The sequence below is a fragment of the Phyllostomus hastatus genome, unplaced genomic scaffold (assembly GCF_019186645.2).
Source record: "Phyllostomus hastatus isolate PE091 unplaced genomic scaffold, TTU_PhHast_1.1 phas_contig_1, whole genome shotgun sequence".
NCBI lineage: Eukaryota > Metazoa > Chordata > Mammalia > Chiroptera > Phyllostomidae > Phyllostomus > Phyllostomus hastatus.
Window position 1 is genome coordinate 17,241,887 of NW_025333498.1, and position 144,179 is coordinate 17,386,065.

Consider the following 144,179-nt stretch of genomic DNA (forward strand, 5'->3'; position numbering starts at 1 on the left):
CTCCCCGACCTGGAGCTGATGAATGAGGGAAACTTCTACACACTGGAGGATGCCTGAATTTCCAACTAGTGTTAAGTGGCCATAGCAAAGTATAACCATGGCTTCAATTTGGTCTGTCAAAGATGAAATTAAAAGTAAATTTGAAGTTTCACAACATAGTTCTCTCTATTACCCGTGCTGCTGTGCATTAAAATCTTCTGTGTGAGGCTCACTGGGGTGGGTAGAGATTCAATCACTGCTAATGGCTCAAGGAAATGGGGTGGTGAGAATTAGGGTCATCTATCCCAATTGGGGCAAGAAAGGGAACCAGGAAATGTGCTTTTCAATCTTGACATCTTGCCAGCTGGAGCTGGAGGGAAATGTTTTTGAACCTATTGAGCAGCCTATTCACAAATCATAGAGGGAGCCGCATTCAGTGAGAATAGAGGTAATTTTTATGTGGTCTAGTTAAAGACTTGCACCCCCCAGTCAGAGATGTGCAGGACGTCCCTTGGGGACCCTTGACTCTGTGCCATGTCACTGGGTAGAAATGACTATAACAAATGCCATGAAGTCTGGTTTTATGCAGTGAGGCTGTTTGTACACCCCCAGTAACAGTTTGGCATATTCTGTGAAAAATAGAATATAGCAGATGTGCCTACCCAATCCTGCATACTTAGCCATCAATAGATAACTGAGATATTATTTGCTAGGTATAATAATTAGATGTGGTGTCTGGTTTTGAATATCTATTGACATTACATAGCTTTAAAAAGAATGAACAATCTAAACAGGTTAAAAATCAACTTTATAGTTTTCAAAAAATCTGATACATAATCTCTTTTGGTTCTTGTAACAACCCTGGGACCAGGACAGGGTAGATAATGATCAACATTTTATAGGTGAAGGAAGAGAGGTTAAAAGGTTTGCCCTAGGTCACAAAGCCTCTAAGTAGAACTAGGATAAGAATCCTAGTAGCCGTTATCATTTTTACTGTTATCACAATGATAAAAATCTCTGCTTTTTCTGCTCTTCTCTCCTGTACACAGAAACTTCTAGAACGTATGTGCCCCCGAGCAACTCCTGGCCACCCTGGGCCAGGGAACAGGGTGTCCCTGACTTTCACAGGGGCAGGAGGGGGCTGGATGCCTAGCCTGGCTTTCCTGGCCCACTTTTTAGTTTTGCCTGGAGCTGATTAGTGTGGGATGGTGAGAGCGGGAGCCATTTTTACATTTCATGTTTTTCTGGTTTCTAAAAATGAAACAGGGCAAGAACCCCCTGCAAGCAGGAGTGTTAGTTTCAGGCAGGGCGCTTCCTGCCAGCCTCCTCCGGCTGGAGAATCTGCCTTTGGGTATTCTTATTTCCCTGCCTTGGTACGTGACCATTCAGACACATTTTAAAGATAAACCACATTCAGTGTCCAGATCTGACTATTGGATCAGAATGCAAATATCGTAGGTTACCAGGTTTCATTTTACTTGCAAAACTGTTCTTGAATTTGGAAGGTGCACATATTTACTAATATCATGCTGGCTCTTCAAGAAGGGACTGTCCCCAGCCCCTGAGGAGTCGGTGTCAGGCTGGATGGCTTGAGTCTGGCTGACACAGACTGGTGTGGTGGGGGGCACAGTGCAAGCCAGGGCTCTGGTGGTTCACTACCTGAGAGACAGATCGTTTACTCTCATTTGGTCTTTGCTTGAATATCTTTTGAAAAATAAAAAAAAGACACACACTCAAAATTCCAAGTAAGGGAACTTCCTAAGTTGGAAGCACCAATGTTGTGTGAATAGGGAGGGTCTTTGTTGAACAAGAACATATAAACCTCTTGCTCCTTCGTAGCTGGAACTCATCCGTGCGGCACATCTGCATGAGCCCTGCTGCCCCTGCTTTTCACGGTTGTTTCTGAGGGCAAGGGCTTGGGTTTTGGATGCTCACAAATCAGAACCGTGCCAGGGGAAACCCAGTTTAGCAACTCTGCCCAGGGAATGCAAAACAGTCACATGTTCTCATTGAGTCCCTTCACACACCGCCTAGAGACCAGGGACTCTGAAGTCCACGGGGGAAGGCAGGACTTTGAAAGTCTCTTTAATAGGCTGTAAGGACATGCTTTCCCATAAACTCCAAGACATCTGGGGGGAGAGAGATCGCAAGAAAGGCAGGTGGAGACAGGGAGACCTTCTCTTTATAAAATAAGCCAAGAGCGCAACAGCAGCCGTGAATGTGCCAGAGGAAGACAGGCAGGTAGCCAAGAATCCCTAAGCGAGGGCTAAGCTGCAGGGCAGGCCCCTCTCCCAGTACAGTCACTGTCCAAGAAGAGTTAGGTGGTGACCACCAGTTGTCTAAGCAACCAGGGGGTGTTTGAAACTGCTGTGGGTTGGTTAGAACTCAGGGCTCCAAGGAGAGGCCTCCTCCTTTCCAAATTGCGGGGTGAATAGCTGAAGGGTTTGAAGGGACTTTGGTGGGTTAGGGCTTCAAGAGACACTTTCCCCCTGGCCAGCTGAGTCCCCAGTCTTTGTGGGACTAGGAATGGACTGTGTCATGGCAGCTGCTATGAGTCTCTCCACTGCAATCTGCATGTACAGTCATACTTGTTATTGTATCCTATCTGTTTCAAGCACAGATGTCACTTAATTTTTAAATTGTCCTTTGCTGGCTGACAATTGTCTTCACCTCCCCAGAGTCTCTGCATCCCAGTTCTTGAGTCTCTAGTGTCCTCCACGACTTAGTTTTTCCCCTCCCCCATCCCAGCAAAAAAGAAACTGAGCATCATGATGCTTAAAGTGTCTCACCCAAGTCCTAGGAGAATCGGGCCCTCGGGAGTGGAGGTGGCCTTGTGTGCACAGGCTGTGTGCTGTCACCAACCAGGGTGGTGTTGGGGGGTGACCAGCAAGGCCAGCCTCCTCCATGCCTCAGTACCACCTCTCTTTTCAACCGTCTTCCCTCCCACAACTAAACGGCATTCCATAGGCCGCTGTACTCAGCTTCCTGGCTCCCAGAAATCTTCTGTGTGAGAACAGGCGGAGGAATCTCCTGGGGTGTATTTGGAAGGAAGGGAGTAAGCTCACGGTTGGATAACATCCATGAGTGGAATCCAAGTAAGTGGTTCTTAACCCTGCTGCACAATAGAATCATCTGGGAGCTGTTAAAAAGAAGGAAAAAAAAGTGACGCCCAGGCCCTGAGATTTGGTTCAACGGGCCTGAACAAAAGGTTTTTTGTTTTCTTTTTTGACAAAGGTATAGTGTCTGGGAACCATTCCCAGGTGATTCTGAGATGCAACCAGGGCAGAGAACATCTGAGGTAGAGGCGAGCAGGCGGGGCCCGGACACAGGCCGTGAGCTGCGGGACGGGTCCGCCCTTACTCATGTGCGGGAGGACCCTCAGTTTGGCTCCGTGCAGGGTGGTGGAGACCTCTTTTCTCCTCTCTTTATCCACCAGATACACCCTCCAACTTGTTCTAAACTCGAGAAGGGTGGCCTGGGGTCAACGGAACCCAGTTCTGTGGCACCGTTGTAGTCAGCAGAGAAGTACAACTTCGGAGTACTTGGGGAGAGGGAGCAGTTGGTGGATTTTTTTCTTTACATCTAAAATAAAACCCAGAGGAGGGGTGGGGCCAAGACAAAAGGAGGGAAGAAACAGAAGTGAAACAGCAGATTGAGTCATGAACGAAAATGAGAGAATCCAGGAAGATTAAACCCTGTCACACACCTGTTCTGTGAGACTCTCAGAAGGTGGGGCTTTTGACTCAAACACATTCAGATTGTGAGAGGCCTTCCGTGGAAGTCTGTCCCAAACCTGTGAATAGCTATAGGTCTAGCAGCTGCTTCGGGACAGTTATTTCAGTGTCCCAGAGGAAAGATATTTTTGGGTTTAGTCCTTGCCAGAAATAAGAGGCGAAGGGAAAAGGAGAAACATTACAGAATTTCCAAAAATATTTTGATAGCAGTGCAACACTTTGTGGAGGCTTACAGAAAAATTAGAGTACACTCTTATTTTACGGATGCCTAGTGGACTGGCTTTGTATTTGGTTAGTATACTAATCAAGTTATCCGGTGTCGTCATCTGTGGAAGGGCTTGTAGAGGTGACCGACAGGCATGTGGGAGTGTCTGTGTGTGCACGTGCATGCTTGTGTATGCTTAATAAATCTTTACTCAGTGTTATGATTTGTATCTATGAAATAGATAAGTGCCCTTTAAGTTTTAAAATAACACAGAACTTTTCTTACTTGGGAAAATATGGAAGATGATACCAGCAGGGAAGGCTTTGGTTAGTGCCTTACAGTTGGACTATACATCTCAAGAAAATGACCCTGCTTATCTATGGCCATCAGGACAGTACTGTCCCGTTCCCATAATGCAGGGACCTTTAGTAGGCCTGCTGGAAACTAACGCATTCCTAATCAACTAATAAAGCTTGTTTTCCTCCTCCAATTCTTCCTCTACCAACCCCTGCTTCCACTGTATTGCTGAGGGAAAGTCTCATCTTTCTAATGTGTCCCAGTCTTAGTGGTTAAAGGACTTTGCTCCTCCCCAGTGGTCCAGCAATAAGACTCTTTTATGGGTTCTTATTTTTAACTATTTTAAGCTTTTAGTTGTTGTTCTGTAATATTTTGTTTGTTATAGTGAGCTCATTTTCTTTATAAGCACCCAAGAGCTGTGCTGAACAGGGTATAATTTTAAAAATAAAATGAAATGACTATGCCCGCCTGCAGGTCAGTAGATGTACACTTAAGAATTATTACATTGCAAGAGTATCCTTCCATTCTGCATATATTCATCAGTGTCTGCCCATCAGTGAACTTGTCTAGGAGGCCGAGTCTGCAGAATCAGTTTGGGACCAGAGGTGTGAAAGTGGCAAAGCTTTCCCTGTTTCAGCAAAGCAGGTCTTCTTGAAACTTGGGACCAAGTGGCAGGCATTTCCATGGTGGAAAATGGAAGTAGGGGATCTGGAAGAACAGATTTTCCCAGCAGTCTGTTTGAAGGATGGGCAGCCAGTACTGATTCTCATTGTGCCCCAGCACTCAGCCATTGAGGAGACAATGTCCATCTGCTCCATAAAGTGTAGATTAAAAAACTCACCCCAGTGGCTCTTTCTTTAGAAACTTTTCCTTGATAAGGGAAAAAAAAGTTTATTTTTTAAAAAAGAAAAAGTATTTTCATTCATATGATTATGCCTGTAGGAATTTGTGTATTTGAATTTTAAAAGATTTATGCTTAACATGTAAACCCCCAACACAGTTTCAAGTTCATATTGTTACTAAATTTAAGATTGAGTTTAAGAAAGTCTTCAAGTTGAATGTTAATTGACAACAATAATTAAGGTTTTGCAGTTCTTTATAGTTTATAAAAAGTGCTCAGATGCTCGCTCATTTGACTTTCACAATGTGGAGACGAATATCAGGCAGATTTTATCTCCATTTTTACGGGTGGTGAGGCCCTGGCTCACGAAGTTAGAGATTTCACTCCAGTTCATGGAACTGGTACATGAAGAAGCTAAGTCTTCTGATCCCCAACCCATGCTCTTACTGAACTGCCAACTGATGAGGTGGTAAGGATTGTCAAAAACTAATGAACTATGGATCTGTGCCCTGGGCCATATGGCTTCTTATTAAAGTTTAAAGTTCTGTGGGCATTCTCTAAAACAGTAAGCAAGCTCAAGCCTCCTGTAGTTTCACGCTCTCTGTCCCGCATCCGTCAGCCTGGTTGGCCCAGGCAGCTGCGTTCCTAATCCCACAACTGAATAAGATCTAGAAAAATTCTCTTTCCTCTTCGCATAGTCCAGCCCAGCTGTGACAAGAGGGGACCCTTTCAAAATGGACTCACCTTAGTAAACAGAAAATAATTATTGAAAAACCATATAAATGGATTAGTTTATGGAACACAGATCTTTAAATTCTAACTTTAGTCTGGCCTACAGCCACAATAGCTTTTGGGACAACCAACTCCAGTTCCTATGCCTTGCTTTACTCCTGTTTGGGGGGACAGAGAGGATGTGACCCCAAGGTACTCAAACACTGTAGCCTAGGGTGGATTTCACATCTAACAAGATATTCGGTCCTCCCTGGTACCGTTCTCAAGTGTGAGCTCTCTCTGCCCGTGCATCCTGCTGCACCTCTCTTTGGTGGGTGGCCGTTTTTAGCTCTTTTATCCGTGAGGTCCCACAGGGTGTGTCGGTTAGGCCACAGAAAAGCACTAGCCCAGGAGGAAGGGGTCTGGGGATAAGCCCAGGCCTCCCTGTGTGACTCGGGCAAAGCACAGTGCTGTTCTGGGTCTCAGTCTGCACATCTGGGAAGTAAACAGGTTAAACCAGATGATCTCATATTTTTTCCAACCTCTGTCCTAGAAGTCTCTATAGTCACAGATTCCCAGTGGCTAGAACCTAAGACAATACAGGCTGAGGAGTTGAGGACAATGTGCTATTTAACCAGTGCATGTTGCCTATGGGAGAAGTTTGGATTGGACCTAGCACCCAGAAATGCAGAGACCCTGCCTCTCCAAAGACTGAGGAGCTGAAAACAAACTAGTCTGGGGCTCAGAGATGCAAGTAACTGAGAAGCAAGATAGTGACCTCCAGGAGTTCAGACCAAGAGAAGACGCAAAACCACCACAAGGACTGACAGATGATGCCTAGATGAGATTCTTCTTTGTTAGAATGTAAACTGTACCAGGGCAGGGATTTTTATTCTGTTTGGTGATGGATCCCACCCATTGGCACTCAATAAATGCTGTTGAATGACCAATGAATACTTTACACTTCTGATAAGCAATGTGACATTGTCTAGTTTATCTAACTGCATTCACCCTCACAATACCCCTGTGTCCGAGGGCTGGTCTCTGGGTGATAGGGGTTCATTTAGGAACACCAGCCAAACTATTAGCCATGTAGCCACTCATTGGCTTGACCTTTACTTCTACTCCCAGCACTTTCCTGACTTTGACCCTTGCCCATGGAATATTGGGTCTGATGTTTGTGACTTTGCACATAATCAGTTAATAAACATCCCTAGGATATCGTACAGTAACCATTCAGTCACTAAGCTGAAATGGTGAGCACGATAATGCAAGCCTCTAGACACTTTGATTGTAGAGAACTAAGGGTGTGTTAATGTATATATAGTGAATATAGAAATAAATATTAAACTGAGAAGTAAAGAAAAATGGGAGAAAGCTGTATCTCTTTGATAATCAGGTATATGCTCAAATGTGTTTAAAATACTTTATTTTGCTTTGGCCAGTGTGGCTCAGTTGGTTGGAGCATCATTCCATAACCAAAGGGTTGTGGGTTTGATTCCTGGTCAGAAACATCGATGTTTTTCTCTCTCCCTTCCTCTTTTCCTTCCTCTCTCCCTAAAAGCAATGAAAAAAATGTCCTCAGGTGAGGATAAAAAGAAAATACTCTACTTTGCCTCTGTTCTAATTCTGAAGAACAGAGTTATTTTGTAAAACAATTCCATTAGCCCTGGCTGGTGTAGCTCAGTGGATTGTGCATGGGCCTGTGAACCAAAGCGTTGCTGGTTCGATTCCCAGTCAGGGCACATGTCTGGGTTTTGGGCTGGGCGCCCAGAGTGGGGTGCTCAAGAGGCAAACACACACTGATGTTCCTCTCCCTTTCTTCTTCTCTTCCTCTCTCTCTAAAAATAAATAAAATCTTAAAAAAAAACACCCAAACAATTCCATTAACATCATTTTACATGTAATAGTGCAGTCAGGGTATTTTGAACACAAGGAAAGCCTGCCATGAACAGGAAACAAACCAAATACGGGACTACAGCTGGAAAAAACCTGGCAGCTTGTGCAAACCTGCGTGGAGCCAACGCCAAATCTCTCTGCAGCTCCCCACCACACCCTCCCGAGGCTGCGCTCTTTCCTGTTGGCACTCTCCTTCTTCAGACAGGTTCAGGCTGCTCTTGCTTTGTATCATCTCCTCTTCAGAGTTCTGAATCTGTTGATTTTGCTCTTCTACTTAGCTCAACTAATAGTTTCTTTTTTTCTTTTCTACCAACCTCTGTTCATCCGGGTCTGTGTCTTCTTATGAAAGATTTCCTCATGGGTGTGCTGGCCAGGGCACTGAACGCATTGGTTAGGGCTGTTTGTTCCTGCCAAGAGGCAGGTAGGTTTGCATGGTTTCGATTGTATGTGACCCTTGCCCTCTAAGTGGTTTACAGCCAAGTACACAGATAAGGCAGGTGAATATTGGATGAAATATAAAGAAGTAAATCGATGACTACAATAATACAAATTATAAGGAATTCATGTTAAATGCATAACTTGTCAGGGAATAAGGCTAACTGCTTTTAGTAGCGAGATAAAAAGGTCTAGCAGATGGGATGGATTTATGACTTGTTCATTCCGTCATCCAATGATAACTAAGTAAGTATGCTATGCTGGACACGGTAAGAGAGAACAGGGGCAAGACACAATTCCTACTCTCAAAGCTTATAGTTTGTAGAAGGGACATGTGGTGTTTGTGCACATGTCTAAAGTACAAGGTATAAAGTTGTGTTATGAGAGGCAAACAGACACGGCTTCCGGGAGGGAGCAATAATTTTTGGCCAGGGAGGAGGTGGGAGCATTTGAGGTGGGCTTGAAGCTTAGGTGGGATTTCATATTTTCACAGAACCAGTGGTTTACCAGGTCACTGATGCTGTGAGGTGAAGTATGTCACATTAACTGAAAAAACAGTAGTATGTTTCTGGCTTCGGCCCACATCTGCCGTAGTGGCGTTCTCAGAATCTTACAAAATCTGCTTGCCCTGATATTTCTTTTGGCAGTTGCCAGTTCTTAACCTTTCAAGATCACATCCTCTTTTGAGAATCCATGAAACATATAGAACCTATTTCCAGAAAAATAAACACACACACAAACTAAGTTGCATGCAGTTTTCAGAAGTAGCCCATTCTCGGACTCCCAGGGGTCCATTCCTGATGCAGGCCATCCCTGGAATGCGAAAGCCACTGGTGTGCAGAGCTGCATAGCAGGGCCTCACTGCCAGAACCTGGGGGACTTTCGCACACAGGATCCCACCTGTGTTCTCTGGAGTCCACTGTGCCCTAGTGCAGGCTGATCCGCATAACTCCGAGGGCCGATTTTGGTGCCAAAGCAGCGCTGCTTGCTAATGTGCACCCCCCCCCCCAACACACACAATCAAAATGGGGGATGAGTTTGTACAGTGTATACATATTTTTAAAGTTTCCCTGATGATTCTGATACCTGTGATGTGTCCCCTTACACCCACTGCCTTAGGAGGTTATTTTCTATGAGCCTCCTGAGTCCCTCCTGCTGAGAGACTCCTGGCAGGCCCATCAGACTTGCCCAGACAAATCCGAATCCTGGCTCTGAGCCCAGCTCAGGCTCAAGCTGGGACATCCCTCCACTCCACTTCCAGGCTGAATTAATATTGAAACTGGATGGCAAAATAAGGTCACCAACAAGGAAACTCTACAAATCAGGCAGTTTACAAGTGTTTAAGAAAATATTTCTATACACAACTTTATCGAGCAGTTGCTAGGCTGGAGCATTTTAGTCAGGGATGTGACCTGGGGTTGCTGACTAAAAGTTGAATTGTTGGGATCTGCAGCTTCAGAATTGGACCAGCTTCTGGGAGTAGTGATTGGGGGTGATACCACATCCCTTTTCCTGTGTTTTATACCATTTAACAGTAGTGCCGTACCCATCCAGCAGAGTAAGGACTCGCTTCAGATACCAGCACACCCCCTCCCACTTCCTGTGCCCACCTCACCAAGGCCATATGGGCTCTTGTCTCCCTGAGGTCCCCCTCCTCAACAGAAAAGTGCCAACCAGGCAGAACTACAGGTACCTTTTTATTTCTAGAGGGCAATCTGCATTTTTGAAGACTTGAGGACAAACACCTAGTTCATAGACCCCTATACTTGCCAATAACTGTTACATTTCTAACAGTTACTCACAAATACCCTCTCTATGTGAGGACTGGGTCGTGCACTTCAGAAAGGAACCATTTGCGGTGAGGTTGCGGCCTGGAGTATTCTGGGGAATGTGCGAGGAGCCTTCCGGAGGCCCCTTGATTTGCCACACAAAGCACCTGTGTTTACTGTCCGTGAACCAGCCCTTCTGCTTGCCTTCAGTGTCTTTATTTTTTTCTGGGCTTAAATTTAATGTAAATGTTTTGCTGTCTAAATGTTTTCATTTAAAAGTGAGTGAGAGAGAGAGAGAGAGGAAGAAGGCGGCTTTTAAATCTTTGTGGTTCTAGTAATTTTCAGTCCCAGCATTTGCCCTGAAATTGTCAGGCTGGAGAGGTCCCACAGAGGAGGCGAGAAGAGGAAACAGGCCTCCTGGAGTCTGACATCAGAACCCAGGCTCTTCTCTGCTCAGAGGGAGACAGGAGCCCCAAGGCAGCACTTGGAGGCAGAGGTGCTCAAAAACAGTGGGCTGGGGCTCCCTACTCTGCTGCATACAAACGCTGTTAAAACAGATGAATTTGAGGTTTGGGACCTGAATTGTCTTAAAGAATGGGCTTTTCTTCCTTTTCTTTTCTTTTCTTTTCTTTTCTTTTTTTTCTCCTGAGTTATTACTATCTTTAGAATTTATTTTCTTGGAGGTTGGGTGGCAGCCTGAATTTGGCAGCTTTGAGGGCAGTGTGCTATTCCATTTGCTTTCATTTCTTTTTTTTCTCCTAAAGCTTGGGACTGTGAGGACTCAGGGTAAGGCAAATGAGGAAGGGAAGTTAAACCTGTGCTGAAATCTCTGGGTGACTGGATTGCTCGATTCAACTAGGAGCCGCCCCACATAGGACCAATCAGGGTTCAGGACTGAGTTGAATATTCAAGGCAAATCAGAACCAAACAGAAAACAGCTACCAAAGGCAGAGAACGAATGAGAACGATTCACACCTCTGATTATCACAATATCATGAAAAGGCAAATGAAAAACTGGGAAAAATATTTGACTTGTGTGAGAGGAAAAGTTTAATGTCGTTAATGTGTATTTCAAATAAGAAAATGAAGAATGCTTCGATGGAAAATGAGATAAAAGGTATAAACAAGTAATGCACAGTATAAGAAATACAGGTGGCACTAATCATACAAATATGCTCACCTTCACTAGTAATAAAAATGCAACTTAAAACAAAAATGCCGTATTTTTATCAAATTGGCAAATTAAAAAAATAAATGTGTGGGTGAATATGTGGAGAAATGGGTACAAGTTGCTAGTGAGCGTATCCATTGGTAGAACCCTCTGGAGGGCAGTTTGGCCATGTGCATGAGAAACCTTCAAATCGTGTATGCACCTTGATGCAGTAAGTGCACTTAAAAAATTTAACGTCAGGCCATTATCATGGATTTGTGTAAATATTTAGCTACAGGATGTTAAATAATACATCTATACTCTGAAGTATTAAGCAGGATTTAAAAATGATGTCATAAGTGTTTGATTATATGAAAGGGTATTCATGATAGATCAATTTTTAAAAGTTAGTTAAAATTAACATGTAGCAGTATAATCCAATTTTCATGTGAGAAAATGTGGAAGAAAAAAGAGTAAAAAAATGTAAAAAAAAAGGTGTGGATTTTCTAGGGTGAATTACAGATAATTTAATGTTCTTTCTTTTTATTATCTCTATTTTCTAAATATTCTACAAAAAATACATTTTCTTTTCAAAACTAGAAAACTAACCCTTCAGTAGCTTTAATTATTTAGCCAAACGATGGTGTGTTTTCACCCTGTGAGGATACCAGTGGAGAAGACTTACGGCTTCAAAGGTAACCTGGGCAATGAGCTCTGTCATTTTTAACGTTTAAATAAGGAGTTTTTGAATTGGAAGCAATTTGATTTTGCCTTTTGTGGGCTCTAATGTGAAACCGTATCTAGAATCAAAAATTTACTGTAACTCTTGGACAAGTGATTTGATCTCCTTTAAAAATTAAAATGATATTCTGAGGAATTTAAAGTGCACACTGGCTAATGTAAACATGAAAATAAGCACTGACATTTGCAGAGTTTAAAAATAACTGAGGACCCCAAAGCCCACATCACCAGTCAAAACATGAGAAACACAAATTGAGGGACATTCTACAAAATACTTTATAATTACTCTTTAAAAAAATTTTTTTTAACCCTCACCAGAGGACATTTTTTTTTCATTGCTTTTAGAGAGAGAGGGAGAGCAACATTCATTGGTTGTCTCCCATACGCACTGCCCCTGGGGACTGAACCCACAACCTAGGTATGTGCCCTGAGGGGAGTCAAACTCTCAACCTTCCTGTTACAGAACAACGCTTGCTCCAACTGAGCCACACCAGCCAGAGCTATAATTACTCCGTTTGAGAGTTAAGGCCATGAGAAGCAAGGAGAGACTGTTCTCACAAGCTAGAAGACACTGAAACCTGGAGACTCAACACAATGTGGTATCCTGAATTAGATCCTGGAACAGAAGGAAAATAAGAATGTGGTGAAATCCAAATGAAGTCTGCTGTTTAGTTGGTAGTAACGCACCAATGTTGGTTGGTTTCTTAGATTTGATTAATGTACCATGGTAATGTAAGATATTGACATTGTAGTGTGGCTAACCATCCTCGTTTCCCTGGGAGAAGGGTTTCTGGGGACATGAGGCTTTGGTGCTAAAACCATGACAGTCCCTGGAAAACTTGGATGACTGGTTAGCCCACCTTAGGGAGAACTAGGTTAGAGGTATACAGGAACTCCATTATCTTTGTAATCTTTTCTTTCTAAGTCTATAAGTATTCTAAAAAAAAGTTTATAAAAATACAAAATAAATTAAAAATAAAACACAAAATAAATTAGGGACAGCTGACTAATAATGCGTAATAGCCTAAAAAAGTTAAATATTCATGTATTTAATAAATTCACTGAAGTCCTACTACATGGTCAGTTTTCTGCTGGTCCCTGCTTTTGAGTGGACAAAGCATATATATCCAAACATACACTGCTCTTGCCCTGACCAGTATGGCTCAGTTGGTTGGGTGTGGTCCCCCCAAACTGAAGTCCCCTGGTTTGATTCCTGGTCAGGGCACAGGTCGGGGTTGCAGGGTCAGGGCACAGGGGAGAGGCAACTGATTGATGTTTCTCTCCCTCTCTTTCTCCCTCCCTTCACCTCTCTCTAAAAATAAATATTTAAAATCTTTTAAAAATATATACACTTCTCTTCCTTCTATTATCTTGCTATTATATTTTCAGAAATATGTCTGTGGGGAACACTGTGGGTTTGTTAATTTGTCCTTTACATGCACTCACTTTTAATGTACATTTTATAAAGCTGTACTTCTTTCCATTCCATTGCTTTACCATGGATTTTACCTACCTTCATAATATTCTTTTCTAATCCTTCCTTTATTTGCTGATCTCCTCCTCAGAAATTTCCATGATTAAACTCTGTTCAACCCTACCTTGTACAGACCTTACTCTATTCTCATAGTCTTTCACCATCAGTATCCTATGATTTCACCCATTTAGAAAGTAAGTTATAATTTGCACATGGGAAAACTCACCTACTCTTTAGTTGCCATTCTATGAATTTTTGACTACTGTACTAGATTTTGACTATGTAGTTCAAATAGTTTTTTGTTCATTCTTAGTAGATGTTGAATTCATCAATAAACATAAAGGTGACTTAAAATACTTTATCTTTGACTAAGTCTATATCAGTTATAATAAATAAAATCCATATTAAATTATTGTTAATTCCCTAAATATCCCTTTTCGCCTGAATCCAAGATTCAGAATTATTAAGTTTAGCGTCAGTGGATGACAGGACACTGACACATTTTGTAGAAAGTTAACTATTGGAAGTTCCAGAATGTTATGATTTAATTCAAAGAGCCGGCATGGACTCACACTTTATCTGCCTCAGTGACGAGAGATAACCTCTGGGTCTAATGACAGATATCGGCTGAGGGAAGCGCCGAACCAATTGCTTGGGATAAAGCACCATGAAAAGAATACTGTATAGAAAACCAATCTAGAAGTTAGAGAAGTATGGTATAGGGACGAACCACTTAAGTAGATTAAACATTGACTTTGATATCAAACTGTGACATAGTTTGGAACAGATGGTTTACAAAGCTCCAGAGATCAAGATTAGAAGCAATTTTACTCATTCTACATGTGAAGACTTAGAAGAAGGAACGTGCAGTAAACTTGTTCTACAAAACCAGAGGGAGGGACAGTCAATACAGAGAAGGAATGAAATGACTCCAGTAGACTAAGCGCAGAAGCACACAAGTGGTTTATGCAGTTCAGCATGGAGGAGGCTTGACGTAGAAAGATTATCTCACAGTAAGGTGAAATCAGAATGTTAAAAACAGGGTAAAATGTAAAAACTCTTGAGATGAGTAAACAAACATACTAGAAATAAATTAAAATAATTCAAATGCTATGAATAAGATAGGAATATTGAACCACAGAATTTAAATATGAACTTTAGTATTAATATTTTAAATTAAAAAATATTTTTATACTTTTTAATACACTAGACTAAGAAAATAACTCACTGGAGTTCTTAAAGCAAAAATATATAATTAGAGCAAAAATAATAACACACTGTTGAGGATGATAGAACCCTTAAATAGTGGATAATTTAAAAAATTAATACATTATGGCTAGTTATCAGTACCAGAAATATTTTAAATTAGGTGGTAGGGTCATCTAATTTATTATTTATTAGGCTTTATAATTTATATATACATTATATATATTTTATACATATCAAATGACTTATAATAAAGACATTTAAAGATTTCCTTATAAGTTTTTGATCATTTGTTCAGCTGGTGAATACCAGTTTTTTGGCCTCTTTACAATTAACAGATCACATTACTAGCAGTTTCTCCATTAAAATAAGAAGTCTGAAACTTCAGTGCTAACAGAACCCAAACTTGTGGCTTATTGAAATCAATTAATTATTCAATAGATATTTGTTGATTATCTTCTATTTGCTTAACACCGTAGAACTGTTTCTTGAACTCTTCCGATAAACAATATATCTCCTTTGATAAAGCATAGAAGTCTAAATTTTCCTTTAATATTTGAAATTCAAATAAGTTAATGTCATAGCTTTTAAAAAAAAAGCCCCATTGGGACAAATGAAGAGCTATTTTGTTTGCAAACCATACTACCACTCTTCTTCTTTTGAGAACCACTGCCTGTGAACCACACACGGGTAAGACGTGCTGTGCAGAAAATGCTTATGATTGAAGCAGTGGTGACAAGGCTGCCATGAATTAAGTGCAATATTAAGGGTGCCTACTCTTAAGTATAATGGAAAGTTAAAAGCAAGGGAGTTATGAATTGCTGGAAGCAATGGATTTATGGAAAGAGGTTAAGACTTGAAGTTTAAAGGCTTGTTAGAAACATAATTGTTAGAATTTGCATCAGCACTGTGGGTGTGGAGGGTGGGGCGGGGGAGAGGAATGGATAATTCTGGTGTGAGGGTGAGTTAACTTGCTCAGAGGTAAGAGTGATTAAATATCAGGCAGCAGAGTTGCCAGAGACCCTTGCTTTGGTAGATCATGGGAATCACTAATGTCTTTTGAGCAAGGTAGAGGAAGATTAATTTGATGGCAGATGCAGAACAGAAAGGAGCAGGAAAGTCTGAAGTACCAAGCAGAGCTGCAGAAGTCCAGCCAGGGCAAAGCATGCTTTGATCTCTTTCAGAAGGAGCTGACTGATGCCCAGCATTCCTGAATTAGGAGGGAACTTTTTAATGCATCCAGTGTACTTTAGACTTTGTTATTTCTTTCTATATTATCTGAATTTGTGTATGTTTCCATTTTATCTCTTAATTGGATTATTGGCTTCTTGTGGGTAGGGGCCATGCAGAGTGGGGTTCAATAAATTTTGTGATTTCAATGAATGGATAGCTGAGAGGGATTCTGCAGGAAAACGTGTTAGCACCTGGTAACCAGCTGTCAATGGAGAAAAAAAAGAGGTATGTGTGAAAGGTAATTTCAAGTCTGGGAGTCTGAGAAAACAATGAGGACATTGTCAGAGACAAGAATGTCGTAAGGGAGGGGGGAACTGGTTCTGTAGAAAAAGTTATGGGTTCAGCTTTGAACATTCTGAGTTTGAAGTAAAACTGAGACATTCAAGAGGGACTTACAGTGCTTGAGGATATGGAACTGGAACTCTGGTGACAACTGAAGATAAGATTTGGGGTTGAATTTAGAGATAGGGCTGAAGTTGCAGGGATGGTTGTGCTTTTAGGGGATGAACTTACAAAGAAAAGCTCAGGGAATCAAAAACTAAGTCTGGAGTATGGTTCATATTTAGGGACTGGAAGGAGGTAAAGAATCCTTAAAGCTGCACTGTCTAATAAATTAGTGACTAGCTATGTGTGGCCTTTTACATTTAATTAAAATTAAATAATTGAAAATTCATGGGGGGAGGGGGTATAAGGGGACTAAATGGTAAAGAAAAAAGAATACAATAATGATTAAATTAAAAATTCAGTTCCCTGGTCACACTAGCCACATTTCAAGTACTCAAGAGCCACACGTGGTTAGTGGCTACTGGAATGGACAACGCAAACAACATGTTCCCACCATCACAGACAGTTTCATTGGACAGCCCGGCAAAGATACAGAGCAATACTCTTTGAGAAGAAACCAGAGGACAGATGACCTTTCAAGGGAGGACAGAGTTTTAGAGAGGAAATGTTTATAGTGTCAAATGCTGAGAAAAGTTGAAAAGGAATGAAAATGAGGGTGGGGGATCCACGGATTTGGCAATAAGAAGTCATTGGAAACCATTAAGATAGCAATTTTGAGTAGCTTGGTAGGACAGAAACTGGGTGTAGCACTAAATTAGGAAGGCAGTAGGTAGCATGTTATTGAGACTTTGGACAAGGAAAAGAAAGAAAGAAGACTATAGAGGAAATTTCAGAGTCACCTGGAGGCCTTTTAAAGATGCAAAGACTTTTTCTTGTTTGAAGAGAAATGGACAGAGGCCTGTGAAGATGGTAAGGGTTCTGTCTAGGAGAAACTCCATTTCCCTCTGTATTTGCACACTCAACAATAATCAAAACGTTTCACTTCTGGTCAGCAACTGTGGGTGCTTATTCCTACACCAAACAATTCTTCAACACTAGCTGGGTGTCCTATAACTCAATTAAGTTCTGACACTCTCTACCTGAATCTACCTGGAATTAGTGTCAGCTCTCACAGGTTAAGGCAGGGGTGTCAAACTCATTTTCACTGGGGGCCACATCAGCCTCACCATTGCCTTCAAAGGGCCAAATATAAGTTTAGGACTGTATAAATGTAACTACTCTTTAACAGTTAAGCAAGAGCTGGGTGCTGCCACTGGGTAGAAACAAGATGCCAGGCTGGATAAAACAAGGTGGAGGGCCAGATTCGGGCCACAGGCCTTGTATTTGCCACCTGTGGGTTAAGGGCTCAGTTCTAGAAGACTGCCTGCAATTCAGACACCAATTGCAAATCCTAAATTGTCACCACTACTTCTGATCTATTAGCTATAAATTGGGTTCCCACAAACCGCTCCTGGGGTTGGGTAATTTGCTGGAATGGCTCACAGAACTCAGGGAAACATGTTTACCAGTTTAGCATAAAGGATATAGATGAACAGCCAGATGAAGAGAAACATATGGTGAGGTATGGGGAAGGGGTGCAGAGTTTCCGCATGCTCTCTGGGTATGCCACCTTCCTATCACCTTCATGTGTTCAGTGACCTGGAAGTATTCCAAACTCCACACTTCAGGGCATTTTTTGGAGACTCCATCATGTAGGCATGACTGATTTTAACTCATTTTCCAGGTCCTCTCCAGAGGATAGGGGGTGGGACTGAAAATTGTAACTTTCTAATCATGGTTTGGTCTTTCTAGTGACCAGCCCCCATCCAGGAGCTCACCCAAAGTCACCTCATTAGTACAAAAGATGCTCCTATCATCCAGGAAATTCCAAGGGATTTAGGAGCTCTGTGTCAAGATCCAGGGTCAAAGACCAAATATTTGAACAAAAGCTGTACCTAGTGCTCTCATCACTTAGGCAGCCACAAGAGTTTTAGGAGATTTGTGCTAGGAACCAATATATATTTTCTATTATTTCACAGGCTCCCAAATCCATGCCCTGCATTTGCTTCTCGTTTGAGCTCTGGGTTCAAATTTATAGCAGTCTGTTGGAGATATCATGGATATCCTGCTGGTACCTCCAACTCAACACATCTAAAACCCAACTCGTGATTGCCCATCCCATACCCATTCCCATTTTTCACATTCTTTATTCCAGCTCATCTTTCCAGTTACTAAAACTGGAAAACTTAGTCATATGTGAACCATTCTTTCCCTCCCCTCCACTCCTTAAGTCAATCAGTTTCCTGAGCATGCTTATTTTGCTACCTCTGCCATGGACTCATTTATTAACTCATTCACTTTTTAAAAAAAAAATAATTATGAAGTATTTCAGGCAAACAGTAGTAATAGAGAACAACATCATCATAATATACTTAATCTAGTTTAAGGAAACCTTTCAGATACAAAGCCCCTGGGATACTCAATCAAATCTCATTCTCCTGCCCACACCAAGAGTAATCACCATTTAAAATTTAGCATTTATCATTCCCATGCAAGAATTTATAGCTTTACTCTACATATATGTATCCATGTATAGTACAGGTTATAAATTTGTATGTTTTAAAACTTTATATAAATAATATTATACTGCTTATTCTGCTATAATAGCTTTTTTCGCTCATTATTTTTGAGATTTAGCCATAATGAATCATCTCTTTAGTTATTTAAAATGTTGTTTAATGAATATAACAATTTATGAATCATTGTGCATTACACTATATATTAAATTGTATATTATGATTATATATATATATGTCACACACACACACCTGTGTGTACAATTGCATTTATTTTTTATTCCTCTTGGGTTGCAATGGAGTGATATCATGGTGCAGCATTTAGGGATAATGCTGCAGCCATTTTAGGGATAATTGGAAAAATTCTGTTCCTTCAAAGGCAGATAAAAAGTTTTCAATGTTTTCTACAGTTCTATCCAACGTTCTCCCTGCCACCTCAGTTTTTATTTTTTCCCTCTTATCTTCTCTAACTAGGCCTTGAGTATGGCTGGCTCTTTTGGAACTAGCTGATGGATATATCTGATTTATAGGATTAAAGGATAGAAACAAATTCTATTATAAGACAGAGATTGACTCATGAAGTATAAATATACTTCATGCTGAAGGTTGTTTCTCATCATTTAAGGACACCACACCTTTGTGGCATCTAAGGTTGTTTATTAAATAACCTTAGGTCATTTATTAGAATTGTTAAGTAAAGCTCCTTGGTAAGTTTGCTAATTTACAACCAAGATAATTTCTAGCATTCTATACTATTCTAAGACAGGTAGTTAACATGACACTTTCTAGCATTCAATATCCTTCTAAGACAGATTAACAAGGCAGAAATATGTAAACCATCTTTTCCAGAAAACTGTACCAACTCAGAAATCTGTCAGTGGACTAAGCTTATTGACTGACATGAAGATGACTTCATGTGTGTTATGGATATTTAGAAAATTTGGAACACCCAGGGATATCAATAGCCTGGATAAGAGAATGGGATTTCTTGATCTATAAAAACATCAGTCCTTTTGTACCATGATGATATCATTGGTATGGAGCTTGAATGAAAATGAGGATCTAACTCATTTGGGAAATGTGATTTTGAAAGAGGTGAACTATTATGAGGTCAAAGAAATTTTATCGTACAGTATTTATTGGTTAATTGTAATTTTCTAACCATCCTTTATTTTCCCACAAGATAACTGTTGATAATCTTTCTGCTTAATATTAAACATCCTCAGCGTGTTAGGTATTGATCAGAACATTCAAAATATATGATTCCTAACACAAAGAGCTCACGTTGTAAAAGACTTGCTTTAAAAATGACCTTCCTTATAAATATGTACCAATTAATTCTATTTTTTCTTTATCTTTTTATTTTTTGCATAGTGGGTAGGTGAATTTCTTAAGTGGACCATTGAAGCACACTTGATATGTTGACTGGTGAGACTGGCACATGTGGGTTTGAATCTGCCACATATTTGAAAATAACACCAAGCAAATCCCATAATCTTGCTCAGCCTGCTTCCTCACCTATAAACCTATGATACTTAACACCTAGGGCTCTGTGGGGTAAAGATGTGGAAGAGCTCACAAATAGTAAACATTCAAAAATGTTACCCCTCCCTTATGGAAGATTAAGAAAATAAACCCTGGTTTGTGTGGCTCAGGGAATTGAGCGCTGGCCTGTGAACCACGGGGTTGCTGCTTGATTCCCAGTCAGAGCACATGCCTGGGTTGCGGGCCAGGTCCCCTGTTGGTAGCATGGGAGAAGCAACTGGTCAATATATTTCTCATACATCCATGTTTCTATCCCTCTTTCTCCCTCCCTTCCTATTTCTCTAAAAATAAACACAATCTTAAAAAAATGACAAGATATGGCTTTTGAGATATATTTTTGAGAAAGTGGGGAAGATAAGGAATATAAAGGGGTTAAGTCGTTAAGTATACCTAGTCATCATCAGTTAGAATGCTTCTAAAAATACAGTACTGATTATGTAAACAGAACAAACTTGAAGATTCCTGAAATCCAGCGTGAACAGGTTAGAGACCCAGGGGGGCAGGTCAAAGGAGGGTTACAATCACAGAGACAAAGGTTATCTTAAAAGAGACATTGATTTAGGTAGAGCTATACAAAACTGCCACCTTTCTAGATAAGAAATGGTTGAATATTGGCAATTTCATGTGGCCCACTTACTAAATGCTCAGGAGTGAAGAAGAGCGGTAGGGACTGACTGGGAAGGAAGGGCAGCCCTTCAGGTGTGGTGCAGATGACTAGGGCTCTGGCCATTTTTAATACAGAATGGGTAGGCTCTTGCACATGTGAACCAAGCATTATGTAGTGGTCTCTTTGTAGAGAAAAAGGAGGTTGAAGATGGGTGAGAGTTCATGTGGGTCTATAGAAGTCTTTAAGGCCCTTTGATATTCATCAGTTTCCAAAGGATTTAAGAAAATTTACAAAAACTCATGGAAGATTAAAAAAAAGTGAGGAAATTGAGGATAAGGGAAAATAATGTGACAGTTCTCCTGATGTGATGTAAAGAGTGGCCAGCACAGAGCTTCCTCAAACCATCTTTGGAAAGGAGAAAGTATAAGTAATTTCCAGCACAGTGCTTTTCTGATTAGCAACTGCAATTCTGGATTCCTAAGTAATGTAGCAGTAGGTACCATTAACAGGCTGACTTCTGCTGAGAAAACAGGTAGCTTTTAATTAATATAAACTGTATTTCAAGATTTGACTTTAGTACTGGAATAGCTAAGAAAAGGCATTCTTTCTAGAAACTGTTTCCAGCCTTCTTAACTCCATGGCAATCATTCTTTTAAGTGCAGTCTGAGAGGGTCCTATGAACCTGATTTTGACACTTTTGGCACATGTATCTCTTTAAAATACTGCATTAAAAGCAAAATTGTTAACTTTGGTAAGTTATTTTCTCTTTTCAGAAAGATTAGATGAAATATTTTTACATTTTGTCAGAATGGTCTATGGACCAAGGAGGTCTGAAAATGACTTCATTTTTCAAGTAGCATCAATGAGGAAATGAATTGACTTCTTGTGGCCTGGTACTTTGCTCTCTACGGGTGGCTGGACTAGACTTTGTAAAAGGGGCATGGAAGTAGTATGCTTAGACCCATAAAAACACATGCCTGTGTTCCTGAAAAAACCTCTCCTTTGAGCTATCCTCTAATGAACATATGCATATAAGAAGAGTGACAATACTGTGACTTCCCTCCCTCTCTCCAACATGTTTTCACTAGTCCTCTTTAGTCTCCTTTTTCTACCCCCACCCACAATCAGCTTATTCTTTAAAAATTTCCTTTAATTATAGTGTAAAATAGATTTTCTACTACTTACCCTTTAAAGTGATTTGTCAACTTAAATATGACACTAAAAGGCCTTACTTTTGAAAGAGTTCAACCCAATTCTTGGAGTCATACTTTCAAATATTGTTTTTGCTTTTTTGTGATTTTTAGGTCACTTCCCTGGAAGTTCTATCTTTTGTACAATTAAAAGTGCCAAGTAACCAAACAATTTTTCTGACCTTATGAGCATAGGTTGAAAGTTTCAGTGCTTTAGAACTGAGACGCAAACTCACAAATGGATTAGGAATTCTCTTTATTTCGCACATGCAAATGTAGTTCAAGTGCTGGACTTTACAACCCCATCCCCCCTGCACAACTTCGTCCACAAAATATAATAATCACAGTAATTGGAACACTATTAATTCTTGTTTGAGCTCGATTTCTATGAAAAGGCTATCATGGACAGCCTCTCCACCTCTTGAATTTAACCTTTCTTGGCAATTAGAGCTAAAGGTAATAGGCAGACAGATTTCTTTTAGCTGGCAAAACTTACACGTAAAACATGACCATTTTCCTCCCAAAGATGACAGTAAGATATCAGAGGTGCCAAAGAAAAAAAGGAGTGGTAACCTAACCAAGTAAGTGCAACGAGATTTTAAATTAAAGTATAACTGAAATGTTCCAAGCAAAACAATACTCGCCGAGATTCACTATTTTAAAAATGTTGGCAAATTTGATCGTTTTCATGTTTGACTTGCTACCAAGACGGTTAAGAAGCAGGGAATATGATTATGTGACTGGATTTTTTATGAAAAGGATTCTGCACCCATGACTATATATACACGACACGTATAAAAGGAAATATACTTAAGTGCCTGTTTTGGTGCCACTGGCAAGGAAAGCTCGGCTCTGAGGTGAATTATCTTTTTTGTTTTTAAATGCTGGCCTCCAGGCTAGGTAGAAGTGGGAGATGAAATGGAAACCTGGGGCTAAAGGGGATGAGACCGAGATTGCTGGGACTGTGAATCTCTGAGCTGAATGAATGTGTGAGAGAAAAATCCTCCTCCAGCCTCGGAGGGGGTGTCTCCCCCAATACCAGCTCCCTCCCCCCGGGCTCGCGGGGCGGGTCTGGTTTGCTCAGTAGCAGCAGCGGCCGCAGCAGCAGCCCCAGGCCTGAGCGGCGGCGGCGGCCTTCTGGCCTGGCCATGAAGGGAAGCGGCGGTTCCGAGAGCTCGAGGCCCTGGGGAGATCTGGCCGAGGCTGCCGCCGGGATGGAACAAGCGTCGAGTGGAGCTGAGCCACCTGGGACAGATTTGCTCCCCAGCTTAGCGAGGCCTGGTTCGAGTGCCTGCGAGGTAGAAGAGGCCTACGCCTCCAGCCTGGCAGCGGCAGCCGCCGTGCGAGTGAGGCACAGCGGGGTAACTGGCGGGCCGTAGCCGCTTTCGGAAGCCTACGCCGCCAAGGCCGCTCATTGTCTCTCCCCTTCCACCCTGGGGCAAACAGGAAGCGCGCCGCCTAGGCGAGCGACGGACGGGCGTCCAGACCAATGAACACTGACGACAGAGAGCGTGACGGCGAATGAACGCGGAGAAGAGGGGCGGGACTTCCGGGCGGGCTGTCACCCTCTTCCCCCCTTTTGGGCTGGAGGCTCCACCTTTTGTGTTTCCCGCACAGTCAATCAAAATAGGAAAAAAAAATCCCCGGACCGCTCCGGCCGTGTCCGCCGCCGCTTCCCGCATCCTCTCCCGCCGCCGCCGCCTTCGCTCCTCACCATGTGTAAGGCGGCGGGGAGCCCCGCCTGAGGTGCCCTAAACACACTATGACCGGTACGTAAAGCCAAGAGCAACCCTTGCTGCTGCCGCCGCCGCCGCCGCCGCCGCCGACCACAGCCAGCCCCGGGCCGTCGCCGCCGGCCCCGTGTGTGCGACCGAGTGTCTGTGAGAGACAGAAAGCCGCACTCCCCTTCGCCTCCCTCCCCGCCAGCCACCGTCCACCCCTCAAGCCCCAGCAACGCCGTGTCCCTGGCGGGCCCCGGGACGGGCGGCCGGGTCCGCCGGGAGCGCATCCCCCCGTGTGCGGGCGCGGGCGGCGGGCGAGCGTGTGAGTGACTGACGGTGCGAGAGGAGCGAGCGCGAGTGAGAGCGAGCGGCGCGAAGGGAAAGGGGAGGAGAGGAGAGGAGAGGGGGCAGGGGCAGCGCGGGGAGGAGGAGGAGGGAAAGAGGAGGAGGAGGAGGGTTACAGGCAGCGGCGGGCGGGGGCAGCAGCAGGAGGGGAGGAGGGAGCCGCCGCCGCCGCCGCCGCCGCGGGGCGGGTGGGGGAGGGGAAGGGGATTCGGTCCGGGCTTTCGGAATAATTTCGACTCGGCCCGCGGGCCCCCTCCCTCTCCTCCACCCGCCTTCCTCCCCTCCCCCCCGCCCCCCCCCCGCGCTGTGCCTGCAGCTCCCGAAAAGCCCGTGAAACAAGAGGAAATGGCTGCCTTGGACGTGGACAGCGGCGGCGGCGGTAGCGGCGGCGGCCACGGCGAGTATCTGCAGCAACAGCAGCAGCACGGAAACGGCGCGGCGGCGGCGGCGGCCCAGGTGAGGAGCGACTGAGCCCCGGGCCGGCTCCCCCCTCGCGCCGCTTTCTCCTCCCCTCGCTCTCCCCTCCCTCCGCGCCTCTCTCCTCCCCTCCCCCCGCCCCGGGAGCTGCCCGCCCGAGGCGCCAACGCTCCGACCCCGCCCGCTCTCCCCCTCCCGCAGCCTTTTTGTGTATGTGTGAGTGCGCGCGTGTGCGTGTCCGTGTGTACGCTCTCCCGGAGGTGGGTTTCGGGCAGAGGGTGTAGGCCCGGCGCGCAGCCCGCCGCCCACCTCGGTGGAGCGGGTGTGCGTGTGAGCGGGAGGCCGCGAGTAGGGATCGAGGAGGAGGAGGAGGAGGAGGAGGAGGAAGAGGAGAGCGCGGGCTGGCGCTGGTCCGGGCGCAGCCTGCGAGGACCGAGTCGCACTTCCTGTGTGAGCGGCGGCCGGCCCTAACCGCCACCCCCTCCCCGTCTCTCTCTCTGAACCCGCCCATCGGGGGTAGGACACTCAGCCGTCACCACTCGCTCTGCTGGCCGCTACCTGCAGCAAGATTGGGCCGCCATCGCCGGGCGACGACGAGGAGGAGGCACCCGCCGCAGCTGGGGTCCCCGCCGCGGTGGCCGGAGCGGTAAGTCTCCCTGGCGCGCGCCGCCCGCCCCCGCCGAGGCCCAGCGCCCGCCATCCCGGGCCTGCGGCGCTCCCGCCGCGCACAAGGCCTGCCGGGCGCCCGCGCCTTCCCGGGTACGGACGGATCGCGCAGCCTGGGCTCCCTTTCCTGCTCATTCGCAGCCTGTTTGGATCAGAAGCCAACCCAGGTTTTCTCTAAATTGTCACTGCGGAACCTCGTTCCAAAATCACTACAAAATGAAGTCTGAGAGGGTGGGGGTGGAGGACTCCAAAATGGATGTTTGAGCAATTCATATCACCGCTGAAAACTCCTTTGCTGAACACTACAAAATTTTCAAGCACAGCCTATCGGCCATAGACAGTATCAACTAGAGAGGCAGCAGTGTCTTTAGCTTTTAGTATTTTTAAACCTGGAGCTTTTTTGGCTGGAAGTTACTAGATATTACTGATTTAAACCGTAAATCGTTAAAAAAAAAGGGAATGAAGGGTTTACTGTTTGAATTACCCTTTTTTATGTGGGAGTGGACACTTTTTGAGTGGTTTTTCAATGGCCATTGCATTGTTAAATTTTAGTTTTTGCAGACACTAATTTTGCAGTAATTTTTCACAAATGAAATAAGTGAAACACTAAATTATCGACTGTTGAAGTCGGTGAAGTGACTTAGATAACATTTAGACATTTGAAATTGAATATGAATACCAGTGTTAAGAATAAAAGTATACGTAAGAGATTGTACTTACATGCATGCTAGTGCACACCATACTTAAACAGTTAAATTTCATTAGCAAAGCCATTATTTTCATTTTATTGTGATTGCTAGCCTGTTTGGATGTGGTTGGGATCCTTTTTGTAGTGTTTTTAGTGTGTCTGGGGCAGGGGGAGGAGCTGACCAGGGTTTTATGAGGGCTTAATTCATATGATCTAGAAAACAGTTTTTAGGACTGTTATTTTTGAATTTCATATTTGTTTGAATCATTGCTGTTGCATTAGTATAACACATAAACGTTTACTTATTAAAGTAATGGAAATCTTTCCCAGTCTTTTTGAGATGATTATAGGAATTGATTTTGAATTAGTCACCGTAGACAGCAAAGTTTGATATTTGATACAGTCTGAAGGTAATTCTTAATATTTTTAGGCATTAAAAATGAAGCTAAAGTTAAGCTATATTGTTAAATGTATTTGTAATTTTAGTACTTCAAGTTATATTCTAGAGGGATGTGAATGGTTTTAGTGTCTTAAAGTACGACTTTAGGTCTTGTGCTTTTGTAAGCAGATTAAAATGTTAAAAGCATAGAATTATCTTTGTATGAGGCATTGTTACTTTTAAACAATTATGGATTGGTAAACCTTTTTTATTATATTTCTCTAGTTCTACAGTGCCAAGAAAATTGAAACCACTGTATAAGTAAAATTGCAAATCAGATTGCTTCTACTTTTTAATATTTGTAATTGGAACAGAACACTTCTTGTAACGGCAACTTACCAAGTTTAGGTATCAGCTCACTGATGGGGGAGGGGAGAAGTGAAGGAGGAAGTTATGTGTGAAAAAATATGTATATGTACATGTATGTGTGAATCTCAGCCTTGGGAATTGAATATTATCTCCAGTGTAGACTCCTGTGGCCATATATCACATGTAGGAAAGTTGTTTACATGCTTTTTCAGCTCCTCTTCCTCTGAAGTACCAGATCTCTGTTGATATATATTTCCCCCTAGATGAACATGAACTAGAATCAGTTGGAGCATTTTTTTTCCTTTGTATGTTTGGTACCTGTGCATAAAATTTTTCACTGAGCAAAATTGGTAAGACTGGCTTGAGTGTTTGCCTTAGCAAATTGGAATTTTTTTTTCCTGTTTAAATGAATTTCAGACATGTGCATCTCAGAAAATGACAGAATTGAAATGATTCCATGGGCATTTTTTTCCACTTAAAAATGTGCTTAGATAATCTTACTTTACTCAAATTACTAGGAATCTTGAGTAGTCTGTAGAGAGTCTTTTTTGTAGCTGTGTCTTTAAAAAATTTTGTTTTGGATGAATTTTAAATTTACAGAAAAGTTGCAGAGGTAGAACTGAGGGTTGCCTTACGCCCTTCATCCAGCTTCCCTTAATGTTAATATAGCCATGGTATGTTTGTCAAAACTAGGAACTTAACAGCAATACAGTATTAACTACAGACTTTATTCTTATTTCACCAGTTTTTCCACTAATGCCCATTTCTGTTCCAGGATGCAATCCAGGATATACTACATAGCATATAGCATTGTTGTGTTTAAAATCAAGTGAAATGTATACATACATTTCAACTTTATGCCAGTTTAAGATTTGATACATTAAAAGGTCACTGAAAAGCCAATCACCTGCACTGGAGATTTGCTTTACATATTTTGAATTTAGAGTTTGTTATAATCTGATGTGGGTTCATCCTGGATCCTGGCCAAGAATGGATACCCTCAGTACAGTACTGAATAGGTCTAAATGGATACCCTCAGTACACTACTGAATAGGTCTGATGATAAAGCAATCTCAGCTGTATTGCCCTATTAAACATGGACTCCCAAGGTTGGTTTGAAGGCAAGGCTCCTTTGTACTTTCTTATTACAAGTTGTGTAGTTAAATTTTGTAATAAATTAGGAAATGGAATGATGTAGACCTTTATGCATTACTAGCTTGTCCATTTTGCGTTTGTGTATACTTGTGGATAATTAATTTATTTCATTTTACTGTAGTGTAATAAACTGCACAAGGAAACATCAAAGTTGTAGCCTGATCTTCAGTTTAGGTAGTAAATTTAGTGTTCATTAATACAGTATATAAATGTTGGTGAGCTAAAAAAATGAATAATAGCTTATTTTAAAAAGGTTATTTTTATTGTTACTTAAAATAAGACCTACATTGTCTTTGTAATGAATTTATTGGGTAATTGTTTTTATTTGAAGTCTGTTGAGTTCTTTAGTGCTGCTTGAAGATTTTAAGAAATTTGGGTACTTGCCTAAAAATGGCTTTCCTGCTTGTTTCCACTTTAGCTTTGCACTTATTCTTGATTCTGGTTACACTCCTTCCTTGCCTGTTATGTCTTTCATAAAGCCATTTGAAAGACAAAACAGGCAAGGCAATAATACTTTTATAAATAATACTTTGATCAAAGTATTATTAACTGAGAAGTTAATACTTTTAAAATGCTATGCAATAAGTAGTATGAATTCTTTCTTTTTCCCTATCTACAGGTATTATCTGAAAAGGTAACCTCTTTTTTTCCTTTTCTCTAACCCCAACTTTCCCTGACTCCCCATTTTTATGCCTGGTTGTACTGGAGAATGCCTTTATAATGAATTGCTTTAGCAATGTCCCAGGGCTACTCTTGTGGTCCTTTTCACTGTGTGATTACGTATTTATATGCAGAGGGAGGCTTAGAGTACTTTCAGTTAACAACTTTTTACAATAATGCCAGCTTTCAGCTTCCATGTTAGATAGTATTTTGTTTGTTAGTTGTCCAGTGGGAACTTTAGAATTACTGAGAGAAACTCTGGTGGACTTTTCTTTTAGTGTGAAGCTTATGTAGAGGGTTGGTCTTGAACCTAAACCAAGTACTAGTTCTTGCCTGAGTTACATGATTTTTTTTTTTTTTGTCTCTCTTCCTTTGTACATTGTATAGTGTTTCCAAAATAGCTTGACAACAAACTTTTTTATTGCTGTCTTTGGTCTTAGATGATTTTACAATTTGTCCCTTTCCCTTCTGGTTTTTATTGTAGTTTATATCTTCTAGTGGTGTGCTGCTGATGAAATTTCTCTTACAAATGAATAGTCTTAGTAGGCTTTGTAGTATGATATATTTGGGTCTTTTCATTGTGGAATTATGGAAATAAATAGTTTTAAAATTGATGTGGGTTTTTTTTATAGAAGAATAATACTTCAAAGTCAGTTTTATTGATCCATTCTTTCTATCATTTTCTTTGTAATCATTTTAAAGTAAGATAGCTTTAACTATCCATTCAACAAATACTGATCCAGGAATTATTGTTCCAGGCATTATACTAGACATCTAATGGATATTTTTCAAATCTATTCTTAAAATCTTAGTAATCATAATGATACCTTAGGATTACATAGTGCTTTATAGTATAGTATTTTATAGTTTGTAAAGCACTATAACGTATAGTCCTACAAAGTAATATTTTTCCCATTTTTAGCGGGATTTACAAAAAATTTCCCAAAAATGAGTCCCGCTGTAAATCACACACTATTCTACAGTTCTAGCTAGGACTAAACTCAGTTTTGAGTTTTTTCCTCTCTAGTGCAGTATACTTCTCTTCCCCAAGTATAACCTTAGCTTAAATCATGAAAATCTAGTTTTCTAATTCAGTGTTTTTGCCATTTCATTAAAAAAAACACTGAGTCTTTTCAAACTATAAATTATTTCATTAAAGAAAAATCTTTGTTATTGTTTTTTCTTTCTTAAATTATCTGTTGCTGTTCCCAGCTCCTCCCCACCCCCAGCCCCCAGGCTTGTGCTTCATCAATTTTTTTTTTTTTTAGTTTTTTTAAAAATTTTATTTATTTTTTAGAAAGAGGGGAAAGGAGGGAGAAAGAGGGAGAGAAATATAGATCAGTTGCCTCTCGTATGCCTCCATCTGGGCATCTAGCCTGCAACCCAGGCATGTGCTCTGACTGGGAATTGAACTGGTGATCTTTCAGTTCACAGGCTGGCATTTTACCCAGTGAGCCACATTAGCTAGGGCAGTTAGTTTTTATGTATGTTTTTCACTGTAGGTTTACTCAAAAAAGTTAAAATATATCCTTTTGTCCTAAATTTGGGGATTTCTCCTTTTTTATAATTTCTTTTTTGGGGGGGTTCCCTTTTGTTAATGATCTGAATTGTTGGAAAAAGTGGTATTACAGTTTATTTTTATTTAGCTTCTGAAGAGGGAGAGGTGGTATTGGGAGGGGGAGTATTTACTCAGAACTATCATTTGAAGAGTTGTATTTCCAAAGACTTTCTTGACTAGAAAGCTATATTGTAAAAAGAATACTTTTTAGCTGTCATAAAATAACCTTTTTTTTTTTTTTGAAGACAATAAAGGGTCTAAATGCCAGTATTATGAAATTAATTTGTATATGACACACTGTATTCTTGAAGCTGGATAATTGTAAATTTAATGGTGGACAGAAAAAATTCAACAGTTGATTCTTTAAAGGTGATTGATAACCTTAAGATAAGGATTAGATTTTAGATACACTTTACTGCAGATTTCAGTATAAAGTATAGCTTTACTTTGACTTTATTTAAAATATCAAGGGACTGACATGAAATGTGAATTGTTAACTCGAATGTAGGGAAAGATGACTTAAGCTTGTAATTTGTTTCAGATAGAAATTGACTGACATTACTTTAATGCCTGGTACTTCATTTTAATAGCTTTAGTTTGATAAATTTAAAAGGTTGTATTTAAATGATTATTTCAGTTCAGGGTTAGATGTTTGTACTGGTCCCGCATTTTCTCTGCCTTCCCTCTTCCGCCTTTCTTTTAGTCTCCTCATTGGACCTTAGTTTATCTTTATAAAACAGATCTGATTGCACCACTAACTTGCTTAAAAACCTTTTATAGCTTTGATTCACTATCTGTAGGATAAAGTCCAAACTCTTTAGCAGGATCTACAAAGCCATTTACTACAGGCCCTGATAAAAATGTCTAGTTCTGTTCTCCATTACTTTTCTCTGCATCTGAGCCTTTTCTGGATCTTCTTTTGAACACCAAACTACATGTTTCTTTCTGTCTGTGAATTTATTGTTTTTGTATCTTTATTGATGCTTCTGTCTCTATTTCCTAATTGTCCAGAATGGATTCTTAAATTTTATTCTTTCTAAGATTACTTTAAATGTCTCTTATGTGCAATCTCTTCAATCTTCTATGTTCTCAAACAGCATTTTGGTCATGTGGCTAGTATATACCACTGTTCACGTATAGTAGCATGTATGTGTATGGCTGCTTGGCTAGATTGTGAACCATTTGACAAGAAAGATTGTATCTCTTGATTACTCATGCTTATTTCATCTTGATAGATATGCACAAATATCTTAAATTGAGTCATTAACACTGTGGTTTATCCATTGAAACATACACTTTTAACTATGTATCTGCATGAAAATTAGGTAGTTTCTTTAATAAACTTTTTATGGTCACAGACCCCCTTTGAAAATATGATGAAACTCTAGGTTATCTTGCCTCCCCCGCATTCCCTCCCCAATTGTACTTTGCACTTTCTCAAAAAGTTGGTATGCTGCTTTAAAGGGTTCAAAGATCTTTCAAACTCAGGTATGGATCCTAGGTTGAGAATGCTAGGCTAGATATGCTCATGTTCTCATTGTCTACTAGTATGTGGCATTTTAGGAGATCACATATAGATCTAGAAGGGGGGTGGGATAGGAATGGTTTTATTTTGATGGTGAGTAATTAATATAGGGCAGGTTCTCATTCTCTATGTCTTTACCCCTGGTCTTAGTGGGAGACAGTGTCGTATAGTATTTAAGAGCCTGGGTTCTGGAGTTAGACTTGGTCTAGTTATATATCTTGTTTTCACATTAGATAGTTATGTGATTTTTTTGTCCCTTGATTTTCTCATCTGTAAAATGGGAATAATGGTAACACTTTCTTCGTAGAATTGTTGTAAGGAGTAAATGATAAAATTTTACAAGTCCTTACTATAGTACTTGCCATGTAAAAGAACAGCTCAAATGTTAGATATTACTGTTATTATACCCTAAAAAAGAAAATCTGTCCTTTAATATTGAGATGTAGGGTTTTAATTGCTTTTTGCTTTCCTACATTGGTATTTTTCCAGTATTGCTTAATCTGTAAAATATGGAGATGATACCTGAACTTCCACCAGGTCACAGAATGCAAAATGTGTATGCCTGGCACTTTATTCCAAACTTAAATAGAGTAGTAGGTAGTGCCACAGTCATCCTTCAGCTCATAGATTCTAGAAAAACTTTTTGGATGGGGTGACTTTGCCATGTGGTCACAGGGCAGTAACCTTTCCTTACTAAATTTTAAAGGTGTCATTTTTTTAAGTAGTTCATGGGAAAAGTAAAGGATTGCTAGTAGAATATCCCTAACCATGGTTTGCACTGGAGTACATTAATGTATGCCATAAAAGAGTTAATTTAATTGTTTGATTTAAGGTTTATACTAATATACAAATTCAACTTTTCTAATTCAGATGATTTGATAACTGCATTGTTTCTCTTATTTATTATGCATCTGATTAAGTGATGATTTTTAGTGCATTGTATAATTTTTTGAACTCTTCAGTGTTTGAGGTGTGTCTGGTTTGAGCTGTTCATAATTTTTTCTAGCCATTAATATTTATTTCTAACTGTATAGCATTAGAGACCATAGATGAGTGATTAAAAGATTAGTTTGTGGCCCTGATTGGTGTGGCTCAGTTGACTGACTGGGCATCATCCTGCAAAGAGAAAATTGTGGGTTCAATTCCTGGTCAGGGCAGGTGCCTGGGTTGTGTTCCTGGTCAGGGCAGGTGCCTGGGTTGTGGGTTTGGTCCAAGGTTGGAGTGTGGGGCATATGTGTGAGGCGGTCAGTCCATGTTTCTCTGCCCCCGCCCCCTGCCAAAAAAAAAGGTTTAGTGTATGGTCATAAAGCAAAGACTATTCCACAAATATATATTACAAAGATTTTTTGTTTTCTTCATCCAGACAGGTGATTTGGCTGCTGCACAGTTAGGAGGAGCACCAAACCGATGGGAGGTTTTGTCAGCCACACCTACAACTATAAAAGATGAAGCGGGTAATCTAGTACAGATTCCAAGTGCTGCTACTTCTAGTGGGCAGTATGTTCTTCCCCTTCAGAATTTGCAGAATCAACAAATATTTTCCGTTGCACCAGGATCAGAGTCATCGAATGGTACAGTGTCCAATGTTCAATATCAAGTAATACCACAGATTCAGTCCACAGACGGTCAGCAGGTTCAGATTGGTTTTACAGGCACTTCAGATAATGGAGGTATAAATCAAGAAAGTGGTCAAATTCAGATCATTCCTGGCTCTAATCAAACCTTGCTTGCCTCTGGAACACCTCCTGCTAATATCCAGAATCTCATACCACAGACTGGTCAAGTCCAGGTTCAGGGAGTTGCAATTGGTGGTTCATCTTTTCCTGGCCAAACCCAAGTAGTTGCTAATGTGCCTCTTGGTCTGCCAGGAAATATTACGTTTGTACCAATTAATAGTGTCGATCTAGATTCTTTGGGACTCTCAAGCAGTTCTCAGACAATGACTGCAGGCATTAATGCCGATGGACATTTGATAAACACAGGACAAGCTATGGATAGTTCAGACAATTCAGAAAGGACTGGTGAGCGGGTTTCTCCTGATATTAATGAAACTAATACTGATACAGATTTATTTGTGCCAACGTCCTCTTCATCACAGTTGCCTGTCACTATAGATAGTACAGGTATATTGCAACAAAACACAAATAGCTTGACTACTTCTAGTGGGCAAGTTCATTCTTCAGATCTTCAGGGAAATTATATCCAGTCGCCTGTTTCTGAAGAGGCACAGGCTCAGAATATTCAGGTTTCTACGGCACAGCCTGTTGTACAACATCTACAACTTCAAGAGACTCAGCAGCCAACCAGTCAAGCCCAAATTGTGCAAGGTATTGCACCACAGACAATCCATGGTGTGCAAGCCAGTGGTCAGAATATATCACAACAGGCTTTGCAAAATCTTCAGTTGCAGCTGAATCCTGGAACCTTTTTAATTCAGGCACAGACAGTGACCCCTTCTGGACAGATAACTTGGCAGACATTTCAAGTACAAGGGGTCCAGAACTTGCAGAATTTGCAAATACAGAATACTGCTGCCCAACAAATAACTTTGACGCCTGTTCAGACACTCACGCTTGGTCAAGTTGCAGCAGGTGGAGCCTTGACTTCAACTCCAGTTAGTCTAAGCACTGGTCAGTTGCCAAATCTACAGACAGTTACAGTAAACTCTATAGATTCTACAGGTATACAGCTACACCCGGGAGAGAATGCTGACAGTCCTGCAGGTAAGTCTTAAAGTCATGTTGTACCATAGATAGGTTCAGTGATCTGTTAATACGTCGGGAAGTTTTTTGCTTTGGGTGTTTATCAGTATCCCTTTATCTTTAAAGGTGATGATAAATTGCCCTGTTTGTATGGAAAGTATATATCCAAGTGCTTTCCAAGTTGTTCTTCATTGAAAGTTTGTGGTTTTTGAAGTCAAGGATTTATTTCTCCATCACGTCAATGTATTTGTAGGTTTTCTTTACTCAATTTTGTATTTGTTTTCTCATTTGATTGACATTACAAAACATTACAAAATTTTTATTTGTCAGGTAAATTGTCTTGGTTGTCCTTGGTGTGGTGTAAGTTAAAGTGTTTTCTGCACTATACTGTATTTGGTTGGGGAATCTGGTTGGCATAGTAAAAACATGGTACTGGGAATAAAGGTTATTCATGCTGTCTCAGCCAGTAGCTAGCTATGTGATTTTGGCCAAGTTACTTTTTCTCTTGCAAACTCAGTTCCTCATCATACAAAATTGGGTTGTTGGACTAGGTAATTAATTGTATTAAGAGTAACTTCGAGACCTAAAATTCTTTAATTCAGCGATAGTTTATTCTTCTAAGTGTGTAGTGGGCATTGAACTTGACTGGGCTAGACATGTTATTGATAGCATGGGTAGAAATTTCAGAAGTCTACTTTTTGAACAGAAACAAAGAGTTGTGCAAGAATCAAATAGTATAGTTTTAAAAGAAATACTGTCATCATTATCTTATTGTCATTTATTTAGATAACATTTTATTGAATGTTTTGTATGCTAAATCCTTACTTTCACTCTTACACTTTCATTTGGGGTCTTGTGGGGTTTTTTTTGGAGATTTTAATCTTCTAATAAGTCAGGGATTCTAAACTCTTAAATTGGGACATTTGAATATAATTTATTGATACAATTTTTATTACAATAAAGACTACCTTTTTTCTCTTGAGAAATTTGTGACACGTTTAGAAAACTGGAATTGTCTTGAAGCCTTAGGTCTGTCCTTGGAAAGCCTTTAATTGAATTTGAGTCTAGTAAAGCTGTGATTTAGAGCAGCAGTTCTCAAAGTGTGGTCTTTGGACCTTTGGGATCGCTGAGACTCTTGGTGGTCCTTGATATCAAACTACTTTTCATAATAATACTATACAAGTTATTTGCCTTTTTCATTGTGTTGACACTTTTCACTGATGGTGGCTATAACTGCTTGTATCTTAGCACAAATCAAAACAGTGACACAGAACTATCCTAATTGTATTCTTTTAGGACATTGCACTTGCAGTTAAAGAAAAATGTGTTTGGCCCTGGCTGGGTGGCTTGGTTGGAGTGTTGTCCCATGCACCAAAGGATTGTGGGTTCAGTTCTGGCCCGGGTACACACCTAGGATACAGGGTTCAATCCCTGGTGGGGATGCCTTTGAGCAAAGGCAACTGACTGATGTTTCTCTTTCACATCACTGTGTCTCTCCCTCCCTCTCTCTAACATCAATAAACATTTCCTTCGGTGAGGATTAAAAAAAAAAAAGTAGAAATGCATTTCACTGAAGAATGACCTTGTTAAACCAGTCAAAATAGTTAATTTTACTAAATTTTGACCCTTGAGTGCTGCATGTTTTTTTTAAAAAATAATCACTCTATAATGGTAAGTCACATACCGTAAAATTCACTCTTTCAAGTTTTCAACTTAGTTATTTTTAATATAGTTATAGACTTGTGCAACCATTACCACTATCTAATTTTAGAGCATTTTCATCACCATTCCCCCAACCCTGTACCTATTAGCAGTCACTTTTGTTTCTTTTTTTAATTGTTGTTCAGTATTAGCAGTCACTCTTCATTCCCCTACCCACCTTAGCCTTTGGCAACCACTAATCTATTTTCTTTCTCTGCATTTGCTCTTCATATTAATAGAATTTCATTTCATATTAATGAAATCATATAATAAGTGGCTTTTTGTGTCCTTTTTTTTCACTTAGCATATTTTCAAAATTCTTTTTGTGATTGAATAATATTCCATTGTATAAATATACTACATTTTATTTATCTGTTGCTGGACAAAGTTTACATGTTTTGGCTATTATGAATGATGCTGCTATGTACATCATGTGTACAGGTTTTTTTTTTATGGACTGTTCATTTCTTTTGGGTATATGCTTAGCAGTGGAATTGCTAGATCATATGGTAACTCCATGTTTAACATTTTGAAGAACTTCCAAAATGGTTTTCCAAAGTGACTTCACCTTGTACATTCTCACCAGCAATATATGAAGGTTTCTCTACATCCTTACCAATACTTATTGCCCTTTTTGATTATAGCCATCCTAATGAGTGTTTTTGATTTGCATTTCCTGCTGCGTGTGTTTGTAATATTTTTTATATTTACAATGATTGTATTATAAAAAATACTTTTTTTCAATTGTGTAGCTGTGTGAGTTGCAAGCTGAACTAGATAATATTTTCATGAAACTTGACTTGAAAGAATGACTGACAAGCTGTGGTTATTGGGAGACTCCTGTATTTAAGTGACAGATATTTTCTTTAAAATAATGAATTGAATATTACTTAATATTGTGTATTTAAAGGAAAAAAACCTGACAGTAAAATTTGGGTTTTATAGTGAAAGTTTGAATTTTGGAAAACTTGGATCTACAACTATGAACTTTCATAGCTTGTTAATGAATACAGTATTTTTCTGATGAGGAGGATAGTGATATTAAATAGATAAGACTTTTTTGGATACTATAGTATAATGAAATGTGCTAACATTTGGAAGATCTACATGATTTACTCAGTGAACTAGTAGTTTTCAAATGACCAGCTCATGTTACAAAGTCATGCATGGGTAAAAGATCCATTTAAAATTAGAGGTAGACCATTAACAAACGTATGGAACGTTTACCAATATGGTTTCAGATTCTGCATTGCAATAGACCTTTAAGAAACTGCTACTTGTCAAGTTTGAACAAGTATAAAAGAATACCTACAGTTCCTTTTCCAGCCACATAATCTTTGTGAGACTAGATACTCTGCATATGCTTCAACCCAAACCACATACTGCAACAGATTGAATGTAGAAGCAAATACAAGACTCCAGTTGTCTTCTTTTAATGTAGACATTGAAGAGATCTACAAAAATGTAAAACATGGTCTCTTCTGCTAATCAACCTTTTGTTTATATTTTTGGAAAATAGTTGTTTTTCATAAAACATTAATTTGTGTTCCCATGTAATTTACTATTTTTAAATCAATTAAAATGTAAGTTTCTCTTACATTTTCTAATACAGTAAATGTCACAATGTATATTCTACATGCACAAAAGCTTTTTGAGGACCCCAATAATCCAAACTCTGAGAGTTTAGAAAGAGTCCTGAAACCTGAAAGTTTGAGAACTGGTAGAATGACAGATTTCTGAAGACATAGCAGATAGTTTTTAGAAACCAGTTAAAGCTTCTACAAAGTTAAGGTTATGGAGTTCTATATATTGGGTTGGCCAAAAGTTTGTTTAGTTTTTTTCCATAATTAAAAGACACATTTTTTCATTTTCACCAATAACTTAGATGACTTGGATATTTTGAGTATGTCACCTACCTCCTACTCTTGGCTTCTAGTGGATAGATAGAGGCCAGAGGTGCTGCTAAACATCTTCCAATGCACAAGACGGCCCCACAGCAAAGAATTATTTAGCCAAAATGTCAATAGTATCAAGAAACAGCACTTTCCTGCATACACTACGCAGATCTTTTTTGCGTTTCAGTTGGGCCTTACCTTGAAATAATAAAGCATAATATGCCAAAAATATTTTGTATTTTCTTCCATATTCAGTATTAAAATGGCTGCACAAAAATTCACCAGTTTTGTTAAGTTTTTATTTATTTACTTACTTTTAGAGAGAGGGGAAGGGAGGGAGAAATGTAGAGAAACGTCAGTGTGTGATTGCCTCTCATGCACCTGGCCCATATCCCAGTATGTGCCCTGATTGGAATTGAACCAGCAGCCTTTTGGTTTGCAGTCTGACGCTCAGTCCACTGATCCACACCCGCCAGGGCTGTTAAGTTTTTTTCTTAAAATGCAAACTGATGTGACAGCTGTAACAATACAATGTAACAAAATTATTTCTAATGAAGTTCAAAACAACTAAGTGTGACTAGAGCCATCATATTGAAAAAACTAAACATACTTTTTGGTAAACCCATTGTGTTAGAAAAACACCTTTAGAGAATTTATTTGTGATTTTGTGGATTTATGTTGGTCATGAAATTAGACTGGTATAAAGCACCAAGTGTTTTCAGTACAGTATTTCTAAAATACTGTCAAAATATCAATACTATATGAATTAAATGCAAAAAGGGATTTAAAAAGGGGTAATTTAGTTTATTGAACATGGCAAGGAAAGGTAAAATAAAGAAGCATTCCAGAAGGCCATTAAATTTAAATGTTGTCCCAATTTAAAGGAATCAGGAAAAAGAGAAAATAAAAGTTAAAATGCTGCAATGTACACAGCAGCATATTTAGTAATAAAAACCAAGAAATTTTAATTTTGGGATATTTGGTACTAGGAAAACCACCATCCGTTGGTGTATACAGTTTTTTTGATAAGGAAGATAAGTTATTTTAGGATTTTTTTCACCTGAAAAGCAGAGTAAAAATTTAATCTGTTATGGCATCATATACCCAAATGAAATACTTAAAACTTTCATATCATTGGTTTGCATTTTTATTTTTAGTAAATATGGAATTAATGTAACAATTTTCCAAGATACACAAGAATGCACATTTTGGGGCTGTGGAACTTCTTTGACTTCTAGACTCTCTCTTAACAAAAATGACCTTTATTCTAACCTGTTTTAAGCAGTGAATCTGACTCTGGGCCTCTCCTGACAAGGATATGTCACAAGGCTTTTATGCCTTAGAAATAAAACCCACATCTTTCTTAGAATGTAAAGCTCATCAGGCCCCAAACTTCAGCTGCACTCATTGCTTACATTTCTATTAATTTCTTACCCTTTGAGAATGGGTGTTGTTTTAGAGTGCTTGTTTTTTTTTTTTATTTTGCCATTGTGTATTTGAAACTGGGTGGGAGGAGACAAAGTATGAATTTACATATCTTTCCAGTGTCTTTTCTAGTTAGGAAACTTCCCTAAAATTCAAGCCAAAACTTAGTCTCAAATTTTAGTCCTCTACTACAGAGCTTCCCAGCCTTTGCCTGAGGACTGGTACTGGCCTGGACTGTTAGGAACTGGGCCACCCCGCAGGGAGAGAATGGAAGCACTACAAAAAATTGAACTTTTAAAATTTTATACTTAATTGCTTAAGTATTCAAAGGCAAAAGGGAGAGATCTTTTATGTACTCCTATTGTATATGTACTATTTAGGTATTTTTAGAAATATTATTTTACATAATTTTTTTCTTGCAGTAATCCTGTTACTGTTTCGATATTTGGGTGGGGAAGAAAACTGTCTCAAGGCTTCACAACTAGTCTTTGTTTTTTTCCCTCACTATACTACAGTGACTTGGTATTTTGTGTAATTTACTTAAGTAGTGTGATTTTCTTTTTTTTTTTTTTTGTAGTTATTTTTGCTTCAGTATTTTTCATTGGGAGGGAGGAATATACTAGCCTTATGTTCTTTTTTAATGGTAAATGTAGGAAAAGTCATCTGAAACATTTTTATTAGCAATTCTAACAGTGCATAAAGTCTTTATTGGTTTTACCTAAGGCCAGAACAAGTAATACTAGAATAAGTAAAGGCCAGACCTATTGCATGAAAAGCAGAAGTATATGGTGGAAAATGCAGTCTTCGTACTAAAGGGAGGGGGCAGTGTGTAAATATGATCTATGCTGATTTAAAGTAATTGGTAGATCTTTTAGCCCTCTCATACAGTTGGAGAACCAGCTTAGCTATTTTTTATATAGATTTAAAGTTTTATCATTAAACATAACCTGAGGATATTTTAGATAGTGTACGGTGTACTCAGCTTTGTTTCTAATTCTGAACTCTTGGGAATCCATGTATATGCATGCCACCTCATAGGAATTTCAGTAAGAGTAAAGTGAATGGCAAAAAGACAACAACACAGTATTTGCTGAGATAATGGCTGAGAATTTTCTTGTGTTGAAGAAATACAGTTCACAGATGAAAATTTTACTTCGTATTAAGAAAAATAAAAACAAAACAAGTCCACCCTTGACTTATAGTGAAATTACAGAGAAAGAGATAATCTTAAATTTTAATGCACAGAAATAACAGATTACTTACAAACTTCTGTTAGCCACACAGATGCCAGGAGATTGTGTAGTAGGATTTTTATAATAATGAGAGGAAATAACCAGCAGCCAAAAATTCTATATGCAGGTAAACCCCTACTCAAGAATTAAGGTAAAATGAAGATATTTAACATATTCATGGACTGTGAGTTTATTATACAAAGACCCTTCCTAAAGTAACTACTCAGTAAAAATAAATCCAAAGGAAATGAGTGGGAAATGAGGATTTAATAGTGATCAGAGAAGTCAGTAAAAAATTAATGATTTAACTGACTGTAAAATACCAGTAGCTTCAAAAATTACAGAAAATTTCAAAAATAAACAAAAGCAGAGAAATATGTAATGAGCTTTAATGTGACTGCTTCACAGCTTCAACAGTTACTGACATTCTGCCATTCTTGTTTCCTCTGTTCCCACCATTTAAAATGTTATTTTTGCTAGAATACTTTAAAGTAGATCCCAGACATTGTATAATTTTACCCCCAAAGTGTAATGGATTGGTTTCCAGTGTGGTCTCAGAGTCCCTGAAACCCTTTCATGGGGAGGTCATTGAGGCCATAATAACAATAGTAATATACTAAAATGTTATTTGTTGCAGTCTTACCTCAGAAGTAGTGTACAGAGGAATTTTCCACAGGCTACATGATGTGTCATAACAGATTGAATAATGACAAAGCCAGATACTAGATTTGCAAAAATGTCAAATATTCTTAAACACACTTTTTGGAAATACATTTTTCATAAAAAGATGCTACTTATATTAACACTTAGTAAGTTTATTTTAAAATTAATGCATCTTTAAAATGATCTCAGCTTTGATTTTTAATATTGTGGATATTAATAGATATATGTGCTTATGTACACAAAGGCCCTTTGAGGTCCTCAAATTAAAATTTTTTTCATTTTTTTATAGAGACATAATTGATTCGCATTAAAATTCACCCTTTTTAGTGTACAGTTCAGCACATTTTGACAGCTGTACACAGGTGTGTACTCACTGTAATCAAGATACAGTATCATTTCATCACCCCCCTCCATTAGCATGTGCCAATCAAGTCATTCTCCTTCATGCTCCTTCTCTAGCAAATAGGTGTAACTCTTACAGACAAAACTTCCTGAAGTTCTCAGTAATTTATTTATTTTTTTATTCCTTGCCTGAGGATATGTTTACTGATTTTAGAGAGAGATGGGAGAGAGTGAGAAGGTGGGGGGAGACAGACAGACAAACAGGTGCACATTGATGCGAGAGAGAAACATTGATCCATGATTAATGGGTTGCCTCCTGTATGTGCCCCAACTGGGGATCAGACCTGTAACCTAGGTATGTGTCCTGTTTGGGGATTGAACCTGCAACCCTTTGGTGCATGGGGTGATACTCCAATAAACTAAGCCACTTGGTCAGGGCCTCAGTAATTTTTAAAAGATAAAGTGATCCAAATTAAGTTTTAGAGCTGCTGCTCTGATAAATACGGGTTTTTATTTATTTTTAAAAATATTTTATTTATTTAGTTTTAGAAAGGGGAGTGGAGGGAGAAAGAGAGGAAGAGAAACATCAGTGTATGGTTGCCTCTCACATGCCCCCTAGCTGGGACCTGGCCTGCAACCCAGGCTTGTACCCTGACTGGGAATCGAACCCACGTCCCTTTGGTTCACAGGCCAGTACTCCATCTACTGAGCTTCACCAACCAGGGCTAGGAATTTTTAAAAGCATACACATAGTACCATTATTTACAATATTCAAAATTTATAGTAATCTCTTAATATTACTTAATATCCTCACAATGTGTTCAGTTTCCCTCAATTAATTAAACGTATGTCTTTGGAGCCCTGACTGGTGTAGCTCAGTGGATTGAGCGTGGGCTGGGAACCAAAGGGTCATGGGTTCGATTCCCAGTCATGTCACATGCCTGGGTTGTGGGCCGTTCCCCAGCAGGGGGTGCACAAGAGGCAACCACACATTATTTCTCTCCCTCTTTTTCCTTCCCTTTCTCTCTCTCTAAAATAAATAAATAAAATGTTTTTTAAAAAGTCTTTGAAATTGATTGGTTGAAATTAAGATTCAAGCAAGGACTGGGTATTGTATTGGTTGATGTGCATCCAAGTCTCGGGTTTTAAAGTAATGGTTTTAGCAACTTTTCTAACCCTGTGTTGTCATTTGGATTCATTTACTTCATTAAGGTTTGCAAAATGGTGTGTGTTTTTTTTTTTTTCAGTCCTTTTGTATTTATAGCTGTGATTCCTCCATAATGAACTTTTGCTTATTAGCTATTTATATTTAGTATTCCAAGGTACAGTTTGTACAAGTGGCATAAACTATTCAATTCATTCTTTTATTTATTTTCAGAATGAGTTGTTGTCTGAGCTGTCATCAGATACTCTCTTTTTGCAGTATCATCATGAACTAATTTTTTATCTATTATGTTTTAATTCATGGAATCATTCTTGGTAGTTAATGTTTGTATTGGGAGAGAAAAAAATGCTAAACATGAAAACAAAGAAATTGATGTGTGGGACTGGGGGGTGTGTTGGTCTGTGGGTAAAGGTGCTTGCCATGTTGAGGAACATAATCTTTATAGAGAATAGTTTTTAGCCTTTTTACAGAAATTTATAATGTGGATATAAGTAACTGTCAAGAGAATAAAAGTGTAATTTTCAATTTCTAAACTGGGGCAGCACATAGAAAATTATCAATCCAACCAAAAAACTAGGGAAGGAGAAGAAATGCACCAAAGAAAAAGAGTAGTAGCAGATGTAGAAATGCTGGACAGTTCTAAAAAGGAAATAGAAAAAAAAAATCCCTAAGCCAGTAAAGTTGGTAATTTATCTGCTGATACTCTGCCATATAATCTTCCATTCTTTTTTTGAGCATATATATAATGTGTCCTTATGAAATTGGGGTCATATACACAGCAGCTTTATAACTTTTTTTAAAACAGTATATTGTTTGTATTTTCCCACACTAGTAGTTTTCTACAGTATGATTATTTGGTTTTATTACTAAGTATTTTTGCATTGCTATTCCATGGTTTAACTAATCCTGTATTGTTATGTGTTTAGGTTATTTCTTATTTTTCCTGTTATGTAGAAAGAAACCTTTGCTCGTATTTCTAATTATTTCTTTACCCACAAGTACTAAAAGTGGAATTGTTGAATAAAGAATATTATTATTTAAGGTTTCTATATATATTGTAAAATGTTCTTTAGCATTGTATGACAGTATAGGGAGGGCATCAAATAGGCAAAGTTTTGGGAGGTAAAAAGAGAAGAATCTAATGCATTCATTTATTATTAAGGAACTTGAACTTCTTTGTTTATTGGCTGTTTCTGTTTCTTTGGTTAGTTGCCTTTTATGTTTTTTTGCTTGTTTTCCCCCACAACTAATTTGTAAGACATTGAAAAAAATAACATTTCTATATGTTAAGGGCATTAATTAATGTTGTGTCACACTGTAAAATATTCTTCGTTTACATTCCTTTAAGTTTGGTCCTGGTGAGTTTTAGTATATGTAAGTTATTACTAGCCTTTTTTTTCTTATTTATTTATTTTTTTTAGCAAAACTGAATTTAGAAACTTTCCAGCATAGTTTTTGAGTTTAGTTTGTATGATTTACAAATCACCTGATGCAGTTTAACAGTTTGTGGAAAAAAGTTGGGGATTTAAAGTTATTTCTATGACTGAAAAAATACCTAGCATACATTATGTACCTTAAAATAAAATCATTTTAACTGTATGTTATTGGTCACACTTGTTATTTTCTTAGTGTTCTGTGGAAAAAATAATGCTCACAGATTCCAGAGTAATTTCTTGAAGGTAATAACTTATAGCAGTCTCAAATATCTGTTTAGTTTAACATTGGTAAATAACTATTATTTTGATGTAGCAATATGATTTAAACCATGGAATCTTAGAGAGGTTAACTGATTAATAAACTCATTAGATATATTTTCAACAAGTTGCTGTTCAGTTTTTGTTTTTAAATCCTTTTTTTCTTCCCCCTCACTTTTTGCTGACTTAATTTTATGAATTAGTATATTTAATTTGTGATTAACCACATTTACATAATGTCAGCAATAATGCAAATTAGAATTCCGGGTGGACACAACAGAATGGAAATCACCTAATGTGTGATTTTTCATTAGAAATTCTCTTCCTTTGATACCTTGTTTTATCATGCCATATTACTTTTAATCTAAAATAATAACTTTATTTGCCCTAGCCAGGCTGGTTCAATGGATTGAATACCAGCCTATGAAACAAAAGGTTGCTGGTTTGATTCCTTGTTGGGGCACAGGCCTGGGTTGTAGACCAGGCTCCCAGTTGAGGACATGTGGGAGTAGGCCCAATAGATGTTTTTCTCCCTCTCTTTCTGCTTCCCTTCCTCTCTTTCTAACAATAAATAAATTTTTTAAAAATAATAACTTTATTAAAGCTAGTCTCTAAGTTACGTGGCCATTTTAGTGGTTTGCGAGGAATTTTTGCATCCAACTTTATGACAGTACTTGACGTGACACTTTTCATAAATCTTACTAAGTTTTCCTCGAATGGATAGTGCCATCCTCCCCACAGCTTGGACTAGAGAAGTCAGTCATTCTTAGCAACAGTGAAAGAGACAAAGTCCCCACCCACTCTCATGAATTTTGTGTTTTAGTGAAGGAAGACATTTAAACAAATAGTAATTTTAGAGTGTTATGAAAAAAATAGTTGTTATAGAATACTAGGTAATATGGAAAAAACATGGAGGATGGTGGTTATTTTCGGTAGGATGGTTAACAAATATACCTCCTTATAAAGAGATAAAATTGAAGTACAGATCTGAACGTTGAGAAAGGAGCCTGTCTGTCATGTTGAGATCTGAAGGAAAAGAGTGTTCCAAGAAGAGAGAATGAGCCAAGATGGCTGGGCTCAGTGGTGGTAGAAGTTGAGATTGGAATAGGTTGGGTACCGTATAATATAGGCCATGGTAAGGAATTTGGATTCTATTTTAGTTTTTAAAAGATTTCATTTATTTATTAGTTTTAGAGAGAGGGAAAAAGAGGGAGAGAAACATCAATGTGCAAGAAGCATCAACTGGCTGCTTCTTGAATGCCTGCTAGTGGGGGACCCGGCCTGCAACCCAGGCATCTGACTGACTGGGGAGTCAAGCGGTGACCTTTCAGTTTGCAGTCTGGTGCTCAAACCACTGAGCCACACCTGCCAGGGCTGGGTTTTATTTTTTAACAGGAAAACATTGGGGGGTTTTGAATGGGGAAATGGCATAATTTAATTTACATTTTTAAAAGATCGCTGCAGCAGATAGGGATGAAGACATGAGGATTGCAATGGTACAGTTGGAAAGGATGCAGTAATACTGGCAAAAGAGGATAGTGAGAGTGTCTAGGCTGATAGAAGGATAGGGTAAAGGGAGAATTAAGACTTATGTTTTGGCTTTGTTAATTTGAAATATCTGTTAGAAATCCAAATGGATAGTTCAAGAAAACATTTGGATATTGCAATCTGGAGCTCAGGTTGGTCTAGAGATAAAATTTTTGGAGTCGTTAATATGGATGGCTGTGATCAGATGAAATCATTTGGGCAATGGCCTTGTAACATTTGGCTACATGGTCGAATCTCACAGGGAACTTTTTAAAATAACCCTCACCTGAGGATATAATCCTTACCTGAGTTCCATTGTTAATATAACGAGAACGGTTTGCACTACATCAGTGTAACCTGGCAGCCAAGGAGAGTAGACTAGAATTCGCATGTGTGAACATTGACAACTTCGCTGTATGAGTCAGTGGGGGCATTAGACACCATTGACTGAGCATGTGTACTATGTGGCCCTGGCATTCAAAATGACTGAGTAGAGCAATGAATCTGCATCAGACTTTACATTAAACTTGAACATTTCCTCTGTGGAAACTATTTGGATGATTAAGAACACCGCAGCTATGGGCAACTGGTGATTGGCAGCTTCAGCATGACAGTGTGCCTGCTCATGCATTGTGTTTCCTGTAAAGGTTTTTGGTGAAACATCAAATCACTCAGGTGACTCAGTCCCCCTACAGCCCAGATTTGGCACCCTGTGATTTCTGGCTTTTCCCCAAACTAAAATCTCCTTTGACAGGGAAGAGAGTTCAGGCCATTAGTGAGATTCAAGAAAATAGGAGGGGGCAGCTGATGGAGTCTCCTTGAAGGAGACTGAGACATCATTGTCCTGCATTCAGTGTTTCTTGTGTCTTGTATCTTCAGTAAATGTCTCTATTTTTCATATTATGTGGATGGATACCTTCTGGACAGAGTGTGTGTTATCAGTCATACACACACATATACATATGTGTATATGTATGTTTCTTTGTATTATATATACATACATATGCATATATACATACACATATACACTCATACATATATACACATAATATATATATTGCTCTTAGGAAGAGAAACATCAGTCCATTGCCTTCTGTAGGTGCCCAGTCCAGAGAGGGGACCCACATCCTAGGTATGTGCCCTGACTGGAAATCAAACTTGCAGCCTTTTGATGTATGGGACAATGCTTCAGCTAGCTGAGCCACCTCGTCGGAGCAGGCTCTCACAGGGAATTTATCAAAAATGTCAGCAGTGCTTTGGCCAGGTAGCTCCATTGGTTTGAGCATTGTCTTAATAGGCCAAGGTTGCAGTTTTGATGTCTGGTCAGGGCACATACAAGAATGAACCAATGAATGCATAAATAAATGGAACAACAAATTGATGTTTCTTTAATGGCTGTGCATGAGGCTTAGGAAAGATACATTTTAAAAGTTCCCACGTGATTTTGAAGCGAAGCTGGTGTGGATATTAGTACTTTAGTAAGGAAAGAATAAAGAGAGAAGATTAGAAAGTGGTATCATTTTGAGCTTCAAATTATTTTTCTAGGTTTCCTACATGCAGTGTCCAGCACAGAATCAAGGGTGACCAGGCATTTGATGCAGTGAGACACCATGAGTGAGAACTGGGAGAAACAATAGGCAATAGAGATAGACTTACTGTAACTCCAGATACTAGATTGTTTATTATGGTCTAGCTCAATGATTTTCAACCAGTGTGCCACAAGAATTTTTTAAAAATGCAATACCTGACTTTGTAGTCGGGGGCACTGACCTCTTTTCCTTTAGATTTTCAAAGAAAAAAAATGACAACAGCCAACACAACAATTACCATCTAGTGTGAATGAATCCAAATTATACCTATTTTTCTCTCAAATCAGAAAAAAAATAGATTTTTTGGTGTGCTGAATAATTTTTATAATCAGTTTATGTGTGCCATGTGATGAAAAAGGTTGAAAATTGCTGATTTAGGTGATAAAAGCAAAGCTTGAAAAAAATTTAAGTGAGAATTGGAGACTGTAACAAAAATTACATAGCAGATTTGTAAAAGGACCAAATAGAAATTCAGGAACTGAAACTTAACCAAATTGAGGGAGGGAAATCTTTAGGATTGAATCATAAAACAATTTTAACATTTTGAGGGGGAGAAGTAGAGAAGAAGCCAGCAAAGGAAACAAGAAAGACCTCTCAGGAGAGAGGGATATCGTGGAAGCCAAGTGAATATACTAAACTTCAGATACTGTGGAGGGTATATAAAAATAGAATAGGATTCTGGTTGTAGGTGACAAGTGGCTTCAGTGGAGTGCTGGGGAGTAAAGCCCAATTAGAAAAGGAGATTAAAGGAAGAGAGGAAGTATTGACAATAATTAAAGACATGTTTTAGGTTTCTTTTCTTACTAAGAAAAGTGTCGTTGAAATAGGAGATGGTAGCTGGAGGTGGACTTGAGGTTGTGGGGTAAGTTTTTCTCTTGAGTGTCTCAGTAAAGAGTGAGAAATTGATGAGGCAGGAAGAAGATACAATAGAGGAAGTTTTTAAGAAGGCAAGCAAGATGAAATAATTAGACACAGGTATAGAGACTGGCCACATGAGGTTGTGGATATTCATGTTTAAATGGGAAAGGCATAGATAGGTTAGAGCTTTGCAGGTGCAGGTATGTTGGTAGGAAGATACGGTAATTCTTGTCAGATTGCTTCTAATTTCCTTTTGTAATAAGAAACAAGCTGAGATGGGTGAGGAGGGCATGTATTAGAAATTTAAGAAGGAAGAAGGTATGAAGCAGTTATCTGAGAGAATTGGAAAGTGAAATTACTGGTGAGGTGTAGAATTGCAGGGATTATTACTGGGTGCCCACCAGAGTGGTTAGCACTCTGTGTCTTTTCTACACTTTTAGTTGCTCAGATGCAGGTATAAGATTAACCTCTCTGTTTTCTGTTTGGAAGTTCTAAGTCTTTTTTTATTTTTATTTTTTAATATGTATATTTATTGATTTTAGAGAGAGAGGAAGAGAGAAAAGGAGAGAGAGAAATGTCGATGTGGGAGAGAAACACTGATCAGTTGTCTTTTCCTGTATCACCTTTCAGTGTACTGGATGTTCTAACCAACTGACACCAGCTAGAGCACCAAGTCCTTTTGGTTTTATCTATTTTTGTAGTTTGTTCTTTCTCTTCATTCTCATTTTGTTACTCTGAGCCATTGTAATAACATTTAATTTGTTTTTCTTGCTTATCCTCTTTCTGGTGCATTTAAAAATCTTTTTAAAAATTTATAGTAATCCCCATCTTACCGGGGGGTAAGGGGGCATATGTTTTAAGACTCCCAGGGGATGCCAGAAACCACAGACAATACCAAACCCTTTATGTACTATGTTATTTCCTGTACGTACATACCTGTGATAAAGTTTAATTTATAAACTGGGTACAGCTAACAACAATAAAATAGAACAATGGTAACAATATGCTATAATAAGTTACATGAGTGTGGTCTCAAAATATCTTAACCGTATTCACCTTGTTGTGATGATGTGAGATGATACAATGCCTGTGTGATGAGATGAAGTGAGGTGAAAGACATAGGCATTGTGAGTAGTGTTAGGCTACCATTGAGAACCAATAGTCAGTGAGAACCAGCAGAAACAGCTGATGACATGTCAGTAGAAAGATCATCTGCTTTGGGTGATCCTAGATTATTGAGCCATGACTGTATTGGTGGTTGGGGAAATTTAGTATTTTCAGACTGCAGTTGACTTCAGGGTAGCTGAAACCTGAGAAAGTGAAACCGCAGGTAAGGGGGTACTACTATGTTTCTTGAATAAGCAATACTTGCACAAGGCACAAATTCACAAACTTGAGAAAGTCTTTTCCCCTTGTCTTAACACCTAGTTTCCTTCCTAGCAGGTAGCTGTTGCTACCAGTTACTTTTTCTTTTAATGTATAGAATGTCTGGTGGAAGGATACACTTACTATAACATTACCATAGCTATATATTCTCTGCCATTCCCTGAAATTGTACCATACTCATTCTTCTGCTTTGATTTTTTTTTTTGTTGGATCTCTTTAATATTACGAGTAGAGAGCTATCTTATTTTTAGCAGTGGCAATAATAGTTCTTAAACAAATACCTTTTCATTTATTTAATAAAATCCTTATTGATGGGTATTTATTTGCAATCTTACATCAAATAATATAACAGTTAGTTTTCTTATAAACATTTTTACCCCTTAGAGAAAGTATGTATATCGGAAGGGCATGTATTTATAAGCAAAATTCTTGAGTTACATTTATTTATTTATAGAAAGGGGAAGGGAGGGAGAAAGAGGGAGAGAAACACTGATGTGTGAGAGACACATTGATTGGTTGTCTCTTGCAGGCCCCCAGGCATGTGTCCTGGCCCTGAATTGAACCTGCAACCTTTTGGTTGACAGGCTGGCACTCAGTCCACTGAGCCACACCAGCCAGGGCAGATTATATACATTTTTAATTTTGGAAGACATTGGAAGTTGTTCATACGTTGTCTCCTTCTTTCAGATTTTCATTGGCTCTTAAAATTGCCTTTATTTATTTATTTATTTATTTATATTAAAGCATTGTTGAAGTTTAATTGAAATATGAAGTTATATTCCATTGCTTTTAAATTGTGGTCTAGTTCGTCTACATATATGTATAGTTTCTGCTGTGCCAGATGCTGGGGATACAGAGATAAATATGACACATGCACTAAAGTTATTCATGATCTAACAAGATGTTCAGCAGCATCTCTCACCTGTTAGATGCCATTAGCACCTCCCACCCTCCAGTCTTCACGATAAAAAATGGCTTCAGGTATTGCTAGATGTTCCCTGGATGGCAAATTCCCCTCTTCCCTTTGAGAACCATTGGGTTAGACAGACTTATAGAAGATTCTAATATAATGTGTTAAGTGGTACACTAATATTGAACTTTAGGAACAGGAGGGAGCAGAGGATTAACCTTCCAGTTAACATATTTCAAGACTTAGCTCAGATATTGTCTTGTTCCACAGCCTTTCCTGACTCATGCTTTAAATTACCACTTCCTTAATATCACATATTCTTTGTTTCATATTTTATGTGAGCTGTTTGTGTCCTTTTGGAATTCAGTAATTTCTTACTCATCTTTCTACTTTTTTTTTTTTAATGAATGAGGTATCAGTAATAGGTACAGAATAAACATAGACTTGTACGGTAAACATATAATGTAAATTTTGCCTGTTTGCTTCTGAAATAATTAACTTTGTTCAGGTGTGTGAGATGCGTGGTACCTGTTTATTTCATATCACTACCAGTGTAATTGTATTAAATTTGTAGCTTTTTATAGACTCCTGACATTTAGAATTGTCTGAGAAACCATACCATAAATTGGGGGGGGGGGCAAGATTTAGTCTTGCCTGCATATGAGAGAATTTAGTCTTAAATGGCTTCCCCCAAAGTTTTTTTAACACTGCAAGTTCCATGTGTTTATTCTAAGAATAATGTGAGAGATTTTAAAAGTGTAAGTTCTTTGTCTTTTGAGTAGTACATACTGAAATATTTGTGGATGAAAAGTTTTGTCTGCTATTTGTTTCAAAATAACATGGAAGCAGTGTGGAATATAGCTGAAACAATTGTCAAGAGTTGATTGTTGAAGCTGGGTGAAGGTATGGTGGGGTTTGTTGTATTCTATCTACTCTTGTGTATATTGGGTTGGTCAAAAACGTTGGTTTGGTTTTTTCCTGTAAGATGGCTCTTCCTTAGTTGTCTTTAACTTCATTTGAAACAATTTTGTTAGGGTATATTGTGACAGCTATCATGTCAATGTGCATTAAAAAATATCAAAACTGGTGCATTTTTATGCAGCCATTTTAATATTGAAGATGGAAGAAAATACACAACATTTTTGGCATATTATGTTTTATTATTTCTAGAAAGGTAAAATCGCAACTGAAATGCAACAGGTTTGTGCAGTGTATGGAGAAGGTGCTGTGATGGATTGTACATATCAAAAGTGGTTTGTGAAATTTCGTGCTGGAGATTTTTTGCTCCATGTTTGGAGCAAAAGTTGCTCCATGGTTGGATAGACCAGTTGAAGTTGATAGTGGTCAAATTGAGAACAATCATTTTATACCATGTGGGAGATAGACGACATATTCAGAATGTCCAAATCAGTAAAGTTATTGGTGAAAAAGAAAAATGTGTCTTGGCCCTGGCTGGCGTAGCTCAGTGGATTCAGCCCGGGCTGTGAACCAAAGTGTCGCAGGTTCAGTTCCCAGTCAGGGTGCATGCCTGGGTTGCAGGCCATGACCTCCAGCAACCGCACATTGATGTTTCTCTCTCTTTCTCCCTCCCTTCCCTCTCTAAAAATAAATAAATAAAATCTCAAAAAAAAAGAAAAATGTATCTTTTATTTTAGAGAAAAAAACTGAATGAGCTTTTTAGGCAACCCAATATTGGGTTTTTTCTATAATAAAAAGATTTTATTCTCTCCTGTTTTTGATTAATAGATGTTTGGGATTGGAATTTTTATTTATTTTTTCATCTTTATTTTTTAAATATTTTATTTTATTTATTTTTAGAGAGAGGGGAAGGGAAGGAGAGAGAAAGGGAGGGAGCAAAACATCAATGTGTGACCACCTCCCATGTGCCCCCTACTGGGGACCTGGGCTGCAACCCAGGCACAACGTGACCTAGACTGGGAATTGAACTGGCAACCCTTTGGTTCAAAGGCTCACGCTCAATCCACTGAGCTATGCCAGCCAGGGCTGGATTGTAATTTTTTAAAAATAAAATTTTTAAAATTTGTAAGATTGGGCTTTAATTTTGGTGTCAAAATCTCCTGTGAGTGGGTTAGTGAGCCTTGTTCATAGTAACAGCTTGGTTAGGGTGTGAATACTTAGTTGTTTTACAGGTGTCAAGAGCATTTTATGGTTCTGTGAAACCTTTAAGATGGATGTTGACTGTTTAGACTATTTTCCTGCTTTATCTCCTGTAGTATGAAGAAGGTAGTTGATAAATTTCAGAGGAAAGCCAGTCAGTCACATTAAGCTATTTTAGTTTTTTCTTGCATATGAAGGGGAAAGCCAGAAACCCTTTTTTAAATAAATTCCCTTGGTGTTTAAATTTTGGCATCCTATTTGGGAGAAAGGTATAGTGAAAGCTCAAGAACTGGAGAGAAGAGAGGAATTGAACAAGTTTCTTAGAGTGGAACTGTATTTAGTCAAATCAAATAATTAGCACTTTTCAAAAATTTTGTGTGGTTTGTAAGAGAAGTATGTACATGTTCATATCTCCTAGAGACTGACAGATGCTGAGGTCATTTAAAGCAGATATGGATCAATAATCAACATATAAGCCAATGTGTAATTAATTGACAATATAAATCAATGTAATTTTACAAGTTGTATTTTATAGATAATTGTGTAGAAGTTCAGAGAAGTGGAAAATCCAAGAGGGCTCCAGTGATTGGGGAAGTCTGTGGAGAAGGGAGAACTTCAGTGGAGGAATTTAGATTCCACTGAATCTAAATTCAGTGGAATTGTATAGATAGAGAGGTAAGGGGAAGATGTTTACTAACAAGGCAAAAAGCAATATAAGTGAGAATAGAGGCATCCTATCCAGGAGACAGTTTAATAGCCTAGCATTTCCCCCCAAAATGTTTAAGATATTAATAGACATTATTAAATAAGCTATCAAAATCTCTGAGAAATCACTGTTTAAGGAAAGGAAGCAGCATCCTTTTTCTTTTTTAGGTCATATATCTCTAGAGATTGGTATTTTATTGGGTTAATTTTGAGGAACACTTTGGGAAATGCTGTGAGAACATGAGTAGAGGGCTGGGATGTTCTTTTGGGACTAGTGGCTGATAGGACACATTCTGTAAGGGAGTGGAGAGTACTGAGTACTACTAGTTTGGATTTTAATATTTTTAGCTTAAGGAGCCCTTAAAGGTTTTTGAGTAGATGAATTACATGAATAAACCAGTGTTTGGGAGATGTATTCCAGGAATAGATTGGGAATGGGAAGAAACTAGCACTAAAGAAGATAGGAGGCTATTTCAGTTAAATAGGGATAAAGGAAGAAAGAAAGAATGCTACTCATTTAAAAAGAAGAATCTTTACAAATTGATGATTAGCTATTGGGAATAAAAGATGAGTCTTTTGTTTTAAAAAAGGTCATATCATTGGCAGAGTTGGGAAGGGAGGCTGACCAGGAGGAGGCAAAGAGATACCGCTTGCAGTGGACTGAATTTTTGGAGCTAGGTTGAAATGACTTGATAGTAGAGAGAACAGACTAATCTCCAGACAAAGGACTGAAATTCTGTAGAATAGAGGTGATAACATAATTGAAGTCATGAGAGTAGATAAACTGAACAAGAAAATTATAAAAAGAAAGATTTTTGAGAATGGGCACTAACTACCCCATTAGCATCAATAAAACACATGGCGAGAGCAAAAATGTATAGTAAATTTGAGAGACATCTAGAAAAAAGCTTTGTTGTAGGTACTGGTACTTGGAACTGGCTAGAATGGAACAGATGAGAAACCTAAGTTTTTTAGGGAGTCAGATTTAATATTCTTGATCTTCACTTCCCTGGAGGATAGAGCCAAAAGGCACAGAGAACACTTGGATGGGGAAACTCCTCCCACTGATCAGAGCACCTCCACCCCCCAAAGGAGAGAGCCTCTTGCATTATCTGTTCAGCTGGGTTTATGAATTGCTATGAACCACTGACAAAATAGTGTCTCCTGTTTCTTCTCTTTTGAAAGGGAGTGTTTCTGATGGCTATACTTACCATGCTCATCATTGGGTATTGTGTGTGTGCAAGCAGTAGAGAACTTATTGTTTAGTATTGGCCAAAAAGTCCATTTTTTTTTCCATAAAATACACATTTTTTGTTTTTACCAATAACCATTGATTTGGATATTTGAGTATGTCGGCTCCTGCTGTTGGCTTCTAGTGGGCAGAGTCCAGGGGTACTGCTAAACATCTTCCAATGCACAAGACAGCCCCACAGCAAAGAATTACTTGGCCAAAATGTCAGTAGCACCAAGAAAGTTCACAAACCACTTTTGACATGTGCAATCAGTCACAGCACCTTCTCCATACACTACACGAATCTTCTGTTGCACTTCAATTGAGTTTTTACCTTCCTTGAAATAATAAAGTATAATGCGCCTAAAATGTTGTGTATTTTCTTCCATCTTCAGTATTAAAATGGCTGCACAAAGTTTCACCAGTTTTTTTTTTAATGTATGCTGATGCGGCAGCTGTCACAATACAATCTAACAAAATTGTTTTGAATGAAGTTCAAGACAACCAAGTATGACTAGAGCCATTGTATGGAAATAAAACAAACTTTTTGCCAACCCAGTAAATAGGTCACTGTGAAGAGGGGCCACATTTGGATCTGATAGTTTATTTCTACATCATCCAGAGATTCCTTGCCTTTGAGCTTGATGCTGTTAACTAGATGGGATTTTCTGGTTATCTTCTGCTTGGAGGGGGACAGGTATATTCTTCTAGGAAAAAAGAGTAAACTCAGTATTTTACCAGTGGAGGAATTTGGGAGTCATAAGACTTAATAAATTGTCGGCTCTTCTAAGCGTGTGATATGATTGTCTTTTCTATCACTTGTGAAGTCAGAATGCCATGTGACTTAGGTGGCCAATAGAATGTGAATGGAGGTTGAAGAGCAGGATGTGATTTACTCCATTTCCTTTTACTGCTTTGAAGCATGTGTCAGGTGGAGCCTAGGTTCCTGAGGGATTGATGAGCAGATCTTTCCCACCCATCCAAATTGGACATAGAAAATTAGAAAAAAGCTTTTGTTGTGTGAAGCCATTGAGATTTTGAGGTTGTTGCTGTAGCACAGCCTCACTAATCCTGATTGACATGTTACAGGTTATAATTTTAGTAACAGCAGGTGCTCAGAAAGTCTTTGAATTGAATATATTGAATTATGACGGCAAAAGAAAATGTACAAATTCCAAAACTGCCAAGATACAACTTTCTGGCTTATATTTCTTAATATAACAGTCAGCCCATACAATGACTAAGTGTCCTTTTATGTAGATAATGTGGCAGAAAGATTATGTAGGTAGAGTACACAGGAAAAATTAGAACACAGTGTAACTTGTACATTAAAAATAATTGTTCAAAGCTATACATAGGTGTGGTATACTGGATCATTTAAAGCATTGTTTTCTATTTCTGGTATTAGCAACTTAAAATAGGATAGAACTCACAGAAAGTGTTGTGAATAATCCCCCCCAAAAATAATATGCATTTCTAACATAGGATGTGTAAGGGGAATCTTTTGTTTAAAGGGAGTATTTACTTTAAAAAGGAAGTAGGGGGAAAACCATAGCAGCAGTGGCAGCGACATCAGTTTTATTTTAGTCCAGTGCTAGAGTAGAACCCATACCTTAAATAAAGTCTTAGGACCCCAGTGTATAAAACTGATCTTACAGGGCTTCTCTGATTTATGTTGAGAACTTGTGACCCCATCCAAGTATTTATTATTTCTGCTGGCACTTTCATTGACCTTAAGGAAACAGTTTGAAAGTCTCTGTGCTGGAAACACTGAGACCATCTTCACTTTGGGGGATTTAGATTTCTTAGAAGCCTTGGGTTCTTTCTTTAAGAAGGCCTAATTTATCTGCTATGTGTATTCAATTTTAACAGTCTTGGCTGTGAAACACAGGGTAGATGGTATGAAAATTGAGAATAGGATTGTGAGAGGTAAGGTTAAAAATTACATATAACTTACTGCGTGTTTTGTATTTCTTACCTTTGGTCTTACTAGACTAAATAAGGCTATAAGAAATAGCATGTGTTTTGTCCTCGAGTGCTTGGACTAAGGTGTTTGCTTATTTCAGTGATGGAATATTTGGAAGATTTGGTGATGCGGAGGTGAACTACTACTGTAGGATGCAATTTATATTATGGTCATAGTTTGCTTTGAATCAAGAGAAAACAATATTATATTTTCTAGTTTAAATACTTAACATTATGTGACTTCAGATTGACTTTAGTTGTCTCTAAAAATTACATCTACTCTTAGGATGAATGTTTGGTACTGGTGGGGTTTGAACAATGACAGTTGTGACAGCTGTTGGTAGCACACCATTTTCTTGCTGTTAGATGGAAGCCAGGGGTTATTGGGAACTATCATTCTTTTTGGTATTTTAATCCAGGTGAGTGGTAGAGGAAAACAATTTTTTCTTTTTAAAAAAACTTTGCAGTTGTTTTAAACTAGTCCTTTATTTTAAAAAATGTGAAGGACAGAGGACAACTAGCCTCTAAAGCTTATTGGGGAAGGAAGGAGCCTTAGGAAAGAATATTGTCTGCAATAGTATCTTGATGTGTACCATTCATAGTTATTCTGAACTTCTTACCTGTGAGGTTGAAGATTTTATATGTGAGGTTCCTAAAATAAGTCCTCTCTGTGGGAGTGGGAAGTAACAAGGGAGATTTTCCCAGATTTGTTTTATTATGGTAAAAACATATAACATGAAGTTTGCCATCTTAACCATTTTCAAGTGTACAGTTCACTAGTGTTAAGTACCATATTTTGCCATATATAATGTGCTCCTGTGTATAATGTGCACCCTTGTTTTGGGGCACATTATACATCGATTATTATGCCCATGGTATATAATCATTATACCTACATATAATGTGCATCCTTATTTTTCCCTCAAATATGGGCCCAAAAGTGCGTATTATACACAGCAAAAATATTGAATATTTGCACTGTTGAGCAATAGATCTCTAGAACTTTGCATCTTGGAAAACTGAAACTTTGTACCCATTCCCCCTTTTCCTCTACTTAGCCCCTAGCAGCCACTTTTCAATTTTTTGTTTCTACTATATGATTTTGATTATTTTCAGTACTTTGCCTTGGTAGAATATAGCATATGTGCTTTTGTGACTGCCCTGTTTCACTTAGCATAATGTTCTCCAGGTCCATCCATGCTGTCGCAAAAGGTAAAATTTTCTTTTTTATGGCCAAGTAGTATTCTATTGTGCAAATGTCCCATAGTTTTATCCACTCATCTACTGATGGACACTTGAACTGCTTCCATATCTTGGCAATCGTAAATAATGCTGCAATGAACATAGGGATGCTTATGTTCTTTTGACTCTAACAGTTTCTTTAATAGAACATTTGGAATAATCCTGGATTTTTTTTAACAAAATGTAATTGAAATTATACTACCCCTCTACTCTTAATTTTTCATTAGCTTCCCTCATTCTGAATAAAATGTAAAGCCCTTACAGTGGCTTGTGAGGTACTTTGCTATACAATGGATAATATCATATGTGATCTGATCTTATCCTTCCCCACTCCTTGACCTTATAACTTATTTCTTGTCCTCCACATTCATTTCATTCTAGCCACACAGGCCTCCTTGCTTTTCCCTGAATCGACCAAGCATACATTCAACTTGGTTTTTCTTGTGCCTGTAATACTTTCCCCCTTGCTTTCTCCTTTGCCTTAGTAAGGGTCAAATGTCACTGTATTGGCACAGCTTTCTCTGACCACTCTATTACAATATCAAGTACTTCCCTCCTTTCACTTCCTGTCTCTCCTTACCCTACTTTATACCATAACACTTAACCATCACCTAAAATACTGTGTGTTTACTTGTTCACTTGTTTTGTCTTCTCCCACCTAAAAAGTAAACTCAATAAAGACATAAACTAATTCCTGTTTTATCCTTAGAACCTAGAAGGGTTACCAGCACATTGTAGTCACTTGCGTATTTGTTGAAGGAGTTTTTTATCCTGAATTTAAAATTATGGACTTAAGTTTTGGAGCACACTCATCTTAAGTTTTCTTTTGGGGGGGGTGTTTTTTTTTTAATCCCTATTGTGGAAGGGGCTAGTTGATTACCGTATTTTTCAGACTATAAGATGCACACCTGCCCCTCCATTTGGGAGTAATAATGATTGTTAATGCTGTTATTGAGTTCTGTTCACATTTACATTGGTGAAATATTATGTTACCTATGTTATTAAATATTTTACCACCTTTTTGCTTCACAATTTTTCCTGTTTTCCTCTAAAACCTAGGTGCGTCTTATGGTCTGAAAATACAGTATATGAGAACTGGAATGAGCCAAAACAAAAGATGTTAATTGACTGGCTGTCTTGAACAGGATTCCTAAGTAATGGCTTGTAGATTACTTAAAAATTTTATTTAGAATTATCTATATGTTGAAGTAGAATATACATTCAGAAAAATGTACAGATCATATGTGTATAACTTGATGAATTTTTATGAAATGACTGTAGGAAAAATTACCACCCATATCCAGAAGTTGTATATTTCCAGTAACCCATGAATCTTCCTGTACCTGGTAATTACCTCTGTTAAAGGTAGACAGCCACCATGACATCGTTTTTGCCCATTTTGAGCTTTACATAAGTGGAATTTATATTTATGTATCTGTGTGTGTGTGTGTGTGTGTGTGTGTGTGTGGAGAGTGTGTATGCCTTTTGTTAATTATGTTTGTGACATCCATTCCTGTTCTTGACTATAACTTAATTTTCATTGTTTTAACACTCCATTGTATCAATGAACATATCATGATATATTTTTCATTTTAATACTAGTACATATACAAGTTGCTTCCTGTTTAGGGTGACTTTTTGTACCTCTAGTATTATGTGTATGCATTTCTATTAGAATGAAATTGCTTGGGTTATAAGGTATACATAGGTTAAGCTCTAGAAGATATGGTCACAGGATTTTCCATAGTTGTTATACTGATTTACCCTATGCATCCACCCACAATGTGGGAAAGTTTCAGTTGTTCCACTACTTTGCCAACAATTGGCCTAGTCTCTTTTTAAAATTTTAGCCATTTTGGTGGGTATATAGAGCATCTCATTGTGTTTTTAATTTAATTTTGTCAATATCTAATGATAATGAGTAGGTTTTAATACTTTTTTATGAGCCATTTTGATGGATTATTATTTTCTGTTCTCCCTAATCTTACAAATAGATATCTAGGGACCACAGCAGACATTAATACAGCACAGAAAAAAAATATTTTCCTATCACCTATACTAAGATACTGAGGAAGAAATAAGCTTGACTGCTCTAGTACTAAAGACTTATTTTTAAGGTGTCTATTAAATTGGTATGCCGTTGAATTACTTAGGACTTACTAGATACTAATTAATTTTATGATTAAGATTCTAAAATATCCCAGATGTATATGAACACGTGAAATGATTAAAAATAGGTTGTAACAGTTGTTTGGGCAAGTTATTTATTTAGTGAGCACTTTGTGATCCCGTGCATATGAGTTGATTCTGAAAATTATAAAAAATTTCTCTTTATGTACTATTTGTAGATAGAAGGAGCATAGAAAAGTAGAGGGCAGAGTCTTTCCAAGAGCTTCTATATTGGAAGTTCCTTCCCAGGGAAGGTTTGTTCATTTAGTCAGATTGTATTTTCTGAACACTTTTGAATGAAACAGTCATTATCTACAGGGATATATGAGTCAGTAAATCTAATTAATTCTACCAGAAGCATGTATAAAGGAGATAACAGTTAAAACTAGTCTTTTTTTTCTCCTTTACATTTCTGAATTTATTTTTTTCCTGGTAGACTCTTGATTTTAAAAAAAGAAAACCACCACCACCACTTTTATTGTTGTGCAGGTACAGTTGTCTCCATTCCTCCCCCACCAGCACTCTCCTCCACCCCACCCATCTCTGCCTCCCACCCTCCATCTTACCCCCTTTGGCTTTGTCCATGTGTCATTTAAACATATTCCTTTATGCCCCTTCCGCAGTTCTCCCTTATTATTTCTCTTCCTCCCTCCCCTCTGGTTAATGTCAATTTGTTCTTTATTTCAGTGTCTCTGGTTATATTTTGTTGGTTATTTTTTGTTGTTGTTGTTGATCGGGTTCCATTTATACATGAATGGTATTTGTCTTTTACCGCCTGGCTTATTTCACTTAGCATAATGCTCTCTAGAGCCATCCATGCTGTTGTGAATGGTAGGAGCTCCTTCTTTCTGCTGTGTAGTATTCCCCTCAGTAAATGAGTGGATCAAAGAATTATGGTACATTTATACAATGGAATACTACACATTTGAACTAGTTTTAAAAGATAAGTAGAGGTTAGTTAAATGAAAAAGGAAAAAGCTAGAAAACAGTCCAGGCAAAATGTACATACAAGGGCATGGCGTTGAGAAAGGACATATGTTCTAAAAATGATGAGAATATCAGTGTTTTAATACTCAACTTGGAAGAGTAGGTTGGGCCAGATTGAGAACATTCTTAAATACCAAGTTAATGAGTTTGGACTTTATACTGTAGGAAATATTGAATTAGTGCAAGTTTTAGGAAAGTGATGCCATTGAATTTTTATTTAGGAAGAAAATTTTGGAGACCATTAGAAGATGGATTGGCAAGAGAGAGGTGAGAGGCTGGGAATGGACTGACAGGACTCACCTGAAGTTGATAGTTTAAGCAATTAGGTGGCTTATAATGCTGTTGTGAAAGGAGAAAGTTTCGGTGGATAGAAAAGATGTGTTTAATTTGTACATGTTAGGCTCTCTGTGCCTGTATTCAAATTCAGTAAAAAAGAATATTAAGTTGTAAGTATCCATGTCCATGACTCATTCTTTAAACATGTTTTGTAGATTCCAGCAAGAGAATTAGCAATAGGAGCATGTCTTCATCCCCTCAGTAAAGGGCCCTCTCTCATCAGTTGCTTATTTTGTTCCCAGTGTTGTTCTTAAATCTTCCGTCTTTAGACTACTTTATTCATTCTTGATATTAGTATTTTGTCCTCATTTTTTCCTGCTGTCTTGTCACAAATGTAAGATGAGCAGCTTTAAAGATACTTGATAAAACCCCTCATCTTAATGCACTTCAGCCAAAGCTGGCTATATGATATCCATATGGTATGGCTATGCTATGTCTTTTATTTAGCTTGTAAAAGCTAATGCTGTATAGTATTAGCTTTTTGTGCAAGTACTTAACTACATATTAGTTTACATTTTCTAGATTTTATGTAAGTGGAATTATGCATGTATATGTCCTTTATCTGGCTTCTTTCAATCAGCATAATTATTTTGAGCTTTATTTATGTTGTAGCATGTATCAGTAGTTGATTCCTTTTTATTCTGAGCAGTATTCCATTGTGTGGATATATAGCAAGTCCTTGAATAATCTTCCATTCACTGTCATTTCCTTATAATGGTGATCAGATAGCATAGCCTGTAGTAACACTGGTTTTGCTATATAGTTTTGCTTAAAGTCACAGAACCTATTGATGTTAAGTGAGGACTTCTGTACCACAGTGTGTTATCAATTCACCTGTTGAGGAATGTGTAGGTTGTTCCCAAGTTTTGGCTGTTACCAATCAACTGCTATAAACATTTGTATACAATTAAAATGTATGGACATATGCCTTCATTTCTTTTGGGTAAATACCTAGGAGTGGAAGTGATTGGCTACAGCATGGGCATCTGTTTAACTTTTTTCAAAGATGACTGTACCATTACTGTACCAGTTTGTGTTTCCACCACTAGTTCCTCCACATTTTGCCAATGCTTGGTAAAGTCAGACTTTTAAATTTTAGTCCCTCTTACAGGTGTGTAGTGATACCTTATTGTGTTTTTAATTTGCATCTTCTTACTGTTTTCATGTTCCTATTCGTCATCCACATCTTTGGTGTGTCTTTGGTGATATGCCTATTGAAAGCTTTTGCCAATTTTTATGGGTTTTTTATTGAGTTTTGAGAGTTCTTTGTATATGCTGGAAACAAGCCACCTTTTAGCTATATCTTTGTAGATATTTTCCCCCAGTCGGTGGCTTGTCTTTTTATTCAATTAACTGTCTTTCAAAGAGCAAAAATTCTTAGTTTTTACCACGTCCAGTGTATCAATTTGTTGGACAATTTTTTTATGAATTGTGCTTCTGGTGTAATACCTAAGAATTCTTTTCCTAACTCAGGGTCATAAGATTTCTCTGTTTTCTTCTAAAGTTATAAGAGTTTTAGGATTTACATTAATTTTTTTTTACATTTTTATTGGGGTTAGCTTTTACATTAGATCTATGATCCATTTTGTGCTATTTTAAAAAATACGTTGCAAGACATGGAACTTAAATTTTTACATGTGGGTATCCAGTTGTTCCAGCACCATTTGTTGAATAGACTAGACTTTCTCCACTGAATTGCCTTTACCTTTTTTTTTGGAAACTCAGTTGACTGTTGTGTATGAATTGATTTCTACATTACATTCTATTCCGTTGATCTGTGTATCTATCCTTTCACTAATACCACACTGTCTTGATCACCATAGCTTCCTGGTAAGCTTTGAAATCAGATAGTGTGAATCCTTCAACTTTGATCTTTCTTTTCAAAACTATTGACTATTATAGTTGCTTTGCCGTTTCATGTGAATTTTGGAATCAGTCTGTTGTCTTTTTTTTTGTTTTTAAGCCTCCTTGGAATCTGATTGGGATTATAAGGAATCTATGATGGGTTTGAAGAGAATTAAGTTACCAAGTGCAATGGTTAATTTTCTGTGTCTGCTTGACTAGGCTGTGGTGCCCCAGCTGTTGGGTAAAACATCAGTCTGGATGTTGCTCTAAAGGCATTTTTAGATGTGATTAACATAGAAAACAGTTGGCTTTGAGTAAAATAGATCACCCTTGGTAACGTGGGTGGGCCTCATCCAATCAAGTTGAAAAGGAAAGACTGAGGTTCCACAAGTAGAAAGGAATTCTGTCTCAGATTGCCTTCTGACTACAACATTAACTCTTGCTGGAATTGTTGGCTTTTCCTATGGATTTCAGGTTTTTCTAGTCCCCATAACCTCTCTCTTCAAATACACATCCTATTGGCATTTCTTTGGAGAATCCTAACATACCAATATTGAGTCCTGAAATCCATGCCTGTGGCTGGGAAAGAGGCAGCACCTTCTATACAGGGGCCTCTAGCCCATAGTAAGTCATGTGTGTGGTGTAGGGGAGCTCCTCCGCCAGGGGCCACCCAGCTTATCTTCCCAGTGGTCTGGCAGCCTTGGAAGGAAGTTGGGGAGTGCCTCCCTGTGGGAGACACGGCAGCCATAGATTTGTGGCTTGTGCATGGGGGGTGTGTTTGAGCATTTTTGCACGTATTTAATTCTTAAGTCTATTTCACTGGGGAAGTAGAAACCAATTTCCCCTTTAATTTCCAGCCATCATTTTCTCTCTGCATCTGAGGTCTAGCATAGTTTGTGGTACATAATAGTAACTAATTATTTCCTGGATGAATGAATGTGCCTGTATCCTTTCTACCTTTGTGTTGTAGAGGAAGAGATGGTTGTGCTTCACCAGCTTAAACTTCTAAGTGCTCTGGATCATCATTCTCTTCTGACTTCTTAGGGACTTCACTCCAGTGTTTTTGACCTCTCCCTCTGTAATAGAGCTTTTTCATAAGCTTTAAAATATGTTCAAGTCTTTTCTATCTTTAAAAACAAAACTATCCCTTTCTCTATCTTCCCAGGTCCCCTTTAGTTTCTACTGCTATGTTAGTTTGTCTCTCTCAAGCCAGACTTCTTGAAACACAAACTACACTTGTTACTAAACATTTTCTTGCTTCTTGTTTAAGTCAGTTTCTTTCCTGAATTGTATGCAGTATTTGATGTTGACCACTTCCTCTCTTTTTTTTGAAACACGTTTTTTCTCTCCCTTTCTTTAATGTAGTACATTTTCCTGGCTGCTTCTTTCCTTTTCAGGTTCCTTGTCTTCTACCTGTACCTAAATGTTGGTATTCCTCATAAGCCACTTTACCTTCTCATTCTACTCACAGTCCTTCAGCAATTTAACCTACTTCCTTGGATGAACCCCCATCACTGTGTATACTTGTATTCTTGGTAAGAGGTGTATGTCTAGCATGCACTTCTTTCTGAGTTCCAGGCCTGTAGTAGGTCCAGCTTCTTCTTCCTTTTTTTGTATGTCATTAACAGTTTAGACTCCATAACCTTCAACCTTGAGCTCATTAACTGTCCTTCTAGGTCTCCACCTGGACCTTCTCCATTGTTTCCTATATCAGTAATCCATACTACCATCTGTCTGCTTTGTTGCCCAGGCCTGTGTCCCCACTCTTTCCATATTTCACCCAGTTCTTAGTTGTGGTTATTCTGATAAACTAATTTTAAACTGTTTGGGCAATTTTTCTTGGTTGGTGGTTATACATTCTAGTTTTCATTGATACAAATTTAGGAGTTTTGGGGTACATTTGATATTTTTAGGCTCTTTTGCCAAATTATTAGTGACTGGCAGAACTAAAATATTCATTGAGATTCTTTAGTTTGCATAAATCAAAATAAAACTTTGTAGGAATTTATTTTACTGAGAATCATTATATTCAGTGTTTGTTGTAAATTATAGTTTCTTTAAAAATCAGTTTTGTAAGGTAAAAAAAAACCCTGTTTAGTTTCTAGTAGAAAAGGATGTTGTATCATTATCAATATAAATAAAGATGTTTAGCTTTGCTGAGAAGATGACATAACTTCTTGCCATATTCACTTTTTCTCACTATTGCTCATTTTGTTTCCCAGTCTGGTTTATAAAAAACTTACTGAAAGTAGAAACCCCTCCTCATACTTTTATATGTCCTCTCACAGTGATGTTGTGGCCATTCTGGATATTTTAGTAATGACTGATGTTTAATGCTTAAGTATGTGAGTACCAGTTTCAAGTGAACGCCACCTTCTTTTTATATTCACATAGTACCTACAGACAGGTTGGTTGTGAAAGAGGTTTAGGGTATTAGAATTTGTTCCTATCTGAATTGACATTGGATTTATTGCCTAATTGAACAGTTATAATTGAAGTTTCAGATTGTTTATTACTGAGCTTGCTTAAAAAAACTACTTGTTTTTATTAATGAATCTTTTGAAACAGTAAGTAGATGCCAGCTTTATTCCCTTTTTGGCTTAATATTTGACATTTGGAATAAAAGAGATTGTTTTGAAAGAACAAGCCACAACAGGCAGCAGTGATTATGCTCCATAAACAAATGCTTTTTGACTTTTATTTAGTATTCTCTTTACCTTAGTGTGGCTCAGGACTCATGCTGTGTTTTTGGGCCAATGGGCTGCTTCTCATTGGTATTTGTTTTCTTCTTTAGATATTAGGATCAAGGAAGAAGAACCTGATCCTGAAGAGTGGCAGCTCAGTGGTGATTCTACATTGAACACCAATGATCTAACACACTTAAGAGTACAGGTGGTAGATGAAGAAGGGGACCAACAACATCAAGAAGGAAAAAGACTTCGGAGGGTAGCTTGCACCTGTCCCAACTGTAAAGAAGGTGGTGGGAGGTATGCACACATGAAACATACATTTTTTAAGACTGCTAATATCATCACCTTATTTTTGAAATACTGCATGCCATATCACTTACTTGTGGGATATTATTCATTACATAATCATTTTGTGTGTATGTATGAGTGTGGCAGAAAAAATTAAGGGAACAAAATATATGAAATTAAAACTTTCAGATCTAAACACCTTTTTTTGAAATGAAAATTGCTTGGTTGTCTATTGAAAAACAGAACGAAACTAATGTAACAGATGCCATTTAACAGACCCATGTCAGAAATCAGCATATTTGCAAATTGTTCTTGGGATTTGTCCAAGATAAAAGGTTGATTCTTAGCTTGAGAATAGCAGTTGTATAAAATAAGAAGTTCAGAAACAGTTGATCACCATAAGCATTTCTGTTTCCAACAGAAAATAAATAATAAGCCTTAGTGACGGAATTTTTTAAAAAAGTAAAACTGTAATATTTCAATTTAGAGTTTTTAAAAGTAAAAAGACAACGTGATGGGAATAAACTCAAAACAGTAATTATATTAAATGTGGAAGTATTAAGCTTAATAATAAGGGATGAAGATTCAGATCATATTTTAAAAACAAAATCTAGCTTTGTGTTTATAAGGAATACCTCACATAAATTGGTATAGGAATTTTGAAACTAAAAAGATGGTAAAAGATTTATTAGGGAAATCTAAAAAGAACTTGGATAACAATGTTAATAAGCGAGGTAGGAATAGCAAATCTTGAAATGGATAGATAGGGATATTTTAATAATATGAACTTTTCACTAAGAAGATTTAGTAGTCATGATATCTTTTCCCACGTCTTTGAAATACACAGAGCAAAAACTGAGAACTGTAAAGACATACTCACCAAATATCCAGCCATAGTGAAAGGCCTTAATGTACTTCTCTCGGAAATGGACTGTTTAAGACCCAAATGCTATTGATACAGTTAATGAGTTAGAAATAATAGTAATGATAACTTTTAACATTGAGAGCTTACTGTGTTCTAAATAGTCTTAGAAGTGAGGCTTAGAGAGGTGACTGACTAGCATGAGCACATACTCCAGAACTTTACTATACTACCTCTTACATGTATTTGCTTCTATATCTGATGCTTAGATATTTGTATTCATTGGTAATTATTCAGTTGTTTGAAATTGTATGTGTTTGAAATAGTTCGGTCAATTTAAATAAGTAAATGGAATTCTTGTTAGGCAAAAACTTTTGAAATTGACTAATTTTTTAGAGCAGCTGTCAAGATAGTTGTTTATGAAAGTGGAATCTAATTGAGGATCAAGTTCTGACCTGTGTCTTATTCTTTACAATGAAAATCTTTAAAATATATGTTTGTTAAACTAATGCATGCTCATAAAAATTCAGAAGTATAGAAGAATATTAAAAGAATATCAAAACCCTTCCTTACTTCAGGATAACCACTGTGACGTATATATATATCCATCCTTCCAGACTTTATATATATTTTAAAGCACCGTGATTTTATTCTCACTGCTTTATGTGTCTGTCCTTATTTTGAAAGTTTTTGTGGCCACATTTCCAAGTCTATATATTTTACATAATTTTTTTTATGGCTGTATATTAAGTAGTCTATTGAATGGATGCATAAAAATTTAACATCTTTTTTTTTTTGGAGTTTGTCATTCTAATCCTCACACATCCATCTTTGCATCTTGTGTGATTATTTCATCAGTGTAAATTGGCAGAAGTGGAATTCTGGATCAGAGGGAGTTGTGTGTTAGAAAGGCTGTATCAATGTATACTTTCACCAGTGGTATATGATGAAAGTATCTGCTTTTCCTCACCCTTGCCAGTAATGGATTTTACTATTTTTTTTGAACCTTTTCAAAGTCTGACAGATGAAAAGTAATACCTCAATATTGTTTTATTTAGTATATTTGTATTACTTTGTGAGATTGAACATTTTTTGGTATATTTATTTTGCCATTTTAAAACCCATTTTGTGAATTATTTTTCTATGTCTTTTGTGGATTTGTTAATTTATGTTTTTAATTCTGTCATATGCAGATATTTTGAAACACAAAATTTTTAGTTGGTCAGTCTTTGTGAGGTACCTTGTTATCATACTTTTTAAAATCTTTTCAATCCTGAGGATTATTGAAAGTGCTTATATTTTTTCCTAGAAGTTTTGTGAGTTCATTTTAAAATAACTTCTTCTAAGCATTTAAAAATTGATGTTCTTAAGAAAAACACTATATTGTTTCTTAGAGCTCTATGAACAAAATTCAGCATATGTATGGTAGGTACAATTGTATCATTGACAATTGTTGCAACAAAGTAATAAATGCATAAAATATATAGTAAATCCAAAATATTTCAATGTGTTCTGCAAAGGTGAGGTAGGTGGTACTTAAAAAACATTTAGAATATTAGCCTTTTTCTCAGTCATATTTGAAAACGAAGAATATATGGAAGGTGGCATTAATTTAGAAAACTAAATTTCATTTGTTTTTTTACCCTTTTCAGCAAGGTGTAAAATAAAGTTAAATATGAAGAATAGTATTTACTTGGCCATTTAGCCAATATTTATTAAGCAAAACCACCCTTCAGAAATGTTTTATTCTAGTGGAAGAGACAAATAATTTTAATAAAGTAAAATATATTCTAAAGGCATTGTTATTTAGGTTTTGTGTAGATTAAACATTAATTCATATTTTAAAAATGAAGTTATTTTGCAAAATCTGTTTTTGTTTTTGTTTTTGGTCATTTCAGTTTGTGTCCCCTTCCTCCCATCCCAAGCGAAAGAAAAACTTGATTTATTTAGCTTTTATTAACTCCTCTACTTTTAGTTTGTTTATTCTGTGTCACTCTGTCCTGGCATTATTAAATTATTTGGAGCATGTTTAGGCACTCAAGAATGGTAGAAACTTAAAACTGTCTTTTCAGGTTATATAAAGGTATTAGCAGAATGATTATGAAAATCAAGAAAACTTTGGGCTGAATCTTTTGTCACCTAACGTTTGTTAAGAAATTTAATTCTTTTCCTGCCTTTACATCACATGCTATAAATCCATATCTAGGATATTTAGATTTTATCTGGAATACAATTTCCTTTTTAAAGGGAAACTTGGAACTGGGTTTTGAGCTTTTCCCTTAAATTATATATTTGTGTGTGCCCGTCTCCATTTTTATTTTCTTTCTTAGATGCCTGTCCCATTTCCAAACAGTGAATACTTTTTATTTTCTTATAATGAGGACTACCTTTAATATCTTTAATAATAAGGAATATCTTTATCTTTCCCTGGCTTCTTACTTCTTTGAGAACCCAGATTTGTTGTAATATGTTAACAATTTTGTGCTTTCTCATTGTTCTCAAGCTAAATTTTGCTAAGTAAGTAAAACAGCACTTTTGAGTTTATAAAAGCACAATAATTTACCTGAGTTGTAGGCTTAGAGGAGAGGCAAGAGGTCATGAGTACAACAGTGAACTGAATTGGGTTCTCTGTGAAATTGCTATGGTGAACACAATATATAAAATTGGTTTATGTGCCAGTAGCCACAGGCTTTGCTCTTTTTCTTAGGGCTATTTAAGAAAAAATAAATTTAAAAAGCTAAATTAAATGGAAACCATATTGGCTTTGGTTAAGACTTTGGCATTACAGATGAGCCAGAAAAACCTGTTTCACTCAACTCAGCTCTTTTAAGAGAGTTGTAGAAATTGGGGGTGGACTGGAGCAGAAACTAGAATTGTGTTAGATTATGACATCCTTGCCCTTGAGACAACAGCATGACTCCTCCTTGTCTTTACTTATGCTATTCCTCTGCCTGGAATGCCTTCCCTCCTTTCTATCTAAATCCTACCCACCTCCTCCACGAAGCCTTCTCTAACTACTGGAGCCCACATTGATGTCTCCCTGTTCAGAACACCTATGGCATCTAACAGCCAGCACTGCACCGTTTAGCACTGTTTGTCCTATGGCAATTTCACATGCTACTGAGTGTGAGTACATTAAAATATAAATGTGGGGAAATACGCATTTTTCCAGTAAAATTTGAAAAATGATAGGTGTGTTATATACAGGAGGATTTTCAGGCTTATGGAAGTTTTACAGGCTATAGCTTAGACAGACTGGGGGAGGAGGGAAAGTTGGGGGGTTCTTAAATGTACCTTTGTTAATCTCAGAAGCATTGCAAAGTTTATGTAATATGATTATGACAAGTGAGATTCTAAAATGTCATGTTTTTTATGAACTCAATTTTATTTGGTAAGAAGCTTTATTCTTTTTTAAAGTTGAGTAATAACATTTTCAGTAGTCTTTAGTATTATTTGAATATTAGTTCTGGAATCAAAATTTTTTCTTCTTGCTTAGGTTAAAAGACCTGTTCACCCATATAAGCATATATCTCCTAAACCCTGTTCTTAAGATAATACTGAAATACAACAAATGTCACATTTTGCGATGTACTTAATTGTATATGTGATCTATAATTTTCGATATCTTTACATGGTTAATATGAAGGGAATTTTAACTGTAAAGATAATTTTTATTTACGTTTACTTCATATAGTGCTAAAGGAGATAAGACAAAGTTTTGTCCAGATTTTTAAAAAAACTTTCTCCAGTGTTTATTCAGGGTGTGGCCATACAAATATATGAATAAATATACTTAAATCATGTTAAAGTCTGCTTAAGGTTCCTATCTACCTTTTAATTGTACCCGTGATTAGTTATGCATTCATGCTTGGTTTATTTCCTTTTTAAATTAGCTGACAGCATGACTTTGAGTATACCACTTAGTTTCCCATACAGCTAAATTGGTATTGGGCCTATGCCATAGAATTTGTGAATGGTTCTGATAGAGTAATACATAGCTTTATTGTACATTTTTATATGTGGAATATCTAAATTATATAATACTTTAGCATATTTACATTTGGATAGTAATTGCATTAAGTTTGGAGTAAAATTAATATGTAAAACATATGTTTGAGATATATGTTTTTATTTAAATTGATTTTAATTGGTCTTGGTTGCTGATTGACCTCATGGGGATAATGTCTTTTTGAAATTCAGTATGGGGATATATGGTGCAAGTGGTGCATTTGAATATTTACATATAAGTCTATATTATTCTGTGTGTGTTTTTTAGAGGTACCAATCTTGGGAAAAAGAAGCAACACATTTGTCACATACCAGGATGTGGTAAAGTCTATGGGAAGACCTCACACCTGAGAGCTCACCTGCGTTGGCATTCTGGGGAACGCCCTTTTGTTTGTAACTGGATGTTCTGTGGTAAAAGATTTACTCGAAGTGATGAATTACAGAGGCACAGAAGAACACATACAGGTTACTAATGTTTACTTTTAACAGACAAAAAATGAATTCTAGGGTTACATACTACCTTGGAAGTTTTTTAGCATATGTCGCTGAGCTGAATTTTAAAAAATGTAACTAATCATACCAAATTTTTACCTTTAGTAATACCAATTTAAAAACACAAATTCCAACCAAGCCAGTGTCTTCACTTTAGTGGAGAATAATTCCTTCCTCTCTGATGAATTTAAGTATTTCACTTTTTCTCTTACTTTAATATCTGTGAAGCAAAAGACATTTCATTGAGGAATAATCAAGGCATCATTGATGTCAAGATGCTTTCATTTAATTGTTTTTATATAGTGTGTGGTTATTAATATTGAATGGACTTAGGAATGACCCAGACTGAATCCTAGTTTTCTAGAACTTAGAGATGGTTTTCTCCTGCTACCATGTAATGATCAAGGTATTCATCAGTCTGTGCTCAACACTGAAAAATTGAAAAATATGTAATGTATTTATAATCCCTAGAGAACTTAAAGACACATGATGACATGGATGGCATTATGGATTCTGAAGTCTCCTAGATCTCTATTCAAATCCATGTACTCTTTAGGTTAAGCAAAGAAGTTGTCTCTGACTCTGCTTTCACATTGTATTGCTTTAAATATTACGTAAAATGACCTGTGAAATATTTTGTAGTACACATATTAGATGCTCGTTTAAGTTTCTGTCTCACTCGTGAGGTAGGTAGACATATGAACTTGTTTGTAACTACAACAAACACTATCTTAAGAAAGTAGGTAGGTAACATGCTCAGAGGCAGAGATCATTATTGCTTGGGGGATAGTAAGGCATTCATTTTTGGGCAGTTGGCTGGGATAATAGACCTTAAGATGGCCCTATAACAGACTTTGCCTCAATGGAATTTCATCAGCAGAATACAAAAAGCAATGTAAAATGGGAGGAAAGGTCTATGATCAAATGTGTGGGAAACCCTGGGTTAAGTAGGGTTATTTAATGTGCCTTCGAGGCAGCACCTCTCAGGGCCTTTGATTGAATGTTAATGGGTACCATGCATCTCTGTGGGGAGGAGGGGGCGGTTAGTGTGTGTAGCATTTCCCAACTGTCTTTGATCATTGTGCTATTTGCCATGGAACATCTCTCAGGACTAATGTTCTAAGAGAAGCTTGGGGAAATACCCCTCAGAAGAATATAGTATGTGAATTAAAGAGCTGAGAGACCATTTGACATGAGTGAAGATGGTATTTTATATAACACATTTTTGTTAAGTACAGTTGAGCCATAATCCTAGCTATCTGTAAGTTAGTCTTGTATTCCCATACCATTTATTAGACTTGTAAAGTTTGTACTGTAGTAAAATTTGGTATTTAAGGAAGATTTGTCTGGCATTGTTGGACTAGAGAGAGAAAGACAGGGGTGTCATTGCAATATAATTCAGACATGAGTTCTGATGAGGACCTACCTGGAGTAGAGGTGCTGGAACAGGAGATAGTACAAAATTGAGATCTGTTGATGGATTTCTCTCTGGATTCCTTTTAGGTAGGCCTTTGCCTGATCTTCTAATCATCATACATAGTGGGTCTTCAACATAATAGAATTCAGTCTGTCTTTCATATTAAAAATACGTTATTCATGTTGGGAGATAAAATTAGGTATCAGGGTCTTACTAACTTTTAAAATATGATATTTTAGGCTTTCTCTTAATTATTCCAGCCGAAATCAAGTCAACTAGCCATATCTTGGGGTTACTCAATCTTGGTGAACTTCAAGCTTGCATCTTTGCTTTAATCTAGAAGTATTCTATAGTTACTTGAATTCAGATAAAAGAGTTGGAGGTTTAATATGGATATAACATGTTAACAATACCTTAAGTATAGCTTAAAACTATACTTTAAATAGCAAGGAGTCCTCACTTAAATGTGGTCGGTAGGTTCTTGGAAACTGAGACTTGAAGTGAAATACAGAAAAAAACATTTTTACCGTAGGCTAATTGATGTAAACAAGAGTTAAGTTCCTGTGGCATATTTTGGTCACAAAAACATCACTGCACTTCTGTGTAAAGACCCCAAACACTTCTAATACTAAACATTGAAGAACGTGTGAGATATATATATATATATTTTTTTCTTTCTTTCTTTTTAAAGATGAATAAAAACAAAGTATTTTCCAACCTGCTTATCCCAGGTTCAGGGTTGCAGGTGACTGGAGCCTCTTAGCAGTTCTGGGCATGAGGAGGGAACCCACCTAGACAAAATGCCCTTCTAAAGCAAGGTGTGCTCACACCCACACCACCACTCACTCAGACTGGGGCAGTGTGGACATACCAGTTTGCCTCACATGCATGTTTTGGGGATGTGGGAGGAAAGCAGAGTACTTGGAGAAAACCCACACAGACATGAGAATGTGCATGCTTGACACAGACACTGGCCCTGCTAGGAGTCAGACTTTTTCCTTCTCATTGTTATACAAAAAAGAAAAGGACCTCTTACATGTTACAAATGATCATTTTTTAGTTGATATCTTGTAACATGTTTCAAAACTAACTGTTAGCATAGTTGAGGTGTTAAAATATCTGAATGATGGTCTATAATAAGTTTGAAGATTGCTTTTTATCAAAGAGTAAAGATGACATTGATTTTGAGAAGAAATTAAGAGAGAAATTTTCAGAGGCAGCTCATTAAATTAATACAATTTTAAGTGAACTCTGTTCCTTGTCCTTACCTATCAGTGTTGGCTTATTTTCTTTCTCAGGGAATTAGCAATCTATTAATGTTGAATTTCGAAAACTAAACTTAATTTTATTTCTAACAGGTGAGAAGAAATTTGTTTGTCCAGAATGTTCAAAACGCTTTATGAGAAGTGATCACCTTGCCAAACATATTAAAACACATCAGAATAAAAAAGGTATTCACTCTAGCAGTACAGTGCTGGCATCTGTGGAAGCTGCACGAGATGATACTTTGATTACTGCAGGAGGAACAACACTTATCCTTGCAAATATTCAACAAGGTTCTGTTTCAGGGATAGGAACTGTTAATACTTCCACCACCAGCAATCAAGATATCCTTACCAACACTGAAATACCTTTACAGCTTGTCACAGTTTCTGGAAATGAGACAATGGAGTAAATATTACACAAATACTTATTCATTGTGGTTATTTTTATACAGTAGTGAGAAGAATATTGTTCCTAAGTTCTTAGATATCTTTTTATTGATGTGCAAAAATTTTTGGATTGACAGTAACTTGGTTATACATGACACTGAAATGCCTTACTTTGTATGATATTCCATAGTATATTAAAAATGGTAAAATTGCATGGGTTTTGTAGGTACTTTTGGAATCTAGAAGAAATGAAATTTTACCAAGTTATATAAAGAGAAAATTGAATTTAACAATGAGAATGGGTAGTCTAACCAAATGCATCAATCCTGTGTGGTTTAGTGTAAAAATGAGAACATGTTGGTATTTATCTATTGTAAGATAAAAAAAAGTTGGTGGGTGAAAGAAATCATGTTATGATAAAAAAAATTTTTTTGTAATTTTCTTGATGACTGGAATTTTTATTATGCATAACTGACAAATCAAGTTTCCAAGCAAATGTTACATAGTGTAGGCTTTACTTAGCTTATCAATTTGTCATTTTGAAGCTAATTATTTTAATTAGGTTAACTATGTACAATATTTTAAGCATTACTCTTGTAAGATTTTGAAAACTACATTTTAACATGGAACTCTAGGGATAGTCACCTTTTAAATCCTGTTGAAAAGCCATGTTTAAAATTTAATTTGCCAAAATAATGTCTTGTTAATATTATTTCAATAATGAAGTTGGGCAATATAACCAATGTTTAAAAAAGTTTAAAATGTATAGGTTGAGGCATTTGGGTGGTAAGAAAATGTTATAGTGAAATATCCCTTTTCTTGCATATTGGAGGACCAAAAAATAAGGTGTATTGCGTCTTAGCAGCGACTTTTTTATCCAATCTTGTTTCCAAAAACCATATGTCTGCCAGGGCCTTAAAAGCCATCATGTAAATTACCAGTAAAGTATAACATATGCAAACATAACAAAATCACTTCCATAGTGACGATACTCCAACCATATGGATATTAGTCATAGAAAACTAGTGGTTTTATGATATTTTTTTAAGTCTTTTTTTTTTTTTTGTCTAGGTAGTCAGTCTGCACTTAACTATCAACCATTTTCCTTTTTTGCTTCTTCCCTTAAAATTTATATGTATCAGTACATTTAATTGAGAAACATATGTTTTTTATTATGCTGTATTTTCTTTTTATTTTTTAATTGTTTATATTTTCAATTATTAAAAAAATGTACAAAATAAAGTTTCATTGCTGGTCTTGTAAGAGCTATACAATTTTCCTAAATGTATACTTATAACTGCAGTTCACCTATTTCAAAAATTTGGAATTCTGTTCATTTGTTATTAAGACCACCTCAAATTTAAAGGCTACCTTATTGTACGTTTAAAGTGTATTATAACAGTGTGGTAGTTAATAAAACACTATTTTTTTTCTTTTGAGTTTGTTGTATTCCTATGCATTTAAAATATTGCAGTGGTGTGGGGTAAGAAAATCTGTGTAGTTTTTCTTCAACTTAGCCTTTTATTTGCCATTATTGATTTCAGACACCAAAATTCTCTATATTTAAATTAAAAGGGGAAGAATAGAGGCATCAGTAGAGTTCTAATTTTTCACCTAAGAATAAGCTTATTAAGTAAAACTTTTGAAAAAAATTATTTGCCCATATTGAGTAATACCAATTTCATCAATGCCATTTTGCAAATCTTGTTTTTTATTTACTTGTTCTCCCTATTAAAGCAATGCAGGATATATTGGTTTATCTAAAACTTGAGTTTACATGAAGGTTCTTTTAAATGAAAATATGAGACAAGCTTTGGTAACAATAGCATGTTATTTGAAATGGTTTATGTTTTGAATCTGCGTGTCTTAATTTTGATAAAAGCAGGGAAGGAGGAAAGGAAAATTTAACAATATTAACATGATTATATTTTAGATACTTTTAAAATAAAAATCCAGTTCTCTCCACATGCATACAGTGGGGGTGTAAAGATTTTCATTGTTTTCCAGGCTTAATCTGACACTGTCCACAATATCTTTGACTGTATAGGACAACTCTAGAAATGCATATAAAAACAAAGTTTTTCTGAATGAAAGTTAAACTTGTGATTTGAAATAGGACTTGGAATTACAGAAATTAATCATTTGGTTGTACAGTTATTTTGAAGTTACAGGCCTTAGACTTTGAATCTTTAAACTCCTTTAGATAATTTTTTATTATTGAGGGTATGTGAAGAGGATTACATTAGGAGGTTGTTCACTAAGCAAAATACCCATAAATCAGGAGATTAAAAAGCTTTTTAGTGATAGTTGAGGTATTTTTAAATAATACTGAAATTTTACATTAAGTTTATAGAGTGTTTTTGATCCATGAGTTTCTAAGCCTATTTTATCAGTTCTTAGAGCATGAATGCAATAAAGAAAGTAAGTAGTTAAAATCATTTAAATAAGTTTTTGGATTTTTTTGAGTGCTCATTAGATTCATCAGTGAACTTTGAATCTTTACCTAACAAAGAAATCAAAGTTAGTATTCACTAATGCAGGTGACTTTTAAATATTTCTATTTTTGTATTAAAAGATGTTGAATATACTTTGCAAATTTAGTATTTGAAGAATTACCTTAAAGTCATTATTTTCTAGTTTTAAGTCTATTGTTTATGAGTGTAATATTATTATAAATACAGGGGTTGGCAAAAGTAGGTTTATAGTTCATATGGTAAATAATACAATAATAAACTTGCATACCCACAACTATAAACGTACTTTTTGCCCACCCCGTATATTCTTTAATAGTTGTTTTTGTTAATTGTTTTATTTTTGCAGAAGCTAGAGTTAATGCATATTCTGTGTACTTATATAGAAATAATTCATATTTATCAGAACATATTCATCTGGTGGACTAGTTGTCTCTGTACTCTATGCCTTAATTTAAAGAAAATACCACTTAAGCAAATTTTATTTCTCATATATTGAGAGTTAAGGACTTTGAAAAATAATTCAGTTAACCAAAAAGCATATAAAGCTTTAAAGGAGTACACCTGTTGCAAAAGTCAGGTTTCCTATAAGTAACATTGGCCAAATAACAAAATGCTTATTACAGTATTTCAAATAGTGAAGTCACTTAAATATTAAGCATACATGTATGTATAGACTGAAGACATGTTGAACATATTTCACGGGGAATAATTCTTAGCCACTATTCAACAGAAAATGCTAGGAACATTTTACAATATCCATAGGCCTATCTTCATCCTCAACCTACTAAATCCACGTCCCTGGGGATAGCGAGACTATATGTGTTGTGTAACAGCTTCTCAAATGTCGTTGATAAACTGCTGGACTAGAAGTCATTTCAGTAGAGCAAGCATCCCTTAGCATCTTAATACTGACTCTTCAATCCTTAAGTTTTTATTTTATTAAAAATTTTATTGTAGTTAATATGGTTAGAAATTTGGGGATATTACAATTAACATTTGATTTTAAAATGTATGTTGACATGTTCATACTACCTATTAGTAGTAGGTAATGTGGTTTTCAGTTTTAATGATACTTGGTAAAAATTGTTTTCAGTGTAAAAGAACTATTTGTTTCATGAAATAGTGTGTTCAGAACTTTGCCATGAACTGAGTGATTTTTTTTTTTTTGTCTGATAATGAGCACAAAACAAATTGGTCAATATCTTGGGAACAAGATTTGATATTTTAGCAGAATCACCTTTATTTAGTGCTGGAGACACAAAGACACATTGGTTTGGCCCCTTTCCCTTTGTTCAGTTAGATTTGCAGTCATCAAATGTGTTGTAGTAAATTTATACTAGAGGCAGATAAAAAGTGCTCTAGAACTTGCAGAATTCTGCATGGAGAAGTTTGGGGAACTCAGGCAGAGGAAATGGCATTAGCAAAGGTAAATGTGGTTTGTTACAGGTGAAGGGGGGCGGTGGTTTTCGAGATGAGGGATGGAGTGGCCGAATTCTGGACAGGGCCTGTGAAATTGCAAAGGAGTTCAGAATTTAGCCTACCAGAGGTTCATAATCTTTTGGGGGATCAAAATTCTTAGAAAAATACACCTTAAATTCATTCAAGTTCATGGTATTAAAATACTGCCCAGGCATCTATGATCTAAGGCCTGAATATTTGAAAATAGTCACACTCAAGGAACTGGTGAGGAAGAGGAGTCTTTAAGGAGACTCAAACCATGGAAATTGTCAAGGTGGTGACAAACATCAAATGCAGTACAGAGAGGTTAAGTTATGAAAAGGGAGAAATGGCTTTCGATTTTGGTAATGAGTTGCCTGCTGGTTTTGTAAGCAGTTGAGAGTGTTTTGGTAAGAGTAAGTTGATTGAGGGCACAGAAGAGGCTCTGGAAACAACAAGCATACAATATTGATGAGTATTAGAAAATGAGAGAATAAAAGAATTTAAATGACCACTAAGCTACCCAGGGATAAATGCATAACAAAACGAGTTGGTTTTTAAGAAGTGCACGATAATGCTGATTATATATTTAAGGTACAATTTTTTAAATGTTAAAAATGATGCTCTGAAATGGGGGGTCTTTATTTCCTTTAGCCTTTCCTCCCTACCTCCCAGCTTGTAACTCTTTTGCTTCTAATTCCATTTTAAACTACATACTAGATGTGTGGTACTGGGTAGATTTCTTGCCTAGAAACCTAATTTCCATCATTATAAAAGGGATCACTAACAATAGTACCCATCAGGATTGTTGTGAGGATTAAAATGTAAGCATTTAGCATAGTGTCTGACTCAGTACAGGCTATAAATGGTATGTGTATTTTTTCATATCTGTTAACTTTGGATATTTTATTTTTCTGTAGTTAAAGTATTTTGGAGTTTCTGTTGTTTGGTTCATGTGTCGATTTTCTTTTTCAGAATAAGGGGTAGTTTTGTTTTTAATGTAGAAATATGGAAAGTCAACAGTTGAATCTAAGGTGATAGTGGACAGCGTGTCTGAAGTGACTGCCTCTTAGAAAGGATGGAATAAGAAGAAAAGAATGAAGCACAAAAAAAAATTGTCTTGAGGAAATTACACTGTGGTGTAGAATTCTATCTTATTTTAAACATTTCTAGAAGCCAGCCAAAGAATTTTTAGGTTCATTTCAGTTGAAAAATAAAATTTAGCTTTTAGTGGTTCCAACCTTAAATTGGAAAAGGCCATCAAAGAAATGCAGCTTATTCAAAAAATGTCTTAAGCCTTCAATTACTACACAACAGGGAAATAAAGGAAGTGTTAGAGTAGATAACTTAAGGAGTAGGTAGGGTATCTGCCCGACTTTTGTCCAGTGTTTTGGATATTCCTGCCACCTTTGGGGATGAGCCGTTCAGGTGATTGGATAAGGAATGGACATCTGGTCAAATCTGAGCCAGTCAGATGATTTCTCCTGAGAATTTGAAATGGGAAAGCTGATGTCTTGGGAGGTTGCATTTGGAACACACTTGTGAAGCAGAAGGAATAAAGCAGAGATGAAAGAGATTCAACCCCAGAAGAAAAAGATGCAAATGGCTGCCTGAATTCCTGATAACTAGTTTTTATTCCAGTATTTTGTACCTGTTTGCATTTCTTACTCCTGGGATCCTTAGGCACCCTTAAAACCTTGCAGGGAGACTGCCCCACTTCCACCATTAATTTTTTCCCTTCAACTTGGGAGCCTGTTATTTGCTACCTAATAATGCCAACTGAAACATCTGAGATACGGTTCTTTCTTGTGTGGAATACAGTGGTTTGAAATAGTTGATGACTTGGTCCTGTAGAAAATGCCAGCAAAGAGTTATGGTGAGTGCTGGGTGAGTCCGGATAGATGAGGGTGAATTTAGTATGGAGCCTGAGTGAGCAGGGTGGACCTTGAAGAGCCAGTGAAACCTTCCAAAGAGAACTGATTAAAAGGCTTAGAAATCCATCTGCAGTCAGCACTCTCTCTTATCAAAGAGCTGTGTCTGTTTCTGCCTGTGTTTAGTCTTACGAAATGATTTTCTGCCAACATTAGCTTTATAGTTAATATTTCACACCACAGGGTTTTCCCTTTATATTTTTGTTAGGTATTTGGGCTCAGGTTTTGTTTGGGCCTCACTTTTAATTGTGTAAACCCACTATCTTAGTCTACCTCACAACCCCAATCCTTTAAGAATTCTTAATTGGCTCTTTCTCATTTTTACTCTTGATAACTTTCTGTGGCTTTTTCATCCTGAGTCATTTAGTAATTTTCACAGTATGACATAGTACACAGGTTTTAGACATAGCACACCTGTGTTCATGTCCTGGCTCTGCTGCTTAACTAGTTGTGTGATCTTGACTGCCTTTCCACTCTGGGCCTCAGTTTTATAATGTGTAAAATGGAGTTAATAGTAACACCTTCGTAGGGTGATAGGGAAGATTAAATGGGTTCATGCATGTAAGCCACTTCCCACAATGCCTGATACATAGTTAAGTACTGGTAAATAAGCCTTGGAGAGATCAGCATTCCTTCTACACTTGGAAATAATTATCCTCATTCTGTATTAATGTGTTCACTCACTTTGATCCACACAGTTGTCAGCAAACGTTAACAAAATGGATAGCATTTGTATTGTGCCTTTTTTTATTATGAAGCATTTTAAATGTACAGAAAAGAATATGGAAAATGCAACAAATACCTGCACATCTACCATCCAGCTTCTGCAGTTTTACAAATGTTTGCTTGTTTTCTTCAAAAAAGAAATGACTATAGTTGTAGTTAAAATCTCTCCCTTCACTCACAGAGGTTATTGCTGCTCTTATTTGATGTTTATCAGAATGATACCATGAATGGATTTATATTCTTTTATGTGTACATATATAGGAGTGTTTTTATGTTTTTGAAACTTTATATAAATGGTATCACGACTGTACATAACCTTTTGGCACTTTCTTTTTACTCATTTTTGAGATGTATCCATGTTAACACACCTCTTTAGATTACTCATTTTAAATGCTGTAGTTCACTAAATTAGTGTATCACAATTTATCCATTTTCTTGGTGCACATTTAAGCTATTTCCAATTTTTGGCTATTATAAACGATGCTGCAATGAAATACTTGTTTCCTTGTGCACATGTGTGTTTCTCTGAGGTATGTATCTGGAACTTCAGTCACTGGCCTATTGGATATTCTTACCTTCTGATTCACCAGATACTGTCAAATTGGTCTCCACAGTGTACATCCCAAGTTGCGCTCCTACAGCAGCGTACAGTTCACATTTTCCTACACCTTCCCCAGTCCTTGGCTTTGGCAGACGTTTCTTTCTAGTGGAAAAACAACATAATTTTATTTTGGAATTTGACAAAATGGTATAAAATCCATCTGGGAGAAAAGCCAATGTAACTAAGAAGTTAAAAAGGAATCAGAAACACTAAGCCCTGTATATATAAAGACTGATACCAGTAGGCACACCAAGCAGTTGTTAACTGTAACACAAACAATGCATGTTTTTCTTACTGGTTCCACCTTTTTTTTCTAAGCGTTCCTTATTTTCCTTTTTTTTAAGTTTTAAGATTTTATGTATATATTCTTAGGGAGAGAGAAGGGAGAAGAGAGAAACATCAGTTGGTTGCCTCTCACATGCCCCTAATTGGGGACCTGGCATGTACCCTGACCAGGAATGGAACCAGCGAACTTTCTGTTTGCAGGCTTGTGCTCAGTCCACTGAGCCACACCAGCCAGGGCTCTGCCTTTTAACTCATTCAACCCCTGCCCTAGTCTGGTGCTCCCTCAGCCTCTCACTGCAAGGGTCTCTTCACACAGTAAACCGTTCTCTTGGATGAAATGTAGAGAAGGCTCAAGCCAGCTAGCTGCCTTCCCTGGTGTTCACCTCATGTAAGGGCTGGCAGTATAGGCTACTGCACTGTGTGGCCTGTTGTCTTTCTGCCTCCTGCTCCCCAATTCTCCCTTCCCACCCCACCCCACCCCCAATTCAAGCTGTCATTGATCAGCCAGTCAGCTGCATAAGCAGACTTCAAACAAGAAAGGCTTTCTTGAAGAGGCCCCAGGATTGCCACTTACATTGTGTGTGTGTGTGTGAGAGAGAGAGACCACATGATGGTTGTGAAATGATAACTCCTGATTTTGATTCTCATTTCCCTGTGTGCTGGTGAGGTTGAGCATCGTTTCACTAAGTGCACAATCCATTAGTTTCCTCTGAAGGGTATTGTTTATTTGAATCCTTTGCCCTCTTGCCTTTGGGGCTTATTTACACTTCTGCATTGATTTTAAACATTTTAAATAAATTATGGGTACATATTTTAGAGATGTACAGGCTGTTAATATTCCAGTCTTAACCCTTTAACTTTGGTGTTTTGTATGTGTTTGATAGAAGTTTTATTGAATCTATGAGTTGAAACTTTGTCTTTCTGAAGAAATTCTCTGGCTGGTGTCATAAAAATATTTTTCTTTAGAATTTTACATTTTTTCTTTTTAATTTAGCTTATTAAATCCACTTCAAAATAATTTTTGCTTGCAGTGTAGTGTCTCTGCCCTCCACATGGAGGATCAGCTGTCGTGGCACTTGACTGAGCGTCCCAGCCCCTCCCCACATGTTGGGATGTCTGCCTCTGTCACGTGTGGAGTTCCCACATGTGTGTCAGTCTGTTCCTTCCTGTCTTCCCTGTACCGAGACCATAAATAACCACCTTCCCTGTGTTTCAGCTTTTCACATTTGGTAGGGCAAGTCTCCTCCACCCACCCCTTAACCTGTCCTTCAGAATGGTTTTGATTGTTCTTGAGCTCTGGCTCTTTCGATGAGTTTTGGGATGAAATTGTCAAGTACCATTGAAAAGTCATGTTTGGACTTGTGTTTGCATTACATTGAGATTATAGATTGATCTGGAGGCAGAATGCTATCTTCCTACCCATGGATATTCTTTATCTTCATTTACTCGTCTAGTTTAATATCCTTTTATAAATTATTGTTTTCTCTTTGAAAAGTCTTGCATGTCTCTTACATTTGTTTCTGTGTAGCTTTTTCAAAGTTCTGGGGAATAGGCGTTTTTGAGAGTTGAATGTGTACATTGGTCAGTGCTGGTGTGTGTAAATGCCATTGACTTTTGTAAATTGGTTTTTCTCACATACTTTTGCTAGTTCAAGTAGTTTGCCTGTAGGTTCCATACAGTTTTCAGTGGAGCCAGTCATGTTTTAAATAAGATGTTTGTCTCTTTATTTCCAATTCCGATACCTCCTTTAAAGAAGTATTGTGTCAGCAGCCTAATGTGAAATAGAAGCAGTGGTAACAACAGACATCTCTGTCTTCTTCCCGACTACCATTTACTTCTCTTTCCCACATACAGTCTTACTTGGTCTTTCTGATGTTATGAAATAGGCAGAATAGGCACTATCTCCACTTAAAGTTCAGGCTTAGATAAAGTATCATGCAAAGTCATTGCTAGAGAACGTGAACTCAAATCCAGGTGTTCTGATTTCAAATCCTGTGTGATCATCCCAGGTACCACATCTGTCTTCATAGAACTTACTGGATCGATGGCATTTTTCCCCTTCCTTCAACAAACATTTGGGATAAAATGATAATTCATAGTTTTTATCATGAAGGATATAATGAGAGGCCGATGACATTCTCACTACAATTACCTTTCTGACTTTTAAAAATTAAAAAAAAAAAGTGGTGTATCTCACTTTCCGTACTCTTTCTATAGAGCAACATAATCCCTTTTGTTTCAAAGTTTGGGGGAAAGTAGCTTTTTTTTTTTTTCCTTAAACATGATCCTCTGAGAACTACAGCATACCCTTGCTAAGTGTCCACAGATGCGACATCTGGAACATGGCACTCCGAGCCATGGCACTCATGCAAGAGCTGAGTGAAGTCTTCTGCTTGGCACAAGGTTATACTCATGAGGACAACTCATAAACCGTTTGTGGCATCCAAAGAGAGAACGTAGGGACTTACTTGCTTGTTGGGCTTTAGTGTGATGCTCAAGGGGAACTTGGTAGGCCAAATTCACGGTAGGGAAAAGCAGACACAAGAAAAGTTGCCTATGGGGTCTGTGTTTCAGGCCCAAGTCTCCTCAGATCTACTCTCACAGTGGAGGCAGTGAGTCAGGCCCGGAATGGAAACTAGACACTACAAGGCAGTATAACATAGGCATTTGACCAACTTTCTAATCACAGGTGGCGAAGAAAGAAAATGTACTACTTTACCATGTAAGATCATTGTGTGACTGATGACGCACAGCAGAAGGGGCAGTAGGTGTAAATTCCATCCACCTCCAGGGGCCTCTTATTGTCCGGGTTCCTTTCTACTGGGCTAGTTCCCTTTTCAATTGGCCAAGGATAAAGGGACAGTTTTTGAGATATCCTTGTGTCCTAGAATTTAAACCTAGGACATGGAAGAGTTTTAAAGGAAGGAAGTGAGCAGTGAGAGCAGCTGGGGTGGAGGAATGCACAGGAGGATTGGGCCAGCTCAGCCTGTAGCACTGAGTGCTGGGTGTCCTAACTGTACATACAGAACCGCTGGCATTGTTCATGAGAGCCAGCTTCTTCCTGAGTCAGCGTTGTTGGAAGGTGGCTTTTTGGACTCTGACCCAATGTGATCATACCTCCTCTGTTCTTGAGGCTTTGCCCTAAAACTTGAGAGCTGCTGGGAGCAAGCTACAAACTTGAATTTCCTTTTTGGTGTTGCTCTGCAAGGACAGAGAAAACTAGCCCTTTGCAGTCATATACGAACAGGATCACACTGTGGCTTCTTTCAAGTTGCTAGAGAGGCCTCCAGCTACAGAAGGGCCTAGGTCATGCTCGTCATTGATCTCTAAGAATCAGCAGCACTAGGTTGCTAACTCCTTTGTTTTCGGCAACGTTTCTTCTGCCTTAATTTCCCTCTTGTGAGACAGACAGGCAGCTAGGGTCGGGGTCAGCTTGTCTCACTTGCGCCCACTCCTCACCTTCACAGGTAGCTTCTCGAGAGCGTTGGCCACACTCCACGTCCTCGTCTACTGCAGTCGACTCTCACCCAGCCTGCTCTCCATTAACTGGAAAGTCATGGCTCCTGCCCCATCGCCCCACTGGAGATGCTCTTGGAAAGGTCAAAGGTGACCTCCATGTCACTACACTGTAACATTTAAATGTTCACGTCCTGCTTGACCTCATGAGTGTTCCAGTCAGCTGGCTGTTCCCTCCGTGAAGCACTGACTTGCCATGACCTCCATGACCCTTCTGACTTTCCTTCTGCCTCTTTCCACTTCTCCTCTCTCTCCTTTGCCAGCTTTTCTTCTCACACCTGACACTTAAATGTCACATTTTCTCAAGCCTTGATCCTGAGCTGATTTCTCACTTTACTTTTTTTTAATATAAAGAAAGAATGAATGACCTCATTCATTCTGGGAATTGCCTTTTACTCCAGACATGGAAAGCTCCTGAGTTTTCTCCCTCCGTTCCTCGTGTGAGTGGCAGCCAAGATACTGAGCTACCTATTTGGCCCCTCTGTTGGATGTTTCACAGGCGCTTCAAATTTTATATGTTCAAAGCCTAATTTCTGAGTGTGGGCTCCCAAATCAGTATTTACCTTAATGAATAGCATCATCATATGATCTAAATACTCATGCCAGAAAAGTGGAAATTACCCTCGACAGCCTTCTCCTTCCCATCCCCCGTGTGGGTTCTGTTGGCAGGCCAAGTGTCCCAGAGGCCGTGGCTCCCTCTACGTCTCTGTCAGCAGCCTTGCTAGCAGTGTCCTCTAGCTCGGGCTGCCCATAAACCTTTGTATTGATTCCTTCCTAGTTCACTCTCCACACAGCAGCCCAGAGTGATCTTTTAAAAATCTTAATTTTCTTAAGACTCCACTGGCACTGTAGACAGCTTACTGAGACTTTGCAGAGGTCTGCCTGGTCCCTGGCCGACTGTCAGCCCCACACGTGCTGTTCCCTGGCCACGCTGCCTCTCTCACACCCTCAGGTGTCTCCTGTTCCTCCCAGCCTGCCTCCGGGCTCGGTGTGTTCTCTTGTGGCCGCACTGTGACTTGTGTGGGCTCTGGCACTTTGGCCTTACGGGCTCCTTCTTAAGTTGTTAAAAAAGTCTATTTTATGACTATATTGGTACAAAGGTTAATATAATTTAGGCTAGGTTCATTTATTTTTTTCTATCAAGATAGAATTCACATACATAGAATTGCCCTTTTAAAAATTTTATCTTCTTTAATTGATTTCAGAGAGGGGGAAGAGAGGTTAGAAATAGAGGGAAAGAAACATTGATCAGTTGCCTCCTGCATGTGCCCCAGTGGGGGACTGAACCCACAACCCAGGTATGTGCTCCAACTGGGAATTGAACCTGTGACCCTTTGGTTTGCGGGACAATGCCCAACTGACTGAGCCACACCAGCCATGGAAAAATTGACCATTTTAAAGTGTACACTTCAGTGGCATTAATGCAGTCATAATGCTGTGCAACCACCACTTCTGTCTATTCAGTAGTTACAAAATATTACCTGAAAAGGAAACCCTGTACCCAGTTACGCAGTTGCTCTCCATCACCTATTTCTTCTAGTCTCTGAGAATCACTAGTCTGCTTTCTGTCTCTCTAAATTTTCTTATTCTGGACATTTTATGTAACTGGAATCATACACTATATGGTCTTTTATGACTGGCTTCTTTCACTTAGCATAATGTTTTGAGGTTCATTCATACTGTAGCTCGTATCAGAACTTCATTCCTTTTTATGGCTGAACAATATTGTATTACATGGATATACCACATTTTGTTTATACATTCAGCCACTAATGGGCATTTTTGCCATTGTCAAGAGTGCTGTTATGTTTGTATACAAGTATTTATTTAAATGCCTGTTTCAGTTATCTTGGATTATATATACACACACACCACACACACACACTTAGGAGTGGAATTGCTGGATTAATTATTCTCCTGATTTTAAGAGAAATTAAAAATAGTTTCATGGGCCCCTAAACCTATTGCAGACCTGGCACTGTGCCTGATGACTCAGTGGGCCCTGCCTTCTGTTCTTCCTGAGGCGCTTCTGTTTCATTTTCATGCACCAGGCGAGGGGCAGCCCCAGCTAGCACATGTCTGTTGGGAAGGCTTACTGTGCCTCATAGAGCAGATGGGGGCGAGTAGGATTTACTCTCACTTCCCGTCCCAGAGAGAAATATGAATTGATGGCAGTAGTGAGCCTGAGCTCAAAGCAAAGAACTGCTCTACACATCTGCACAATCCAATCGCTATCTGGCTCCGCCAGCCCACCCCATGTCCCCAGCTCCTGGCGCCGCGGCCCTCTTGGTTCCCCTGCTTTCACCCCACCTCAGCACCTCTCCTTGGGGAACCTGACCTTAACAAAAGAAAAATAACGAATCCTTCCACTTCTGAGTGTAGCATTGGTGGTATGTGATAGTAAAATATGACCTAGTTATACCAACCTCATTGTTTCAAGACCTTAGGATTACGTTCTGGTGTTTACTGGAAAGTCCTGGGTAAAATCTGCCTTGCCACCGTTTCAAGTTCTTTGCATCAGTGTGCTTCTTTCTGCTGACACTCGTAACAGGAGAAGATTATAGTCAGTCAGGAAAAGTCCCTACCCCACTTTTTTTTAGTTAAACCCACAGTATTTTCCATTCCCCTTTTTAATTATATTTGCTCTGTGGTTTGGGTGAGTAGACCACATTGCTTGCTGCCTAAATTATTTTCCAACTACCAAATTGCTACGTCCCCAAACTTGTGCTCAGGTCTGTGTTTTCCTACATGTTTTTAGGGAAGCTGTCTTTTAGGACATTGAATTATATCCTTTACTGTGATGTATAATTACAGCATCAATATCTATACACCTTTTGTTACAAATATGTGCTAATTATCTTTCCTGTTTCAAAATTCTTAAAACAGTTCTTAGGCATTAAAGGGCACTGTCAACAAAGTAAATATTGAACCAAAGATTGGGGAGGGAAAATCCAGAGAAAGCAAAGTTTCCATAGGTGAACCTGATAACTTCACACGTGCCACGAAGCCTCTTAATATGCTTTTGACAGTTGGTAATTGGTGGATTTCCCTACCTTCCTTTGAATTATTTTGTGAAATCAAGTGGGTCATTATGAAGCCCAGATACCCAGTAATCTTATTTTATTTTATCACATCAACATTAGCTCCATTTGGGGATGTGCAAATGGTATTTGTCAGTACTTAGCAAATGCTTCTCTGTGCTTCGAAGTTGCCTCTACTTTTGTCGGGAGCTCAAGCTGATACTAAATACCACGGTCATACAAAGTGGCTAATGGGCCTGGGAAAGCTGAGAACGATCATGGGTTTAAAACATAGTGCAAGGCGGAGAAAGAATAAAAAGGGCTTTCTGAATCCGAGGCACTGTGCATTTCAACACTTGAGATAAGCTAGACATGAAAGTGTTTTCTTAGCCTGTTTGATGGTTTTTCTCCCCTCTGGTTTCACTTTCTTGTTACATCTTTCACTATGCTTTGTAGGCCTGGTTTTGATTTCAGATTTTGAACACGGGACTTGGACCCTTGAACAGTCTCGATTCTCAAGTATAAGCTCTGTTAATCGAAATCCTTCTATTCGGTAACCCCAGAATGTGCAGGAAGACAGAAGAAGGTACATTGTGAAACTCAAAACATGAACTCTGGGCTGTGTAGGTCTGCTGGCAGCAGGTCCTGCCCTTCCGCCCGTCAGCCCCGGGAACGGGGCGGGGAAGGCGTGCGTCTCGGGGCCAGCGTTCGTGACATGCCTAATTACGGTAATAACGCAGCGCCCATCAAGTCCCTGCCAGAGTTAATTAGCTCTCCCCATTATCTGATGTTTCATTACCTTCTAAAGTTTCTCATGCAGAGTCTCGCAAGAGGTGTTTTATGAACAAGCTGTAACTACTTTTATGGGTTTTAGTGATTTAGACCAGATTCATGACCCACAACCACACTTGCCATTACGAGCAATATAGACTATTTTTTTGGAGATTTTGTGCAATGAATATTAATTTTTCCCTCCTTTGAGTAGTGCTTATGAATGATGTTTTAAGAGGGTGTGTGTGTGTGTGTGTGTGTGTGTGTGTGTGTGTGATCTTTTATAGCTGAAATGAAAATGAAAGGAGATTTTGAGGTATAAGCTAACCTTTGCCCCTATTTTAGATCCTGGGAACTTGGAGTTCCCTTTTGGTGTCAGGTGCCATAGGGCCATGCCCTGAACATTATAGAGGAATAGGAGAGGGTCATTTCAACCAGAGGTGGGCCTCATGGAAGGCTTCCTGGAGGAGTGACAAGAGCTGAAGATGAAAAAGAATCAGATAGATAAGAAAGGCCAATTAGGAGACTTCACTGTTTTCTCTGGGCCCAGCGGAGACCTGGTTAAGTATAGCAGGCAGTCACTAAATATTCATTGCATGACTGAGGAAAGGGCTACTAATGTTCTTTCCTTCCAAAGTGTCCTCCTTGCATTTAGCGGAGCCATTTGGAGACACCATACTTTGACCCTATGCAAATATTTGGGGCAGGAGCTGACTTTAGGGAGGGAAAAATTAATGGCAGATAGTGTTCCAAATTAAAAGCTCCTAGGTGGCTGCCTGCTCTATATTCAGTACCTGCATCATGTCATTGATTGGGAGACTGAAAGAAAAACCCAAGGAAATAAACGCTAGTGACAATCTCCTGTTACAAGTGGAATTTGGGCTCTGGTCTGGGCTCATCAAGGGTGTGCAGTGCTCTGTGGAGGTGGCAGCAATTTTGGCAGCTCAGTGGTCCAAAGTGAGCCTCAGCTTTGCCCAATGGCCAGAGAAAAAGCTGCAGAAAAGAGTTTGGGCAAAACCCAAAAGAGCATTTGCTCATTATCTTCACCAGGTAAGATACTCAAAGGCCAGATGGGATTTTCTCTGAACCTCTCCATAGTGCTCTAAAGAGAGAGAGAATGTACTGATTTGTCACTTTCTCTTGTCAAAATATGTTAGAAGCTGTCCTGCAAAGTCACACCATTCTGGAAGAAGTGGGGAGAAGTAACTTGCAGGGCACAGTGATTTCTCTAACTTTCCCTCTAGCATTGTTCGCAGTAAATGATATAGCAGAAAATAGGGTACAGATGTTTTGTTTTCGATTTTCATTGACTAGGATTCTGGTGGAAGGGAAGGCTCCCCCATTGCCCCTGTCCTCTAACCACCCTGGACAGCAGAGCAGCACACACCCGGTTTCCAGCAGAGACTTCGCTCCAGGAGCCCTGTCACCGAAAATAATGTGATAACTGCTGCGAAGTTCTTTCTTCAGCGACAGCCACCTGTCCTCTCCCTTCTGCCTCCTCCAACACAAGCCCGAGTATCAGGAGGGTGACCAGGGTGACAGTGGCCTGGGTGCATAGTTGAGGTAGAAGGCAACGAGGTCCCTTGTCACATTCCGCAAAGTGGAAGACTGCGTCACCGGGGAACATCAGCATGCTCTTGTCCTTCCATAGGCAGAACAGGCTCGGAAATTACTTTGATGCAGGGCTGTCACTGCAAAACATTTGCAACAGTCATAGAAAGGCACGGCTCTGGGAGAGGCAGCCCCCTCCAGGATGCAGGGCTTGGCAAGGGGAGCTTGGGCTGGATTTCAGTTGGAGGATGGTGGTTAGAACCCAAGATCTGGGTGGTAGGTGTGCTCACTACCGCTGGGGTGTTGTTACATCGAGGAGGCCTCCTCAGAAGGCAAGGCGAGGAAATATACTAACCTGTGCATGCACACACAACTGTATTTATTTCTGTGTCTGTCTATCTGGGTATATATTTAAAAAACAGGAATTCATACTATTACCTCCAATTCCAATTCCAAATCCCAGGATTGTTTAGTTAGCCTCCCCTCTGTCCTTATTTTTAACTTCTTTCTCTGACAGCAAACTGCCTTTCTTTAGCTACATTATCTGTATCTTTATCTGCATTTATATATTTTCTCAACCCTCGTGAAAACACATAGTCTCTGAATCACTAACCTACGCCTCTGCGAGAGTACCCCTTCTTTCTCGACTCTGCCCTGTGCTGGATAAGCCTCTCTCGGTCAGGTGCGCTCTGTGTGGTGGCCGAGCCTCTTTGAGCTTGCATTCTCCAATAACCCTTGAAGAAAGTGCTGTGTTCTCTTTCCCACAAGTTCCAGAAAAAGCCCCAAGATGTGCTCTTATTGGACTGACTGGGATCAGTGCTCGTCCTCAGTCCATCTGCTGTGGCCAGAGGGCTGGGTCAGTTTGGCCAGTTGTGCCTGAGAAATGGGCCTGCCCCGAGCCTGGTAGGGGTGACTGTCCTCCTCCATCCACAGGGAATGGTGTGTATAAGAGATGTTTCTCCAAAGGAAAATTAAGAGTCCAGGTAGCAGAAGAAAGGAAAATAACTCTGGGCATGTTAAACGCACTCATGTCCACCTGTGCCTGCGGATGGGACAGTGGTGTCCGTGTTGAGAGGCACAGGGGTGGAGAGGGGAAATGTTCGTATACAGCACAGGTGTGAATGACCACAAAAAGGGGAATTTTTAAAAGTGAATGTATAGCTGATAGGAAAAGGAATATCGCTCTAATTTAACAAGAGTTATTGCCAGGCTTGTTAGCTTGACCTAATAAGAAGAAATAAATAGAAGCTTGACGACTTGAATTTTTTTGGTCTGAATTCATGTGGACACTACAATATGGCTTTTAAACTCTGTTTCGTTTCCACAAGCCACACGACCCAAGATCTGGGCAGGTGCCCCCTCGTGGCCAGGAATGCCCGTGAGACTGAAGGGGCCCGTGGGGCCTTGAGCTGCTGCCCACAGATTTTGAGGTCAGTTTTTTGTTACTAATCAAATGGCTATAGCTTAAAACTTTTATACAGTAGAAAAACTTTGAAATTCAATCCGTTCTTGCAAGATTGGAAAGCCACAGAAAACTTAAATAAGAGGTAGAGGTACCTTTGTTGTTGTTGTTGTTGTTGTTGTTGTTGTTAAGGTGTACAGTTAACAGTCGCTATTTACTCTTGAGCTGTAAATTTATTCTAAATCTTTCAGGACAGACTTCTTTGAAATTGTCCTTGCTCTGGTCTCTAGCCCTAAAAAGAAACCGGCTCTGAGTTTGAGAGAGAGTTCTGGAGACAAGTGTGGGGCTCTGTGAGCCTCCTTTGAGGTAGGGCTAATATTTTCCTTGGTTTACTCAATAACCATGCTGTTAACTCTCTCTCCCTCTTTTATTGCCTTCTGTCTAATTAATATTTCACTTACACAGAGAGAGAAACTTCTTTGGTTAAACATTGCATTTCATTAATCCAGCATTCTGCTAAAAATCACATTTTAACAAGACTTTGCATCTCCTAGCCTCTTCTAAAAGTCCTCTGTATCTTTAAAGGAGCCTGCCCCATTTCTCCTCTGAGTACTTAGAATGGATCTACCATAGAACACAACAGTTTTCATGCAGCTACTCAGTGGTTTAATCATCATGCAAAAACAACATTGCTAATCTGAACAATCTACATGGATGACAACTCATTGAAATAACTATCAATTAACAACATAATTGTCACTTATACGTTGCCAACATTAAAATAAGCAATTGTTACTTCTATGAGGCTTTGTGCTTTTTTCTTCCTCCTTCTCTTCACAGGGTTTAAATACAGGGCAGGGGCCTGGATTGAAACGTTTAAACTGATGACCAAATTCATTGTTGTTTTAATCATTGGATCATCTTTCTGATGGGTTGTTCGGAAGTGAAAACAGTGGTGCTAGTCATAAAATTTCACGGCAGGCTTGGCAGGTCAACTGTGCTTTGGCTCTGAAATCTCTGTAGCATCAGATGTGTTGCCAGGTCTATATTCTCTTTAATAGGGGACCATTGTAGACAGATCGTGACATGTGAGTTCTCTCCTATTTTGTTCCATCAAGGTCGTGTCAAAGAAAAACCAGCCTCTGTATGAAGGCAAACTCCACTTTTGCTAAAGCAAGCTGAAAAGAATGTAGTTGAGCATCATCAGGATAATAGCCTCAGTGTCCTTTCTGCACTGTTTCCACATGGAGCACCACCCCCAGCTTCTGTGAGTGGGCACAGAAATAACAAGGAAAAGCATCAGATTCGGTGGAGGAAGAGCACTGTGAAGGCAGAAAGTGCCATGACCACCTGATGTCGCATACCTCTCACTTGGCAGAGACATCGGGTGGAAGCATCGCCCGGCCTTGCAGGAACAGCGGCGGGAAGAACGGCCTGAGGCTACGACTCCAGCTCGTGCTTGGGCTCACGTGGCTTCACGGTTCACAGTCCTGTTCCACCAGCCAGGCCCTGGGACTCGCTAAAATAGGAGCCAGGCCGTAAATCTACTGGCTCTTTTGCAATGGGCCTATTCATCTGCACTTCATCAGGTGGGAGTTCTCCATGTGAAGACACAAGTTGGCCTTGGAATATGGGAGGAGCCCACTCCCCCTTGAGGGTCATTGCCATGGAGAGGAGAGAACACAGGCTTTCCAGCCAGACCCCAGGGATGGGAAGAGCTGTGCTTTGAGCTGCTGCCGGAGTTGGCCGTGTCCCTTTCTCAGCTCTTTAATCTCTTACCTCTAAAGTGATGAGAGCAATTCCATTTTGCAGGGTTATTTAGAGGATTAAGTATGTTGACACATATAAAGTAAGAGGTGCATTGTTGGTGCTTACAGGTGGCTAGTTACTATTAATTTAAAAGAGACAGCAACAAAGACACTTTTACCTAAAAGTATTTAAGTTAATAAAGTAGCTTGGCTTCTTTGACCTTAATGAAAGGGATTTTAAATTCTTAAAAAGTTTTAAAGAGTCATCAATTAGTGTTTACATTTTAAAACTCACTTTTAATATTCTGTGGGCTATGATTATTACTGTGCATAGTAACTTCATTAATTATCAACTTCTGAATCAGGCTTTCTGTGCAACTCTCAGTAGGTGCTCTTTGTGAGTGAGCCAGTTCTGCAAACAGACCGTGACTTGTACGGGTGGCGTTTAATAATAGTAGAGCGACCATCCTTTGTCTTCCGTTTGTGGTTACACCATTTGACTGTTTATAGTGGAGTCAGCATTCCAAAGACAGCAAAGATTTCCTATTGTACTAATTTAACAATTGTGTCTTACTTGGAGAAGAGAGGGCTCTATTCTTTGTGCCCATTGGCTTAGGGTTGTGGGGGGGGCACTTTTTAATTACCAAAGGACAAGGTTGCTAATGATCTAATGTTTTGCATATTTTTCTTCTCTAAATGCCTCCCTTGTGCCAGCCCACCGTTGTGCTTGTCACGCTCACTGCTTCTCTGCCTCTAGACGTGTGTTTGCTTCTGCAGCTGTGCAGGAGGCGCACTTCACCTTGTGGCCCCGCCCTTCAAAGGTTATGTCTGCTGCATGGAAGAGCAGTTGACTCTGCCGATAGGGAACGTCTCATTGCACCCCTTTTCCACACCATCTGTCTGACCTGGACCCATTCCAAACACTACGGCTTTGCTGGCAGAACGGTCTTCCTGCTACAGAAGTTTTGTAATCTACTAATTGACAGGGTAAGGAAAATTTATATTTGGGTTACAGCTGAAAAGTTGGATGTTTCTTTGATGGGGATTTAAATACTGACATATGCTGCATTGGTTTTTGATTTTAGGCATTCCCGTTTGTGCACGGTCACGCACTCTCCCCTGTGTTCTCTGCCTCATTGAGAACACGGCATCCTTTGGAGAAGAACGTCAATGTGATCTACCAGAGAATTATCCTCTACTTAGTTTACTCATTAAGCAATGATTTTATTATTATTATCTCTTTGTAGTGTGAGACAGATGGCAAAGAAAGAGTTCGCTTTATAGAACAAGATGCGGTATCGGGCATGGCAGCTCTCCCTGAATGGTTAATGTCTTCAGTAATCATTCTGTCTATTAAGTATCCTCACTTTTGTGCAGGCCCCGGCCCTACACTCAGCTCTTATTTTAAGTGCAACATTGTTATCAATCCTCTTTGTACGCATGAGCTGAGGGCCGGAGAATCCCAGAGAAGGAAGGGCCATTAAAGTCGTGCCGTTCAAGTTGACATTTGGGGTTGTCCTTACCTTGAAATTGTGCTTTAAAACTCAGTGTGGTCTGACCCCACGGCAGTGAGTATGGTTATGCACATCGATCCAGACCCCCGTCCCTACACCACGGTCCTCTCTGCACAGAAGCTACATGCATGTGCCGGGGTCATTGCACACGTGTGGTATGATGCTGTTCCTCTGGTCCCCACAGGCCCTGCTCCCTGTCACGGCCCCCTCAACTTGCCCCGAACAACGCTCGGCACGAGGAAAGATGAGAATAAAGGAGGATGTCTTCCTTACCTTTGAAAACTTCAAAGAAATTGTTCCCAATCTGGTTCTGATGATCCAAGTCTCAGTGCAAAGCACACATAAATATCTGAAATCCGCACACTGATCGGAAATAGTTTTTGGAAAGTCGGATTTAATCCCACGAGCCAAATGATCACTACCAACAGTGATCAGGAAAAACCAAAGTCCACAGCGAATTTTAATTTAGCAAATGCATAAAATGTTCAAAAGAGCAGAGGTCTCATTTACATTCCTCCCTCTTATATGGGATTTTCTTCTATATTAGTAATTAAAGGATGCAGGCTCTAGAGCGCAACTGTATCACATAATAGCCATCGGGGACACGCTAACAACTCCCTTGAAGTAACGCACACTAGGGTGTTTATGGTTCAGTGTCACATAGACTCCCTTTGATCTAAATTAGGATTCATTGGCAAACTCACAATAGGCTCCACATGTACCCCTCTCAACCTCTTTCTTTTAATCATGGAAATTAGAGATGGAAAATACCCATTAAGTCACTTAGTCCACTTCCCTGCCAGGGTGAAATTGTTGCCTGTGATACACGGGTAAGGCTTGGTCCAGCTTACATTTAAATGTCTCAGGGGATATGGAGGCTCCTGATTTTATAATTTTTCCCTTTTCCTGAAAACTCAAAGGGGAAAAAATATAAAACACAGGAAGAGATTTTCTTTGCTCCCCATGGTTTGGAGGTCAGTGTCGGTGGGTGGAGTGCACGTGATCAGCTGGTGTCAACTTTCTGGAAACCACACCCTTTCCTATGGCAGTGTCGTTACTCGTGGGCACACAGCGAGAGTCCACCCCTGCCCCCAGCGTGTTTTACTCTTCAGCTCAGTGGAAGTCTTCCAGATTCCTGGGTGGTTCCTGTAAACGCAGGCGGGCAAGCACTCCAGATCTGGTGAGGGAAGCGAGGCCCCCCGAAGGGGAAGCTGGCTCTTTTAAGCGTCCTGGTCGATGGGTTATAAACTGCACAGGCCCTCGTGGTTGGAGTGTGATGTCACTTCTGTGGCGTGAGCTCATGAATGGAACACTGCCAGTCTCACTCTGGTGAGTGACCAGCTGAGGTATTTTTATGCTTTGAACATTTGGCATCTGAAAGATGAGAAATGTGTGCTGTTGCATAATGAATTCTCTCCTTGACTCATGTTCGGCAACAGAAAACTGGCCCTCAGCATCTGCCCATGTCTCCAGCTGTTGAAGTCAGTTGATGGGGAAGCAGCATTACCCCCTGTGACCATTTCCCCAACGGGGTCTCCACGAGACACACGGCAGTGGCTGGGATGAGGTTTCAAATGGGAAATGAAGGCCCAGCGGGAGATTTGCAGTTTGGGTTTGTTTCAGAAGCTTCCTTTTCGTCTGTTACAATCAGTGGTGAGATTGCACTGACTGAGGGAAATCTGATAAGTGGACATTTCAAATTCTGATGCAGATGCGTTGGAGTGCGATTACTCACATTGTAAAATGGAAGTCCTCCCCAACCCGCTGTGGACTTCATTAAATAGCAAACTTTCCTAATGTAATTGAAGAAGGATCAAATTTGCAAACTCCAATGTACGACAGCATCTCAGGAAGATAGCTATCCTGATTCTACCAGACGGAAGAAGTCTTTGGGACCGTCTGCATTAACTATGCATTCACAGAGACATTTTCGGGGCTTTTACGATATACAATGCATTTCTGAGGTGATTCTTATTTTAAATACCCCTGGGTGGTAATAGGTAATGGATCTTAAGGCGGGGGGGTTGACCAGAGTCAGTTATAAGTTGATAGTCTGGAATTAGAGTTCTACTGAATGTAGTTCTAATATTGGGGCCTGTACTTTGCTAATGGAAATCTCACATTTGAAGAAGCGGCAGAGACTGTTGTTAACCCAACATCCCTTCTCCCTGATTTTTAGTGCCTTGTTCCCACCGTCCACTAGGCCTTCTCACTGCAGTCTGGCCAAGGAGCTGTCAGGGAGGTGACGAGGGGCCCCCTGCAGAGTGTAGTTAAGGGGCACACCGCCCCCCCCACCCCTTCTCTAGCTGCCAGCCTGGGAATCTTATGTGACCGGGATGAAGAACACATCCTAGAAGTGATGGAAGGTGGCTGGGTCCCGGATAATGTCCTGGAGCTGCCAGCCCAACCCAAAAGAACCTGCCTCTGGACTTCTTTCAAAACAAAAGAGTACAATCTAGTGTGTTAAAGTCACTGTGTGCTGTCACCAAACCTACCCTGATTTGGTAGATATGTAACATCGTAAAGCCTAAATACTTCAGCTGCAGTCAGTTCTCATTGCCAGCTCACATTTACTCCTCTGAACATGACCTTCACATGTTGGAGAGATGGGTCCATGGAATAATCCAAAACGTACAGATTCCCAAATACACGATTAGCCGACATGACAAGAAGGTCACTGAGAAAGAGTTCTGGGTCAGATTTTTATGTGGCCCCTCCACGACACACAGGAGTGTGCACCCTCACTCCTGAAGGATGTGGGACTCGGGCCAGACGCAACGGTGGGAGGAGCGAGAGCAGAGTGAGGGCTGGGAGTAGAGTGAGGAGGAGGCCGGGCCCCGGAAAGGGTGAGAACAGGCAGAGGCGCAGGATGGGGGGCTCCGGGGGTGTGGGCGCACGAGACCCACGTGGCCTGGGGAGAAAGTTCATGGGGATGCTCAGTGGGAGACATTTTTCATCCTGGAATGAGATTACGACAAGTCAGAGCTGTTTCCCACGCACGTGTCACTTCTTCCCTCAGCTGGCCCATGACACTTCGGGAGGTGTCCGGAGGAGCCCTGGGCAGACACCCGCCCCGGGAGGCCCAGAACCTCCTCGTTTGCTTGGTGCCCTTGGCAGGCCGTGACGTCTCGCTCCACATGTGGGACCAGTGCCTGGACTCCTGCTTATATCACCCATTTATGTACAGCTTCATTAAAGGGCAGTGGCTTCAGAATACTCCTGCAAAGAAACGGCTGATTTGGCTTGTCAACCTAGTATTGCCTTCAAGCCAAGAGGAAAATGGCAGAGCTGGTCCTTCTCGTGCTCCTCCGACGAGCTCCTTGTCGGCTCACTAACAGTAAATCTAAAGACAGTTCAGGCCAGCAGGGGCTGAGAGGAGCTAGGACAATTCTGAAAGTATTAGGAGGCACTTTGGAATATGGATTTACGTTCTCGGGCATGGACAGTGAACTTTGGCTTCTCTGTACATTGTGCTTTAAAATATCAGGTAATAACATATAATCAGGTATGTGCATGTAATTTATAAATAAACAGATGGATGAGTAACTATTTTAGGGGGTGGGCCTTACAGTTTTTACTGTGGAGCTGATGAGGAAAAAACGCTCGAGGCCCCTGGGATAAGCTGCAAAGACCCTGTGCTGCATTTGAATTTCAAGTGTGGCTCCTAGTGTGACTGCGAGCTTCCAGGCTGCTTTAAAACTTGAGAATAAGATTGGGGAACGGAGGGCATTAGGACATAATTTGCATTCTTAAAAGTGGCAAAACATTAATTCCCCAAGGTTAATAAAGCTTTCCTCAGCTTAAAAAAGTTTTTTTTTTATTGTGATCTTTCCAATGGGGACTGGGTGACCCAGTGGAAAATATCCCCCCAATTTTCCCCATTGCAAGTACTGTAAGAGTGTCACTGGACTGTGTCACAAAGGATTTCTGATAAATGTTCACAGCAAAATGTCTAAATGCAACTGAAGGGAAGAAATTCTGCCAGGGACCAGGACAACACCGCCCAGGTACTTCCCTTTCCAGTGGTCCATCTAAGTCCAAGGCCATGTTGTAGAGCAAGTAGTACATCCTCTGTACGCGTCACTTCCTCCAGCCGGGGTTTGGGCTGGAGCCGCTGGCAGTCAGCTTGAGCCTAGGTTCTCCGGTGAGGGCTGCAGTGCTTGGAACCTGAGGCGCTGGTCAGGGCAGACCTGCAGGCAGGGGAAACCACACTGAGAGGCTAACTTTTTGAGACCAAAACGGAATGCCCTGACCCGTGGGGAGAGCCGTCCCACCTGTGCCGAGAAGGAGTACTCGGGGCAAAACTACCTGATACATGGGGGCCCCCGCTCACATGGCAGTAACCCCAAGGGGCGCGCTTATCACATGTCTCCGTGACTCCTGTGTCCCTAATGTGGGCAGCCAGATGGAAGTGTGCCCCACTCATGACCTTGATCAGATTTCAGGCAGGGGAATTCCTGAATGCTTTCAGATCGCAGGGACTGCTTTCCCTCCGCTCTGACGGTGTGTTTCTTAGGCCGTCACTGGCTGGCCATGGGCATGTGTCCTAGAGCCAGGCCACCGAGTTTTGAACGCTGGCTCCACCACGTCCGACATGTGAAATCTTGGGAAATTTACCTCTCTTTTCTGTGCCTTAGTTTTCCCATTTGCCAGAAAATAATAATAATCAATTTTAAAAATAAAAATAGCTTGAAAATAGTATTTCATAACAATGAAAATTAGATGAATTAACACCTGCAACCCCCTTAGGACGGTGTCTGGAACATAGCAAGTGCCCAGTATATGTTAGCGATTAATATTAGAAGCAAAAGGTCCATAAATATAAGAAAATCATGGGCTCTACAATCTGGCTATTTGGAGCCAAACTTTGACTCTGCCACAGACCGCCGCATGGGCTCCTTGCTTCCTTCTTTGTATCACTGGACTAGGGCTGGCACCTTGCACTTGGCGTTGCCATGTGGGTTGGGATGGGCTGCATGAGGTGGCGTCCAGAGCAGGGCAGGGCAGGTGCCCTTCAGCGAGTGAGCGCTGGGAGTGCTGGCTGTTCCGACTGTAAACGCTGCTCAGTAGCCGGAATCTCTGTAGTGCTAACCTTCAGATCAGCACTACAGAGAAGTAAAACCCACTTCTAGGTGGGTTTTACTCAAAGAGCTTGGTTTTTACTGTTACCCTGTAAGTATTGACTGATGGGCAAGACTTGGCTCAAATTCAGACCAGGGCCCCTCACCCGTTTGCCTGACATGGGCACTGGGGGCCCCCTTTTCATGTGCTCTGAGCTCCTTCAGTCCGTGGGAAATGATTGCCAGAGCGCTGCCCAAATGAGATATGTCAGCCCATATTTTCTTCACAGTTTTTCTTCCAGAATTTGGTTAGCATCTCCGAAGCAGCACACTCATGATTTGTTTTCACTGTGTCCTACTGTGGCACCCAGCTCTGCTGCAACCCTCTGCCATTCCTGTGGGCTTTCTTCCTCCTCCCTGCTCCCTCCTTTCTTCTCCCTCCTCCCTCATCCCTAGTTCCCTCCCTTCTCCCCCACCCACCCTGCACTGGGTGACATTTTCTTGGAAACTATCAAAACTGTGATACTCTTGCCTAACAGACTGAAAACTTGCAGCACTGAAGCAAAGCAATGGGCTGCTCCTGTTGGCGACACACTGGGTGTGTTTTTCCCAGCTCAAACGTGAAGTCTGAGATAAGTTCGGGTAATGTTTTAGGAGCTTCTTCCCCTCTCTCCCTACCACTCTACCTGCCAGGTTCTTCATATGCAACAATTATTGTCCTCAGCTTCCACACAGAGCTCCAGGATGGCTTTGGGGTGGAGTGGGGTGGGGGGGAGGAGGGGGAGCCGTGTCCTCCGGATGCAGGTAGAGGTACTTATGCTCGTGGTCCAGTTGAGACTTCTGGGACCTCATTAAAGGTGGGTGAAAGAGGATGCCAGATTTTAAAAATTTAGATCTCCCCCTGGCCAGGTAGCTCAGTTGGTTAGAGCATCATCCTCAATATGTCAAGGTTGTAGGTTTGATTCCTGGTCAGGGAACATATAACACTCAACCAATGAATGCATCAGTAACTGCAACAAAAGAACATTGATGTTTCTCTCTCAAATCAATCAACAAAAAATTTTTTTTTAAATGTTAAATCTCCTAAACCACAAAAGCCTTATGCTGTGTATCTGTAGCAAGTTAAACTAGGACTCCTATTTTGCTGGTACACACTGATGTGCATCCGGGTTGTCTGAAGGTGGAAATCTGCCCGTGCCCGCTGGCAGATTGCCCCGGCCCACACCCTCTTCTCACCCAGGCTGCTCTGGTCCCCACAGGAGCCCCCTCATTGTGTTGTCCCCACGATCCGGAATATCACACCTGGGCTGGACCAGATGGTGAAGTTGAGTTTTCAAGTGCTCCTCCAGGCTACAGGCCCGTCCCCACCAAGCCTCTGGGATCCTTCATCTGCCCTCTCAGGGTCTCTTTCTTGCCCCCTAGCGTCCTTGCTCCTTGGGTAGCCTTCACATCTGGAGGCTTTCAGCTTCTCAGCCAGCCCCATCCTAGGCTGTTTACCATTGCCTTGGGCAACCTCCTCCTACAGCCCCTTCCCAGGCCTCCCCAGGGATCAGAGCAGATCTCTCTGTAACAAGATTGCCCACTGCCCACTGTGAAATGGAGTTGCTGTGTGAAGTTAAATAAGAAAATGACCGAGACCCTGAATATACAGGAAACTCTCAAGGAGGTCAGCTCTCCTCCTCTTCCCCACCCCCCTGCCTTCCCTCCCCCTTCTCTTCTCCATCATGCTGCACCCAGGGATCCAGGCTACTCAGTAGGTATTCACCCAACCCCGTTAGGGGTCAGGTGGTAATCATAGGGTGCTAACAGTGCTCGAGTGTGTTCAGAAAGGGCCTGCAGTGTGGGGGAGAACATCCTTCCCGTTTTGAACTATCCGCTTCTTGCTGATCCTTGAAGAATATCCAAATCGTGTGTGTTCTCTGTCCTCCAGCGACTTCTGGGAAGCTGAGTCTAGTCATTTCATCACCTAACGGATCATCTCCTGCTGGGCCTGCCCTCTGCTGTCCCAGCCTATTTTCTGTATTTTGTAGTTCTTATCTTTTCTGGCAAGTCTGATCTCAGGGGCTGTGTTGGGTGATTTGAGAGTGGTCCCTAAACTTCTCTCCACGCTGCAATTGTTGCCAGCACTGCAGGTGGCAAAACAGCACTGGTTATTACTGGCAAAGTTGGACCTTGGTTCCTGAGTCAGGCAAAGAAAGAATTCAGGGCCAAGAACTCGAATTATAAGAGAAAGTTTATTTAGAAAGTTCAGAGGTAGTAAAAGTGAACTGTAGAAGAAATGGGCTCAGGAAACTAGTTACAGAGGAAAAAGTAGGGCCCTTGGAGCTTATGGGAGGAGCTCCTGGGAGGAAGAAGAGGGGGCGGGAAAGGCATGGGTGCACCTCAGAGAGGGAGAGCATGGGCTGGGTCCTTGTCTTGAGGGTTTTACAGGCTGGGAGTTTCAGAGAGGTCTAGGGGAGGATCTCAGTAGAATATCCATCAGCTTTATGCTGATGCACCCAACTGAGATTTATTCCCCTGACTTCAACCTCCTCAGGTGTGGTTGCCACAGAAAGCACTAATGGGATTTTTGTTATCTGTCTCCCTGAGTAGAGTGATTTAAGCTATTTACCCTCTGGCCGGGGAGGAAAAGTTTACTCTTGTGTCCTCGGTTTAGGGAAGATTGGATTTTTCTATTTACTAAATGGCAGTGAACTGCTTGGCTGGTTAACAATCTGTCTCAGTTTCCCTATTCCACTCGTCATGGCTCCCACCCCAGGACACGTGGGGATGCTCTGATTTGATCTGTAAGGGGTGTGACTTGAGCAGCCAGAGCTTTAACATCTCCCCAGATCCGGTGCTCCCCCTCTTGGAGCATGCCGGCTCCTTTCCTTTCCCAGCTCTTCTTCCTCCAGCCAATCTAGGGGCATGCTTGGGCTCCCAGTGTGTCCAGGGAGAAGGGGCTCACTGGTCTCTAGTTTTGAGGGTCACCTGTCACTGGTTTTGATGGCTCTGCCCGCATAGTCATGATTATCCCAGCAGCTGCTAGGCCTGCAGGTGGCTTTCTCCTGGGGCAGCAGATCTTGTGTTGACAATGGACCCACTGACTTAGACCTTCAAATGGATGCTTGTTTAGCCCTGTAGGGATTTGCTCTGCTGCTGCCAAGGGGGAATCTGTATATATGTTGGTAGATGTCTGTACATTTTCTTGGGCTCAGAAAGATTCAATGACTTGCCCTAGATCATAGAACCTGCCTTTTGGTGATTGACCAGAATGCAGGTCATTCAGTCCCTGGACCAGGATTTGGGATGCTTGCCCATCTCCTGGCCACAGCTCCACACTGTCCCTAATGGAACCTTGTTTCCTTCTATCTCCATGTGCTTTATTCCAGACCCACGGGACAACTTCTTAGAAGAGTAACTGACAGGGTTGAGTCAAAGTCTGCTGTCTTTAGACTTAAGTCTGATGTTGACCTCAATTCCCAAAGACTAACAATGCCAAGCTGTGGAGAAAAACATTTGATTAATTTATTCATTCATTCATTAATGCATTCATGCATCATCATCAGGTATTTATGGAACCTCTACTGTATATGGGCATTATGCTGGGTACCAGGGAACAAGTACGCAGCAGGATCTCAGGCATAGGCAAGTTAAAATTAATTCGTAATACCAAGCAACACTTTGATTAAGATCCAAGTACTGATGCTGTAAGTAACAGCCTAGGGGAGAACACGCTTGTGTGTAGTAATAGTGGAGGACTTCGCTGAGAGGGTGGGTCTTGGAGCTAGGATGTGGGCTGAGTCAACGCTCAGGGGGCTGGGATGAGCCTGGAAGGTATTTAGGTGCACAATGCTGTACAAAATGCCACACACCTCAGAAGGTATCATTAGCAGCCCCCATGCATCTAGGGAAATGGGGCCCTGAGGCAGGTGAGTTCTAGTGAGTTGTCAGACATAGTCACTTACCAGCTGGAGGGGCAGAGGACATGGGTGAGGACCATCGAAAAAAGGGATGAGAAGCAAGGAGAGGGGGTGAAGTTTGATTCTGTGCCATTGTGCAGACATTATATTTCATATTCTTTTATAAGAACAGATGTTGGTGTGAGTCAAGTTGATTCAAATACAAAAAAATGCCAAAACTTGGATGTACTGAATTCTCTAAGCTTTGGAGAAACTGGAAATTTTATGATCTCTTGATTTCAGTGCTACACTGGTGTAGTAATATTACCTAAGAAATGTGTAATATGAGGTCTATTTTCCCTCTGATAAAACTTAAGGATGAGCCTGGCTGGTGTGGCTCAGTGGACTGAGTGCTGGCCTGCGAGCTGAAGGGTTGCCAGTTTGATTCCTGGTCAAGGTACATCCTTGGGTTGCGGACTAGGTCCCCAGTTGGGGACATGTGAGAGGCAACCGATCAGTGTATCTTTCTCACATTGCTGTTTTTTCTCCCTCTCTTTCTCCCTCCCTTTCCTTTCTCTGAAAGTAAATAAATAAAATCTAAAAATTAAAAAAATCTTAAGGACGAGATGTATGCGAGAAGACAACATGGGGAATATTTTTGTAGAACTACGAGTAATCAATTCAGTTTATCCTCACATAGCTGGGTATGTTCATTGGCCCAACTCCAAAAAGGTAAAAAGGTAAAAAGGGAACACACCCAAACGCAGGTTTTGTTCCTCAGAGTTCATCAACACCCAGATCTTTCACAGTTCTCTTTACGTGGGCACGAAAACATTACTTGATTGAAATAGTCTTCCCTTTGAGAGCAAAGAGTGTCTCACAAGCTGAAGATTAATTGGTCAACTTGACAATACAGGTTCCCTATAGCTAACTCTGGCTCCCCTTTTCTAGAATATAGATCTCGTGGGTGATTTGCTAGTGGGAATGATTTAAAGCTCAATTACCGCCCTTTTAACAACTCCTGTAGTGCCTCTTACTCTGAATTGTATAGCATTTCCCATGTAGTGTCCTGTGCTCCAAATAATTTTCCTCTCTATTTGAACTTGCAGACTTCCTCCTTGACTTCAAGACTCACCTTGAAATAAAAATGAACATTATTGATGTTTGATATATACCGGACACTACACCAGCCTTTGACATGGGTTATTGACATAAAATGATCAACAGTTCTTTGAAGAGGGTATTCTTTTGCTACCTTCCAACTTTTTCATTTTATGAGGCTCAGAGAAGTGAAGGCAACTGCCTGTTGCTGCACAGGTTGGTAGACATGAGTTAAGAAGGCGACTGTGGGGGCCTTAACGATTTTCCCTCTGCTTCTTGAGAAAGACCTCCAATACCCGAGGGCAGGAGGAGGCATGTGGCCCTCGTCAGGCCAAACACATCACTCACTGGAGCTTTTGCACCTGGAAGTGGGGAGAGGAAGCTAATCTGTCCTTGATGGTTAAACTGGAGATGAGGGAGAGCTCACAGCTTCACTGTGTGGACACAGCCAGCCTGGGAGAAATAATACTGACTCAGAGAGAGCTGTAGAGAAAAGGGCATTCTGGGAGCTTGTCCCTGGTCCCAGCCTGGTCCCAGCTGTCTCTGATGTCCAGTGGCATCTCTGCTCTTCCCACATGAGGATATTAGCCTTCTAATAACGTTTTCCTTTTTGCTCAAGCTACTTTATTTTGCCATGTATAATGCACACCGATGGTTTTGGCTCAAATTTTCAGGTGAAAAACCCTTAATGTTTCAATTTTTGAATTTGTTTGTATTTAGATACTTGATTTTTGTATTATACAGGAATTTTAGCATTTATTTTTGAACATATTATGGTGCAATAACTTTTGTGTAGCTAATAATTACAAAACACAAGAACAGATACAAGGTACAAAAAATTTTAAAAAGAATTAAAAACATTTATATAGATACAGAATTAGTACTACCCATGTATAACGTGCATCCTTATTTTTTTCCCACAAGAATTTGCGCAAAGAGTGCACATTATGCACAGCAAAATACGGGTGCTTCGGGTTTCCATCTTTGACAAGCAAGAGGCCTTATTTTCCTAGTGAGCGGGATGGGCTTCCGGAACACGTGCCTTTGCTGTGCCGAGCGGCACAGACGCGGTTGTGTTCGTCAGGCCGTCCCTGGCTTCGTCTCGTGGATGACCTACCTGTAAGTGCTTGTACTTGGCCACTCTTACCCCCTTCCTTGTTTCTTCTTACATTTGAAGAAACAAGGAAGGAAGGAAGGCAAGAGTCTGACAATACCAAACCAAATCCCATGCCACGGCCCCAGTGAGTGCTGTGTTCTGTTCCACGTGAGTCACCTGAGCGCAGAGAGCAGAACTTTTGGGTTATTATAGGTAATACTAGAACGCCTTCACTGTAAACGCATTGACTAATGCGACTTTGAAGGCTGAATTTACCTGTACATAAAGTATTGGCAGAAAATCTGGAACTAAACTGTCTTTGAGTGAACAAACAGGCGAGCACGCCAACGTCCAAGTTCACAGAGTGAGCACAAGGCTAACTTTGGCTGACAGAGAGGAAAAAATTAGAAAGGCGGTAAACTAGAAAAAAGAATACGAGGAAGATGGAGTGAAAGCCCACTGCTTCACCATGAACAGTTATCTGTCCTGCGAGTTCCTGAGAACTCAAGGAACAGAACACATGAGGCAGCGGCCTCATTTGAAGGAGCTCTTGGTCTATTTTGACTATTAGGGCAGCTGAGAAACATGGATTCAATAGGCCCAGTGGCGGGGAGGTAGGAATGGACAGACCTTAATAGGTGGGATCTTCTCAGTCACCGCCCCTTTGACTGCCCTTGGCCTTGGGCCCCTACCTTTAGTCATAGAACATACAGTGAAGCGTCCTTCCAGCTCTAAAATACAAGCCTCCTGTGAACAGGAAAGGCAAGAATGGCATGTGTAGTTTTCTAATGGAATCTTGGTGGACATCTGCTTAGACACTGTGTACCTTCTAGAAAAGGCAGAGGAGACTCAATTAGCATCGTTGCTTCTCTGCTCAGTCGAGGCTGACAGAGGAAATACGCAAGTGGGAGCCAGCAAGACATTATGACTCCTATTATTTTCCATGACTGAGTTGTCTTTGTCATCTGCTTTTAATGAAAAAGAAAAAAATTCTCCCCATCCCCACCCCTGGTGTTTGATATTCTTAAACTAAAATCAAATCTAAAAATAACGGGAGGGGGCAGGCATCCGCTGACAAGGAAACCCTGGAAAATCAGAAGCGGAGCCTGGAAGAGGGTCGGTTGGCAGCGTCTGCGTGGGAGTCACCTGCGCTGGAAGAGAGGATACAAGCTACGAGATCCTCCTGGTGACCTCGGGACTGCATTTCAGCTTTTGGCTTTGGCTCTCAGTGGGAAGTGGTTGATTCCTTTATGGTAGAAGAGAGAGAAGTGCAGAAATATGAGTGTTTACTTAAGCAGAGAGGGAGAAGGTGGCACCTCTACTAGGCACTGAGGTGAGTCCTGGTCTGCTGTTTGTAAAAACTGGCTGTGCATTGACCTCACCGAATGGGCTGGAGAGGAGCCAAGAGGCCTGCTAAGGACACTTTCCTGAGGGAGCCGGTGTCTGGGCAGGAGCTTCCTGGGAGGAGGCTCCTGGAAGTGAGCCCTGGCTGCACTGAGGTTACCAGCAGTTGTCTTCCCAGAATGCCCCTGAGCACGTTGAGGTAAGGCAGGACAGGTGTGTGAGGTGGGCCAGAGGAAGGGGGCATTTCTTGAGGTAGAAGGCATGTACTGGAGGAGTTCTGGGTCTGTGCGACTGAATTGATGTGTCCTTCCCCAGGGCTGGAAAGTGGGGCTTGCTGAGAGTGTGCAGAACACTTACAGGGAGAATACTTGGTCCAAGTGGCTTCGAAACAATGCCAGCTCCGGTCATTGGGTTCCTTAGAATATGGTAGAAACAATCAACCCCAAAGCTCAGTGGCTTCACACAGTAACCTTCATTTCTAGCTCCAGTTATATGTCCCACCCACTTTGGCAGAAGGCTCTGCTCCACACGGTCACCCAGAAACCCATGACACAGAGCTCCACCGTCTAGCAGCTGCACCATCTGGAGTAGGCTGCCTCCTCAGCACCCTGGGGGATGCCCCCTGGGCTCTTTGGAGCTCCATCCCAGAAATGATATTCCCTCCTCCCTACAGCCCATTGGTCATGTGGCTTTGCCCAACAGCCAGGGGCCTGAGGCATGAGAAGTCTTCTGTGCGCACCAGTCAAGGAACGGTGAGGTTTCATATGGCATGCAGCATTGGTCTCTGGACAGCACTGCAGGGTGACGTGGTAAAGAATGCCTTAGCACGGTCTCTGACAATACAGAAGAAGATAGAGGGATGGGTAAGCAGCACAAATGAGTACTTATAAATGCAGTAGAGTATTCCCACAAGTTCACTGACAGACATACAGCTGTTGTGTTTGTGTGTTAAAGGGGTAGGAATCCAGGCTAGAATGATTCCTATGGTATTGTTTTGGTGAATATTCCTGGAAACGCACCTAGTTAATTTGTAGGGGATTTGTGTTTGTGTTTGTGTATGAATGCTCACTCAGAGAATAAAAAGTAACAAAGGCCTATTTTTATGGGAAACATACTGTTTATTTTGTGTTCATATCGATTGCATATCCATATGACATGACACCCTGGGAACTTTTGTTCCCCCGCTCCCCAAAAGAAAGAAGTAGAGGAGCTTAAATATAAGAGCGGAGAGGAAAGTTTAAACTAAATAACTCTTCAAAGAAACCAAGCATGTCGTGTACAATTGAAATCCCATTAGAACGCAGAGTGAGTCAAAGTGTGTGAGTGCATCTCATTTATAGTTGCGTATTTCTAGCTAGCAGGTTCGCCAGTGCTTCAAACGTTACGGTAATTTCCAGGTAGTTTACATCATCCTTGGATACAATAATAAAGCAGTGATTCTTCTTTAAATAAAGCAGTGAGATATTCTATCATTTGGTTGTTTTGTGGATTATTAAAAAATGTTCTGCACGTCACATCACACCATTTTAGTGCTAATGCATTGATGGTATCTGCTGAATTTCGTCTCAGTGAATCTATTTTTTTTTATTTTATTGTATTTTGTCCATTACCGTTTGTTCCTTTTATTTTGTTGAATGAACCTATTTACTATTTTTCTTACAACTTAGGAAACTCCTCAGTCAAAGCTGATAATGACCGGGATCCCATCTTACTTTGTCGTGTAACTTATACACTTTGACTACAATAATTCTTTCGTCACACGTTTATTGGACACACTTGTCATGCCAGCTCACACATACCCCATCCCTAAAATTAACAAAATTGAACTAGAAGACTTAAAGAAATGGACCTAGAGTGAGGAAAGAAAGAGTCCGAGAAACCCTACAAGTACAGTATTTCAGGGCTTGAGAGCAATTTTAAACATTTAATATGAGGAAATCAATCACAGTCCAAAGGGCAATAGATTTCCTCCTGGAGCCTGAGTACACCTGACAGAGTCATGTCATGTGAGGCTGATGCCTGTGATGGGAACTTCTCCTCTCCCGACGGCGTGCCCCACGGAGCGTCTTTCATGGGCACTGCAGTGGAGGATGGGTCTAAGATGACTCTCAGCCATGCTAAGAAACATGCAATATCATTCAGGGGGTGATGGGCTGGAGAGTAAAGGTATCAACATTGATATAGTTTAAGATATTATAAAAAGTAAAATATGAAAAGATAATGGGAAAGTTATTGACCCTTCTCCTACCATGGTACCAACAAAACTCACAGTATTTGAGAAGCCCAGCTTGGAGGTGTTGTGTACAGTGTGACTGCTCTAGATCATGCCCTGGAGGGGCTGTGTGGTGTGCCTGCTCTAGAGCACGGGAGGCAAACACAAGGCCTGTGGGCCAAATCCGGCCCTCCACCTTGTTTTATCTGTCCTGTTTTATCTGGCCCAACACCTTGTTTCTACTCAGTGGCAGCACCAAGCTCTCCCTTAACTGTTAAGGAGTAGTTACATTTATACAGTCCTAAAATTACATCTGGCCCTTTGAAGGCAACAGTGAGGCTGGTGAAAGTGAGTTTGACACCCCTGCTCTAGAGCATGCTCTGGAGGCAGCTGCTTCACTGAAATCTCACAGGTCAAAGCAGTAATTAGCAATTTAGGGTGTTTCCAGAGAGAGCTATGCAAGTCCTAGTCCAATGTAATTTTGACTGGATACGTAAGAAGCAGGTCCAGTGCGTTCTCTCTGCAAGAGCTTGTGGGGACTGCCATTTCTCAGCCTACCTGTGTGCGCCTGTGGCCCGCAGCACGCTGCACAGCCGGGTCCTGGAAGTCTGCCATGACGGAGTCAGGGTGGGGGTATCTTTGTTTTGGCTCTGCCTCTAACTAGCTGTGTAGCTCTGGCTAATCTATAGGCTCTTTTCATGATCTGTAAACTCATTAAATTAATGAATTTTGAAAAAGATCTCAGTGCTGAAAATGCACAATATAAGCCAAATGTCCTTCAGAGGGTAGTGTATAAATTGTGATTTTTTAAAAAAGACGACAACCAGATTTGAATGTCAGGTGGTCTTGGCATATTTCTTATTAATTTTCATAAAGGTTCAATAAAGAGGTCTCCAACGGCCAAGAACGCTCAGTGGGGAAGAGACAGTCTCTTCAGTTTGCCCAGTGGTGCTGGGCAGACCGGACATCCGCAGGCACAGGGACGGGATTGGACCCCTATATTATACCTCTCGTAAAAATTAACTCAAAATGGACTAAAGACTTAAACATAAAACTGAAGCTATAAAACCAGAAGAAAACATAGGAAAAAGGCTTCTTAACATCGGTCTTAGCAATGATTTTCTTTTGGATATAACACCAAAACCACAAGCAACAAAAGCAAAAATCAATAAGTGCAGCTACATCAAACTAAAAAGCTTCTGCACAGAAAAAGAAACAATAAAAAAGATGAATATTCTCCAGGTCCATCCATACTCTTACAGAGGGTAAAACTTCCTTCTTTTTTTATGGCTGAGTAGTAGTCCAGAAAATTATGCTATGTGAAATAAGCCAGAGAAAGACAAATACCATATGATTTCACTCATATGTGCAATCTAATGGACAAACTGAACTAACAAGCAAAGCAAAGACTCATCGAGAGCAGGATGACAGCTAAGCAGGGGGAGGAGAAGGGGTGGAGGGATTGAGCAAAGAGGAAAAAGGACTCGTGGACATCAGTGTGGTATTTGTGGCAGGGAGAGGGGTGGAAGGGGACTAAATGGTAATGGAAAAAAATTCAATAAAAATCATTTTAAAAAGATGAGTAGGCAACCTATGGAGTGGAAGGAAATATTTGCAAACCATATACCTGATAAAGTTAATATCCAAAATATGTAAGACATTCATATACCTCAATAGCAAAAAAATCCAAACAGCCCGATTAAAAAAGGGGAGAGTACTGAATAGATATTTTTCCAACAAAGACGTACAAATGGCTAACATGTACAGGAGAAGGCACTCACCGTCACTGACTATTGGGCAAATACACACCAAAGCCATGCTAACATTTCACCTCACGCCTGTCAGGATGGCTATTACTGAACAGACAAGAGATTAAAAATGCTGGCGAGGATGTGGACAAAAAGAATTCCTAGTGCACTGTTGGTAGATGAAAATTGGTGCAGTCACTGTGGAAAACAGTATACAGGTTCCTGAAAAACTTAAAAAAAGAACTACCTTGTGATCCAGTAATTCCATTTAATGGGCATGTGTCCAAAGGAGATGAAATCACTGTCTTGAAGAGATACCTGCATTTCCATATTCACTGCTGCATTATTCACAACAGCCAAAACATGGAAACAGCCTAAGTGTCCATCAAGAGATGAGTGGATAAAGAAATGTGGCAAATCTATGTAATGGAATATTACTCAGCCACAGCAAAGAGGAAACCTTACCATTGGCCACAATATGGATGGACCTTGAGGGCATTATGTTACGTGAGGTAAGTCAGGCAGAGAAAGACAAATATCACACGGTCTCACTTTATGTGGAATCACCAAGCTCATAGAAACAGAGTAGCTTGGCGGTTGCCAGGGCTGCTGCGGGGGTGGGTGGGAAATGGGGAGATGTTAGTGATAGGGTGTAATCTTACAGTTAGTAGGTGAATTCGTTTCAGGAATGCAATGTGTCTCACAGGGACTATAGTTAACAATACTATGTGTACTTGGAAGTTGCTGTGAGAGCAGAGCTTCAATGTTCTCACCATAGCAACAACCACAACAAAAACGTAATTACGTGATGTGTTAACTAACCTTACTGTGGTAAACATTTCACAATACATACATTTCTCAAATCATGACATTGTACTCCTTAAACTTACACAATGTGATATGTCAATTATGAGCTGGAAAAAAAGAGTTCTCCAACTGCCCATCAGCCTGGCCACAGTGTGCCTGGACAGGTCTTCTCCTGGCCCAGCCTGTGGCCCTGTAGGCAGGGAAGGGCTCTTCTCAGTGGTGACTGAAGAGGCCAAGCACCAAGCGGCAGTAACTAAAGGTTTGTTCCTTCCGAGAGAATCACAACGTTGCAGGAGTGCCAGGAAGGGTGATTCACAGCGCTTGCCCAGTTTCTTGTTTTGATCCAGCCTATGGTTTCCACCGCAGTGAGCAGGATCCTCACTGTTTGTGCCCAGGGCGATGTACTGGCTCAGATGCGTTTGGTGCCAGCTCACTGCTGACTTTTGGCAAGGACTTGGTAATCGGATATTCTCGTTCCTCCTTTAAAGTAAGGGAGGAGCAAACACCTAACTTCCCTTTTTCGACTAAAACAAAACTACTTGCTCCCAGAACAGGTGAAATAAAAACATGACACATGTTTTTTTTCTCGAGTACTTTGCACTGCGCTCTGCTGTTCCGGGTTCTTCTGTTTGGCTTGACCTGCCTGTGGTCTTCCTTGTTTCAGATGATGGCAACTTCATCTTCCCAGTGACTCAATGCAGAAACCCTGGAGTCAGTCCACATTCAACAACAGGCCAGGAAATCCTCTTGGCTCTACCTTCACTCAGCATCCAGAACCCAGCCTCTCCTCACCGCAGCCACCGCTACCACCCGGCTCCAAGTCCCCTGGCTGGACTCTTCTAGCAGCCTGCTCACGGCTCTCCCCGCTTCTGCCTATCCTTGACCCAGCAGCCAGAGACATCCTGTTACAACATAAGTCAGACCACATCACGCTGCTGCTCAAAACCCTCTTTGTTTTGCCAGCTCACTCTTGGGAAAAGCGAAAATTTTAACAGTGCTGTGTAAGGCCCAGCAGATCTGGCCTTGTGCTGACTCTGACTAACTCTCCAACTCCTCTCGTTCGTTCCTCTGCAGCCATACAGAAATCCTTGCCCTTCCAGCAAGCCAGCCACCCTCTGGGCCCAGGGCCCTTGCACTGGCTGTTTGTGATGCCTGTAACGCTCTTCCCTCCAGATCTCTGTTACCATATTATTATAAGTCATTTGGGTCTTAATGTAAGATCACCTTCTCTGGGAGGCCTACGGAGCTCACAAACTACCGCTGTGAATGTGGCGCTCCCAGTGGCACAGAGCGTGCGGCCACGTCCCTGCCCCCCTCCGCAGCCTGTGCTTGGCCATGGGGCCCTAGGGCCAGTGCTCTCTGAGCACCGCTCACCTGCCCCAGTCTGCTCTCTGTGTGTAACTTCACAGAGAAACACAGAAGGACAGAACAGAGTGTGGTGTTGGGACACTGGGAGCCAGCCATTTTGCACAGGAAGCTTTGGGAGATGTTTACTGTAGTCTGCCTGAAGGTGAGACAAAATTGAACACACAAGATGAGTCTGGTGCTCTGGAAAGTATGAAAGCTGCTAGTGAACTCTGTTCTCCTCTATCAGGACAAGTGACTGAAATTAATGAAACTCATGCAGGAAATCCAGGACCTGTCTACCAATCTTTCTTTTTATTTAATTTTTTTGTACTTTTTTCATTACAATTTAGTCCCCTTATACCCCCTCTGCCCTGCAATCCCTACACGAATCTTGTTGTAGAGACGGTTGGCTGATCAAGACGACACTGAGTAACCCTGTAGAACTGAATGAACTAATGAATGAAGAAGCGTATGAGAAATACAGTCTGCTGAGGAGTGAAAATGGAACCCCCTAAATAAAGTGGTATGAAACAATTTAACCTAGTACAGTTGTCTTAGATCAGTGGTAGATAAAAGATTTAAAATAGCAACTTCTAGTAATACCAATGGAAAAAGAAACTACAACAATGCTACTGGAATAAAATAATAATCACAGATAAGTATAATACACATCTTTTTCACAATGCCCTATGATTTTTGGGCTAGGCTCCAGTTATGATATCAGAATTCCTGGGATTATCTGTGGTAAAATCTAGTTATAAAAATTACATAATTCAAGGATAACATTGTTATCTTAAGGCTTACATAATATTGTAACTAGCTTACATCCATCTCTGATTTGGGTCAAAATAATCTTCCCATTGGAAATAGCTGGCAGTGGAGATGGCTTTTGTTCATTATTAGTGTCAGATGACAAATAATACTATCTTAATTTTTGCAACACACTGAGTTTGCTGCTGCTGTTTTTATACAGTGAAACAAGAAAATTTAATAGTAAACAGTCAACTTCTTCATTAAAAAGGTAAATTAAAAAGTGCAAACTACCACTGATATTGTCTATACCTCTTCCTGCTTTATATTCCTCTATAGTACTTAAGCTATCTAGCAAACTGAATATTTTTGACTGATTTGAATTATTTTCTCCCTTAGAACATAAGCGTCTTGAAGGCAGGAATTTTTGCATGTTTCGTTTGCTGTGGTTTCCCCAGCAGCTAGGAGAGTGCCTGGTGCACGGTAGTGCTCAGCAGTGACTGGACGATGAGGGAAACGCCGCCGCCGGGCTGTAGGATACAGGCAGCAATGCTGTCCTGTGAGAGGCTACGCACGCAGATCGGCTTCCTGATCCTTTCGGAGGTCATTACGGAGTCATCCACTCCATCCTCCGACTGGACTTCGGTACCCAGACTGAGAGAGCGGTTGACTCAGCTCGAGCACCTCTCATTCTCCAGAGGGTTACGTCGTGGGAATCACAGTGATGAGACGCTGGATTTTGTGACTTTGAGGCTCCAACAGCTGCTTTGGGTTTGGGTGCTCTGCCTTCTACAGCAGCACTTCTAACCCCATCCCCACCCCCATGCAAACACGAATCGCCTGAGGTCTTGTTAAAGTGCAGATTCTAATTCAGTAAATCTGAGGGGGAGGTGCAGAGTCTGCCTTTCTATCAAGCTCCCAGGTGATGCTGCCGCTGATGAATTGGGGTCACATCACAAATATCAAGGTTCACCCTTTCTACAGGCAAACATTAGAATGGGGTCCCCCAAATATTGTGTTGGATTCCCCAAATCATCTCTTAAAAAGACCAGAACTCTGGCGCTGGAGCTTATTAAAGGTTCCTGGGGCTTCCTAACTCTACGAGCAGCATCTGTCCCAGGAAGGCCCGCTCTGATTAGGGCAGCACCCACCACTGGCCCCCCTTGCAGCCTCTTGGGGTCTTGGGCACCTTCCAGGAAACCCTCGGCCTCGTGCTTTCCCACCAAACCCACTTCCAACTCTTTCCCATAAACCAAGCGCGGGTTTTATGAGAAAATGTCGACGGTCAAGTCTCAACAACCTCAACTTCCTTCTTCTCCCAGCAGCTCTGGGATGTTTCCCCTCGTCCACGTTCCCTCTGCGCTCAGAGGGAGCAGTCGGGACTTCCATCTCCTCCCTTCCAGCTCCTCCCTCCCCGGCGTCTTGCCCCAGCACGAGGCAGGAGAGCGGAGTGGTCCAGGGCGGCTCCGGCATCGGAGAGCCGGGACCTTCCGGGCTGGCTGGCCTCCCCCAGGTTCCTCACCCTCTCTGAGCCTCACCTTACTCATCTCCTAAACGCGGGTGATGACCGCATATACTTCGTGGGCCTGTGAGCATGAAAGGACTGATTTGGGAAAACTGTTTAGAACAAGGCCAGTTAGTCAGTTTGAAGTTATTTTGTTCAGTGATCTCCTCCCTCAGATCTCCCATCCTGGGCAGGAAGAGCAGTGAGGAAGAGCAAGTGCCGTCCCTGTTGCCGTGAGGGTCAGAGAAGGGCTTCGAGTTCTCTCCCTCTTGAAAGCAGAGACATTCTTCACAACACGGCTCTTCACTCTTTTGTTGGGAGATGTCTTCAAGGTCACTAGAGGGTGACAGTCAGCAGTGTCTGCTCTGGTCCAGCGTGACTTTTGATCCACGTTGACCAAAAGGGCCACCCACACCCTGGGCTCCTCAGCCCTGCCCACAGAAGCAGCTGTTCTGGGACCTCCTTTCCTCTCCCGAAACCTTGCTCCGGGTTCCCACTTAGTCCCTGAGACTTCGTGGCCTTCCTGTCTTCATTTCCTATTGTAGCCTGCATACTAGTCCCTTAACCTCAGGGACAGTTCTGGCTTTGTAGCTTTTACCCTTGACACCCAAAGGACATTTTGTCCCTCATTTTCCAGCTCTCTCCACTCCCGGTCACTCTGGGTTCGCTTGCCCACTGAGCCCCAGCCCGCACGGACCCCATGCTAACGTCCCACGGCCGGGGCCGCTCTGCTCGGGCCTGTGCCCTCGGGGAGGACTGGAAAGTGGTACATGATAACAGAAACGATGATGGTTTATATTGTCGAACACTTACTATTGTCTTGAGTGGTTTAAATGGATTGTGTCACTATGTTTTAATTGCAAATCTGTCAAGTTTTATTCTCATTTTGGAGGTGAAAACGTGAGGCTCAGTGAGGTCAAACTCAAAACCACACCTGTGGCTGGAGGGGATCAGAACTTGCCACCCACACGTGCCTGTCTGGCCCAAGGGTCAGTGTGACCTGAAGGCGACTGAGAATGAACAGGTGCCGGGAGACTTCTCTGCCCTCCCTCACCTGCCTGAAAGGAGGACGTACACTTTCCTTCATGGAGGCACCTGCCCCACGGCCAGGAAGGGACGAGCAGGACAGTCAGCTCTGAGATAAGCTTGCGTAACAAAATTGACTAAACTAACTTATCTTCCAGTAGTTCCCCTTATCTTTCCTAGTCACGCCCCCACGATTTATCCTCCCTCGAAGCCCAAACCCCCTTTCCTTAGTTAAAATGGTGTGTAAGCCTCTGAGTCTGACTGCTTTTTTGAGCTTCACTTTTCTTCTGTGAACTCCTACGCATGTAAATATTAACAAAAGCTGTGTGCCTTTTCTCCTGTTAACATGCCTTTTGTTAGTTTAATGACACACCCCTGGGTACTAAACAGAAGAGGGTACAATGAAAGTCTTTCCTCCCCAACAGGGTAAATGTGAGTCAGTTCACGGGCCCTGGGAGACCCTGCCCGTCCCTCAGCAGCACCTGTCTTCTCTCTCCCCTGCCCCTGCCATTGCCTAAATGCAACCCTTAATGCGGGAGCTTCCCAACGGCTCAGCACCCCTGCCCTCAGGCCCTTTCCCCTTGATCCACCCTCTTTTCTGCTACCAGGTGCTTCTGGAAGGCAGGTCTGAGCATGCCTAACTCCCGTGGAAAGCCCTGCAGTGTTGCACTCACCTTTCCAGGCTCCTCTTGAATAGTACCTCCTCTGTGAGGCTTCTCCCAGGTGAGTTAGTCACTTCCTCCCCCTGCTCCTTGTCTGCTACCCTCCCGGGGCGCTTGCAACACTGTGTTTTAATGATCTTTATCCACACCTGTCTCCCCGCCTCCCGCCCAGCCTGTGTGCTCCTCGAGGACAAGGGCTGCAATGTGCTCATCCCGTGCCCCCAAAGCCTGGCCCAGAGGGCGGGGAGAGGCTGTGCAAATGTGCAATAAATGAGAGGCTGACAACTGGCTTTACCCTGAGTGATAAAACAAATGGCTCTTTTATGCCCCAATTATGCCAACTAATTTTCTGTTAGAATTATATAATTTTGGAACTGGAAAACACCTTTAAGTTTTTCTCCCCTGATCCCATCATTTTTATGGCCAAAGAGAGGGTGGTCCAGAGCGGTGGAGCCCCTTGCCTGTGGGGATAGTGAGCCTCCAGCTCCTCTGGTTCTGAGTCCTGTGTGTTAGTCGGTTGTGGTCCCAATGCTGAGTGGGAAAGCCACCTTTATGCTGGCTCCTAGAGCTGCTCCGTTTGGTCTGTGGGGTGAAGGAAACAGCCATTCCCGCTAATAGCCCGTGCTTTCAGTACTTTCCTTTAGTGTCGTGGGCACTGCGGGCATTGCTGACTTAGAATAATTCTGGAGCATTTATTTTTATGTGGAAAGATCATTAATGTACTCTAAAATTATTAGTGTAGCCTATTATACATGATGAGGAAAAAGAATCTTTCAGTGTTTTGCTTTACTTCCAGGAATGTCTACTTGAATATCAGAGAATGGTTGAAATGGGGTGGGGGGTTCACCTAATGTCGCTATAGAATTAACCATTTTTGTGTGAAAATCTGAAAATGAGCTACATCAATTTATTTTTTCCAGGCTTATTGCGGCATGATTGTCAAATAAAATGTATGTATTTAAGATGTACAACATGGTGCTTTGATACACATATACATTGTGAAATGGTTACCGCAATCAAGCTAATGACCATATCCTTCACCTCACATAGTTACCTTTTGTGGTGAGAGTATTTAGGGTCTACACTCTCAGCAAATTCCAAATACCCAATACAGCATTATTAACTGGTTAGCATGCTGTACATCAGGTTTCCAGAACTCACTCATAATTGAAACTGTGTGATTGAAATTTTGTGCCCATGACCATTGCCCCACTCCCCTGCCCTCTAAAATTATTTCTTTTTATATTGCATCATATTAATGACTTACATAATTATAATTTTATTTTGGGGGGAATAAGGCCTTTTATATAAAGTAATTCTCATTGATCTCTGGCATCTTAAATGTCAAACCACGGCAGTATCTTACCTGGGAAAGAAGGAAGAACCATGATTGCCACACAAATTGGTGACCATTTATTATTTTGTTTGCTTAGCATTTCCTCTTCCTTCTGAGACTATGTTTTCGGACACAGCTGGTCTAATAAATGATTCAAAAGGGAGTTTTGCTTTTTAAATTTGACCCAGCTCCCTGATGGTGTGCTTGTCACTGGGCAGGAAGCTGGCACCAGCCGGGCTAATCAGAGCACTACTGTATTCCCTGGCAACTGTGATTAATCCGAGAATGGGCATGTGTCCGAGACTAGGCCAATCAGAGTCCTTCCTTGTTATTTTTCTTTTAATCCTCACCTGAGGATATGCTTATTAGTTTTAGAGCGGGGGAAGGGAGGGAGAAGTGAGGGAGAAGAACATCGATGCAAGAGAAACATTGATGCAAGAGAAACATCAATCAGTTGCCTCTCAAATGCTTCTGACCAAGGACTGAACCCGCAACCCAGGCATGTGCCCTGACCAGGAATCGAAGTGCAACCTTTCAGTTTACGGGATGTCGCTCCAACCAACTGAGCCACATGGGCCAGGGCATTTCTTGTCGTTTTTTTAAAACATAAGCTAGTAGAAGGGGAAAAGAGTTTCTTTACTTTCTTGCCTTGATGGGGAGAAGATGCAAACATCGGAACTGTAAGTGGCTCTGGTCCTAGCAGGGTAGGTGAAGGTTGCCCGAGAGAGGGACGCTGCTGGCCCAGAGCCCCAGGAGAAGGCAGGGGGAGGAGTCTCTGGCTGTGTCGGAGGGCCTGCTCCAGTTGCTCCCGAGGCACTGTTCTTCCTGGTATCAGGCAATGATGCGTATTTTTTCTTTTTTGGTGGTTTGTGTTTTGGAGCTTTGCAAATGGCTATTCAAAAAATTCTAACGTGCAGATTATGTTATGCTTTGTTAGATCAACAAGCAAATATGCCTTCTCTACCCTAGAAAGGAGATCACATTGTGTGAGGCAGGTATATTTATAAGAACTCTGAATTATTTTTTGTAAGTTCTTTCTTACTTCAACATTTATTCTATATCATTTATGTAGTAGGTAAATAAAAAAAATACAAGAGGGGACACCAAAAAACAGGAATTTATTTATAAAAAATTGTATATTTATTCTTACCTGTTTAAACTTTAGTCAGCTTCAAAGTATTCTCCATTTGATGCAATACTCCTATGGAGACTTTTTTTCCCACTGCTGCTCAAAATGGTTTTTGAACTCATCAATTTTTTTATGCCTTTTAGTGTGTCTGCCATTTTTTTGTTTCACCTCTTCCACATTGGCAGAAACATTTCCCTTTGAGGACTTTTTTTCACCTGGGGAAACAAATAAACAAAACACATTGTTCGAGGTAGATCAAGTGAATAGGGAGGGTGGGACATAGGGTTCATGTCATTTTTGGTCAAAAACTGCTGAACACTCAGCATGGTGTGGGTAGGTGCACTCGTAAATCACCCATCATGAAATGGGCAAATATGTTCAAAGAGTCTTCCAAAAAAAATCACTGAAGCCAAATGCAGCCTCTCACAACCATGCCAGCTGGTGCCCTGATACAGGTGGCTTCCTAGAACACTCACCTAGCAGGCGAAGCCTGTACCACAAGGGGCCTGCCCTCCAAAAGATAATTCTGTGTTTTTTTTCTTAATTCTTTTATGAAGGGATGCCCCCTTCATAAAGTTTGAGAAATGTGTCTAGCCACCTGGTTAAGCTCATCCACCTGCCAGGCAGTTCAGTTAGCCAGACAGACTTTAATCTAGAAAATTAAGAAAACAGAACAAAACAAAACTAACCAGTTTGATGCAAATAATTTTTGTTAAAATGCTATATACTATGAAGAAGAAATGACTCGAGAATGGCCTATTTATAATAGTTATAACATCGATGCCTTTGAAAATTTTTTTGTGTTGAGTATATTCTCAAAAGCAATAATAGGTACATAAATCAAATAATATTTATATTTTCTATTACATTCTGGAAATTTGAAGGCAGGACAACTGAAATCAATTTCACTGAGCATAGGGTCCTTCATAGAGGTTCTTAATGCTGAGAGACTTAAAAATAAAATCCCTGTGGCTTTGATTTCTTTGGGGTTTTTCCCCACAAAGAGTTGGGGCTTGGTGAGTAGATAAAAATGAAAAGGAACAAGTCATTGCAATAGTCTTATGCTGGCACAATGTTCACGGACACTTGAGAAAGGTAAGGACAAGGAAAACCACTTTTTCTCAGATACTGTGTACCAGCTTTTGAATTTATTTTGCCCAAAGTGTTCTTTCCACAGGAGAAAGAAACAATAGCAGAAAATGTCAACATTTCTATCAAGTTCCTGCACAGCCAAGGACAAACCACTACTTAGATATCCTGACTCTCTTATTTATTTATTTGCTTATTTTAAATTTTATTACCATCCTCCTACCCGCTCCCCTTTGTCAACCTTCAGCTTGTTCTCTATATCTGTGAGTCTTTCTGTTTTGTTTTATTTTTTTTTTTAGATTTCACATATAAGTGAAATCATACAGTATTTGTCTCTGTCTGACTTATTTCACTTAGCATAATACTCTCATATTGAAAACTGTATTACAAATGCATTAGTGTTGCAAGGTTGATACAGTTTTGAAGGTAAACGGAAGAGGAAACATACAATGAATCTAAACTCCCCTGTTTGTGGCCCTGCCCTGGCCAGACGCCCGATGGGAGAGCTGGCAGAAGCCTTGGATGAAGTCAGCAAAGGAACTCCAGCTAGTGACTCATGATTCATTTGTTTAATTACTTTGGCAAAGTCAATAGGTTGCTCATGTGTAGCAATAGAATTAATGAGGGTATTTGGGTTGGTGCTGTCCTGACTTTTTCAGGAGAAGCAGCAGAACTTTCTGGTCTTAGATGAACAGAAGGAACTGGGACCCGGGGAGATGCTGGGTGAGGACATCCACCCACTGCCTCACCGAAGGTGTAAATGGGAACTGGAATCCTTCAGGAAAAGGAATTCACTCCCCTGGAGAATAATCTTACAATGTGGAGGAAATGGCAGCCTTTTTGATAAGCGTTTCATAACTGGGAATTGTTTTATAAATAGAAACTTGTAATTTTCATGATAACAACCCCTATTTATATATATATGTGTGTGTGTGTGTGTGTTCATGGTGACACCGAACTTACTAATACTGCTCAATTATCTGCAACTTAGCGGAGAGCCAAAAAGTGAGAAAAAATGTCTGAACTGGATGTCCCTGTCTATTAACTAAAGCCCTTCCACTTTATCCATGAATGTTTTTGTGATCTTCTTCCAGTATTTTCTGTCTTGAACAAAACACCAGAGCTCTACTGCCCATCCACTCGCATGAGCCACACCCCCAGCAGTGGTCCCGACACTTTGCTCTTCCTCCCCTAGCCGGGTCGGACCTCGCGGACTTTCTAAATGGCTCTCCAACTTCCCGCTGCCCTTGACCCATGGGGGCTCTTTACGTGTGGGACATATGGGCTTCTTTTCAGAATAAGACTTAAATTCATTACATAAAATACATAGGATTCCAAAAGAAAACAATTATGTTAAAATAGCAAAATACATTAAAAATTGAGTTATAATAATATGTGCTTCTTTATTAATGCATTGTATAATATCCTGTAGTGACAGGCCTAACAGTGACTGTGATTTTCAGGTAGTGATGAGTGTCAATGACACCTTCATTTATCTGCAACAATGTGATGTGACCGGGACACACCTGCGATTCCCCGTGGGTGCAAAGGCTGTGCTCTGCTGGTACAGCTGGGGTCCACTGCCTACATTCATCATGCGAGGAGATACTAAATCTCAGTCAGACGTTGGTGAAAGGAAAGATGTGCTTGTTTCCCTACCCAAGTTCACAGATTTCTGTGGAGCCTGGATGGAGAACACCTGCCTTTGTCTAAGCCACTGTCATCTCTCACTGGGTCCATTGCCATGCTTTCCTGTTGGGTGTAGCACACTTGCCGTCATCCAAACTGTCCTCCACTCTGTAGCCAAGGTGGTGTTTTCAAAATGCAAAATTGGTTGTCACCTGTGCTCCACTTGGTTATACCTCAACCACCTTCTACTGGCTCTTAGAATAGAGGCCGGCCACAGGGGTCCCTTCTTGTGGATTCTCCTCATTCTTTTTCACCACAGGGCACTTGCACAGAAGTCTCCCTCTGCTAGGAATGCTCTCCATGGCCCTGTGCACCCAGTTCACTCTTCAGGAAATCAGCTCACCTATCACTTGCTCAAGGAGGCCTCCCCCGGTTCCCGGACTAGTTCTGAGTTCTCTTCTGCACCATTGCCCTCTCGTACCTCAGAGGTGATGTTGCATTTACTTGTGCAATTCTTTGCCTAATATCTGTCTGCACCCACCAGCTGTGGGTTTCATGGGAATGAGTTTATGCTATCCCCGAAAGGGTGACTGGCACAGAGTAGAGGCTCATTAAATACTTGTAGAATGAATAATGGAGTGACTGAACTGTTCCAAAAACCATTTTAGAAGCAGAAAATATAGTGATGTGGTCAGGGTTGGGGTGAGGAGGGCAGAAGAACATTAGAGTCACACATACGATGGCAGAGAAAAGTGATGATCTCTTGTTCTCTTGTTTGAGGAGACAAATCCTCAAAAAGCAGAAAAGTAACCCAAAACAGGTACTCCCTCCCAATTAAAGCCTTTCTGTATAACTAAAAAAGGGAGTTCTATATACATTATAGTCCCTGAGATCACCCCTATATTCTAGGTGAGAACATTAGCTTGTATTTCTAAGGTTAACCCAAAATATTAAACAAAGATTTGATTACATTATTATATTCCCATATTGAAAAAGAAATATCATAAAAATAATGGAAATCCAGATTTGCTCTTGAGAAAAGTCATTTGGAAAATAACCTGACATGTGAGGTCAGATAACTACACAGCGTGTGTCTGGTGTGATATACATACATGAGTGTCTCTTGTGCAGTATGTGTGTGTGTGCCCTGAAAATACATTCTTTGATGCTGACACTTAGGTATTTAATTTTCTTATGGAACATTTAGTGGGTTGATAATACCAGTCGAGATGATTTAATGAGGCCAAATTATGGCTAATTTTCTCATAAACTGAGTGAAGATATTGTCTTCTGTGACACAGGTTTCATCCCCACCTCCATCTGGACATGGGGCAGATGCAGCCTGGGGCACTGGATTAATGTGGGTGGATGGATAGTGTAAATCCATCCTTGAGAACTAGTAAGCCAAGGTCTACTCGTATAACATAACTTTGAGTACTACCACTTTCAAGGTTTGGTAGAAGGTCCTGGGACCTGTGGGGACCCCATAATAGCCCTGGACCTACTTTACTATTTGATGGATGCATTATTACTGAAGTTGGACTATTGTGTGGGGACTACATCTATGGGAAAAGATGTGGAAACATTAGTCCTCGCTTGGCCAAAGGCAGAGCATGTTTAGTCTAATGCCCCGTGGAGAAGATGATCATGTAACATTCACCCTTGCACGCCTTCCACGCGTGAGGCAGAGCAAGGAGCTGCCACTCTGTGCCGTCTCAGGAAGCGCTTCCAGTCCTTTCGGGAGCCTCTCCAGAACACTGCCCCAGACTTGGATTCGTACAAAAAGTCAACTGATGGGCTTATTTCCATATCAGTCGTTCAGTATTTACTTAAGGAATAACCACAGGCAATCCTCCCTCCTGGGCACCAGGTTGGTGAGCCCAGTCTGGAAAAGTGACCAGCTGTGCCCTGTGGGGCGAGGGGCCCAGGCTGCAGCCATCAGTGACCCTTGGTCCTATTTTCATTCCCTCTTTTCCACTGAGTTTGGACTCCGCTGCCTGAACAATGCTGTCACACTCTGTTGTTCAAAGCGACTCAGGCACTTTGCACTGGGACCATTGAAATGATGGACTGTTATGGTTTCCCCTCTTAATGTTCATTGAATGCCTATTTGGGGAGCACTTCATTTGCACATCATTTACAAGCTAGACAGTTTTGGGTGAAATTCAGTGTTGCTCTTGCATGGGAGCCATGTTTTATTTAAATAAGATGAGCTGCTTTTACCCTAAGTGCAGGCCTGCACATGTACTTCTAACTATTCACACTAAGACTTATCATGGAATTATATTACAATTTTTAGCCAAGATAATGCTCAGGTTGCAAAGGAGGAAAATAGGTTGAAACAAGAAAATACATTTTGTTCATGGTAATTTTAAGAAGAATGCATGAGAATTATAGTCTCATGTAATAAGCTTTAGCTTAGAGATTTATTGCTTTATCTATGTCTTAAATTTAATAGATAGTAAGAATACAAATGCTAATATAATACAAACCTTGGAGCAGTCAGTCAAATCATTATATATTGTGTTAACTGGGAAGATGCAGATATTATTTATAAATATTATTTCTGATTTCTGTGTCAGAGAATTAAAAAGCATAGAAGGTGGCTTTATGTTTATACAGAAATAAATCAAAATTTAAGATATAAAAAAGACTATAATGGTCCATAGAGATCGTACCTAGGTATAGAAACAGAAGAAAATTCTTTTTCAAGTCAGAGTTGTATTATGTTGAAGAAATTACTGGGGAGCAAATGAGGCCTCTTTCCTTAGAAGTTAAATAAACAGACACATGTATTTCACTTATTCATGCTGATTATAAATGACCAGGGTGAGAATTTTAATGTCATTACTGTGAGGATAATATCAATCACTTTTAGTCCCTTTTTGTTTTTTAATGGTTGTGGAAAGCAACAGAACATAAAATTCTTAGACAGTTCTTTTAATTAAAATTGGAAATGAAAGAGTTATCTGAGGAATGTTTCTCTGAATGGAGAATATTGATATTTTTAATTGAATTCTGAATTGAGTTTCCAATAAATTGAAATGCAGGGATTTCTCTCCAACTACATGGAATATTTTAGCAGATTAATGACTGATCATTTCAAGAGTCAAAAGGACTGGAACCAGCTTTTGATGTGAGAAAATGAGCTCCTGTATTTCCATTTTAAGCGTTTATTCAGCTGTGGTTAAGATACATTAACAACAAAGAGATTTCAAAGTTAGAGTGTTGCTATTACTAGTTTATAATGTCTGGTGTAGTTGGCAATTATCTAACCTGTGTAACAGCACCTCTGTCCTCTGCCAACCTCAGTTCCACACCTACGGTTTTGAAGTGACATTTCCCCTCTGTAGTTGTGAAGCTGGAAATGACTCTTTGCACCTGGTTCACAGTTCTTTGTACCCCTCACAGTCTTCCACAGAAATAAAGCCATGTGGCTTGAGTGATTTGGGTGAGTGTTTTCTTTCTGGTCTACACATCTTGGGATAGCCTTGGTGAACGGGCCTCCGTTTTAATACAGATGACCGAAGACCGTGAGGGGCTTGCAGTCCCTGTAGAAAAGGTGTTGTAAAGCAGCAGCAGAAACATGAAAATCATGCAATGAAAAGAAAATTCCCCAAACGCCACAACAAAAAGACTTCCTGCAGCCACGGGGTGGGGGGTGCCCTTCAGCACCCCAGATCCCGCCAGAATGGGGTGTTCACAGGCCTCACGAATAGCAAGCGCAGAGCTGGCTCTGGATAAAATATGCAAGCACGTCTCTGATTTGTCAGCTACTGGTGTAGCCTCCCAGGTTGGCACCGGCTTTCCTTCCACGAGCTTCACTTCCACCTTCTTCCACTTCAGGTTCTCAGCCTCCCTGGTGCCCTTTTTATCCTCAGGTAGACGGAAGAGCTTGTTCTGCCAGCAGCCTGGTCCCCTCACACACCCGGGAGCACAGGACCCAGAGCCATTATTGCTTGGCAGTTCTGGAGAGCTGCCACAGACTCCGCACAGTCACCTCATCAGTGGTGCACTTTGCTCATTTAGGATATAATTTCAGACACACCCTTTCAGCTCGCAGAAAGCAAAAGAAATGACAGCGGGAGGTTGGGCATTTGGGGACTGAGGCCACGCAGAAGGAAGCAGAGGTGAAACATTTATTTGTGGATTCTTGCTTACTCATCTGTTTTAAAAGTTGATTTTATAAGAAGTTCATTTTCATATTTTTATAGAACCAGCACTTGGCTTTGTTGGTTGTCTCTTTCATTTTTGTTTTCCATTTCATTCATTTCTCCATTTATATTTTATCTTCCTCTTTGTTTTTACCTAATGTCCTGAGCTGGATGCTTAGTGCTTTAATTTTTAGCTTTTGTGTTATCTACCATAGGCATTGAAGGATATATTTTTCGCTCTATGTTCTATTTTTGCTACAACCACAAGGTTTAATATGTAGTATTTTTATTACTATTTATTTCTGGGTGTATCTAAATTTCTATGATTTTTTTGAGTTAATAGAAGTTCTTAAAATTTCCAAATTTGTGGGTCCTCCCCATATTTTTGTCATCGACTTCTAATCCTTCACAATTGAATCGTTTTGTGGTCAGAGGACAGGTTCTAGTTGACATGGATTTTGGGAAAATTTGCTGAGACTTGCTTTATGGGCCTACGATTGTGGTCAATTGTTGTAAATGTTCTGTGCATGCCTGGAAAGAATATAAGTTCTTTAATTGCTGGATCCAGGGTTCTGTTTTCATCCAGCAAACGAAACCTGTTAATGAGGTTGTCAAATAAGCTATATCTGTGCTGGATCTTCTCCATTTGCCCCTAAGTTCCCTCGCCCTGCTTTGTGCTTCAGGAGGCTGACCCATATGAGCTGTATCAAGGACTCTCTACCCCTGCCTCCCTTGGGCTCAGCCAACGGGAGATACGGACAGAGACTGGAAAGAGATAGAAATGTCAGAGTATTAACTCACTCAGCCTCCTCCTGCTGGACCATTTTGGCAAGGACTACAATCCCCTGTCAAGGGTCATGGAGGCCGTCATACACCCTGTCTGTCAGCCGCAGCTCTCACAGGGGCTGGTAACCAAGCCCTATCCCGGGCGCGTTAGGCCTAGGCCCCTGTTGTACTACTCTGGGCCTACTGCTCCATCCACTCTTGGTCGGGGTCCCTAAACTTTACCCAGAACTTGTGAAAGTTTAATAAACTCTCTCTCTTCACCTCATCTGAGTGTGGCATCACTGTCTGCTAGGACCCACCTAATAAGATCTCTGGACTCACGTTTGCCTACTTGACTTAACAATAACTGAGAAAAATAGATGGGACCGTCCATTATAACCATGGATTTGCAACCTCTATGCTTTATATATTCTGAGGCTATTTTTTTAAGTGCATGAAAGTTTAGAATTGTTGCACCTTCCTGGTGAAGTGAATCTTTTGTTATTATATAGTGGCCTTCTCTATATTTCTTGGTCTTGAGGTCCCTTTACATTCTTAAAAATGATTGAGAAACCCCAAGAGATTTTATTTGTGTAGATTATATCTATCCATATTTACCATGTTATAAATGAAAACTGATGGTGAAAATGTTTATTTATTCATTCATTAACAATAATAGCAATAAACTTATTACATGTTAAAATAAATAGCACTTTAAAAATTAAAAAATTACTATTTTCTGAAACAAAAAAATTAGTGAGAAGAGTGGCATTGCTTTACATGCTTGTAAATCTCTTTAACGTCTGGCTTATTCGAAGATACTTGGATTCTCATATCTGTTTCTGCAGCTAATCTGTTCGGATATGTTGTTTTGGTTGAGGTTGAAAAGGAAACCCAGTTTCACACAGACACGGAGTTGGAAAGAAAGCAGCAGTGTCTGGCCTTCTCAGAGGATCGTGGATGTTCGTCTCTGACACCACGCTAGAACTCTGCAGATGCCTCCTTACAGGCTAGTTAGGATATAAAATCCGAAAACAGATAAATGAGCTTTTCATATTGTTATGGTAAAATCTATTGGTCTACCTTCTACTGTGCATGGATCTCTTACCCAGGCATGATTTTATGTTATCCATTGGTCAGTTGGAAAATATTGGTTCACTGAGCTATGCAAATCTTCTATATGTTGACACATTTTGTTGTACAACATTAAAAAATCATATGTGTACTGTGCATCGTATATAATGAACTAATTCTAGCTTCTGCTTTGCTGTCAACTCATTGTCTTTAAAAAGTTGTTTCTAGCTTTTCTAACCTCTAGTTCTTCCTTGTGTCAAATGGGGATGATGATTACACTTTTCTTTCAGGGTGTCTTGGACAAAGAAATGCATTAATGGCGATGGATGCACTTTGTGAACGTTCAGATGCCACTGAAACAGGTGTAAGGATGGGAAGATTAGAAAATCGTGTTCTTATTGTCTCTTCTCAAAAATGTCCGGATAGTAATACTTCAGTAGAGTAAAAGCAATGATTGTTATCATTAATATCTTCTACTTATATATAAAATAATTGATACAATATTCACTTTTTGTCATGGGGATCAATAAAACAATTTACATTTTTAGTGAGCAAAAGAACACATCTGGCTCATCGACGTGTTTATTTTTCTTGAACTGGCCTCTGCTGAGATGGGGCATGCTCCTGGCCGGGTGCATGCGTTCATCATGTGGGCAAGGCAGCTGAGGACCAGAGCTGTGTGGCTGGCCTGAGGCTGTGTGCCATGTGAAAGTCAGACGTTGGTCAGAGCCTTTATTTTCTGAAGCCGATATTTGCTTCATTCTATTGTCTCTCAAAGTGCCATTGGGTACATTTTGATATTTTCATAGGGAGGGAGAGAATGTCTAATTATTATCTTGATTTTTTAACTTGTAAGGTTCAAAAATCATGCCACCCATTCCACTGATTCTTTCTGAATTCTCGGAGATCTTTTGAATATTTGAATTTTTTTGGCAGCATACATGAAAGCTAACACCCTTTCAGAGGAAAACAAAAACTGAAAAAAAAAATTTGATGACACATTATTTGTGGACTCTTTCAGCACCAAATGCCATTCACATAGAGTTGTTAACTGGCAGGGCTACACTATGTTGAAAATTAATAAGGGCAAAGGTCTAGTGAGCTATGTTGGACGTGGGCTCTCTTCCAGGCTATTTGACATCACACTATACTGGCAGGAACTTGTACTGGTCTGCAGGCTGCACACTGCAACCCATGCAGCTCAAGAGTTGATCTGGAAGACACTGCCAGTATGTGTTCTCAATTACAGCAAAAATACAGTTTACACATTAGTCAGACTTTGATGGCACCCCTGGCAGGGTTCAAGGTTCATCGAGGTACCACGCACACAGAGGAGAGTGGGGATGCAAGCAGCTGCCACAGGGCGCCAGGCCCTGCCTCACTGCCCCTGCCTCCCCTAGCTCATTTCTGAGGGATCAGCATGAACTCCTTGTAGAATTTGTTCTGCTCTATCTCCTGAACCAATCAGGAAATAAAGTCAAGGCTTAATATTACTCCAACACTACTCCTTGCTTATTCAGTGGAATTTAGAATTAAATTGTTCCCTCCTGTCCCAAGATCCAGTGGCTCAGACACAATCCATCATTCTCTCATTTGCTCTTAAGGCACATTCACTATCAGTCAACCCCAGGGCCCAAAGAAAGGACTCCCAGGCACTGAGTCACTTTTGGACTATCTTCCCCCTCATTTCTCCCCCACCTCATTCCCAACCCCTTTTTCTGACTCTACTGGCCTCCTCTGAACCCCAGTGTGGTATGGAATGGCCTGATTTCTACCTTAATTTTGTTGGTGCTATTCTGTAGGACTAGAATCTTAACCTGGAGATAGGTCAGGGCAAGGGGTTATAGAGTTGGGTGGGGTAATGGGTGAGAAATTGAGAATTTATCCTCAACTGTTAACCTATTTATAGAGAAGATGTTGAAACCAACACATGTCAGCCACAGTGAAATATTCTCCAGAATCATTCCCAGAAAACACACACACACACACACACACACAGTTTTATCTAAGCAGCAAGCTCTTTAATGTATAAAGAATATAAATTGGAACAAAAGAGCACATTTGGAACTTTAGCCCTAAGACAGGATCCAAAATTAACATCCTTTCCCCCCAAAGGTAAACAAACGAACAAACAGTGCCACCCCAAAAACAATTCATAAAAACTGGCAAAGAACCTGACCATCGGCAGGTTCACAGACTCATCCTGCAGCTAATGATAGAAACACCAATCAAATCTGAATTTTGAGCCATGTATTTGGACACAGAAGATTATCTCCAGTGTGAGAGAAGCTGAAGACAAAATAGCCACCAAATTATCTGGAGAGAAAATAAGCCAAGTGCCCAATCAACCAAACAAACAAAAATATGGATGGAAAAGACATGGCTGAACATGCCGAGTTATGTAAGAGCCTGAGAAAGAATTCATAGGGTTTCTGGAAACACAGTTTCATCAAGAACTGAAGGAAAATAAAAAGGAAGACAGCAGGCATAATTGCCGTGAGCAATCGTTTCCTGCTGAGACAGAAGAGTTTCACCATCAGCTCCGTTAGAATACATCCAGGCAAATACAGAAAACATGGAAATAAATACTTCTCATACAGTCAGGATGGGAGAACAAAAGGGCACCCAGAGACATGCCCTGTGTAGCGGAGGAGAGAGTGGGAAAAGGCCAGATAAGGTGATAATAGAAGAAGAGAAGTGAGAAAATTACATCCCTGTGGGCATCATTAGGGTGAAGGAAAGCAGGCAGATGGACGAAGCTGAAAATGTAACAGAGCAAAGCATCCGGAACACCCCAGGTCAAATCCTGTCAGAGCACCTATTGTCACAAAGGAAATCTCTTTATAACAAAAAGGGGAGGAGTATAAGTAAGTACAAGAGGAAAAGTGGCAGCTAGAAGTCAGGAGAACTGGGCCATAATTCTGGTTCTTTTACCACCTGGCTCTATTTCCTTGGGTACACTCACTAACCTTTCCCAGTCAGAGCTTTCTGCAACATCAAGGACTTACCCCAGAGCAGTGATCTGTAACTTTTTTGCAGTGTGACCCCTTTCAGAATCTGATAAAATTAGTAAAGCTTCTTCCCAGAGGAAGTTACATGGTTTTATACTAGATTTTTCAAACCATTTCCAGAGGGTCATATATATTTTAAAAGGAGACATTGGACTTTAGGTTGAGAATTGTCACCTTGACTGGTTTCTTTATGGTTCCCAGCTGGGAAAGCGTACGGTTCTAGGGTTTGCGGGTGGTAATGCGTCTACTTAGTTCAAGTAGTATTTAATTGAATACAGCTCCGGCAAGGCACATGGTTGGAGCTCTGTAAAGGAGGTTCCACCATTTAGTAGTAAAATGTACACGGGAAAGGCAGGGAGGGGGATTGTTACGCTGGTTCGCGGACATTCGCCCTTTCTCTCTCAGCAGCCCCGGGTGCTTTATCCACTCAGCATCGCAGTGGAATTGAACCTAACCTATTAGCAGGGCTTGTCTTGGCTCAGTTCTTTTTATTTTGATTATCTCGTGTTCCTTGCCTTGCCCCATCCTCTCTTTTTTTCCTGACCTTATTGCCTCATCCTCCTTTATCTGACTTTTTTTTTTTATGAAGTGATGAAGTGATTAAGGCTAGTGCTTTGAAAGTGGATGACTTTAGAAAGAATTTTCATGTGTCAGAGGCAGTACCGGGACAGAGAGAACTATAAAGAAATATGAGACACAATCTCTGCTCAAGGAATTTATAATGTAGTTGGGAAGATAAGATATGAACCCATGAAATGTGAAATAATCATGAAGAATTAGATTGCAAGAGAGAAGATTACAGTATAAGAGGTATCTTCAAAGAGTTTGTCTGTCACATGGATGAACCTCATGGGTCATTAATGCTACAGGCCTAAAGGATGACAAAACCAGCAGGCCTGGAAAGGCTTCATGGAAGAGATACGATTTGGTGCTGGGCAGGGGCCAGGCCTGGAAGGATACGTATGGTATGAATGACTGGGAAAATTCAACAGAGGAAAAGGTGGGAGGATATTTGTCTTAGTCAATTTGTGCTGCTATAACAGAATGCCATAGACTGGGTATAAACAGTTATTTATTATATTTCTCACAATGATGAAGACTAGAAAGTACAAGGTCAAGGTGCTGGCAGATTGGTGTCTGCTGAGTTGGCTTCCTGGTTCATAGACACTTGTCTTCTCATGTGTCCTCACAACGTAGAAAGGGTGAGGAAGTTCTCTAAGGCCTCTCTTATAAAGGCACTAATCCTATTCTTTTTTAAAATTATATTTTATTGATTATCTTATTACAGTTGTCCCAACTTTTCCCCTTCTGCCCCCTCCCCCACCCAGTGCTCCCTAGTCCTTCAGGCAATCCCTGCACCATTGTTCGTGTCCGTGGTTTGTGTGTATAAGTTCTTTAGCCACTCTCTTTCCTATACTGTACACCATATCCCCCTGGCTAGTCTGTAATTACCTATTTGTACTTCTTAATCCCCTCACCTCCTCTCTCATTTCCTCATACCCTCCTCCCATCTGGCAATCATCAAAATGCTCTCCATATCTATGATTCTGTCTCTGTACTTGTTTGCTTAGTTTGTTTTATAGATTCAATTGTTGAGAGATTTTTTTTGCCATTTTATTGTTCACAGTTTTGATCTTCTTTTTCTTAAGTAAATCCCTTTAACATTTCATAGAATAATGGTTTAGTGACAATGGACTCCTTTAGTATTTTTCTTGACTGGGAAGTTCTTTATCTGCCTTTCGATTCTAAATTGTGGAGGATACCGGGCCAGCAGTATCCATCAAGGCTGCAGATGCTCATCGAAACATGAGAAAAACATACACACGGACAACCAAGTCCTGTGGGGAAATAGGTATGAGGCGGCCACCCTCTCTAGTGGAGAGCACCCCGTTCTCCCGCCCGAGCAGGCTTTTATTGGGTTCATTTACACAGGAATACAGGTAAAGCTCATTAATCATTGCCAGGAAGTAAGGATCAAACAATACATAACAAAGAAGTCTGAGGGCCTATTTTGAGTCAGGGTCAGATAGCTAAAAAGCTGTAAAACTTTGAGGAACAAACTTACTTCTTGCTCGGATCCTTATCATTTCACTGAGAGCATTCTAAACAAAGCAGGTTTCACAGGATTTTACATGTTCTTTCTTAGGCCTGATCACCAGGGGAATCCACCCTTTCCAGCACAGGGCCATACCACCCTTTGTCATTGTTTCAGGCTTAGATGGAGCAAGGGAAGTAAGGCAGCCAAGAGATTAGGAGATTTTCTCGCAGACAATGAGGACTCAAGCTATGTCAAAGCCGAGGGGTTAGGGTTCATCACCCCCTTTTGCTGTAGCCCCCAAAGTCCTTCCTTGGGGGCCTCCCATGTGATCGTGCCTGTCTTAGGTTGTTCCCCCCTTGGGGAATATTACTTGTCATTGGCTAACTGACCAAGCATTGGGGGCCAGTTATGGATGAAGTAAAAGGAGCAGAAGCAGCACTCTTAAGCCAGGGAGATAAGCTTTTGTCTCCTTGCTGGCTTGTGGTCCAAGGTTGTTCCCTCAGCCTTAGCCTTGGCGGGGGTTACAGCTTCTGATACCAGGCAAAGCAGTTCCCAACACTAAATGATATCTTTGCAGGGTAGAGTAATCTTGGCTGTAGGTTCCTGCTTTTCATGACTTTGAATATTTCTTGCCAACCTCTTCTAGCCTGCAAAGCTTCTTTTGAGAAATCAGCTGACAGTCTTCTGGGAATTCCTCTATAGGTAACTAACTTCTTTTCTCTTGCTTCTTTTAGGATTCTCTCTTTATCTTTCACCTTTGGCATTTTAGTTATGATGTGTCTTGGAGTGGGCCTCTGCATCCATCTTGTTTGGAACTCTCTGTGCTTCCTGGACTTGCATGTTTATTTCCTTCACCAAATTAGGGACATTTTCTTTCATCATTTTTTCAAATATATTTCCAATTTCTTGCTCTTTCTCTTCTCCTTCTGGCACCCCTATGATGTGAATGTTGGAATGCTTGAAATTGTCTCACAGACTGCTTATACTATCCTTATGTTTAAAAATTATTTTTCCTCTTGTTCTGATTGGTTATTTTTTGCTTCCGTATGTTACAAATCATTGATTTGATTCTCATTCAACCACTCTACTGCTGTTTCCCTGTAAACTCTTATTTATTTCAATTAGTGTGTGTATCCTTCATTTCTGAATGGATCTTTTTTACGTTGCTGAGGTGCTCACTACATTCCTTAAGCATTCTAATAACTGGTGTTTTGAACTCTGCATCTGATAGATTGCCTATCTCCATTTTGTTTAGTTCTTTTTCCAGAGTTTTGATCTCTGGGCCATATTTCTCTGTTTCCTTGTTTTGGCAGCTTCCCTGTGTTTGTTTCTATGTATTAAGTAGAGCTGCTTTGACTCTGTGTCTTGGCAGGGTGGCCTAATTTAGTAGGTGTCCTGTAAGGTCCAGTGGCACAGTCTCTCCTATCACCCAAGCTGGGCACTTGAGGTGAACTCTTCATGTGGGCTGAGTACAGCTTCCTCTTGTAGTTGAGTCTTGGTTGCTGTTGGCAGGTCTAAGGAGGCAATTTATCCAGGCCAGTCAGCTCTAAGGACTGCCTATAAGGACTGACCACCAACCTCTTCCCTCTATGGAGGATCAACTGCAGGAGCAGGGTGGTATTGCTCTGACATGGTTTGTAGTAAACCACTGGTACCCTGGCTCTGGGGTTTCCCGGGGGGTGCAGGCCAAGGTCAACCCCCACTTGTGTTCTGCCTGGGGCCACCCTGCCTGATCTATAAAGCAATCTGCAGATGGCTGCTACTTGTGCTGGGCTTAGAGTTTTGCAGGCAAAGCCAAGCTGTGAATCTAGACTGGCTGCTACTAGTGTCAGGCCTGGGGTCACTTAGCAAGCAGTAGGAGGGCTGAAGGCTCACTGATGCTGGATGTTTGTTTGAGAGGATTTAAGAAGTTGTGAAGCATGAGCCAAGACCAGCCATTCATATGTAAAGATAGCTTGGGTCAGCATAAAAGTTGGGTGGGATGGAGCCTCAGAGGAATCTCCAGAGTGGGGCAAACAGTATTAGCCAGGTTGATGGAGTCCCAAATATGGCACCAGCCTGCCAGCTCTTTGGCACTGTGTGGGGAGGGTTCAAGAAAAGAGACAATAGCCTCTTCCCACTTTTCTGTCTGGGAGAAATTGTTGCCCATCTCTGGCCTTGATACCAGACACTTCAGTTTCTCCCTGTATGCCACTGATGCTTTCAAGCTGCTACCGCGGTGCTGGAGCTCAGAGGGAGTGAATCTGAGTAAGTAGTGCGTTGGTTCTTTAAGGGCAACTGCTTGGAACTCCAGAAGTTTCTTCCCCTGACTCAATCCCTGCTGGTTTTTGCAGCCAGATGTTATGGGGACTTATCTTCCTGGCACTGGAGCCCTGGGTTGGGGGGCCTGGTGTTGGGCTGGGGCTCCTTGCTTCCAAGATATCCCTCCGAACTTTTATCCACCACACATGGATGTGGTGCCAGCCCATTCTGTGTCTCTGCCCCTCCTACCAGTCTGGATGGATGTGCTTTCTTTAATTTCATAATTGTCAGACTTTCATTTAACTTGGTTCTGCGTGATGGTCGTTCTGTAGTTTAGTTATAATTTTGATTTGGTTGTGTCAGGAGGTGAGCCATATTTACCTGTGCTGCCATCTCAACTGGAAGTGTGCTAATCCCATTCCTGAGGGTTTTATCCTCATGATCTTATCACCTCCCAAAGGCCCCATCTCCAAATATCATCATGTTGGGGGATAGGTTTCAGCATACAAACATCGAGGAGACACAAACATTGAGTCTATAGCAACATTCTTATTCAAATTCATCTTCCCTTTTTTTCTCTTGTGTGGGCTGAATGGGAACCATTGCCTCCCAATATCTAACTCATATCACCATTTAGAACACAATCAACATGATGGGCTACATAAGATAGGACAAATCTTTAGACAAAGGCAAAAGGATCTCTTCTGAATCCACCAGGAAATGAAAGAAGAGTCAATGTACTTACTTTTGGGGTAAACCCATTCATTCATTTATTCAACAAATACTTAATGAACACCTATTATGTGTCAGGCATTATGCTACACTAAGGGAATAAGCAGTCAACAAGACATAGGTGGTCCTGACCTCTTGGAGTTTAGTGAAGGAAAGCCAGATACCAGCTTACACTGTGTACTGGAAGCTTCATGCTAAGAGGACCACTGACTATAGCACTCTTGCCTTTCCTGATTTCAGGTCAATTCTATCAAGAGCTCATTATATTAAGAGTTCATTCTATCAAGAACTGTTCTATTATTCAGTTGATGGTTGGTTGGTGGGGGCCATTATGAGCAGCCACTTGTCTAGGAACAGAATCTCTGATACTGGAAAATGCAAACCTACTGATAGAACAGCAACAAAAAATCAAAATAGTAAGTGGAATTTCTGCATCCAGTTCAGGTCAATGAAGCTATCAGTGTGGCAAGAATACAAGGTAGAAATCTTCCTGGAGGTTGGGGGAGGTACATTATAGTGACTGGTGGTTTTACCAAGAATATAAATAGCAGGGAGGAATGAGTAGGGCTTTTGAAAAAATGCCAAAAACTACGCAGCACAACAGAGATAAATAAAATACACAGTAAAGAAGCAAAATAATAAAACACTGTAATTTGGCATCCCAGCATGAAGGAGGGAAGCTGAGACTAGAAGAGTGGATTAGAATTCATGAATCATTTGTTTGGTTTTGAACTGAGGGAGCCTGGCTGGTTGGAAAGGCTGGTGCCAGCCAGTTATGCTCCTTTCAACCCAGAGATCCCTGTAGAATGGACCCACTTTCTCATTCTTTCTCCTACAAGGCTCACCATTTTTTTTAAGCAATAGTTTGGGGACTGGCACTGTGCTATGTATTCACCTGCATTATCTTTCATCTTCACACAGCCCTGCATGGAATGTATGAGGAAACCACGGCTCAGGGATGTACCGTGTGACCTGATCTAAAGTAACTCAGCTAGTGTGGAGGACACCACTAATCCCAGTATTTCTGTCTGTGTTTTTGGTGCCCCTCCTACTATACATAGTCTAGTACTTCTCATGTCCTGTGGCTTCCTGTGCCCTTTGACACTTGACAAATGACCTCTGTTTGAGAGGCAAAGCAAACACCTCATAAAAGTGAGCATTAGGGAGCTGAACAGCCTAGAAATATCCCTTTCTTTGGGCAAATGGCAAGGGCATCTTTTTAATTACCTACTTATGGGGCTGCCTTAAATCAGGGTCTGCTAAGGGTGTTATTTAAGAAACAGGTAATGCCAGAAAGTAGGACCGTGCTCCAAACCAAACCAAACCAAACCAAACCAAACCGTACATTGATTGGGGGTACGTCAGTGGGAGATAGGAGTCAACTGAAAGAGCTCTCAGTGGTCAAAACAGAAATAATCTGAGCCGTAAAATAAAACGCTATTGGATTATAACCCAAAGTATTACATAGGTATCCAAGAGTTACGCTGGTGTTCAGTAAATAAATAAATGGGGAAGAAGAAACAAATGTCCTGTGCGGAAAAATTCTTAAAAATTTGTGTAGATCTTCACGTTCAAGGAGGCAGGGCGTAGATCTCAACTCCTTAAATTTGGGCAGTGCAGAGCAACTTCTTTTCATGGAGTATAATGTGGAAAGGGAGGGAAAAAACAGTAACCTTACAGTAGAGAAATCTGACAGATACCACCGCAGCCAGATAATCAAGGTCACAATCCGTAGTAGTGAGTCATGTTGATAGTATGTGCTCTTGATATCATGGGACGAAAAGGACACTTTGCTTCTGTGGTCTTCCTCCCAAAGCCCCCACAGATCCCAATAGAAGGGCATTCTACAAAATAACTGCCTGGAGCTCCTCAAAACTGTGGAAGTCATCAAGCAGAGAAAGTCTGAGAAACTGTCAGAGCCTAGAGGAGCCTAGGGAGATATGATGAGTAAATTAATGTGTCCTAGATGGGATTCTGGAACAGAAAAAGGACATCAGATTTAAAAAAAAAGAAAAGAAATCTGAGTAAAATATAGACTTTTGTTAAAAATAATATATCAATACTGGTTCATTAATTGTGGCAAAAGTACCATATTAATATAAGATAATAATAGGGAAAACTAACTGTGGGGTGTAGGGAAACTCGCTGTACTCATCAATTTTCTCTAAATATGAAACTGCTATGAATAATAAAGTTTATTTAAAAATAAAACAGGTTAAATCCTATTAGCAAGGTATTTTGAGCATGAACTTAAAGCTCCCAATGTGGACAGGGAATGTTACCCACTGTGATGTTTTTGTAGCTCCAGCCCTGTTCTTATCCTTGGGACATCACAAGAACTGTCCAGGTTGCTTTTGGAAAGATTCTGTGGAGAAGCCAGCCCCCAGGGAAGCTGGTGGCACTGGAAAGAAGGTCTTGTACCTCCTTTATCTGTGAGACTCTTGCATGTGAGCACCATGTGTTGTATGCAGAGGTGAAAAGTTTGGGGGCTTGAGGCGAGCTGTCTGGGCCAGGGCTAGGCTGGGAGATCGGGTATTGAGAGCAGCCACAGAAGCCAGGCCCAGTTCCTGGCCTTCACACCCCCGTGGGCCCACTTCCATGCCTACACTGCTTCTCCTACAAATGTTCTTATTTTTGCCAGTTCGAATTATATCTTTTGTTTTTTTCCCTATTAATATTATTTTTTAATCCTCACCCTAAGATATGTGTTTTTATTGATTTTAGAGAGACAGGAAGGGAAAGTGGGTGAGAGAGACAGAGAGAGACAGAGACAGAGAAACTTTGACTGGTTGCCTCCCGAATGTGCCCTGACTGGGGATCAAACCCACAACCTTTTGGTGGATGGGATGACACTCCAGCCAACTGAGCCACCCAGCTAGGGCTTCTCTCCGTTATTTTAACCACATTTTCAATGAGCAATTATTATGCGCCTTGCATTGTTGTAGGTGCTGGTTTATAACACATTCCCGGAGGAAAGATAGATGATAAAAGTAAACTAATGGATGACTACAGATTGTGCTAAGCCCCTTGAAAGAAACAGAGTGCTCTGATAGACAATAAGGGGAAGGTCCTCATTTCGATGGGATAGTTAGCCAAGGCCTTACTGAAGGGAGGACATTGGGCTGAGGCCTGAAAGAAGTAGAAGAGAACTTATGAACAGAGTGAGTTCCTGTAGAAGGAGTGGCATGTGCTGGGGCTCAGAGGCAGGAATGGGCTTTGCATGTTAGAAGAACTGAAGAAAGGCCAGAGTGGCTGAATGTGGTGAGGGAGGGAGAGGGGATGGGCACAAGAAGAGAATGTGGAAATAAATTCAGCATTTCTTTGATGGCCAAGAAATCCTCACACTTAACCCATCTAGACAGATCTGTTCTCTCCCTCAGGCATGACCCATCTGGGTAAGTGACACCACCATCCACAAACATAGGCATTATCACCAATTCTTCTCTTCCTCTCACCTCTACCTCTACCTCTACTCCTTCCGTTTTTCCTGTTGGCCCCACCCCAGGAAACGTCCTTGTTACCATCTCCACTGCCACAGCCATCCATGGCCCAAGCCACTGTCTTGTCTCAGACCTTCCCTCCTACCCTTTCTCATGAGGCTCCAGCTTTTGTCTGTCCCCAGAATGTGCCAATCCAGTTTCCACATAAGGGCTTTGCAGCGCTTCCCCTAAGTCTTCCATGGCTGGCTCTTCCTCATCCTTCAAGTCTCAGATCCATTCTCACCCCCTCCGAGAGGCTTCTTCCTCACATCTTCAACCCCAATTACTCTCTGCTACATTAGAGTATGTTGTCCTTCGGAGAGCTGGTCAGGAACAGCAATTATCTGACCTCTTTACAAATTTATTGTCTCCCACAGGAGAATGTTAGCTGCTTGAGGTCAGACACCCTGTCTGGTGTGGCACCCAGTGGATTCTGTAGCCTCTCTCTGTGGACTGAGTCTGTAAGGAGGACCAACTACCCCCAGGCAGTGACAGGTCTGGGGGGCTAGAGAGGCCGAATGCTGTGATGGTCTACAGTAGCTTGTACCACTTGACCTTGTGCCTTACCTTTGTAAGATAGTGACTTCCAAGTGCAAAGATTCTGTGATTGATTATTACTTGTGAAAATCAGATTAAATAAAAGATTTGGAGGAAGAATTTTAAACTATAAAAAACACACCTGAATCATGTTGCTTTTGTTGGTTTGTGCCTGTGGCTCATGTGAAGGAAAAAGCACAGAAGGATATTGACTCCTTTAGGCTCAGCAAAGGCTTTCTCAATGAGCCTGTCCCTCTGAAAAACTCTAAACTGGGAAGGTCCTGAATTTGGGTTCTTGACCAAGTAAATACTGCTTATGGAGTATATGTACCTATTCTGAAATCAGGTGTTCTTAGTAGAAAACAGTTTTTACATTTTATAAATATATTCACCCCTGGCATTTCCAGTTGTCACAGTAGTAACTAATGCTAGCCCTTGTGTCTCATTCCACCACAACTCAGACTAAAGGGAATATAAACTATATTTTTTTTTAAGCAGCAACCTACGTTGAAACTTCACCATCTTTGGCTCTTTGACTCTTCTCCGGGAGAAAAATACGGTTTATATATTCCAGCTAATATTTGTAGGCCTACCTTTTCCTCTTACAATACAATTAAGCTTTACTTATTTCCTTATTCAATAAATGTTTGTGGAGAATGTGCTATGCAAGAGCCATTGGGTTAAAGGCTAGGGACTACTCTTCAAGGAAATGCAGGAGACACAGCAACCAAGAAATCACCTAATTTATATATACAGTAGTAAGTGCTGTGAAGATAAGGAAGCATCATAAAAGAATGACAAGAGATACTAGTAGGAGGTCCTGTTTCAGGTACGAGATCTAGCCTCTTGCTAGAGATCTGATAATGACCTGGAGCCAGCAGGTAGTGGTCAAGGTGGAGGGAGAGCAAGCAGGAAGGACAGGAAGCTGACTTGCTTCTTGTGTCATAGTAAGTGGGTCAGAGAGGAGTGAGGGATAAGGAGTGAAGGAGTTTCTGAGCAGTGGACTTAAGAAAAGGTATCTTTATGTGGGGCAGCTACTGGGGGTGGTGCATGGTAATAAAAATGAATGTAACACTAGCTACTAATTACAGAACATTTATTATATTTTTAATGTTTTCTTCCTTTAAAAAAAGTATTCTGTTCTTGTTTTATGGCTACAATATCTCCTATCTTTTTCTTGGTCCCTGGTTTGTTCTTTTTCCCCATTTGTCTGTTTTGTTCTCTATTGTTCTTGCTCGAGGTGACACATTCCTGGGCGTTGCTGGAGATCTTTGGTTATCAATTCAAAGGCGGGGCACTAATAAATCCGGAGGGACCTCTGAGTGGATACACGTGCCCGGCAGTGTATTTTGTAGGGGTTGGTTTTTTGTTTGTTTTACCACTTCAGGATGATTTTTTTGTTGGGGGGGGCTTAAGTGTAGGGTTATTCTTTGGAGCTGTTCAGTTTCTCTAAAAGTGAGTCTTTCAATCTTTTGTTAGGAGTGTGATTGGGGTTGGAAGAAGGACGGTACAGAAGCATGTGCCTGGATATCAGCATCTGGGAGCAGAACAGGGGAGTGAGCCAGTGATCTCGCCATTCAATAGGCAGACTTCCATGGAATCCTCATTTTTGGTCCTATACTGATACCCATTGTCCTTCAGTTCTCTCTGTCTTAACTGCTCCAGAAAATACAGTTTCGATGGCTGTTGGGAACCGCCCTGCCTGATTTCACAAACTGTAACCCCCTGTGGCTAAGGAAGAGTAAAAAGACCTTAGGACCATAAGCCACTAAGGAGACAAAGCTTATCTTCCTCGTAGGGGCACCGCCTCTTCCTCGCTTTCACCTTACCCTGCTTGGCCCCAGGGCGGATGACTGGTTAGCCAATGATGGGTAAGATTTCACAAGGGAGGGATGACTTAAGACAGGCGTGGTCATGAAGGAGCCCTCAGGGAAGGACTTGGGGGACTATAGAAAAAGTGGGTGATGGACCCTCACCCCTCAGTTTTGACATAGCTTGAGTCTTCATTCTGTTTGTAAGAAGTCTCCTAATCTCTTGGCTGCCTTACTTCCCCTGCCTGACTTAAGCCTGAAACAATGCTGGAGGTGGGTGCGGCCCTGTGCTGGAAGGGGTAGGTTCCCCGGGGTGATCAGGCCTAAGAAAAAATGCATAAAATCCTATGAAACCTACTTTGCTAATACCCTCAATTTAAATGATAAGGGTCCAAGTATGAAGTGAGTTTGTTCCCCAAAATGTTATGGTCCTTTAACTATCTGACCCTGACTCAGAATAAGCCCTCAGAGTTCTTTGGATGTTATCTATCGTTTAATCATTTCTACCTGACAATGATTGATGAGCTTTATGTATACACACTGTATTCCTGTGCAAATTGAACCCAGTAAAAGCTTGTCAAGGCAAGGGTCAGGGCACTCTGCTCTCAAGAGAGTGGCCTTGCTGTCCCTTTTCCTCTGGTCTCATCCACAACGCCATGGACACTGCAGGCCAGTGTCTACATCAGATGGCCTCTGGAGATGAGAAAGTGGTCGTTGGCTGCTGCTTGGGGTCAGGAGGGAATCCAGGGGTCCACCCACTCTGCTGCAGCCCTCCACTCAGTCCCCGTTCCCCCTCATGCCCCACCCACATATCCTAGAACCTGGGGGCTTCAACCTGAAGTCTTTCTGGGGTTCCGTGGGAGCAGCTCAATGTGCTTCTTGTTATTACCCCTGTCTGAAAGGAATCTGTTGAATCAGTTACATTCTTCCACCCACTTTCTATCTCTCCCTCAAGTTAGTTGACATTTTGAGTCCAGTATTGTCTCCTCACTCGTACTCCTTGTCCTCATGATTTTATATCTATTTCATTTCTTTCCGATAAGAAATGAAATAAATGCATGTGTGCGGTCTGAGTATCTCACTGAGAATCTCTAAGCATTAGCTTCAAGAATCTCTCTTATTTCTCATAGTGATTCTATACAGCA

At 40.5% G+C, this 144,179-nt stretch overlaps 1 protein-coding gene across 2 annotated transcripts; it reads left to right on the forward strand.

The window, feature by feature from the left end:
* Positions 1-23,019: 23,019 nt before the first annotated feature.
* Positions 23,020-75,934, forward strand: SP3 (Sp3 transcription factor). Of its 2 annotated transcripts, none has more exons than XM_045844839.1 (7): positions 23,020-23,685; positions 24,299-24,438; positions 24,929-25,045; positions 32,763-34,122; positions 65,881-66,073; positions 71,203-71,399; positions 74,202-75,934. In XM_045844839.1, exons 1-7 carry the CDS (start codon positions 23,679-23,681, stop codon positions 74,516-74,518), a joined length of 2,331 nt encoding a protein of 776 aa, XP_045700795.1. In that variant the 5' UTR covers positions 23,020-23,678; the 3' UTR covers positions 74,519-75,934. The 2 variants fall into 2 exon arrangements, with proteins under 2 accessions (XP_045700795.1, XP_045700726.1); XM_045844770.1 differs by having other exon boundaries at positions 23,021-23,685; positions 24,920-25,045.
* The last annotated feature ends 68,245 nt before the right edge of the window (positions 75,935-144,179 follow it).

Bases quoted from the DNA above. Each gene is read 5' to 3' on its own strand.
- SP3 (XM_045844770.1), top strand. The intron at 66,074-71,202 runs GTATGCACACAT...TGTGTTTTTTAG, and splicing joins TGTAAAGAAGGTGGTGGGAG to AGGTACCAATCTTGGGAAAA. The intron at 71,400-74,201 runs GTTACTAATGTT...TATTTCTAACAG, and splicing joins GCACAGAAGAACACATACAG to GTGAGAAGAAATTTGTTTGT.